General features: G+C 45.1%; 10 protein-coding genes across 18 annotated transcripts; 2 read left to right on the top strand and 8 right to left on the bottom strand.

Annotated features, from left to right (window-relative positions):
• Positions 1–2,756: 2,756 nt before the first annotated feature.
• LOC112900443 (heavy metal-associated isoprenylated plant protein 7-like) lies at positions 2,757–5,665 on the bottom strand. The gene is made up of 5 exons (XM_025969304.1): positions 5,512–5,665; positions 5,149–5,404; positions 4,213–4,424; positions 3,976–4,063; positions 2,757–3,660 (listed from the first exon to the last, which is right to left on the bottom strand). The coding sequence occupies exons 1-5, from the start codon at positions 5,518–5,520 to the stop codon at positions 3,110–3,112; spliced, it is 1,116 nt and encodes a 371-aa protein (XP_025825089.1). The 5' UTR covers positions 5,521–5,665; the 3' UTR covers positions 2,757–3,109.
• A 308-nt stretch (positions 5,666–5,973) lies between these two features.
• Positions 5,974–7,242, top strand: LOC112900660. The gene is made up of 3 exons (XM_025969493.1): positions 5,974–6,158; positions 6,228–6,408; positions 6,510–7,242. Exons 1-3 carry the CDS (start codon positions 5,974–5,976, stop codon positions 6,996–6,998), a joined length of 855 nt encoding a protein of 284 aa, XP_025825278.1. The 3' UTR covers positions 6,999–7,242.
• Positions 7,243–18,184: 10,942 nt separating this feature from the next.
• LOC112901662 (heavy metal-associated isoprenylated plant protein 7-like) lies at positions 18,185–20,626 on the bottom strand. Its single transcript, XM_025970621.1, has 4 exons — positions 20,476–20,626; positions 19,204–19,412; positions 18,968–19,055; positions 18,185–18,654 (listed from the first exon to the last, which is right to left on the bottom strand). Exons 1-4 carry the CDS (start codon positions 20,540–20,542, stop codon positions 18,185–18,187), a joined length of 834 nt encoding a protein of 277 aa, XP_025826406.1. The 5' UTR covers positions 20,543–20,626.
• A 56,480-nt stretch (positions 20,627–77,106) lies between these two features.
• Positions 77,107–83,658, bottom strand: LOC112899650 (2-oxoglutarate dehydrogenase, mitochondrial-like). Of its 2 annotated transcripts, none has more exons than XM_025968211.1 (9): positions 83,503–83,658; positions 81,495–83,182; positions 80,940–81,166; positions 80,477–80,809; positions 79,129–79,375; positions 78,354–78,482; positions 78,064–78,279; positions 77,849–77,972; positions 77,107–77,586 (listed from the first exon to the last, which is right to left on the bottom strand). In XM_025968211.1, exons 2-9 carry the CDS (start codon positions 83,049–83,051, stop codon positions 77,348–77,350), a joined length of 3,072 nt encoding a protein of 1,023 aa, XP_025823996.1. In that variant the 5' UTR covers positions 83,052–83,182; positions 83,503–83,658; the 3' UTR covers positions 77,107–77,347. The 2 variants fall into 2 exon arrangements, with proteins under 2 accessions (XP_025823996.1, XP_025823997.1); XM_025968212.1 differs by lacking the exon at positions 83,503–83,658 and adding an exon at positions 83,270–83,343.
• A 2,674-nt stretch (positions 83,659–86,332) lies between these two features.
• LOC112899168 (2-oxoglutarate dehydrogenase, mitochondrial-like) lies at positions 86,333–92,910 on the bottom strand. 2 transcript variants are annotated; one of them, XM_025967525.1, is made up of 9 exons: positions 92,750–92,910; positions 90,712–92,398; positions 90,145–90,371; positions 89,681–90,013; positions 88,409–88,655; positions 87,634–87,762; positions 87,337–87,552; positions 87,111–87,234; positions 86,333–86,873 (listed from the first exon to the last, which is right to left on the bottom strand). In XM_025967525.1, the coding sequence occupies exons 2-9, from the start codon at positions 92,266–92,268 to the stop codon at positions 86,635–86,637; spliced, it is 3,072 nt and encodes a 1,023-aa protein (XP_025823310.1). In that variant the 5' UTR covers positions 92,269–92,398; positions 92,750–92,910; the 3' UTR covers positions 86,333–86,634. The 2 variants fall into 2 exon arrangements, with proteins under 2 accessions (XP_025823310.1, XP_025823311.1); XM_025967526.1 differs by lacking the exon at positions 92,750–92,910 and adding an exon at positions 92,548–92,703.
• Positions 92,911–97,050: 4,140 nt separating this feature from the next.
• Positions 97,051–108,038, bottom strand: LOC112899859. Of its 6 annotated transcripts, none has more exons than XR_003230123.1 (3): positions 106,236–108,038; positions 97,173–106,169; positions 97,051–97,069 (listed from the first exon to the last, which is right to left on the bottom strand). XR_003230123.1 is itself a non-coding variant. In XM_025968498.1 (3 exons), the coding sequence occupies exon 3, from the start codon at positions 100,591–100,593 to the stop codon at positions 99,412–99,414; it is 1,182 nt and encodes a 393-aa protein (XP_025824283.1). In that variant the 5' UTR covers positions 100,594–105,503; positions 106,012–106,169; positions 106,236–108,038; the 3' UTR covers positions 97,083–99,411. The 6 variants fall into 6 exon arrangements, 5 of the variants coding, with proteins under 5 accessions (XP_025824283.1, XP_025824282.1, XP_025824284.1 ...); XM_025968498.1 differs by lacking the exon at positions 97,051–97,069 and having other exon boundaries at positions 97,083–105,503; positions 106,012–106,169; XM_025968497.1 differs by lacking the exon at positions 97,051–97,069 and having other exon boundaries at positions 97,083–105,492; positions 106,012–106,169.
• A 2,642-nt stretch (positions 108,039–110,680) lies between these two features.
• Positions 110,681–114,518, top strand: LOC112899861 (U6 snRNA-associated Sm-like protein LSm6). The gene is made up of 3 exons (XM_025968501.1): positions 110,681–110,883; positions 113,942–114,055; positions 114,179–114,518. The coding sequence occupies exons 1-3, from the start codon at positions 110,748–110,750 to the stop codon at positions 114,223–114,225; spliced, it is 297 nt and encodes a 98-aa protein (XP_025824286.1). The 5' UTR covers positions 110,681–110,747; the 3' UTR covers positions 114,226–114,518.
• A 2,842-nt stretch (positions 114,519–117,360) lies between these two features.
• On the bottom strand, positions 117,361–121,574 carry LOC112899524. The gene is made up of 2 exons (XM_025968026.1): positions 121,163–121,574; positions 117,361–120,334 (listed from the first exon to the last, which is right to left on the bottom strand). The coding sequence occupies exon 2, from the start codon at positions 120,194–120,196 to the stop codon at positions 117,986–117,988; it is 2,211 nt and encodes a 736-aa protein (XP_025823811.1). The 5' UTR covers positions 120,197–120,334; positions 121,163–121,574; the 3' UTR covers positions 117,361–117,985.
• A 1,899-nt stretch (positions 121,575–123,473) lies between these two features.
• LOC112901040 (protein NUCLEAR FUSION DEFECTIVE 4-like) lies at positions 123,474–127,753 on the bottom strand. Its single transcript, XM_025969857.1, has 3 exons — positions 126,786–127,753; positions 124,648–125,579; positions 123,474–124,277 (listed from the first exon to the last, which is right to left on the bottom strand). Exons 1-3 carry the CDS (start codon positions 127,119–127,121, stop codon positions 123,776–123,778), a joined length of 1,770 nt encoding a protein of 589 aa, XP_025825642.1. The 5' UTR covers positions 127,122–127,753; the 3' UTR covers positions 123,474–123,775.
• A 3,991-nt stretch (positions 127,754–131,744) lies between these two features.
• Positions 131,745–136,200, bottom strand: LOC112901039 (protein NUCLEAR FUSION DEFECTIVE 4-like). Of its 2 annotated transcripts, none has more exons than XM_025969855.1 (3): positions 135,602–136,200; positions 132,799–133,733; positions 131,745–132,516 (listed from the first exon to the last, which is right to left on the bottom strand). In XM_025969855.1, exons 1-3 carry the CDS (start codon positions 135,938–135,940, stop codon positions 132,006–132,008), a joined length of 1,785 nt encoding a protein of 594 aa, XP_025825640.1. In that variant the 5' UTR covers positions 135,941–136,200; the 3' UTR covers positions 131,745–132,005. The 2 variants fall into 2 exon arrangements, with proteins under 2 accessions (XP_025825640.1, XP_025825641.1); XM_025969856.1 differs by lacking the exon at positions 135,602–136,200 and adding an exon at positions 134,301–135,222.
• Positions 136,201–138,104: the final 1,904 nt, after the last annotated feature.

The raw sequence follows: 138,104 nt of genomic DNA, 5'->3' as shown, positions 1-138,104 counted from the left end.
TGTTAAGCCAATGGAGAAGAAAACTGAATATTACAGCAGGTCTGAGTAACACATGGCAGTTACCTGAAATGTCAGTGTACAATGTTCCATCATATAATTTCAGTATAAATTCTGTTAAGGTTAGAACACTCGTAATAAAATCCTAATAGTCAACAGAAAAAGAACTAAGTAACCTGCATTCTTCTGTAGTTCTCTGAAATTATGCCCCAAGCATAAGCTTCTATAAGCATCGAACTGATTGCCCGACAAATGACTTCTGTAGTTATCTGAAACTATGTCCCATGCATATGCTCCTACAAGCATGAACTGATGCTTCAGAAATTTTAGCCATCATGGTGCATCCAATTTGAATGTGTAGAATTTCCCAAACCCCATCACTGTGTGTGATACTCAAAGTGCCAGAGAGGCTGATTCCGTATCAACCCAGCAATGTGGATACCATATATACAACAAACAATAAAAGAAAAGAAAAACTGTCCAACACAGTAAAAAGCTCATCTTGGTTCATAACAAGATGATCAAGCGGGCAGTACCTCTCCAGTTTCCTGGTCATGGATGCCAGAATGACACTAGCTGAATGTACCCCTCTCGACAACCAGACCGTATAACCTAACATGGTTCCCTCAACTATAAGAGTAGCAAAAGCAAGTGCTACACCACTGCCCAATGTGGCCCTCTCCAGTCTCAATCATCTAACGCCGCTGATCAAAAATTATCTTCACAGCCCTGTGAGCCTTGAAATTTTCTGGTAGAATAGTAATGGCTTCTCCAGCACGTTTGAGAATCTTTGGCTTGACACTGCAAGTCGCTATGACATGCATTGTACGAAGGGTACGTACTTGAAGTGTTTTTTTTTTCAGACAAAGATTACTCAAAGGGTAATCAAAGAAAACAATGAGAACTGGAAGAGAAGATCTGTTTACCCGGTGTTTCAGATGCGTGAAATCTTCTCTGGTGACTTGAACCCAGTCCAGTTAGCTGAAAGACAGTATCTTTTGTTGGGGACATAGCGATTGCTGTTCTTAAATTCCTAACTCAGTATAGTGCTGACCTTCTTGTTTAACTTGCCAATATCTTCCTCCGAGATCTTCCCAGACTCAACAGCTTATTTTGATAAATCTCAAGCACACTTGGATGGTTCCGGATCACCTGGTACAAAGAGAAAAGAACTTCCCAGATGTGAATGGGCACATGTGACAGTGACATGGATAACACCAAGACTAAACAGATTTGATTACTCAGGGTGTGCTCGTTTCCCGTGGCCTAAAGTTTAGAGGGGTCACATCAAAGAGAATCTTGTTATTTAGAAGTATTAAATAAAGTCTAATTACAAAACTAATTGCAGAACTCCAGTGCTAATTCGCGAGACGAATCTAATGAGGTATATTAGTCCATGATTAGCGGATGATTACTGTAGCATCACTGTGGTAAATTATGGATTAATTAGGCTCATTAAATTTGTCTCGTGAATTAGCACCCAGCTGTGCAAAAAGTTTTATAAATAGATTTTATTTAATACTTCTAAATAGTAAGATTCTCTTTGATGTGATGGGTCTAAAATTTAGAGGGTAGGAAACGAACAGGCCCTCAGAATCACTTTAAGTTATGGACTTTTATTAATTCTTTTGATTCTGATATCAAAAGATACATAGTAAATTTATTAATTCATTTGATTCTGATATGAAAAGATACATAGTATATTTATTAATTCTTTTGATTCTGATATCAAAAGATACATAATAAATATATTTTTGTCTCAAATATGCAGGAGAGCTACTTACCATTTCATAAGGAGAGGAAAATCAAAACAAATACTTGGAACTCACTTTTCCCACCCTTAACATATAACTAGATGGAGAATCAGTACTCAAATCGTACCCCAAGGATCAGGACAGACAAATATTAAAAGACAAAGTATGCATAAATTTGTGCCAGATCTTAACAAGGTAGGAGAACTGAACAAGAACCTATACATCGTACATCTTAGGTTGGGTAAAGGAGGGCTCGTCCACTTTCAAATGTATATCAGTGAACCAAAATTGAACACCTTCCTCTGCTAATTTGGACTCATTGCATGATGCAGATATAATTGATAAACTGCACAATATAGAAGTAACTGCAAATCCATAAATACAGAAAGTCCAAGTAGATGTGGTGCAGTCTCTAGTAAAAAAGTCAGAAGGGGTAAAAAATATGAAGCGAGGAGATGAAGGCAAATATTTATAGTATCATATAGTTATGTCTGAAGGTGAGACAATAGAAGGCAAAATCTACATAAAGATAGCATCCATAAACTGACAAGTCCAGACATAATTTATAGCAAAAAGGTGAAAAAGGTTGAGATTACAAAATAAAATAAAATGAAAAGCAAAAAGAAGAAATGGATCCATCCACCCTCCATCATTTGAGCCACACCTCCTGGGAGAGTGAGAGTTGATGCTGCCATGATGGTGGGAAAGAATCCGCACATTCAGAGCAAACTCCAAGGCTGTAGCTACCACTGGAGTTCCAGGAGTACTGCTCTGCAGTGTGAAAAAGCAGGGAGCACCAAAATTGAAGCTGCAATCCACCTCGGATTTTGGGCCATGCACCATGGACCCATCACATTCACATGCCCCATATGCACATGCTAAGCACTTGTCCCCCTCCCCAGCCACCTCTAGAACCTTCACATCATTCACCGCGATAAAATTCAGATTCCTAAAGTAAAGTTGCTGAATCAGTTATTTTGTTCCTAGAGAAAAGGGTAAAAGAAGTGAAGACTAGAAAGAGGGAACCAAGGTAGATGGTTATAGTATAATACAGTTTTTATAGGAAGTCTGAAGCTGAGGCAGTACAAGGCAAAATTCTACATAAAGATAGCATCCATAAACTGACCAGACCCACTTTATACCAGAAAGGTGAAAAAGGGTTAAAATTACAAAAAGAAAAGAAGAGAAAAAAGAAATGGAAATCTAACCCCTCAAAAAGCCTGGTACTTTTCTTCAAGTTGCCCTATGCTTTGCTCAAGGGCATTTTTTGCAAACACAACCTCCAAATTATGCAGCTCTCTCTTTCCGTCCCCTGCTTCTTATTTTCTTTTTGCTCTAGACCCCACGGTTCTACCTTTTTACATGATGTAGCACGCATTCGGGTTCTCATCACTGAAGATCTGCGGAGCCATTGCCTGGTGGTGCGGCGCATACGCTGGTGGCGGCGGGTAGGCTGGCTGGTAGACATACCCGGGCGGCGGTAGCGGGGGCGGCGGGTAGTACCCACCAGGGAATGCGAACCGCGGGTAGTGCATGTACAGGTTGGCCGCAGCAATGGCGGCTGAGTCTTTTTCCTTGTCTGCCTTATCCTTCTCATCGCCGGCAGCAGCATCACCACCCTCCTTCTCCTTCTTCTCCTCCTTCTTCTCCTCACCGCCACCTTCTTTGCCGTCCTTCTTCTCCTCCTTGCTGCCCTCCTTCTTCTCCTCGCTGCCACCTTCTGCCGCCTTCTCCTCCTTGGCCTTGTCATCACCCCCTGCGCTCTCCGCCGGAGGCACAGGCTCAGACTTGATGATGGCAGCATGCTTACCGCTGCGCTTGTACACGTACTCAGCCAACTTGGCCTCCTCGAACACACCCTTCACTGTCACCTCCGATGCCTTCAGGTCTGGCTCTGCAGATTGCACCCCTGCACAACCAGGAATAAAAAAAATCATCTGTGATCCAGATCAAGGAGCAGTAAAATTTTTGACAAGTCTAACAATCTTGTTGATTTTTAGTCAGACAGGTGGTTGGAGGAATTGTTGGCTGTAGAAACTTTGTTTCATTCACATGAATGAAGAGTTATGTTTCAAATCATTTCATCAGAAAAAGACAGGATTTGGCCATTTGAATCATCAGAACTAATTGCATCCACGAAACTTAGTAAACTACATAGGACATGAAGACGGTATGGATATCATGAAAAGGACTGGAAATCTGATTGCAGCCAACTAATAAGCACCTTTCATCTTGAGGATCCTCTTCCTGATCCCCTCAGCGCAGGCTTCGCAGTGCATATGTACCTTCAGTACCACGGCGATCACCGGCGGCTTCAAGACCAGACAAGAAGAGAAGGAAACATTCTGATATCAGCCTCTGATGCAAAAAAGTTAGCACAGAAAATACTGCAATGTGGAACAACAAGAGCCAACGCAGCAAGGACTTGGCAAGATGTTCATATGAAAACTGTCTCATTCACCTCCTTCTTTTCCTCCGGCTTGGGCGGCTCAGGCTCCTTCTTCTCCTCTTCCTTCTTCTCCTCCGGCGGAGGCGGAATCGGTGAGAGGAGCTCCACCTTGCGTCCGGTCTTCTTCTGAACACGCTCCACCACTTTCATCGGGTCGGCGGCTGCCTTCTTCCCCTTCACCACCACCTTGTGTGCCTTTGAGTCAGCAATCACATCCTCCACTCCTGCAGTATCGACACAGAATTTTTCATTTCAGATGTCATGAAGATTCAACCCTTGAGCTACAGAATCTTAGGTTCCCTTTGATAGCAACTACAAGTACAGGGGGAATATGCATCATGCTTGGAACATATGAGAATTTGAAGGTGACCGAGGAATCAACTTCACTTTTTGAGCTCTGAATGACATAAGCTCAAGGCCGTCATTCTCTTGGAATCTACCAAACCTTTTTCTGGAGCTAAAAGTCATTCGGATCTCTAGTCAGTCATTCTCCCCAGCATTAATCAACTGGACTCATGTGCAACTGCAGCAGTTGAAAACGAAAGATCTAATTGATTGGGCGAATCTGATTAATTAAACCGTAGCCCACCAACCACCCTTGAAATCCTACCATGAATCACATCAATTCTTCTAAGTAATAACCTTCGAAATATTCCAAATCTGGAGTCATGATTAATCAACTGGATTCTTTTTTTTTGTTTTTTTTAAAAAAAGAGAATATTCTTAAATCTCAATCCCAGCATGCCTGTTAAAGACCTGATGAGCATACAGATTGGCCTGCTTCCAACAATCAAAAGAAAGCAACAGCAGTTACTTCAGAAATCGCAAGAACATTAGCAGAGTCCAAAGCAAAAACTGAAAATCCACTCGAGAACGGGAGACTCGATGGCCAGCAAAGGCAAAGGGAGGTTAAGCTAACAGATATACGGCCGGGCATGGCGGCATTACCGTCGAAGCGCCTGAGGATCTTCTTGACCTTCCTGGCGCACCCCTCGCAGTGCATGTAGACCCGCATCTCGACCTCCTCCGGCGGCGGTGGCGGCGGCGGCGGCGCCTCCTCCTTCTTCTCCTCCCCGGCGCCCTCCTTGGGCTTCTCCTCCCCGGCGCCTTCCTTGGGCTTCTCCTCCGCCGGCGGCGCGTCCTTGGGCTTCTCCTCTGCCGGCGCCGCCTCCTTGGGCTTCTCCGACTCCTCCTTCTTGGCCTCCTGCGAGCACAAAGCGACACAGCAAAAGCCATCAGGACGCCGCCTTGCCTTTCCTGACGCTGGCGGCGAGCGCGGCAGGAAACGGAAGCGTCGCCGCCCTCGCTCACCTCGCCCATGGCTTCTGCTCCCACGCGCGCGCGGCCCTGCGGGTGCTCGAGCGGTGGCTGCTGGCTCTGCGCGAGTGTGGCTGTGACGCCCGGTGGGGGTGCGGGGTGGTGGTGTCACCTTATGTAGCGCGGGTGGGCGCCGCCAAGGGCTGCAAGATCCGCGGGTGGCTGCGATCCCCCCTCCTCTCTCTGTTATTATATATATAAAAATAAATTTCTCTCCTCTTCTCTTGTGTACCAGCACTAGCTAGCTTGTTTGGTATGAGAAGTTTCGATGATGGCATCGAATTCGTGTGCATCTTATTTTTTTTACATCCAATTCGTGAGCCTTTCAAAATATAACCCACCATACAGTTACATAAATTGTTTCAATTTAAAGGATTTCCTCCCTTTCCTTTATTTCACGATTTTTTCTTTTTCATTTTTTAAAGCACCTGAACTTCCCGTTTTGCCCCTAACTCAATGGATTCTAATCGATTCAATCCAGCCGGCCTCTCCTCCTCCTCCCTCCTCTCGATCGTCGCTGCTCCAGGCGGAACAGGAGCTCCACCGGCCCAAGGTGCTCCCGCTGCTCCCCCCTTCCCGAGGCCTCCCGCCTCGGCCGCCGGCTGCCGGTGCTGCCCACACCCCTCCCGCTCGGCCCTCTGGTTTATTGAAGCTCGAAACGGCCTCGCAACGATGTGAAATTGGCAACTTTTTTGCCCAGTTTATTGAAGCTGCAAGGGACTGATTGATGATATTGATTCATTGCGTCCATATGGTGTGATTTCGCAGGTATTTAACCCTGCATCACAAGGAGAAAGAACAACAATTTCTACCTGTTCATGCCGCTGTTCAACGCCCTCGGAGGGACCATCAACGCTAAGTCCTTGGAGCTTCAGAAGGAGGTCGATCAAGGTACTTCTGCTGATGATCAAATCGTCATCGTCTCTTCACCATTGACACCATTGGTTAATCCAAAAAATTGCTTTTTGACTGCTATTAGTAACTTACAGTAGGGAGTAAGAGAATCAGTAAGCAGATTAGGAGAACGGGTGCTTGCAGCATTGAACGACCGTGTGCTTGCAACATTGAACGACCGGGTGCTGGACTTCGTGTTCCTGGCGCACGTCGTGGACGTGGTGTTGTCGATGCAAGTGCCCTTCGCGTCCCGGTCCTGCAGCTCGCTGCCGTTCGCGACCCGCTTCGTGCTGCCGCCGCTCTGGCCCGTCGCCTTCGCCTTCATGCTCCTCCAGTGGTTCTGCTCCAAGACCTTCACCGTCAGCTTCTACTTCCTCTGCAGCCGGCTCCACCAGACATGGAGCGTCCCTAGATACGGCTTCCAGGTCAGGGCCGCGCGGGAGGGGAGGGGGCAGCACCAGCAGCCGGCGGCTGAGGGCCGCGCGGGAGGTCTCGGGGAGGGGAGCAGCGGGAGCACCTTGGACCGGTGGATGGTGGAGCCCTTGTTCTGCCTGGAGCAGCGACGACCGAGAGAGAGCGCGCCATGAACAGAAGAGAGGAGCACGGGAGATGAGGAGAGGGCCGGCTGGATCGATTCGATCGAGTCAGGGGCAAAACAGGCAATTCAGATGTTCTGAAACGAAAAGGAAAGTCCTGAAATCAAGAAAAGGGGAGAAAATCCGTTGGATTAAAACAAGTCGCATGCGAAGAGTATTTTGAAAGGATCACCAATTGGATGTTAAAAGAAATAAGACGCGCGAATTTGATGTTAAATATCGAAATTTCTCGTTTGGTCCAGTGTGCAGCGTGGTGCGAGGTAGACGACGACGACGTGGTAAATCGAATTCATGAATGGGAGGGATCTCCTTGGGATACCGGCAAAAACACCCTGGTGATTGCGCTTCCTTCCAGGGCTCCATAACGTGCGGGCCCGGGTCACCGTGACCCACTGGTGGAGCCCACAAGTGTGAGAAGGGGTAAGCTCTCTCCGGTGAACAGGCCAAAAGTCGATTAAGTGGTTAAAAATGAAATCACTGCCAAGGTTATGGAACGATGAAAACTATGGGCGATGCTAACAGCGCAGGGGTATGAAATCTATCGTCTTCTTAGGCGACGTGCGTCAGCCGTCCGATTTAATCTGACGTTGCAGGTGTCATCTTCCTTGGTACCGTCTAGACCACCAAGCACAATGGCAATAGGAAAACACTGCCTCGAAGAGTCTCCTCTCTTCACCCTGACCGAATCCTGAAAGAAAAAAGATAGCTGGTTTTGGCATGCATAGAAGATCCTCCATCATCAACTCGATGGAGCACGAGGGGCCCCACGCGTCAGGTGGAACGGGCCCAATACCACCCACGCGCGCGAGCTCGCAGCTTTACAAACCTCCTTTTTTTTTCTTTCTCTTCCCCATCCCTGTTCCGATCGATCCGCACTCCATTTCATCCAACTGCAGAAGAAGATATAGAGAGAGAGAGAGAGAGAGAGAGAAAGAGCACAGTTTTAAAAAGCGAGCACCATGGAAAGGCCGCAGAGACAACCAAATCTTTATGAAGAGAAGGAAAATGTGGAGTCTTTTTGTTCCTTTGCATAGGGAGCAAATAAGGTGCACGAAACAATGCAACATGCATGAACATCCAAGTTAGTCTAAAACATTAGTAAAAAGCACGCAAAATTCGTGTATCTTCGTAAAAGCATGCAGAATTCGTGTACTTTTGTGTCAATAAGTTCAAAAGAAATTTCATAGTATAGCAATGAGGATTTGTTCCTAGGGCATTTCGCCTCACGTGCCAAGGGGCCAAAAGCAGTTTGATACGTAAGGTGTGATTGGTTATTCGGTTTTGGTCTATTTCAGCCTGGTTAGGAGTTATACAAGTCAGCTCAAGATATGCTTATATAGTATTTTGTGAATTTGTTTGGTTGGCTGCTTATCTTGTCTTGGTCCGCATAAGATTTTGTTGGGATGACTGCATTGCTTCCTAGGCTACACTGTTGTAGCTAGACTGGGGCCAAAACTTGGCCAGCCGGAACCTATGCAGCATGCACAACCGGAGACGAACCCATTATACGGGTTGTATAGGGCTATTTGCACAATCGGAGCCTAGATAACGGATCTATTCAGGCTACCAAACATCTAAACCCCCCTCTCTCTCTCTATATATATATATATAGCCAGCTATGAAAAAAACAGAAAAAAAAAAATGCGCACGACACTGCTGCCTGCAGCACGACCGTTGTGCATGATGCGAGATTGCGAGTGCTGCATGCATCGAGAACATGCATTGCGCAGAGCATATACGAATTTTAATTACTCAGGGAGTTATATATATTCTACTAATCCAGGTGCATCCGATGATCTCGTTCATACTCGTGCTGATCCGAACGATCATCTGACCCTCACGCTATGTCTACAGTTTTTTTTTCTGAAAGAAAAAGTTTTAAAAGTTGGAGTTTAAAATACGAAAAGTCTGTCAGAAAATTTGTTCTTTCTTCTGATACTTTCAGGATAATTTGTTGGGGTGTGCGAAGCTATGGAGGAAGGATGAGATCGAGAGTGTAGCACTAGTGGTACGTGGATTGAAGGAACGGGAGTGGGAATAATTTGCGTACAGTACGATAAAAAGGAGTTAATGGTGGGCCCGGCCGAGTCAGCGTTGGATGGACGTATCAGGCAGCCCGGTACCGTTGCCACGTGGGGCGAGGCACCGCCGGGCCCACCCGCTCCGTACGGGCGGCCTTGCTAGCAGTATCTCCAAATAATTTATCTGCGATGATGATTGATGAACACCTCTCCGACCTCAAAACCAAAATTGGAAACATGCATGCATCATTTTTGTAATCAAAGGTTTCGTTCAAAACAAAAATATTAGTATAATCAAATATACAACGAGACTGTACGACCGGATCGTACCAGTAATATACCGACTGGACGTACTATTTGTTCGAGCTGCACGTGAGGTTTTCCCGTAACTCTAATACGTATTTCGAAGTAGTCCTACGAGTGTCCGTAGCACGAACGACGATGATGGCGTCAGTAACCCACGTCAAATGTGGCAGGACATGGGGTGCCTGCCTGCCCGCGCAGGACACAGCAGCGCTACGACGCCGATCCTACGTGTCCGAGCAGGGCCTGGACAGAAGCTGCAGCTCCTGACCATCCCTCGCTGCTCCTACCTGATGGAACGCATGCGTCTCGGCACGTTGCGCTACAAAATGGGCCGAACAAGATTTTCTCTCGCGCGTCACGTCGCGCGTTCATCCACACCACCTCAGGATCGGTCCGACGACGGCGACGAACAGTTGATTGATCGCCCCATGCATGGCCGCACATGTTTGCATATATACAACTTTATCTGCTTCCGGAAATGTGACATTTATATAATGATACAGTAGATATAGATTGGAATCCCCAAAACAAGAAAGAAAATAAAATAAATAAAGGCCGAGTTTGGTAGCGCAATAATTTGCCGAAATAAATCCGATGGATGGAAGAAAGGACAAAAATTCAGTAGGCCTTCGATAGATACAGGTACTGAGGTTCAGTGCATGCTGCTGCTGAGAACGGCTTTGGGTTAACTTCGCTCCTCTGGGCCGGTCGGCGGCGAGCGGCCGGCGACGGTGCAGACGCAGACACGCTTGCATCCGCCGACGGCGACGACCCCGCGTCACGTCGCTGCCCGCCGGCCGCGGCCGGACTCCCCGTCGAGTCGCGTCGCGCAGCGCGCGTGGAACCGTACGTGCGCGGTGGCCGGCCGCCGGCGCACGCGCCCAACAGTGGCGCGACACCCCGGCGCGGCTCGCGGGCCCCGCCGCCGTGGCCTCGGAACCAGCGCCCGCTCGCGCGGGCTACGAGGGGTGGCGGTGGTGGTAGGCGGGAAAAGGAAGAATATACCATGCTAGTCACGCTATGTAAAAGTGAGGACACTGCGTAGCCTGCCCGCAGGGGGGCCACAGCCACACTTCCGAGAGCGCCGACTTTCGCTACGCACACCCGCGAAATGCTACCGCCTCACTCCATCACAAAATAAGTCCATTGTTTTGGCTCAATATTTTCGACTTGGAACTTTGGTAGTTTAGAGTTGAAAAATAAACCCAGGGAAAGTTTACCTTCAATAGTAGATAGGATTTTTTCCAACTCAAAACTAGACAGATGAGCAGAAATCCAAACTACAACGATCCATGCTCGTTAAATGCTTTAAGCACATGCTGACCCGCCCGGTGCTGCTCGTGGTGAGAGGGTCTCGGTCTCCTTTGGGGTCGACGTGTGGTGTGCTCATGCCACACAGCTGCAACTGCAATGGGGTTGTCAGGTTGTGCTCTGCATGAGTGCATGTCGCATATATGCATTCCAGAGGGGTGGCCGGCTATACATGGAAACCTTGATCCTCGCAAGAATCGTATCGCGCGTATGGGCAAGAGGAAGTTCCTGGAAGAACCTTGCTGTTTTTCCCGAGCTCTGGCTCTCCAACGAGAAGATAGCAACTCCAACTTGTTCTGTTGCTTCGAAGAAGCTAGCTCTCTCGTCCCCCGATGAGACTATTAGGCCTGTTCGTTTCCTCCTATCTAAACTTTAGACCCATCACATCAAAGAGAATAACGCTATTTAGAAGTACTAAATAAAATCTGTTTATAAAACTTTTTGCACAGCTAGATGCTAATTCGCGAGACAAATTTAATGAGCCTAATTAATCCATAATTTGCCACAGTGATGCTACAGTAATTGTTCGCTAATCATGGACTAATATACCTCATTAGATTCGTCTCGCAAATTAGCACTAGGGTTCTGCAATTAGTTTTGTAATTAGACTTTATTTAATACTTCTAAATGATAAGATTCTCTTTGATGTGACCCCTCTAAAATTTAGGTACCCGAAAACGAACACCCCCTGAGAGCGTGCTGAGCTTTTTCTCATGGGGGCGATGAGGTGAGGTCCCCTCGGGCCTTTCCTGCAGCACCAGAATGGGTGAAGAAGATGACATTGCCACTGTCACTCGTCACTGACTCGGAGAGAGAGAGGGGCCCGTGCACGTACGTCGAGAGGAGTGAGCTGTGCCGTGCAGGCCTGTACCGCCTGCAGGTCGATCGCAGTAATGATATGCGTACGGCCTGACGACGGAGGCGCAGTGAGGTGAGGTGACTCGCCGCTCTGGCCAGTTGCTAGTGGTCGATGAGGAGGAGAAGCAGATCGACGGCCGGCCGGTGGCCATCAAGCCCGCAAGATCTCGCGATCTCCGTCCCTGTTCGTAATGCCCCCCTCGCATCGTCGGTTCCATGCGCCCGTCTCCCGATCACTGCTCGCTCGATCGCCGCGCGCCCAATTGCTTCTCGGATTCCCACGCGCCCGTCTGTGCACGCACAGCGCCACAGAGCCTCATCTGGGACACGGCCCTAATGCCCTTTCTTCCGTGCTCCACCGTATCGTCGTCCTCATCATTGCGCCATTTCCCTACTACTTGACGGGATACGTACGAGTTTACGACAGTGCCGTTACAATACCAGCCGTGCTAGTTGAGTACAGTTTTTATAGTCCGGCTTGCGGTTCAAACATCTCAGATTGTAGTCTAACTAATTTTACAATAATCCACTATCTCTTATTGTAGAACCCCTCTTGTCACACCCTTTCTTACCTAGCTTCTACTGGCTTGTACTCCCTCTGTTTTAATATATAATATAGGGCATAACCACTTTTTACTCAAATCACGTAATATAACGCGCGCTCTCTATATGCACGTACATCAATGTAATAGTACATTAAATACGTTCCTTAATCTTTGAATCAGATATGGTTACGTCTTATATACTAGAAAAGAGAGAGTATTATCCAACCATCTCACAATTCAGGGTTCCAAATAGTCCTCCAAGCTTTATAATCCAGCTTTTAAGGATTCACAACCTATAAGCTAGCTTTCACGATTTAATAGGTGGATCCAAACAGGATCTCGATACTAACACGGGAATGTACGCAAGTGAATGTTACCTCGTGATGGGCCGGAGAGAACACAAACATCAAGTCATCTCTTATCAAAGATAATCACTTGGCGCAAAATAGTAGGTTAGATAGCAAAAGTTCAGCATTGGAAGAGTTAATTAGGCTCCTAGGAAGAGTTATTGCCTCTCTCTCTTAGGGTCTGCTTCCTAGACCCATACAAATAGATCGATAGAGTCGTTTGATACACACTATCCTAGCTCAAGGGCCCGTTTGATACAAAAGGCTAAATTTTAGCCTAAGAGCTAAAGTTTAGCTCTTCAAATGGAGGGCTAAAAAGTTTAAAAAAACTCATTTACCCCTAATTAATATCATCTAATTAATGCCATCTAAGTCTTAGGTGGGAAGGGTAGATAGAGTCTTTTGGTCATCCAGGACCACTTTTAGCCTCCATTTAGCCCACCTTGGATAAGCTAAAGGACTAATGGGGGCTAAAGTTTAGCACTCCACTTTTAGCTCTTTTAGCTCTTATGTTTGGTTCTCCAAGAACTAAAATAAAGCTAAACGTGGAGGGCTAAAATTTAGTCCCATGGAACCAAACAGGTCTTAAGGGGGCTTGCTAATTAGATGACACCCATTTGGGAGGCTCCCAGCGGTTGATCTCTGACCGCCCTCGTACTTTCATTTTTATGGAAAGTTTTAATTTTTTTGTAACTTTCTATTTTTGGAGGGCTATTAATCGCACACATAGCTTTTATGTACAACTTTTTCAAATAACTTTGTCATGTTATATTTTTTTTGCACAATATTCCATAACAGTGCTGTCTGGAAAGCTTCGTACATACTCCCTTCATTCCATGAAGAGTGCAATCCTGTGTTTGAAATAAATCTCACAAATAGTGCAATTCTAGATATTAGATCTCAACTACCTACCTAATTAATTGGTCAGGTTTGATTTGTATGCCAAAACTAACTGCATGTGGCAAACAAATGAGGGCATGAGAGTCTTTTCACGCCACCACTAATTTGTTTGAAAAAAACTAGAATTGAACTCTTCATAGGACGGAGGGAGTAACTTTTACGTATAATTTCTCCACACAAATTTTTAAGGCAACTTCTGGAAGATAATATTTCAGCACAAACTTCCCGCAAGAATGATGAGGGGAGCTTATTCACACAAGTTGTATTTATTATAATAATTTATCCAAAATATTGCTTAGTATGACTTTCGGTTGATAACTTTTTGGCACAACTTAAAGGCAATGTTGTTAGGATAACTTCTCAGGAAACCTTCTTTTTTTATATAATATAGCTTTTCTAGGCAACTTATACAAAGTGTTCTCTGTTTTTACTTCTATGATTAAACTTGTCAAAAAAATCTTCAGAACAAGTCGTCTAACTAACACATGGCCAACTATTTTTTTTAAAAGGATTGTTCAAAAATAATAAAATTAGAGCCTATAATTTGTAAAGCTTATCATATAAGTTACCCTAAAAATCTTTGCTTAGAAACAAGAAAAGGAAAACTCTTGATAGAAATCCTATGAGTAGATCTATCTTTATAAGCATGATGGAGAGAAGTGTTATGGCAAAAAAAATATGATGGAAGGAAAAAAACTGAAATAGAAAAAAGAAAAAAAGAAAGTGAATCAGATACCGTTTGAGGCCCGCAAAAGTGGGAACACCGCGGTGCAGAGCGCTATTCATATCGACCACTCAGAGCGAGGTTCTCTAAATTGGATTTCTATTTTAATAGTGTGTGGCACCGAGAAGAAATATTACGGCAGAACCCATAGATGTTGATCGGGCTGGTCCAGGGTCTAACCGTAGTCGATGGAAGTGATTATGTTCTTTGACAAGAGAACCAAGAGCAAATGTTATGTTGGTGGCCTGAATGATGGGTCTAGCGTTTATTGATATTCAACTTGGCATCAATGTTGAGCTATTTGAAATATGGTGGAGAAAGGCTAGGCAATACTCCCTCCATTTTTATTTACATGTTGTGTTAGGTTTATCCTAAGTTAAAGTTGATTAATTTTGACCAAGTCTATAGAAAAATATAGCAACAACTATACTACCCAACCTATGCACTATCAATATATATTTCATGGTGGATTCAATGAAACAAATTTGGTATTGTAAATGTTATTATTCTTTTCTATAAATTTAGTCAAAGTTGGCTAAATTTGACTTAGGACAAACCTAATACGATATGTAAATAAAAATAGAAGGAGTAGGTACCGGTGGTGGTGTCGAAGGTGAAGGCGAGGGAGGTGGAGAGGTCACCAATGGCATGCCAATTTTATTATGGGCCAAGGTTTGTTAGTATCCTTTATAGGGGTTTTATCGAAAAAGATGATATGAGACAAAGGGAGAGTGTTATGGTGGACAAGAGAAGTAATACATGGTTTGAATACAATAAGCCGGATCCTTAGCAGTCCCTACATGATTTTTCAGCGAAAAAACTGAATGCTTTTGTCTCTTGGATTCTTCAGCGACAATGTCACGAGACGAACTATGTGCACCCTCCTTTGCTGTGCATCGTTCATCATGCGACAGGCCGGCTGCTGTGTAGTTTATCTATGTCTATGCTAGTGTTGACTTGAGCAGTGCAAATCAAGCAAAGCAATGCCTTTGTTTGTTTCGATTGTTTGGACCACAGAACATGCATGCATTTGCATTAGTTTATTTGCTACGCATACACTTGGATCCAACCAGTTTTCTTTCCATGAGCAGTAACGTGGCGCATATACCTCTGTGCCACCAGTAGTCTAATTCTTCAGCTGGCGACCATTGATTTCTGTCCTGGACGTACGTATAAATAAATAAATAAATAAATGAATGCACTTGCTTCATGTTTTGAGGCACATTTTGAATCCATCCACTTGGTACAGAGTACAAGTTAATTTGCTAGATGTTTAGATATCAGGCAAAGAAGCACTAATGGTGTTTTAAATCCGAGACATATGCGACACCCGGTGTAAAAGTTCTTGAATGGTGAGAAGTGATTCAGTTTTGTGACAAGTCTTCTTGAGAAAAATTAAAATTTGATTTGAACCAGGCGTCTTGGTAGGGACTAGGGAGCTACTAGTGTATTACTACCAATCTAGCACTCTCTGTGGTTACAAATAATTTCATTCCTTTTTGGACTGAGGGGATATATAGTGGTTAGTTTATTTCAGTTTTTTAACAAGCTTTAACAAACGCAGATAAATAAATCCAAATCATGAAAACAAATCCACAGTGTCCACTTCTAGTTTTCTTAGTGTTTATTTATCTTAAGAGAAGTAATCAAAATTACTTGGCAAGAAAATTTAAGTCTAGCACTCAAACCATTATTGTCCAATAATCGTTGAACCATGGGACCAACGTCTCTTGAGAAGTGGGGTTTTCGTCCTTTCATTTTCAGTCCCATACCTAAAGTCCTAATCAGCACCACATAACAACAATTGCCATAATGAGCACCGCACCAATATAATTTATGTAACATCTGCTCCCTCAAATGATAAACAATGAATTTGTCGCCATAAAAGTATAAAACCAGAGTATAAACCTATCAAACAAGACCACTGCACTGTACCCTTGTGCTTGTGGTCATGCAGAAATGCATGCATTTCGAAACGAACAGGACATTTGGTTTTGGGACCATGCATGCATGCATATAGTCGTCGAATGTAAACAAATCAATGTGGCTACAAGATTTGAATCCACATCATATCTGTCGTGCTTGCTGGCTTGCTACATGGTCCATATATGGAGCATCCCCGGCCCGGCCCTTTGCTTAGGGGGAGGGGGGGGGGGGGGGGGGTGGCATCAGCATGTATTAAATATTTTGCACATCTAGTAATGATCATATTCATCCAAGTAAAAAAACAAAGCTCCAATTCCATCTGCAAACAAGGCTAAAATTTTCAAATCCTTCCAAAACTTCCATCCCCCTAGCTTGTTTCCATCCGCTTGTGCCCCAATTTTGTTTGCTTCACCATGTGACACATTCAGTTCCCAGGCCAGTACAAAACCGAGGACGTGGTCTCGCACTCGGCAGCACATGGCTAGGGGCACGCCCTGGCCCTTGGAGAGTTGCAGCGTTTGAGGATTGGGTGGTGAGCTAGCTAGATCACTACTTAGGATCCCAAAAGTTCTTTTTGTTTGAAAAACAAGATCCCAAAAGCTGATGAGCAGCTGCAGCACAAGGCAGTGGTCTGCATGTGTTTGTACTGCATAGATTAGTGGTGGATTTGAGCTTGTGTCAGAGAACAAATTATCGTGCAAGTTGGTTGCTAATATTATAGTCAAGTGAGCAGCAGCTAGCTTGGTTATGTGAGAAGCAAGCATATGCATCACTGCTTCAGATGATGTGCACGCTAGCTGCAGCTAACGGCTGCAGGCCCATGGTATCCCAATCACCACCCACCAGTTAATACCCCGGCAAAGCTTTCCCTTGGCTGCGGAAGAATTGCTTGAGACGCGTCATTAACATGGCTTGCTCAATGCAAAAAAGGTTCTACATAATTCTTTTATAAAAAAGTAGGAACACCGTGTAACGATCCAACCTAGAAAAATGGCTCATGCCCACTCTATACGCTGAGTGGACCACACCTACACCACAACCTACTTACGATTTCATCATCGCTTCACGTAAAAGGGTTAACCTAAGATTGCAATGCTTCCTACAGTTAGCTATTAAATTAGCTCATCCCACCTTCAATTTTCCATTTGAAACTATTCTTAAGCTAGCATGCCTCATGCATGGTACTCCAATTGTGGCCCAACCGGCCATACATGGGTTGGTATGCTACACACTGCTTATCACATAAAGGGCTATGACATAGGAGTACAAAGGAGCAAGGAGCAAATACCATACCACCTGAAAGCAAGCAAAGATGCCACATGTAGTAGCCCAGGTCAGTGCCAGCACAAACAGGATCACAGGCCATGCAAGCAAGCAGCAGGTGAATCCATCCATCCATCCATCATTCGTACACAGCCAGACACAGGCAACCTGAAGCCGGCCAAAGCTCTTGAGGGTTGATGTTGCCATGATGATGTGAAAGAATCCTCACATTCAGAGCAAACGCCAAGGCTGGAGCTGCCACTTGGGTACCAGTAGGGACGTACTGCTCTGCACTGTGTAAAAACCGGGGAGCACCCAAAATTGAATCTGCAATCCACCTCGGATTTTGGGCCATGCCCAATGGAGCCATCACATTCACAGCCGACAGCCCCGGAACCGGTTCCTCTGCAGCAGGGACTCATCCCACTGACGTGCGGGTCCCAGTAGAGGAGGCTCCTCAGACAGCCCCATACGCACATGCCCATGGTGAATTCTCTGCTTTTTTTTTCACCCTGATAAAAATTCAGACTCCAATGTGAAGTTGCTTGTGCTGTTGATATTTTGTCCTAGAGAAAGGGGTAAAAAAAAATCCAAGGATACCTAGAAAGAGGGCACCAAGGTAAATGGTTATAGCATGTAATACATTATTATAGAAGTCAAAAGTTGAGGTAGTTCAACGCAAAACTCGACATAACAATAGCAAACGATAGCATCCATAAACTGACAAGTCCAAACTTAATTTATCCAGAAAGGTGAGGGGGGAGGGGTGGGGGGGGGGGTGTTTGTTTAACTTAAAGAAAAAAAAGAAGAACAGAAATGGAAATCTAACCCCTCAAATAGGCTGGTACGTTAGTTCTAGTTGCCATTTGCTTGGCTCAAGGGCCCTTTTTTTTTTTGCAAAGACAACGTTCAGATTATGCAGCTCCCTTCTTTCTGGTCCCCCACTTCTTATTGTCTGCAGACCGCCATGGTTCTTTCACATGATGGAGCATGCGTTCGGATTCTCGTCGCTGAAGATCTGTGGCGCCATCATCTGGTGGTGCGGCGCGTACACCGCATACGACGGTGGTGGATAGGCTGCCTGATAGAAATAACCTGGCGGTGGTGGCGGTGAGTAGTACCCCACAGGGAATCCAAACTGCGGGTAGTACATGTACATATTGGGCGCGGCGATGGAGGTAGTGTCATTTTCCCTATCCTCTCCATCCATCCCCTCACCATTGTTGTTGCCGCTGCCCTCTTTCTCGTCACCGCCTTCCACCTTCTTCTCCTTGTTTCCTATGTTGTCGCCACCAGCGCTTTCCAGCGGAGCGACCAGCTCGGACTTGATGATGGCCACATGCTTACCGGTGCGCTTGTACACGTACTGGGCCAGCTTGGCCTCCTCCAAAACACCCTTCACTGTCACCTGCGATGCCTTTAGGTCCAGTTCTGCAGATTGCACCCCTGCACAACCACAAACTGAAATTATATTTCTGTAAATTAGAGCAAGTAAATATTTCGACAAGTTAAATAAATTTGTTGATTTCTAGTCAGACAGGTAGGTGAAAGGAGCTATACTTGTCTCGGAGAAAATTTCTTTTATTCACTTAAAGAGTTCTGTTGCAAATCATTTCACCATGAAATGACTAGACTTGGCCATGCTAACACAACAAAGCTAATCGTATCTGTGAAGCTTATTAAACTAGATAGGACATGAAAATGATATGGATAGCCATGAATAGAATAGGAAATCTGATTGAAGCCAACTAGTAAGCACCTTTCATCTTGAGGATCCTCTTCATGATCCACTGAGCACATGCCTTGCAGTGGATGTGCATCTTGAGCACAACAGTGATCACCAGCGGCTTAAAAACCATACAGATAGACAAGGAAACATTCTGATATTAGCCTCTTGCGCAAGAAAATTAGTATGAAAAATACTAAAATGTAGAGCTGCAAGGGGCAATGCAGGAATATTTTGCAAGATGGTCGTATGAGAGTTATCTCAATCACCTCCTCCTCCGGCTTAGGTGGCTCGGTCTCCTCCTTCTTCTCCTCTTCTTTCTTCTCCTCAAGAGGAGGTGGTATCGGCGAGATGAGCTCCACCTTGTGGCCAGTCTTTTTCTGGACATACTCCACCACCTTCATCGGGTTGGCGGCCGCCTTCTTCCCCTTCACCACCACCTTGCGTGATATAGAGTCAGCAATCACGTCCTCAACTCCTGCAGTAAGACACAAAATTTTAGTTCAGGTGCCATCAATATTGAATCTTGAGCTAAATTATCCTAGGTTTCCTTTGATATCAACTACAGGTACATGGAGAATATGCATCTTGAGTGGAGCATTTGAAGATTTCAAGGTGGTTGAGGAATCAACTTTACTTTTGAGATCAGAAGAACATATGCTGGAGGTTGTCATTCTCTTGGAATGTACCGACCTTTTCTAGAGCTAAAAGTCACTATCTAGTTAGTTATTCTCCTCGCCATTAATCAACTGGATTTCATGTATCAATTAAATTTATTATGAAAACATTCACGGTGGATTTAACAAAATTAATTTGATTTTTTTAAAATGTTGGTGCATTGTTCTATAAACTTAGTCAAAATTAAAAACTTTAAAAATAGGGAGTAATTGATTAGGTGAATCTGATTAAATAAAGCATAATCCACCTACCACCACTTCAAATCCTACCCTAAATCACAATAATCCTTCTAGAATAACCTTTGAAAATATTCCGAATCTTTAGCCCCTATCCACAAATAAAAGAAAGCGACAAAATCTTGAGAAATCGAAAAAAGATTATCACACTACAAAGAAAGATTGAAAATGAAATCTTGCCTACACTGAGAGACTCAATGATCTAGCTAGACCTGATCACTGTCGCCTAACCCGACAAACCTGACTCGATCCGCCCGAAAAACCCCTGACCTGATTCATGTGTTGGGCGGGCTTGGGATGAAATTGCGCGCCGCTATAAAAACTGGGATGGGCACATGCTAATTTTTTTACCGATGGGCACATGCTAATTTTTTTACTGAAGCGTGAAAAAACCCAACCCGACTCAAAAAATGTACACAAATAATAGAGTTTTGTCCGATCCGACTTGATAAAAAAATCCAGCCTAGTGGTTGGGTCGGGTCGGATCGGGTTGGGCTGAAGGAAAAACTGACTAGTATTTTTTGGCCCAGCCCGAACTCGACCCAACCTGACAGATGATCAGGTGTTGATCTTGCAAAGAGAGGAGAGAAAGAGATTAGGTCATCTTGTTGGCTATGCCAGCATTACCGTCGAAGCGTCTAAGGATCTTCTTGACCTTCTTGGCGCATCCCTTGCAGTGCATGTAGACTCTCATCTCCACCTCCTCCGGCGGTGGGGGTGGTAGCGTCTTCTCCTTCTTTTCCTCACGGTCCTTTGGCTTCTCCGCCGCCGCCTTCTTGGGCTTCCCCACCATCTTCCTCGCCTCCTGCAAAGCAATACACAAAGCCATCAAGATACCGCCTTTCCTGACGCTTTTCCTGACGCTGATGAACAATATGTGAGGGGACTAGCATCACTGGCCTCACTCACCACGCCCATGGCGTCCTTCCCCTACTGTGCAGGTCCCACGAGCGCCTCTGCTACTCCTTATTGAGCAGGCAATGTCTAGATCTGTGGTGACTATGTCTGTGGTGCTGATGGGGAAGAGGAGGGGTTCGCCTTATATAGCAGGTGGGCGCTACCTAGGTCTGCAAGATCTGGATGGAAATGATTTTGGAATCTCTTTCTTTCTCTCTCCTCTTACCTTGGCTTTCACTCCATCTCTTGGAACTTGGGGGTAGCACACTGATTGGATTTTTTTTATCCCCTACCTCTTTTTGGTGCACCGAAAGTGAAAAGAAATCAAGAGCAATAAAGGCATTGTATTTATTTAGTGAAATAAAGTGTGTTTATATTTTTATGTAACGTTCTTATATCCTGTGGATATCTGGCGACAATGTAATATGTGCACAATGAGTTGTATTGGTACGTTTTTGACCGTCTGTCAGATCGGACCTCCAGTTGTTGAACCCACCAAAACTAGACAACAAAGATGACCTGGAATTTCACTACCAAAAAAAGATTCTACAACTGGACTCCCCCCACCCCCTAGCCCCCAAATTTTGATTAGGTAATACTACGTTTGTAGGATGTGGTGATAACTTAAGCTTGTATTTGCATCGTGGCTAGTGGATACATATGCATCCAACATGCACCACAAAACTACAAATCTAAATGAAATACTGTTTTTCAGAGCTTGAGGTAGAGACCCCTCATGTTGCCACTATGTTCGTGTGACGATCTTCTTAGCAAAGTGCCTTTGCGCTTCCTTTTTCTTGAGGGGCTTGATGAATTGGCCACAAAGCTTCAGTTTCTTCCTAGGGCCAGTCCAGGGCATGCATGAGCATGACTCATAGACACATATCCAACCAGTGAACCAGCTGTAAGGCATGCATCATGCGGCCAAGGTATGGAGATAGCACATTGGTATGTTTGTATCCAGATGCAGCCGCTGCAACCATAGCGTTTGGCTACTGTTGGTTTGGTCACTTCTGCCTCTTTTCTCTATACACAATGCTTCTATTTTACGATTCATATGAGTGACAATGCATGTATAGCTCATATCCAGCCATACACTTGTCTTTTGCCTCAAGAGCTTGCAGTTTCCAATTTTTTCACCCCCTTTATATCTTTTATTTTTGTCGCTATCAGCATGGAAACAAGAAGAAGATGGAGACTTCAAGTAAGGAATAAGTTTTAGATTAAAAGAAATAAACCACTACATCTTAAGAAAGGGACAACTTTTTTAGAAAAGGAACATTTGGTGATCTTGATCCTAATCTGGATGATAGTTGTATATTTCACTGACTCCGGTTCTGATCGTAACACATATGCAGGGTTAGTAGACACAAAAGCTTTTAGAAAAACTAAATTACAACTTTCCTACTTGATAAAGTTACAATCCAACCGTAATCTACCCTTCTAGAAACCGTAACATATTTTTCCTTCATTTATTGTAGCCTTAAATGATTTATAATCAATTTTTAGGAATTAATTGAATTATTCTATGATAGAAAAAAATCCAATTTTCCTATTCTACATTATTATGATTAATGATTAATTAATTGGTAATACATTACCGAATTTTTTATTAAATACCCATCTTTTATCATTAACCTAGGTTTTTATATTTTTCATGCATAAAGAAAAATCTCACAATCGTAAAAAAATTGGTCTCACTACTTTTTGACATTTCTATGATTTATAATAAATTAAGAAAATAAAAGATAAAACCTTAGACTAATTTTCCCGTCGAAATTCCTTGGATAATACATTCTCACGCACCCTCAACCTAACCCCCCCCTCCCTCGTGGGCTCGGCCGCAGGTACACGTAGGGTAGGCCACCGAACTCGCCGACGGCGAGCTAACTAGCGATGGGACCTAGTTGGCTAGGTTCTCCATGCGACCACGCATCCACTAGTGGGCTTCATGGCCCTGCTCTGTTGTTCACTGACAATGAACGACGCTTGCATCAGCGTCCCGAATTGCGTCCAACGACAACTGGCTGTTCTAGGGCACCTCGATGACGACAAGCAGCACCTACGGCATCACCTAAACTCACAGAGCATGCTGCTAATGTCGATTGTGGCCATATGAGGCCGTGGCTACAAGCTTCGTGATGGCAACCATGGCATAGAGCTCTGAAAGGATCTTGGTGATGCCTAGAGGGGGGGGGGGGGAGGGTTGAATGGGCACAAAGAGAGCTTGTGATGACCCTTATTGCTTGCGCATTTTGGAAGTAGCCTTGAGCTTGTTCGGCCGTGGGTGCACCATTCGTAGGCGGAGTCATACCTACAACCACAACTTCCTAAATAGAGGGGTGAAGCCTGTAAAGATACATTTTCATATCATACGACCACTTGGGATAATCGTCCCATCAAAGAAAGAAGGTTTTCCCAAGTGGACAGACTGAAATTATAAAGAAGGATATTAAGATGAAGCATAGTTATGAGAAACTTGATGTAACCCGAAGAAAGGATGCTTCTCTCTTTTGATTCGCTTCTTCATCAATTTCTTGGCCTTCTTCTCAATCTTGGCCTTCATCTTCTCTTTTCTCCTTCTTCTTGCTTTCAAGTCTTCACCCCCACCTTCATCACTTGAACTTGAATCTTCACTTGATGTTGATCCATAAAATGGAGGGTGGACGACTTGTTTGGCTTAAGAGGTTCACGGTGCTTCCCCCAAGGCCTAGACTGGCAGTGGCTTGAGCGGTGGTAGCTTCGTTGACGTCGGTGGTGCCATCCCCAACTTAAGATATGTTGTTATCCCTTAGCGGTTAAGCCTTAATCTAGAGATTAGCCTCTGATATGAATTGAAAGAATCTTGGTGGTGCCTAGAGGGGTGTGAATAGGCGTATATGAAAATTCCTAAAAAATCTTCGCAGCGGTTAAACCTATCGGACCTTCAGGTCGGAACTTCCGACACTGGACCAGAACTTCCGACAAAAAGAAAGTTCTTATACGAAATTCAAAATTAAACTTGAAATTGCAAAACCTGACGGAATCAAAAGTTGCGCAATGATACTAGGGGACTACTGCAAATGATCTTTGCAAGCACAACAACTTGAGCATGTAGATCGACATAAAACAAATTCTAGGTCAACAAGAACTAAATAAATACAATAAGCTGACATAAGAAATTTATTCCTGAAGTTCACTCTCACTAAGGAAGCTACGTCTCCGTTGTGGAGCTCACAAAGATTCGGGTCTTCCAGTAACCCTTTACCTCACTCAATCAACCACAAAGGAGGATTGAGTCACTTACTATAAAATCCACAAAGGATGGGTGATACAAACTTCTCGGGGGCGCGCACACATGAGAGAACGCTCAATCGGGCGACGTCGAACCGTCTAGAAGCAAGTTTCAAGAGTAACAAACATGAATTAATGGATGAAGGTGCTTCAAGTGCTCTTGAGATTAAATTGGATGCCTTCTCACTCAAATGATCAAGCCTCACACCTCAATCTTTCTCTCACCAAAACCCTAGCTCAAATCAATTCAAGGGATTAGCTCTTGGAAGGATTGGGGAGGAGTATTAAATATTCTTGGAGGTGTTTGTCTCGGGTTAGGTCAGCAACTAATGAAGGAGGGGCTAAGGGGTATAAATACCCAAGCCTCAAAAACTAGCCGTTAGTGTGCAGATTAAGTGATTGTCGGAACTTCCGACCCGGTGCCAGAGCTTCTGACCCTACTAAAAATAGCCGGCCCTTTCGGAACTATCGAGTAACTTCCGCTAGGGGCTGGAACTTCCGACCCATGGTCGGAACTTGCACAAGTGTGTGATTTTATATCTCTCTTGGGTAGTTACCGTATCAATTAAGCACTTTGACATCTTCAAGCTATCCATTCGTATCCCTCTTAATAGTACGGTGTTTTCTATACTCAAATTTAAAATAGAAATAAATAAAGATTTTCTTTTGAGCTCCATCACCGTCTATCAATTAGATTGGCATATTTTCACATAAATATTTTATTTCATTGAATTTTAACCTGTCCATAGCTTGATAAACACATTAGCTTCTTAATTATGCATGTCATCAACACCAACATTTAGGATGGCCAAATGCACTTTTAATCTTTGGTGATTGATGACAACACAATTAAGGCTCACAAGTAATACCATAAACCATCTTGAATTCAATCATATAGTTGAACTACCCCTTAGTATGTGCATTTTTCATGATAGAATCAAAAATGGCCTCAAATGCCATTTGCACATATTAAAAGAGCTCCCCCTATATCATTGCATTCGTGGGGTGCATAGTGTGAGAAATATTCTCATGATGCATATGACAAGATATATCACAACAACAAAGTGGAAATAAACATTACATTAAGTCATGATCATCACAAAGGCAATAAGTTCTAAGATCACACTAGCATAGATAAACATAAAGAAGTCTTACAAATTTAAAAAGTCTCAATTGGCACACCACCACACATAACACAAATACAAGTCTCATTTGTCCACAAGCACAAAGGTTGAATGTTCAAAGCTACTAGATGCTAAGATAGATAGATAGATAGATAGATAGATAGATCATTCCATATCCACATATGATCTATGGTGAGCTCACTCCCCCTTTGGCATCAAGCGCCAAAAATTAGAGGGCCTTCCATAGCCATCACTCATGATCCTTATCATCTTCATCCTCATCTTCTTCTTCATCCGTGGGTGTGTCGGCAGTGGGTACTGTCAGACCCGGGGCCACAGGGCTGTGAACATAACGTAGTTTAAACAGGGTTAAGAGATAAAGCCTGTCTTATCTCTTATTTTAGTTGTTTTCTGCTCGTTTGAGTAGAAGATAAAGCTAGTCGATACAGAAGGAATCTACTCGAGATATATTCTGGTATGATTCCTTGGCTAGTGTCGGTTGGGATTCATGTAACCCTGACCTCCCGGATATATAAGGGGGGCAGGGACCCCCTCAAAACAGATCATTCTACACCCAACGGAATACAAAGCACCATACAGGACGTAGGGTATTATGCACCTCGCGGCCCGAACCTGTCTAAATCTTGTGTTCCTTGCACCTTCAAGTTCCTGATCTCGGCGTCTCCTCACCTAAACTTACTACCTCGGGTACATCCCTCGGTGGGTAGCCGGTAAAACACCGATAGCTGGCGCGTCAGGTAGGGGAGCGCATCGAAGATCCACTGGCGAACTTGATGGCATCTTTCCAGTTCACCAGGTCAGTTCCCTCTTAGGGCATGACATTTGTTTTTGGCTCGTGGGTCTGTATTGCAGATGGTGCGGGCAGTTTCCGTCGATTCCTCATCGACATGAAGCCGAAAACTCCCACGGCGGGTCCTCACGGCGACCTAGACAAGTTCGTTGATGATCTCGGCGACTTGTCAATCCATGCATCCGTTACAAGGACCAAGGAGGAGTCTGCTTCCGGCGCGACTTCTTCCGGCGCTGCAACAACTTTCCTTGGGTTGGACTCGTTCCAATCTAAGGAGTCGCGTAGCCGATCATGACTCAGTCTACGCAATTTGGCCACTGATCTCCAGGAGGCCGACATCTCCGGGTCCCTCTCCGCATTAGAGAAGGACTTGGACTCTCTGCTCCAACTTGGAGGGCCCGAAGCCACCACACGTCGGTGGGCTTCGGGTTGTTTTGGAGCCAGCGATCTGATGATCACCTCCACCCCGGAGGGGCGTTTCGTGCATTGGAAGGGCATGAAACCTTCTGATCTTCTCGTGGCTGAGGATCGACTTGTGGCCCACCTCGAGCCTTTGCCTTTTCAGGAGGGCCGGCCGTTAGCCACCGTGGTGGAGGAGTCGACTGAACTAGTTGACGCGAGCTCTGGGGAGCTCATCTCATGCCAGGTGCTGATGGCGGAAGAAGGCGAGGACGATGGCGACTTTCCCATCATCGAATTTGATGCGGTCTCCGAAGATGAAGCCACAGCCAACGCCGGCGACGGAAACAACGCCGATCGCGAGGCACGGAGGACCAGGAACAGAGCTCGCGCAGCCCGTCGAAGGAGGGTCAATGAGCGTATGCGATCTATGCATCGCGAGCTTGACGTTGAATTCGCTGCTGTGAGCGAGCGGGGTTTCAGGACTCCGGTGGCCAACATCGCCAGGGTTACGGCCATACTCGAGCGCAGTAACAAGCTGAATGTGCATCAAGCACTTCATTACGCGCAGAGGGCCTGGATTCAGCTTGATCAGCAAAACCCAGCGTCTACCCTCAGGGAGGAGTGCGTGGGCGAAAGCCGAAGCCAGGCTAACAGCCGAACGGCAGGCGGTCATCCTCGACCTCAGCTTAGCAACAATGACAACGCTCGCGGGAGTCAGGCCCCTGGCAGGAGGCAGCAGCCACCTCCAGGAGGTAACCCGCGACAGGCCAATCATCGGCCTCCTCCAGAAGACCTGCGCCAACGCATCAATGAAGGTTGCGATGCACGGTCTGTGATCGATTCCAGGCGCAAAGTGCGTGAAGAAGTCGAGACAGAAGGTACTGACTGCAGCGACCGTTTCCCAGCTTTCTCCGCACGGTTTAGCAGTTACAAGTACCCTGAGGGCTTCAAGCCGATCGGCATCACCAAGTACGATGGCAAGCAAGCTCCTCAGCAATGGCTATGTTGCTACTCCACCGCCATTGAAGTCGCAGGGGGCTCCAACATCACCAAGGTCATCTACTTCCCAATGGCTTTGGACCCTGCGCCGCTCACGTGGTTGGAGAGCCTCAACAACAACTCGATCGATTCCTGGGAGCGGCTCAAGAAGGTCTTCATCGACAACTTTCAGGGGGCGATCGCTCGTGCAGGTACTCGTCACAATCTTGCTCAATGTAAACAAGAACGTAACAAGCTCCTACGCTCCTATACACACCGTTTCTTCAATGTCCGCGCCACCATTGCGAATATCTCGGAGGAGGACATGATCGACTGCTTCTACAACGGCATCACCGATCCAGGCATCTACAGAGACTTCGGGCGGATCAGGCCGAAGACTATTGTGGGGCTTCATGACATGATGCACGACCGGTCCGAGCAGGAAGAGAAGATGCGGAAGCGGTTCTCGAGGCACCAAGATAGTAACCTGAGGCGCCCAAATGACAACCGCAACGACAAAAGCCAGCGGGACTATTCAGGTCCATCCCGGAAACGCAAGCCAGATGATCTCATCGCGGCTGTGGATCGTCCCTCGCGAGGCAAGAAGTCGACGACGCAGGAGGAGTTCGAGAAGCTCCTGCAGAAGAAATATCCATGGCATCCAGGTGACAATCACGCGGCAATTGATTGTTAGCACCTCCGAAGGACATTCAGCAACTCCGGTGGTGGCAAAAAGAACAAGAAGCCAATGGACAAGAACCCGAAGATGACGACCAAGGGGACCAAGGGCACAACGCGAAGTTCCAGGATGCTTCAAAGACCGTCAATGTCTTCTTCGGGGGAGATGGAGACTTCGGCTCTAGGCGGGACGAGAAACTGCTTGTCCGGGAGATCATGTCCATCGAGCCGGAGGTACCACGACCACTTCATTGGTCGGAGGTTCCCATGTTGTTCTCCCGCGACGACCAGTGGACAAGCTTCTCGGAGCCCGGTAAGTTCCTCCTGGTCCTGGATCCAGTGGTGGCAGAAGTTAGGCTCACCAAGGTGCTCATCGACGGTGGGAGTGGTCTCAATCTCATCTTCGCCAGCACTTTGAGAAAGATGGGCCTGGACTTCACGGACATGCTAGTTCCGAGCAAGTCCTCTTTCTACGGCATCGTCCCAGGTAATGCAGCGCACCCACTCGGTACGGTAGTTCTTCCAGTCACCTTCGGCACGAGGGAGAACTACCGCACCGAGTTCATTAAATTCGAAGTGGCTAACTTCGAATCTTCTTATCATGCCATACTGGGTCGTTCGGCACTCGCCAAATTCATGGCAGTGCCACATTATGTTTATCTGCTTCTCAAGATGCCAGGACAAAGTGGAGTACTCACTCTCCGAGGTGACTTGAAGAAGTCATATGATTGCAATCAGGAGGCGATCTAGTATGCTTCGACTACTCGTGTGCCAGATGCTTCAGGGGAAGTACTCGTGGCCGCGCAGCAGCTGTCCCAGGCTGGGCTGGAGATCCCTTCGAGAAAGGCCAGCAAGTCGAGCATCCAGTCGATTGGCGACGTGGCTCTCAAATCGATCCAACTCCAGGAGGGTGACTCATCCAAGACCGCCGTCATCGGCGCGGGCTTAAATAAGAAATTGGAATTCGTGCTCGTCAGTTTCCTTCGGTCTAACCGAGACGTATTCACTTAGAAACCATCGGATATGCCAGGGGTGCCCAGGGAACTCATCGAGCATAGTCTGAATGTATACCCACAGGCCGTGCCCAAAAATCAACGCCTGCGAAGGTTTGCTCACGACAAACGTGAGGCAATTAAACGGGAAATAGCTAAACTCCTCGCGGCTGGATTCATTAAAGAAGTAATCCATCCAGAGTGGGTAGCTAATCTCGTCCTTGTATGAAAAAAGAATAATGAATGGAGAATGTGCGTTGATTACACCGATCTCAACAAGCATTGCCCAAAGGATCACTTCGGGCTGCCGCGCATTGATCAAGTCGTCAATTCAACGACGGGCTGTGTACTTCTCTGCTTCCTTGATTGTTATTCAGGATATCACCATATTACACTCAAGGAGGAAGATCAAATCAAAACTGCGTTCATCACCCCGTTCGGGACATATGCTTACAAAACTATGTCTTTCAGGTCGAAGAATGCAGGAGCAACTTATCAGCACGCGATTAAGATGTGCTTTGCTGATCAGCTGTATCGGAACATTGAAGCCTACGTGGATGTCATGGTCATCAAGACCAGGAATCCCGACGACCTAATTGCATATTTGGAAGAGACGTTCAGCAGCCTACGCAGGTTTCGATGGAAGCTCAACCCAACTAAATGCGTTTTCGGAGTACCATCAGGGAAATTGCTCGGGTTCATTGTCAGCAATTGGGGAATTGAAGCCAATCCTGTGAAGATTACGGCCATCACTGATATGGGGGCTCCGGCCACAATCAAAGATATGCAGAAGTTAACAGGATGTATGGCGGCCCTGAACAGGTTCATCTCCCGGCTTGGGGGAGAGGACTATGCTTCTTCAAGCTCCTGAAGCGCCAAGACAAGTTCCAGTGGACGGAGGAGGCCGAGCGAGCCTTACAAGGTCTGAAGCATCACCTTCAGTCTCCTCCGTTCCTCACAGCACCACTGTCGGGAGAAGATCTACTACTTTACATTGCGGCGACAACTCATGTTGTCAGCAGCGCTATTATAGTCGAGCGCAGCGAGGAGGGCCATGCGTTTGGAGTGCAGAGGCCTGGGTACTTTGTCAGCGAGGTACTCTCCGAATCCAAGGAACGACACCCGGCAGTTCAAAAACTCTTATATACAATTCTGATTACATCGAGAAAGTTGTGTCATTATTTCAACGAGTACAAGATCACTGTGATTACGGATTTCCTGTTGGCGGATATTCTCTATAATCAAGATGCCACGGGGCATATATCAAAGTTGGCAGTGGAATTAGGGGCTTTGTCTATCGACTTCAAGCCATGCACTGCAATCAAGTCTCAAGCTCTAGTCGATTTTATGGCTAAGTGGAGAGAGAATCAAATTCTAACTCCAGTAGACAAGCCAGAGCATTGGACCATATATTTTGATGGGTCTCTTAAGCTCGACGGCGGCGGCGCTGGAGTCTTGTTTATTTCTCCACGGGGCGAACAATAGAAGTATGTGCTCCAGATCCTTTGGGAGGTATCAAATAATGAAGCCGAGTATGAAGCCTTGCTTCACGGGCTATGTTTGGCGATATCACTAGGCATCAGCGATTACTTGTATATGGCAATTCACTTCTGGTGGTTCAGCAAGTCAACAAAGAGTGGGACTGCAATAAGGAGACGATGGATGCTTATGTACAAGAAGTGCGCAAGCTGGAAAACAAGTTCTCTGGTCTGGAAATTCATCGTGTGGTACGGGAGCATAATGTTGGCGCAGATGTGTTATCCAAGCTAGGATCCTCCCGAGCACAAGTTCCAACAGGAGTTATCATCAGGAGCTGAAACAGCCGTCCATTAAGCCCCCAGCTCAGGTAACCACTGATACTGGACTTCAACAGCCTGATCGGGAGGTTATGATGCTGGGAGAGGACTGGAGAGAGGCTTATATCGACTTCATCCGGGATCAAAGACTACCAGCGGGGGTGGACGCAAGAAGCGCAGAGGCAGCTCGAGTCATGCACAGAAGTAAGGGCTTTGTCCTAGTGGACAGTAAGCTCTACCGGCGTGGCGCACGATTAGGTGTGCTCATGAAATGCGTCACAAAAGAGGACAGCTACGACATATTGCTGGAAATGCATGAAGGCGTTTGTGGCAACCACGCAGCTTCAAGAACGCTGGTGGGGAAAGCATACAGAGCTGGTTTCTGGTGGCCCACTGCAGTATCCGATGCTGAGGACCTCGTGCGGAGATGCCAAAACTGCCAATTCTTTGGCAAGCAATCTCATGTCCCGTCTCACAGTCTCATCACCATACCGCCATCCTGGCCGTTTGCCTGCTGGAGCCTTGATATGATTGGGCCCTTCACAACGGCGCCAGGCGGTTTCACCCATGTATTGGTGGCTATCGACAAGTTTACCAAGTGGATCGAGTACAAACCGATAGCTAAGCTCACACCAGATCAAGTTATTGATTTCATCTCTGATATCTTGCATCCCTTCGGTTTCCCGAATACCATCATCATGGACTTGGGATCAAACTTCACGGCCAACCAGTTTTGGGAGTTCTGTGAAAATGCATGCATCGATGTCAAATATGTCTCTATTGCACACCCAAGGGCCAATGGTCAAGTCGAAAGGGCGAATGGCATGATAATTGAGGGCCTCAAGAAAAGACTTTATGATGAAAATAGCCAGAAAGAAGGAAAGTGGATACATGAGTTGCCACGTGTGGTCTGGGGGCTCAGGACTCAGCCGTCGAAAGCCACAGGACAAATACCATTCTTCCTCGTCTACGGCTCTGAAGCTATCTTACCGGCCGACATCATGTGGAAATCCCCAACGGTTGAAATGTACAATGAGGGTGGGGCGGACGAATCAAGGCAGTAGGAACTCGATTCCGTCGAAGAGGCTCGCTGCACCGCTCTTGTCCAGTTAGCACGATACCTGCAGGGGATTCAGCGATATCACGATCGTAACGTGAGGGAACGGTCGTTCAATATAGGCAATCTGTTCCTACGCCACATCCAAAACGAGTCCGGCTTACACAAGCTCAACTCAAGGTGGGAAGGTCCGTTCGTCGTCAAGCAGGTTACAAGACCGGGGTCGTATCGACTACAATACCCCGAGGGCCAAGATGTTCCGAATTCTTGGAACATTTAGAACCTGCGCAAGTTCTACCCATGAGGACGCGTGCGGGGATAGCTGTTCTCCGGACTCCTCGGTGGCCCTTTTTCTTCCGAATCAATTTGGAGGCTACGTATCACAAAATTCGTAGTGTAAATTTTTCTGTTGATAGATGGAGGCTCCGGCCATGTTCATGTTTTATAAAACCAACTTCTTGTGACACTCAGGTACTTAGTATTGTCACACCCTAAATTTTAGTATGATGTTGTGTGCAAAATGTGGTGAAAGTGTGTTTAAAAATTCAAATGATAAGGAAAAGGGTTGTATATATAATTATAAATTAATAAAGATCCTTTAGTGTTAATTAGATGAGAATGGCAAGTGGAATTCAAATACATAAAGGTTGTTTTGGTAAAAGTTAAAAACTTGTGTTTAAATCGCAAATATAGGTGAAACTACACATAGGGTATATATGTAGTTTAGTTTTTAAATAGGATTTATATAAAGTTTAGAAACTTTGCTAAGTTTATAGTAGTTTCAAATTTGTTGCTCTCCTGCAAATGAACCTTAAAGCAAAGTTGTAGATTTTGGAAAACCCTACACTTTTGCTTTTGGGTCCATCTTCATTTGAGCTCTGGTTTAAAAGTTACTTGAACATTACAGTGGAGTCGCTGTGTTTTTGGGATTTTGTTTTTCAATCCTTCTTCGTCTATCTCCCTCCCTCCTCTGTTTCTTCTCTGCGCCGCGCCGCCGCCACTCCTGCTGGTCGTGCCGCGCACCGCCGCCCCCGTGCCGCTCTGCGCCCTTCCACGCGTCCTCCCCTGCCTCGCCGCCGCCTTCCCGACCCCGCGCTGGCCTCTCCCCGCCGTGCCACGCCGTCTGCCTGTCTGCCCGAGCCGCCCCTCGCCGCTGCTCGCCGTCGCTGCAATCCAGCGCCACCTCCTGCTTCCCGGCAACCCTACGTGTCGCTCTCCGGCCGACCGCCGCCTTACTCCTCCCTGCTGCCGTCCTCTGCGCACGCCACGCTAGCCCCACCGCCACCCGAGCTCCGCCGCGGTCGCCACGCATGCCGTCGATTCCTAACACTGCCTCTTGCCCGCTGTGTTCTCTTTAGCAACTTAAAGCACGTCTTGAGCCCCCACTGCATCCTCTCTTCTGCTCCTGCAACCCCAATTTCACCGCGATTCCTCTTTCCCGAGCTCAGCCTTCACCGGACCTCCGCCGCCGTCCCTGGCCACCGTCGTCAGCTGCCTACACCACCCCCGGACACCCTTCACCGTGAGTCCCTGCAGCTCATCGACCCACCCAATTCTATTTTCTCGCACCCGAGTGTTGTTCCCCGCAGCACCGGTAAACTCCAGTTCCGCCGCCTGTTCGGCCTCACTGTCGACAGCCCCCACCGCCGCTCCCCATCCCCGGTCCAGAGCACAAACAGCATCCCCGTCACCCGCTGGTGCTTCCTAGCCCATCCAATCTTGCTCTGGTGCACTGGAACAGCTGGACCGCAGCGCCGATGAGCTCCTTGCTCTGCCGCCGCTCGGCTTCGCCGTCGACCCGTTGATCCACCACCTCCAACTCCTAGCCCCGGCCGAGCACCCCGTCAGCACCACATCATCACGTAGAAGCTTCTCGACTATTTCCCCGCCACCCTCCGGCACCCTAGCCACCGGAACGCCATCGACCTCCTCGGAGCTTCGCCGTCCGCCCTTGTTCGCCGCCGTTTACGCTGCTACAGCTCCTCCCCGCCTCAGCCCCGACCACCCCCGTAACCGCCATGAGTCACTGGTCATTTTCCCCCACTTGCCCCTCGCTGCCGGTGAGCCCCCTCGCCGGATTGTAGACGCCGTCGATCTGCCCTCTGTTGAATCCCGACCAAGGGATGGATTGCAAAGATTAGAATACTTCCAAGGGTCTTTGTGCATAAACCCGAGGGCCTCAGTGTAAACTTCTTTGTTATTTCATGTGGGCAAGCTACCAGTTTGTAAAATCAATATGGAATTGTAGGAAACTCCAAAAATTGTCAAACCAGTTTTGTTGGAAATTAGAATTCAAGCTCTACAACTTTTATTAATGCAGTTTGGTTTAAAACTAAATACTTTTGAATCTATTTTAAACCTAAGTAAAAGTGGTATTTTATGCATAACTCTTGCATGCAAGCTTAGCTTCTTAATCTTTGGTGTGTAACTTCTTTAGGTCATGGGTAAGCCAGTATAAAAATTTCATGCTTAGCATAGCTTTGTAGTTTAAGTTTCTTTAACCTTTTACAAATCAAATTAGAAAAGGTTTAAATTTATGTAAACATATTTCTAAGGCTCTTTTGTCTAGATCTTTTTACCATAGCCTAATACATTGATAATTAGATCATCATTAAATTTTCAAGAGTTTATAATTTTGATTGCTTGGGATTTGAATTTAACTTAAAGTTTGAATTCAAATTCAAATATTTTAGTTTCTGTTTCCAGAAAATTATGAAAAATTTACCATATGCTTATTTAATGAAAATAAACTTAACCACAAAAATCCATGGTCAGAATCTTTATGGTTTTCCAAAATAAAAATTAAACTTGTCAATTACTTCAAAGTAATTCCATGACTTAAGTATACATAGTAGTTTGGGATCAAACCCCCCCCCCCTACTTCATGAGTCTATATTGATTAATTTGTTGGATTGCAACTTTATCGTGAAATGAAATTCTTAACTAAAGAGCCATCACACTTAAATCATTGCATATCATGTAGAATCAGCAACGCTCGACGACGGAGACTACGAGCTAGTCCTGGAACTAGACCAAGGGTTTTCTGAAGACCCAATAAACGTTGCTGAGAATCTAACTGAAGCTCCGAACCAAAGTTCGGAAATCTTTGACACTCCTGCCCCCAACCCCACTCAAGAAGGCAAGCCCCGATGCATACCCCAGTATTTCAATTTATTACAATTTTACTTATATATTATATATCTTGCATTACGTCTAGGAGTTGAAATGAAACCCTAGTTGCATAAATCCTAGGAGTCCAATGTATTGTACCCGAGTCCTTATCGCATAGACACTCTGCTAATAGGATCGGTAAAAGTTGGGTGATTTCCTGTCACTCGCGCGATATAGGAGTTGAATGTTTACTATTCTGCAATCACTTTAAGGATGATGGACGGGGTCATGTGCAATATCATGACTCAAAAAGGTTACCCTGTCTGTGTTGATAAAAGTTGATAAGGTCGCAGTGTGTGGTAGTGGTGGCTAAGCGTTTGAAAGTACTAGCCACATGCCGTGAAATATGGTAAAGTGGTAAGCCTAGTAACCAATCGGCCCGAGGAGTGGACATACCTCCCACCACTCGTAATTTGGTTTTTCTCATGCACCGATGTGCGGGAGTACGTTCCGCACAGCGGACAAGAATACGGTCATGTAGTCGCGCTACAGACGTATGTCCTGCACAATTGATGTGCGTACGGTCCTATAGTCGGTTGTGGTGGCCCTATTCCATGAGTCGGAATGAAAGGCAAACGGTTGCTTTGGAACTATCATTGGATGTTCCAAGTGTGTGCGTTAGGTTTGCCTTGCAAGGTTATGAAATTCGATTCAGAATCGTCCATCTCTCGCGGAAATTGAGACTGCTTATTCCTTCTGCCACATAGAGTAAGAAGTGTAACTATTGATGAAATAATCTTGATGAATGTTAATCTCTACCTTACTTGTCTAGTGTAGGTGCTTACCTAGAATGGCTAATCAAGTAGAATTTGAAAGCTAAAATTTGAAAGTAGATCATACTCTTTGTTGCTTTTCAGCTGAAATTAAACCCAGAACCTTGCCAATGCCTTCATGAGTCTAGTTACCTGGCTAAGTATACCACGAACCGGGTAAGCCTTGCTGAGTATTAGTATACTCAGTCTTGCTAGTCTATCTTTCAGGTATGACCTTCGAGAACCCCACGGATAACCCAGCATGGCCAACTTCTGTTCGTATGGCTGGTCCGTGGAGTGGGATCCGTCCCCGGCTGGCAGTGACCCTCCTGAGTGACACCAGGCCTTGGGCTGAGCATGGTGTCAACCATCGCGATGAATGTAGTTGCGTGTTTATTTTCCTTCTGCTGTGAAGCTGGACAAGCTGTTTAGCTTGTCATTTTAAACACTGTTTGTATAAGTTTACATTAAGTTTGAAAAAGGATTGTAATAATATTTGCATTTCTGTAAATTAAAAGTTGATGAGCTGTGCTGTGATTGTAAACTCGCCTTCGTGCGAGGTAAACCTGCTTCGATCCTGTTGAACCGTGGTTGTATCGGGCGGAGACCCGACAGACCAATGGGTTGTTCCGTTTAAAGTGCGTTGAGTTAATATCGACTGTATAGCGATGATTAGCGCACTTGGTCCGGAATAATTCAGGCGGTTCTGCCACACTTCTTGTCATAAGTTTTGACGGAGGCTTCGGCCACGTTCATGCTTTATATGAATCGACTTCCGCCGTGACCTTTGATGGTCGCTTGCAACGATGATCGTATTTTTCCCAAAAAATTCGATCCGTTCGATTGGCTTATACCTAGCTTGTTGGATGGGCTCGCATGAGGAGCTATTTCGACTACGCCCAGAGTCGTTGCACTCAGGGTAGTTTTGATTTCTTGCCATAAGCTCGGCAATCACGCGACGATGCTCATGTTCTTTCCCAACAAGTTCGATCCGTTCGATCAGTTTATACCTAACTTATTGGACGCACTCACACGAGGTGCGATTTCGACTACACCCAGAGCCGTTGCACTCGGGGTAGCTTCATTTTGCCATAAGCACGGCAGACTCGCGGTGATGCTCGCGTTCTTTCCTAACTGGTTAGACCTGCTCGATCGGGTTATATCTAACATGTTGGATGGGTTCTACCCGGAACTGCTACGGCTACTTCCATGTTCGCTGCACCTGGGGTAGTGTTTACCACTTAGCCTTTAAATCTGGATGACAATTCAGTTGAGGCACGTGCAAGTAGAAGACATCAAATGAGAATATATATACATGGAAATAAGTACTTATTTTTTACATCTTAATCTTGCAGTACACTTTTTACTATTTGTTCCACTACAGGTTGGGCTTCTTGGAGGTACTCGTTGAATTGTTCTTCAGTACACTCCGCAGCCACTCCCTGCGTGAATGTTTCTAGTTGAGCTTCCAGCCAAAAGGATTTTACAAAGGCAAGAGCGTGGCTGACACACGCGATCGGGGCCTTAGTGAGGAACTCGACGACCTTCTGCGGCGCTCCAAGAAGTCGCTCCAGCAAGGGCCGCTCGCCTGCTTCGCCATCTTCTTGTGGGTCTACAATGTCCACAAGCTTCTTGGCGGCTCCCCTGAGGTCCTCCAGCTCCTTTTGCCGCTGCTCCTTCTCTTCGCCCAGCGTCTTGATCTGCTGAAGGCTGCCGGCAAGCTGTTGTTCGGTGTCGATGATGACCTTCTGCAGCCTCTCGACATCATCTGTACAGTGATAAAATATATTCTTCACGTCAGTAAGCAGCTCTTCTTTATATGTTAAGATTTTCCTAAGCTCTACGGTGAAGATATTTTCAGAATGCAAGATAAATTGTTAAGTGAAAATACTCAAGGGAAGAAAAGGCTTGCTTTGGTGCGCCTTCTTCTGTTCTTTGAGTTGCTCCTGGTGCGCTTTCTTTTGTTCCTCGAGTTGTTCATGGAGCTCGGAGTTGGCTTTCTCGAGATTGCGCAGATCGTTCTTGAGGAGCCACGTCTCTCGAATCCGCTCTTGCTTCAGCATGTCAAGTTCTCTCTGAAGATTGCAGTTCTTCGTCTGCTCTTCGGATATGCGTTTTTCCTTGGCAGCAAGCTTCTGTTGACCACTCATGACTGCTTTCAGTTTCTCTGTCTTCTTTTTGTGAGTGCGTGATCACATTCTGCATAAGGGGGGAGATTAAGGCAAGCAACTCGCAAACGTATACTGGCAGAAGGGTCATCATGTCTTACTAGGGCAAAATCGTACAACTCCTTGAAGGCCTTCTTAAAGGTTTTTATGTTGTTGTCCGTCAGCATTGGATCATCCACCAGATCTGTGGTGATGAGGTTCTGGTATCCGCGTCCGGCCTTCAGCAGGTCTCCAGGACTCCTTGAGGTCCCTGCGGCTTCTGCAGAAGGTGGTTGCTGGGTACCTGCGAGTCAAGATGCATTCAATACATAATGTCTGTGGTCTAAACAGCAAGCCATGGACGGTCAGACAATTACCTGTGCCATCTGCATGAGCGGCTTCAGAGGCCTCGACTTGTTCTCCACCACCAGCTCTAGCTTCGGCTTGCTGGGGCTCGGGGGGTGGCGGGTTGGGCCGTGTTGTGTCCGTCTCGGGGGCTGGCCCCTTGGGCGTGGGCCCCTCGGGTGCTGGTGGTTCGGGGGCTGGAGTAGCTGACACAAGCTTTGGTTTAAACCCCCTGGCAGTCACAGACCTAATGAAGCAGAATCAGTTTTATCATTACACCAGTCAAAAAGAATAGAATGTTCATTATGCATAAAGATGTAAACTTACAGTGAAGACTTCTTCATGATAGCTTCCTCATAGTCCGTGGTGTCTCAACCATGGCACTCGTTGCTGGTAGCGGGGTCACATCAGCTGGTGGCGCGGTGCCCGCCACGGCAATGGTAACCGATCCTATCGCAGAAGCTGACGGATCTGTTCCCATCTGTTGGCGCTCGGGCTCGGGTGGAGAAGCAGGTGGACTGCAAAAGGACAATGTTAGCGTACAACAATACCGACATTTGACGATTCAACAAGGTAGCATATTCATACCTGGAAGACTCGACTTCTTGCGCTTTCCGTTTGCACACTACCCGATGACCCTGCGGGACCGAGGGCAAAGTCTCGGTCAACTCCACGGATGGTCCGAGGGAGTTGTCCCTTCTCGCCTCCCCCTCGGCTTTCCTTTCCGCCAGGGGGCTCCCGCCTTCAGTGGACTCGCTGCCGGGCAGAGCCTCGGCTACTCGAGCCCTCTTCGCTTCGGCTGCGGCGCTAGGGAGGAGGTGGTCCGGTCGAGGGATGTCGGGTTGTGGAGGTTAGCTTCGGTACAACTCTGTGAGTCCCTGTAAAAGATTTTCAGTTAGCAGTGGCAGAACAACAGAGTTTGCTCTCAAAAGTAGTCGAATACTCACCGGTTTTGGAGGATTCCGTGCGGAAAACAATCCCCGGACATAGGGGACGGCGTTCACGTCCAACAGCACTTGCTTGGCTCGGATTAGTGCGGCTTCGTCCGTCAGCTCCTCTGCGCACGTGCGAGATGGATCTTCAGCGCCCATGTACTTGAATCCAAGTATATGGCGTTGTTGGATTGGCTGGACTCAGCGCTTGAAGAAGGAAAACATTACGGATGAACCGGTCACTCCCATTTCCTTATGAGCTGCTATGGTGTCTAGCAACTCATCGACTTGATCCATGTCCCCCCTGGGAAGTTTGATATTCCACTTCGGTCTTACAACAGGTGGTTTATTTGACTTTTCTGGGAGTTGGGGGGCATGATTTTCGATGTAGAACCAATGATTTTTCCACCCGGGAATGTTGGAGGGAAATTTGTACGAAAGGTACTTATCATCGGCTTGTTGTCTAACTTGGATGCCGGCACCCCCTACGACAGATGGATTTTTGGAGGTGGGTTGTGGTTTTACTCGAAAAAGGAAGCGGAAAAGATCCCAATGGGGTTCAATTCCAAGGAAGGCTTCACAAAAATGGATAAAGATTGCGATATGACAAATGGAATTCGGGTTGAGGTGATGGAGCCCAAGCCCGTAGTAGTAAAGAAGACCCCGGAAGAAAGAGCAAGAGGGGAGGGCCAATCCCTGTTCAGCAAAATGGTAAATTGCGATGAATTCGTCCACATTTTCCATGGGGATTGGATAAGAACAAGAGGGGCGCCAGTTGACAAGACTCTTCTCTTGGAGCAACCCCTCGGAAACATGTTTTTGGAGGTCGTTGTTGGAGCACTTACTGTTAGTCCACTCCTCGGCTGGCGGTTGCGCCTCCTTCTTCTTTCCATCCTTCTCAGGTCTCTTGGGCGCCATTTCCAGATCCGCTCGCCACGAGTTGCTCGGGGGCTGCGGGGAAAGAGGCGGGGAGATTTTGGTTGGATTGGGGCTCTCCAAGAGAGTGAGGGCGGAGTGCGGCTCTATTTGGGGGATTTTGGCACTTCTGGGTGGATTGGAAATTGGAAGCACAGTTTTTACTTGCCGTTGCCGTGGGGATAAATAACCAATGGTTGGGTAAAGGTTTACTCTTTCGGAGTCGAAGAGTCGTTTCAGGGAATATTCGGAAGATGAGGGGTCATTTGGTGGATTGTTTAGATAAAATATTCGATTAATCATTTTCCAGGGTTAACTGTCCCGAAAAAAGAGGTTTTTCGAACTCCAGATCTAATTTCCATCATTTGTACCATCACGCCAGTTATTTATTTGGGGATATTTTTTCACTGCATGCCATGACTTTTGGATCCTTATTTCCAAACCTAAGGGATTTGGATTCAAGGCTTGGGGGCTGCGGGATACGTGGCATCGACTACTTATTTTTTCGAATTTACTCGAAGAGTAAGTAAGGAAGATTCAAGACTAATGCGACCCTCAACCTGATTCTCCGATTCAACCTAAGGCTCGGGGGCTAGTCCATATGGAGTGCGATTTTTCAATCGCACACCATACCAAAGAAATTATTCGGGGTATGAGCACCTCATAGCTTCGATGCAGCCAAGTAAGTACTCGAAGAATAACTTCAAGACGGAGCTTTGCAAGAAGCCGAAGACTTCGAAAGTACTCGAGAAGCCTGCAGTACTTAGCTACGAAGAGCTTGGGGGCTTATCAGACTCGGGGCCACGGGGCTGTGCACATAACGTAGTTTAAACAGGGTTAAGAGATAAAGCCTATCTTATCTCTTATTTAAGTTGTTTTCTACTCGTTTGAGTAGGAGATAAAGCTAGTCGATACAGAAGGAATCTACTCAAGATATATTCTGGCACGATTCCTTGGCTAGTGTCGGTTGGGATTCATGTAACCCTGACCTCCTGGATATATAAGGAAGGCAGGGACCCCCTCAAAACAGATCATTCTACACCCAAGAGAATACAAACCACCATACAGGAGGACGTAGGGTATTACACACCTCGCGGCCCGAACCTGTCTAAATCTTGTGTTCCTTGCACCTTCGAGTTCCTGATCTCGGCGTCTCCTCACCTAAACTTACTACCTCAGGTCTATCCCTCGGTGGGCAGCCGGTAAAACACCGACAGGTATTTCCTCTTCTTCTTTGTCATTCGACTCCGCACGCCCACCCAAATCTTCTTCAATATCATCATCATCTACTTGGGGAGCACCAAACATCATGGAGGGACCTCCCATCTCCTCCCAAGGATTAGAGAAGGTCAGTGGAGGAGGGAAGTCCATAGGGGCACAAATAGGAGAGTGTGGAATATCATTTTTGGCCATTATCTCCTTTTGCCTTGCCTCAATCTTGAGGAGCTGCTCATCAACATACTTCTTGTGGGCATGGATCTCCTCCGTATTATGGCGACCCACATTGAAGCATGCAAATAACCCTTGAGATATGAAATTGAGAATCCCTTTCTTCTTTAAGCACGAGGAGGAGGACCACGAGAGCTTGAAGGACCTTGTGAGCTAGATGGACCATGAGAGCTAGAAGGAGCTTGTGATGGTCCTTGAGTGGAGCGATGAGGTGCATGAGAGCCAAGTTTGAGAAGTCGCTCAAGTTGACATTTCTTTGGCTTGTAGACTTGATGGCCCTTGTCGGTCAAGATCTCCACACCTGTCACTTCTTTGATCATAGTAAAGATATATTGAGCATAGTGACAGCACTTCTTGGGTGAAACCGAACAAATGATGATTTCCTCCCAAATGAAATCAAAGATACTAAACTCATTTTGATTTGGATCCATCCTTGCAATCAAATTCTTGGACATGTTGGAGATATTGTCTGAATCACCTCCTTTGGGACTGAGAGTGTAGCGAAAGAGTTGGTTGAGCAGCTTGTAGTAGGGTGTCAACCCATGTATAGTCCCAAACTTGATGTCTCTATAAGCACTATCATACATGTAGTGGAGCTCACCATCCTATAACACATTTTCCTCCTCATGTATCTTCTCCCTTATGAGATCAGCATTAGAGAATCCAAGAATGCTTGCAAACTGAGCATACCCAACTGAGAAGGGCTTGTCTTGAATGGTCCGATGGAAGGTCTTGGTTGAGCGATTAACATAGAGAGTTGCATAAAACTGTGCTACAACCTCCTCATTCCAATCGCAGTTGAAAGACATAATTGAGGAAAAATTCATTCTTCTACAAGCTTCTTCAACTTATCTCACCACGGGCATATCAATCTACAAAAAATAATTCCAGTTGATTGATTTCATTTTGGTGGTGCGATGTGAGTTGCGAAGAATCACTGAATCATACCAATCAACATGAAAATTCATCCAAAAACGGACATCCCGTTGGTGCTCTTTGGCATACCGAGAGGGATCATCATACCTCAAAGCATAATGATCATGCTTGCCCTTTGTGTAATCTGTTGGACGAACCCCATTGTACTACATACCAATTTGCCTAATAGGTGCCTGCATCCGAATGATGATTCTCTCAAGATACTCTAATGATTCCCCTGCATCTGCCATATGAGAGCCTAGAGCGGAGGCACGCTTTATGCAAGAGCGATTTTCTTGACCTGAAGTTCCTTGTGGATTTGGCCACCCACGACCATGAGAGCGCTGAGGAACTTTATCAGTTGCCTTTTTCTTTCCTGTGCGCTGAGCAATGGGAGATGCTTCTTCGATTGTCTCTGAATCGGATGAGGGTGATGATTCAATTTTTGGAGATGCTGCCCTCTATTTTACTCTCTTTTCATGAGCCATCTGATGAATAAATGAAGGGAAGGATGGCATGGATGGATGGAATAACATAAGCTAGAACTAGGCAACTCAGGCGCCTGTCAGAAGTTTTGACCCCTAGTCGGAAGTTTCGACAGAGCCCGAGCCGGCCCAAGGTATCATGAATCAAGAGATTTAGCCCACCAAATCTGACAAGATCTTAGTCATGAGTTCTAGAAAGTATATGGAAGGTATGCCCTAAAGTAAATAATCTAACTCCTTCTACATTGAGAGATCGGGTGATGGGATTTTTGAATGATTTACCTTGAAGGTTTCCCGTGCGAATCAGAAGAAAGATGAAGGGGATCGGATCTTCTGAGGAGTGGAGAATCCAAAGAACTCAACAACAATGAAATCCCACAGTCAAATCTTGAGTTCCCCTCGAGGAATTGAGTGGAGAGCAGTGGGGGCGTTGGTGGCTTTTGAAAGAAAGAATTAGGGTTTGAGGGGCTGTCAACGGGTATATAGGTTCAAGTGTATTATCGAAAGTTCCGATGGGGCATCGGAAGTTTTGACGAGAATAAAATTCAAACCCTAGGACCCTCGGTCTGAAGAATGCTGATACTTCGGAGGGTCGTTGGAAGTTCCGTCCTTGTGTTGGAAGTTTCGATGAAAATTAATCTGGCCTCCCGAGAACCCTTGATCGGAACTTTGGTGAAACTTCTGTTTGTTGTCAGAAGTTCTGACAAGGAGTCCGAAGTTCCGACGGTAGCTTGCTTTCTCTAAAAAGATAGATTTTGAGATTAAATAAATTTGGAGATTTTAAGAGATATGGCTTGTAGACATATGAGACAACTTGACACTTAGTGATCAGCCACAATCAATAATACATAACTATGATCACAAGACTCAAGTTTTGATCTAAAGATCAAAATCCAAATATTTTAAAACAACTCAACACAAGTAAAGTCATTTTTCCTATCCAGGAAACAATTAAGTATGTGCAACAAGTCAAGCTAAGTTACGAGAATCCAAGATATTTAGTTCATTCCTTAAAGCATAAAACCTTTGCTCATCTAGAGGCTTAGTGAAGATATCGGTAAGTTGTCGTTCGGTGCCCACATGATGTAAAGCAATATCTCTCTTAGCCTCATGATCCTGTAAGAAGTGATGTCGTATATTTATGTGTTTTGTTCGGGAGTGTTGCACCGGATTGTTAGCTAGCTTGATAGCACTCTCATTGTCATACAAGAGTGAAATCTTACTAAACTCACAACCGAAGTCACTCAAGGTTTGCTTCATCCATAAAAGTTGGGCACAACAAGCACCCGCTGCAACATATTCCGCTTCCGTGGTGGATAAAGCAACCGAATTATGTTTCTTAGAGCTCCAAAACACTAGGGACCTTCCAAGTAATTGACAAGTCCATGTTGTACTCTTTCTATCTACCTTGCAACTGGCATAATCTAAATTGGAATAGATAAGTAGATCGAAAGTGAAGCATTTGGGATACTACAAGCTAAGGTTAGGAGTATCTACTAAATATCTCAAAATTCTCAACAGATTAGGCTCTAATAGCAATTGGAACAAACTTGGTGGTGCCTAGAGGGGGGTGAATAGGCGTATATGGAAATTCCTAAAAAATCTTCGCAGCGCTGAAACCAATTGGAACTTCGGGTCGGAACTTCCGACACAGGACCGGAACTCCCGACAAAAAGAAAGTTCTTATACGAAATTCAAAATTAAACTTGAAACTGCAGAACCTGGCTGAATCAAAAGTTGCGCAATGATACTAGGAGACTTCTGCAAGTGATCTTTGGATGCACAACAACTTGAGCACGTAGATCAGTACGAAACAAATTCTAGGTCAACAAGAACTAAATAAATGCAATAAGCACAAGATACAAGAGATTTTTGTTCCCGAAGTTCACTCCCACTAAGGAAGCTACGTCTTTGTTGAGGAGCTCACAAAGAGTCGGGTCTTCCACTAACCCTTTACCTCACTCAAGCAACCACAAAGGAGGATTGAGTCACTTACTATAAAATCCACAAAGGATGAGTGATACAAACTTCTCAGGGAACACACTTGCGAGAGGACGCTCAACCGGGCGACGTCGAACCGTCTAGAAGCAAGTTTCAACAGTAATAAACACGAATAGATGGATGAAGATGCTTCAAGTACTCTTGAGATGAACTTGGCTGTCTTCTGACTCAAATGCTCAAGCCTCACACCTCAATCTTTCTCTCACCAAAACCCTAGCTTAAATCAACTCAAGGATTAACTCTTGGAAGGATTGGGGAGGAGTGTTGAATGTTCTTGGAGGTGTTTGTCTCAGGTTAGGTCAACAACTAATGAAGGAGGGGCTGAGGGGATATAAATAACCCGAGCCCCAAAAACTAGCCGTTAGTACGAAGAATGAGTGATTGTCGGAACTTCCGACCCGATGTCGGAACTTTTGACCCTATTAAAAACAGCCGGACGAGGACCCCCTGTCGGAAGTATCGAGTAACTTCCGGCAGGGGTCGGAACTTCCGACCTATGGTCGGAACTTCCGACACACATTGGGTCACTGAGAAAACTAAGTGCACAAGTGTGTGATTTTGTATCTCTCTTGGACAGTTACCATCACAATTAAGCAATTTGAGATCTTCAAGCTATCCATTTGCATCCCTCTTAATAGTACGATGTTTCCTATGCTCAAATTTAAAATAAAAAATAAATAAAGTCTTGTTTTGAGATCCATCACCGTCTATCAAGTAGATTGGCGTCTTTTCATGCAAATATTTCATTTCATTGAATTTTAACATGTCCATAGCTTGATAAATATTTTAGCTCCTTAATTATGCATGTCATCAACACCAAAACCCACTTAGGGGGCCAAAGCACTTTTAAGCTCTAGCGTACTACACCGACAGATTCCAGCACCTACCTGGCAGTTTGGCTCTGGCATCATGGCTCGCCAGCGGGTGGCATGCTCAAAAATTCATGCTGATGTTGAGCGGTGGGGCGTGGGCGCTGGTCCATCTATGCTCTACTCTTTCCCGCTCAAACACATCTAAACACACTTTGAACCAAAATTTCTTCAAATTCGAAATCTAAATATTCAGATCACTCTGTTCCAAAGTTAAAGAGGGAACATCTCTCTATAATTCTTGTATTCAATCTTTCTTCAAAATATCAGTAAATTTTGCTTAAATAATCCTAAAGATCGGGCCATTTGTTTTGAACTAAAAAAAAATTGAAATTTTTCAGGGGTTCCCTTTCATTCTTCAAACTTTGAAATCAAATTTTAATGTCCTATAGACACTTCCTAAATTTCATGTAGCACCATTATGCGCTCCACATATCCCTGTTCACTTAGAAGTATTTGTTCTTCAAACTCCCTACTTGAAAAGTTACTTAAATTTCAACCAGGCTTTTAACACTAGAGAACCAACACTTGGTTTCTTTTCAGCTTCATCTCAAAATTGGCAATGTTATCATACTTTGATTGTAATAATCTGACACAAATACTTCAAATCTTCATTCAAATCTCCTTCCATACTTGGACTTTCACTTTGGCCAAATTTTCAAAGTTTAACTCAATTTCAAATTCAAAGCCCTCAAACATAGCTATCGACTATTTTTCCATTCTTCATAAATTCGCTCAAATTAAAATCTATTTGAATATGATTTGAATTTGTTTCTCTTATCTGACTACATCTTGATCTTAAACACTAAATTACACATATTTTTTCAGAGTTCCACTTTCAAATTCTCAAATTCTCCATTTTGACCAAGTTTTCTCAAGTTTAGCTAGATTTTGACCTCATTATCACATTTAGTTCCTTTTACCCAAATGATGCCCAATCCATAACAATGATCATTAGAGCTTAATCAACTCCAACCATATGTGTTGCCTCATGTTTAAATCCGATATTGTGATCGATATAGATATGGTACAAGTTCCCCAATATATAATGTCCCCATATCTTCAAGGCATGCACTAAGATTGCTAATTCCAAATCATGTGTAGAATAGTGTTCTTCATGACACTTCAATTTTCTCAAGGCATAAGCAATGACTACCCTTTTGCATTAACACACAACAAAACCAATGGCTGATGCATCACAGTACACATCAAAAGTCTTGTTGATATCCAATTGAGCTAGAACTAGTGTTATGGTTAATAAATTTTTTAGGGTGTGAAAAGTTTCTTCACATTCTTCAATCCATATAAACTTATTTTCTTTTTTCAATGACTCTGTGATTGGCTTTGCAATCTTGGAGAAGTTTTGTATAAAGTGATGATAATACCTAACCAACCGAAGAAAGCTTCAAATTTCATGCACTAAAGTAGGAGGTTTCTGTTGACGGTTGTTAAGTACAAAAATGCCCATTAATTTTATTAGAAATAAAGGAAAATAAAGAAGAGCTAGCATTTCTTACATGCATATTAGTATAGAATAATATTTTTCCACATATCCCGTGGATTTTATTGACATGTAGCGAATTGAGCACTCTTAAGGAGAAAACACACCCAAGGTGACAAGAAGCACAACTCCAACCAGTCACATGTGTCACCTCAACCTCATATGGATGAAAGGGCCCGCAAAACCACTCAAGCCGACATGAAACAACATGGGGGCACCGACCATGGACAAGAGGGCCCACCTGCCAGTCACCCAGCCAAAGTAAGTGGGCAAATGTGGTTGTCCTGGTTTGGCTGACCCCCTAGTTCGGTTGACCCAGCCGAACCAGCCCTACACCGCCTCACCCGCAGCCGCCATGTGGACCTTCCTCAATGCATTCCTAAGGCGGTTACGCTGGTTTGGCAGGAAGAAACCTATCACAACCGACCTCACAAGGGTTATAAATGTAAGGGAAGGGTCTCCATTTAGAACACACACTAAGAAGCTCAATCACTCTTCTCTCTTGCAATTAGTCTTTAGGCTAGTATAGTTTAGGTTGAAGTAGCTCTACTTTGGGTTCCCAAGCTCACTAGGAGTGTTTTGTATTGAAAGGATCTTGGTGATGCCTAGAGGGGAGGTGAATAGGTGTAACTGAAAAACCTAAAAAAAATTTCGTAGCAATTAAATGTGTCGGAACTTCCGACACTGGATCGGAACTTCGGACAAAACTAAAGATTATATGAAATTCAAAATAAAATTTGAAAATGCAGAACCTGACTGAATCAAAAGTTGCACAATGATACTAGAATATTTTTGCAGGTGATCTTTGCAAACATAATAACTTGAGTACGTAGATCGGCACAAAACAAACACTAGGTCAACAAGAACTAAATAAATGCAATAAGCACAAGACGCAAGAGATTTGTTCCTGAAGTTCACTTCCACTAAGGAAGCTACGCCTCCGTTGAGGAGCTCACAAAGAGCCGGGTCTTCCGCTAACCCTTTACCTCACTCAATCAAGCACAAAGGAGGATTGAGTCACTTACTATGAAATCCACAAAGGATAGGGTAATACAAACTTCCCGGGGCGCGCACACACACGAGAGGACGCTCCATGGACGACACCAAACCATCTAGAAGCAAGCTTCAAGAGTAACAAACGCGAATCAAAGGATGAGGATGCTTCAAGTGCTCTTGAGATGAACTTGCCTGCTCTCTCACTTAAATGGTTGAGTCTCACACCTCAATCTTGCTCTCACCCATGCCCTAGATCAAATTAACTAAAGGATTAGCTCAAGAAGGGATTGGGAAGGAGTAGTAAATGGTTTTGGAGGTGTTTGTCTTGGGTTAGGTCAGTAGCAAATGAAGGAGGGGCTGAGGGGTATAAATACTCGAGCCTCAAAAACTAGCCGTTAGTGTACTGGTTAAGTGATTATGGGAACTTCCGACACAGGGTCGGAACTTCCGACCATTTAAGAACAGCTGGCCGAGGACCCCTTGTCGGAAGAACCTAGTTACTTCGGATAGGTGTCGGAACTTCCGACACAGGGTCGGAACTTCCGACACACACTGAAACAGTCGGAAAACTAGAGGCACAAGTGTGTGATTTTGTGTCTCTCGTTGATGGTTAGTATCTCAAATAAGCACTTTGACAGCTTCATGCTATACATTCACATCTCTCTTAATAGTATAGTGTTTCCTAAATTCAAAATATGAAATAAGTAAAGATCTTCTTTCAAGCCCAACACCGTCCTTTAAACAAATTTGGCGTCTTTTCTTGCTCTTTTTCATTTTATTGAATTTTAACCTGTCCATAACTCGATAAACTCATTAGCTCCTTAATTTTGTATGTCATCAACACCAAAACCCACTTAGGGGGCCAAATGCACTTTCAATCTCCCCTTTTTGGTGATTGATCACAACACAATTAAGGCTCACAATAAATTCAATAAAACATCTTGAATTGAATCATATGGTTGAACTCCTCCTTAATATGTGCATTCATCAAGGTAAATTCAAAAATAGCCTCAAATGCCATTTGCACATATTAAGAAAGATTTTTTCTATATAATTGCATTCGTGGGGTGCAACGTGTGAAAAATATCATCTTGATGCACTTGACAAGATATAACACATCAACAAGGTGGAAATAAACAAGCACCAAGTCATGAGCATCACAAAAGCAATAAGATTCTAAGATCACACTAGCATAGAGAATCTCAAATAAGTCTTATAACAATAAAAATCTCACTTGGCACACTACATATTACACAAATACAAGTCTCATTTGTCCACAAGCACAAGAGTTTAAAGTTCAACATTTCAATGATGAAGCTAAAATAGATAAAGCAGCCACAAATCTTTCCCAAGTGGCACCTATGGTAAGCTTACTCCCCCTTTGGCAACAAGCACCGAAAAGGAGAGACCCTTCCATAGCCACTACTCGTCATCATCGTCATCATCTTATGCATCGGTGGGTGTGTTCGTAGTGGGAATATCCTCTTCTTCATCCTCATCCGACTCCTCACGCCCATCCAAGTCTTCTTCAATTTCATCCTCATCAACTTGAGGAGCCCCAAACATCATGGAAGGTCAACCCATCTCTTCCCAAGGGTTGTAGAAAGTCGGTGGAGGAGTGTGACGCCCTGAAAATTTACCAAATTAAATCGCACGCTAATGTGTTTCAATGAAAAACCACTCATCATCGAAACCCTAAACCTAACCCCTCATGTCCAACAGCGGACTTAACCGCCGTCACATCTCGCACCGCTTACGCGCGACCACTCTCCGCAATTAGCGCTGGCGTAAGTCCTTTCTCGCGCGGCGCGCGAATCCTGCGCGCGCGTGGCCGACCGGCCGCGGTCGCCGCCGCGACCGGCGCCGGCACTCCTCCCTCCCTCTTTTTCTTTTCTCTCCTTCTCTCTATTTCTTTTCCTTTCCCCTTTTTCCTTTTTCTTTTCCTCCCTTTTCTTTTTCCTCCTTCCCTCCCTTTCCTTTCTCCTTTTCTTCCTGTTCCTCCTCTTCTCCCTGTTTCCCCTTCCCCTGCTCCCGTGTGCTGCACGGCCGTGCGCCGGCCCTGGGCGCCGCGCACGCGCTCTGCCCGGCCTTGCCGCGCACGCACCCGAGCCCACGCGCGCGCCCGCGCGTGCCCCGCGTGGCCGCACACCCCGCCGCGCCGCCCGTCGCCACGCCATCGCCCTGGCCCGAGCCGAACCGCGCCGCACGCGCACGGACGCCGCGACACGCGCCGCCGCAGCCCTTCCCCCGCGCGCGCTCGCTGTGCCCGGCCGCTGACGCCGCACTGTGCCCGCGCGTGCCGAGCCGTCGCGTCGTCCCGGCCTCGCCGCCCGCGCCGCCGCTCCACGACACGGGCACCATTAAGGTGCCCCGCACCGCCCGCCTGCCCCTCCTCACCGGCCACCGCCGCCACCTACCTTGGCCGCCTATAAAAGGGGGTCGGGGAGCACCCCGGCACCCCCACGACCGCCACCGCCCACCCGGCCCCTCGCCCTCCCCAGCCCGGCGCCGCCTCCACGAGCCCCTGTGCCCGCCGCCGCACGCCCCCGTGGGCAGCTCCCCTCGCTCCACCTCGGCCCGAGGTAAGGCCGGGGATGGGTTCCCCGCGCCCCCCTCCCGCTTTCCCCCCACTCCCGGGCCGCCGCCGTGCCCCGGCCGGCCGGGTCAGGCCACCGCCGGCGCCCTGCCTCCCCCCTCCTCTGTTTTGCACGGGGGAGAGGAAGGAGAAGGGTGTTCTTACCCAAACCCCCCTCCCCTTTCTGATTTTTCCCAAAAACCCCCTCCTTCCTATGAGCATGCCCTTATTCACTCCCCTTTCACAAAAGAAACCCCGTGTTTTCCATTAATTCAAAAAGGACCCTCTAATACTTGAGCCTAGATACGCTTGACGCTCTTTAGCATGCCCCGAGAATTTATAAGATTTACAAAAAGGCCCTCGCTCTTTCCGGATACTTACGAATAAAACCCTAGAGCCCTGTTTAACCACCCGAACCTCCTTTAGCGCGTCATTTTATGTGCGAAACGACCTCCGATTGACCCGAAACTTTACCACGCCCTTTCTAGTATAGTTTTAGCCATGCCATTAAGAAACCACCCAGAGATATTGCCCCTAACCCCGTAACTAAATTATTTCTGATTCAAGCCTATCGGTAAAAGCTTTTAGTTCTTTCGCTTAATTGTGTGTCTGTTTGTTTGCGTCATAGGACACGGAGTGAACGACGAGGTTCCCGACCGCGCCCAGGCAACTGAGGACCAGTACTGCGACCCCGAACCCGAAGGACAGTGCTCCGATCAGGACTTTCCGCAAGAGTTTGATGATGGTAAGTTCAATTCCGCCCTTTGATGCATGTTTCTGTCCTAGTTTTTATAAACACAACCCAGTGGCCTGTTTTATAAAATTGCATTGTTTTGCGTGTTGAAAACATGGTAGGATAGCCACCCTTGCCGTGATAGCCATACCTTGAATACCTGATTTTATAAAGAAAAATGCGTGTGTGTGGGAAAGGGTAAAGTGTGGATTTGAGAAACGACTCGGACGGGATGGATGGCATTTCTGTGTGAATTGCCGTTGGTGTGCTCGTACCTGTGTGGTTGAGCGAGGAAGGGAGATATCCATCCTGTCACCCCTAAGGACCGAGTTGATGTGACATCTCACCTAGCTTCCTGTCGTGCAAACCACTTGACCGTTGTGTGGGCAACGGCTTGGCCTAACCCCACTAGTTAGTCTGATAGCCATCAGGAGAGCTGGGAGCAACGGGTGATCAAGGAGACGGGATAAGCTCTGTGTGACTTATGCCCCGGTTAAACCTCAGTGTTAGGTCGAATGACCCCTTGAGAGATCCCGCGGTGGCTAGTCAGGTCTAGCTAAGGTGGGTAAGGGCTTCGATGGGATCTGCACCGGCACTAAGGTGTTCGTGCTGTGGTACCCCGCCTGTGGGTAAAGTTGCACACCTCTGCAGAGTTAGAAATCTATTCGAATAGCCGTGCCCACGGTATTGGGCAGGTTACGGTGTGGTCACATAACTAGCGTTTCTCTCTGGGAAGGGTTGATCTGGTGTGAGTTGTTTGAAAAGTATCCGGCAATAGTGCTGTGTGCTACGACGGACGGGGAGTCCGGTAGCGGTTTGAAACTTGGATCCGTGAGGATCGACATTGTGCGTTCTTAGACACTTGTTTTGAAAGATGCTTTTAAAACGAACCCTTTCATATAATTGTGTTTCCGCAAAAGAACCGTAACTTTACCCTTGGATTATCCTGTGCATCTAATTCTGTTATAACCCCCCCCCCGTGGGTGAGATTGGACTTGCTGAGTACGTTTGTACTCACCCCGTTTTTACTCTACAGTGGAGGATCCCGACTACATCCCCGAGAACGACGAGTAGGGTTCCGTCCTGCACCCAGTCTTGCCTGTGGGTGAGGTCACCGTTGGAGCTCCGCATGGCGCAAGACTCTGATGATCCTTTGTTCATAGCTAGTGTTGTTGTGTGGGTTCTGGTTGTAATCCTCGCGATAGTGGCGCTTCACTGCCCATTACCGCGTAGAGTTGTACGGTGATGTACCATCTGATGTAATAAAAGTGTTATCAGCCTCCTGGGACTGATAAAGTGACACTTTTAAGTCTTCCCTGATGGGGGAAACGCTTCAGGTGGTATCAGAGCCGTAGGCTGGCCGTAGGATGTGACCCTAGGAGCGAAACCCTTTTTAAGCCCTAGGATTTGCGCTGGCTTAGTTCTTTTCTCACACAAACACTCACCCCTGGTTTTTACCCTGTTCCAGATGGCTGACAATGGATGGGTCAACGGAGTCTGCTACGCAGAGCCTGGCCTTCCTAAGTTATTGTTGCTCAGCCTGGAACGCGTTGGGGTTATGGAAACACCGGAGTACGCCTACCGAGAATACATCTCCGGTGGCACCCTTCGGTGCGACACGATGATTTTTGTGGAGAGAAGCACCCGCTATCCTGATGTGGACCCTTGGCTCATCTCCACCACTGGCTTCCGTTTCCCCGACACCTATCGAAAGGCCGCTCGTAAAGCCTTGCGACGACTGCGTGTACTCTACAAGCACCACCTTCAGCGGACCCCTATGGGATTTTTTCCCACCCGCTGAAAGAAGAGGGCGCACTTGGATTGCCCGAATGAGGGGACTTGGACGAGAAGAAGAAGACCTGGAAGACACGGTTTCCCACCTGTCCATCTACCTCACTGGCCTAGATGCACTCTGCAACGAGCAGGCGGCACAACTGAAGAAATTAATCCATGGAATTGAAAAGATAACCCAGGAGCTGGAGGAACAACGGACAAGAGCTGCAACCGCCGAGTATTCCTTAGCCGCCCTCCAAGCCCAGATGCAAGAATACGAGACCCGCAACGGGATAGGTGGATGGATCGAAGAAGAAGAAGAAGAACCCATGGAGACCCATTGGGACAAGGGTACTCAGACCGAAAACGAGACGGATCGGTTCCTTCCGATAAAGAAGCGCTCTATCAGGACCGAGGAAGAATCCCCATGATAGGATTAGCACCCCTAGCAAAAACCCGACCCTAATGACCACGTATCCATGAAAACTGTACCACCCTTGTTGTAATAATAAATATCATCTACTCGCTTTTGCACCTGTACCAGATTGTTTACCCTGTTTCTGTTTCAGATGGCTGAGGAAGGATGGACCCAGGGCGATTGCCAAGCTGCACCTGGATTCCCCAGCCTCTTGATCAACACCCTGGAAGACCTTGGCGTTACGGAGCGCCCAAGGTACTACAGCCGAGAGTACGAGCACCATGGTACCCTCCGCTGCAGGGTGATCCTGGTCATCGCCAGGAGCAACCGCTACCCCGACATCCAGCCCTGGCGGGCGACCGCCACAGGGTTTAGACACCAAGACACCTACCCCTTGGCCATCAGAAAAGCACTCCGTTACTTGTGCCGGATTTTTGAAGAACACCTCGCCCCTACACCAGCGAAGTTCTTTCCGCCGGCCATCAGAACCCCAGTCTGGGAAGCACGCATGAGAAACCTGGAGCGACGTCGCCACGAAGAAGGCCCCCTGTACCAAGTAGCGACTTACCTAGCCGCCCTGGACCAACTTTTTGATGAGCAAGCCAATCTTCTAAGGGAGCAGACCCATCGAGCCGAGCAAGCAGAGCTCGCGGTGAGGATACAGCAGATCCGAACCGCCCATGCCGAGGCGAGAGCCGCGGCCGCGGTCAGTAGCGAAGCGGTCGCCCAAGAGAGCCTCAGGCAGGCCCGAGACCGGCGTATGCAAGATTGGACCCAAAGTGGAACACCAGTCCCGGCGATAGGGGAAGACCACGTTCTACTCGGGACACCCGTCATAGGGTGGGGATCACTCTTCGGGAGTGCACGAGCACCACCCGAGAATCCTGGAAGTTCTGCTGCCACCGACGAAGGGGATGCGGCAATGCAACCCCTGACCGATGGGAACCCAGTGGACGGCGAGCGAGAACCTCTCGCCCTGTCCGCCCCGGAAGAAGACACACCACGCAAGTAGAGCGACCGACGCCATCCCAGTGATGCCTTCCCAGCCTTTCTGTTTAAGACGCGCCCTTTCGCAAGACCCTGGCCGAGTAGCACGAGACTTAGTCGTACCCCTAAGCTGTACCCCCTTTCCGCAGTAATAAAGTTGTTTGTGCCTGTCGTGTGTGATGTTGTGTGCTGTGTGCTGTTTGTTTAAATATCTACAGGCAGGGAGTAGATTCCGCCGTATATACGTATTAAACAACTTAAACATCACATAACCGTAATCCCAATTTACCCAAACAACAGGTGACTCCCCGGAACATCGCGAGGGCCTCCCGCGGCCGGAACCCCGTAGCCGCTAGTGTCGGAGCACATCCCGTTGAACAAGATCTTCCCCAAGGGGAACAAGAAGTAAGCCAGAACCGAGGTGGAAGTCAAGAAGGGGAACAACTACCACCACCCCCACCCCTCGGAGACCTGGCGCAGATCATCCATAACCAAACTCTCATTCTGGAGACACTGGCGAATGCCCTCATTAACCGGCAGCCACGAGGGCAGAATATGAACGACAAGCTGACGGCCTTCCTGAGGACCAAGCCACCTACCTTCGCCGGATCCTGCAACCCGTTGGATGCTGACGACTGGTTGCGAGTAATTCAGAGGAAGCTCGAACCATTCGAATGCCAGGACCGGGATAAAGTTCTACTGGCAGCCCACCAGCTCACCGGAACGGCATTATCCTGGTGGGAAAACTATTGTGCCGCAGCCGAAGATGCCTCCACCATTACCTGGGGAGAATTTGTAAGGGAGTTCCGCCGCTACCACATCCCTTCAGCCACTATGAAGCGCAAGGCGGACGAATTCCGCGCACTTCAACAGGGGAGTATGACGGTGGAAGAATATACCCACCGGTTCATAGAATTGGCCCGATATGCGCCGGAAGAGGTGAACGACGATGATAAAAAGCAAGACATGTTCAAGAAGGGGTTAAGCCCAGAGCTCCGGACCTTGCTTACTCCCCAGATCTATCCGGACTTCAACACCCTAATGAACAAGGCCATCCTCACGGAAAGGGCCAAGGCCGAAGAAAGAAAGGACAACAAACGCAAGTTCTTGGAAAGTAAGGCTCGCCAACAAGACCGTTTCCCGAAGCCGAGAAATTCCAGCTATACTGCACCAGGAACTCAGGCCCCAATGCAGTATAGAACTCAGTCCCAGGTGACAGGATCACAGGCCCCGCCTAGAAGCCAGAATACCTCGAGGGCCCCGCAAAGCAATGCAAGTCAGGCCACCCCCGACAACAACAATGTTAGAGCTTGTTTCAACTGCCGAGAGACAGGGCACTTCATCGCCAATTGCCCCTACGCCAAGAATAAGCCGGCAACGTCAGCCTTCTCCAACACGGTAAATGGGCCCAGACCAGCCCTGACCGGTGCCAACCGAGTACCCGTCCGCAACAACGACAACAGCCAGCAGGTGAAGCAGCAATCATTTGGACGAGCCCGCGTCAATCACATCGACGCGCAGGAGGCTCAAGAAGCTCAGGGCGTAGTGCTCGGTGAGTACTTAGTCAACTCAGCTCTGGCGACAGTATTATTTGATTCTGGAGCATCGCACTCGTTTATATCCTCAAGCTATGTGGAGAAGTACAAAATACCTACAGTACTACTAAAAACACCCCTATTAACCCGGACGCCTGGAGGCGACATCCATTGCCGATTGGGTTGTTCACGGGTAAGGATCAATTTAAGTGGGGTAGATTTTCTAGCGGATTTGGTAGTACTTAAGCCTGGGGGAATAGACGTGATCCTTGGGATGGATTGGTTAAACCGACATAATGGTCTCATAAGCTGCACCGACAAAGTGGTACACCTAACAAACCACGAAGGAGTACAAGTGATCTGCCGAACCCGAGATAGTAAGTTTGATCCAATGGTATTTAGCATGGAAGCCAAGCCTTTAGAAGGAGTTCCGGTAGTAAGCGAATACCCAGATGTATTCCCCGAAGAACTTCCTGGCATGCCGCCAGAAAGAGATATAGAGTTCGTCATAGACCTCATCCCCGGAACATCCCCTATAGCCAAGAGACCCTATAGGATGGCGGCCTCGGAATTGACGGAATTAAAGAAGCAACTAGAAGAACTGCAACGGATTGGTTTCATCAGACCAAGCTCGTCGCCTTGGGGAGCCCCAGTCCTGTTTGTCAAAAAGAAAGATGGGAGTATGAGGATGTGTGTAGATTACCGGGCACTGAATGAAGTAACCATTAAGAATAAGTACCCCCTCCCTAGGATTGATGACCTTTTCGATCAGCTAAAAGGAGCTAAGTACTTTTCCAAGATCGATCTAAGGTCAGGATATTTTCAGCTCAAGATTAGGGAAAGTGACATCCCTAAAACAGCTTTTGTCACCCGCTACGGGCAGTTTGAATTCACCGTAATGTCCTTCGGACTAACCAATGCCCCTGCCTATTTTATGAACCTCATGAACAAAGTGTTTATGGACGAGTTGGATAAGTTTGTCGTAGTCTTTATCGACGACATACTTATCTACTCTAAGAGTATTCAAGAACATGAACAACATCTGCGGGTAGTGTTGGAAAAATTAAGGATACATAAACTATATGCAAAATTCAGCAAGTGTGAATTCTGGCTGGAGAAAGTAGCTTTCCTTGGTCACATCCTGACCGCGGAAGGGGTAGCAGTGGACCCAGAGAAGGTTGAAGCCGTATCCAATTGGCAGCAACCGACTAACGTTAGTGAGATCAGAAGTTTTCTTGGATTAGCCGGATACTATCGGAGATTTATTGAAGGATTCTCTAAGATAGCCCGACCCATGACGGAACTTCTTAAGAAGGAGAAAAAGTTCGCTTGGACAGAATCCTGCGAGAGGAGTTTTCAAGAATTGAAGCGAAGACTGACGACCGCCCCAGTGCTGACCTTGCCGGACATTCATCGGGACTTTGTCATTTATTGTGACGCATCCCGACAGGGATTAGGGTGCGTACTGATGCAAGACGGGAAAGTCGTTGCATATGCCTCCCGCCAACTCAAGACCCATGAGCAAAACTACCCGACCCATGATTTGGAACTAGCAGCTGTAGTGCATGCCCTTAAGATTTGGAGACATTACCTGATCGGGAATAGGTGTGAGGTTTACACCGACCACAAGAGTCTAAAGTACATCTTTACTCAGCCAGATTTAAATTTAAGGCAGAGAAGATGGTTGGAGTTGGTCAAGGACTATAATCTGGAAATTCAGTATCACCCCGGAAAGGCGAACGTGGTAGCCGATGCCCTAAGTCGGAAATCCTATGGGCCCACGAATGACCATCTGCGAGAGGAAATGGCACGATTAAATGTGCACATTATACCTCGAAGTTCCAGCCAAGTGCTAAACGTCCAATCAACATTAGAGGATAAGATTAGAGAAGCCCAAAGCTCGGATCAAGAGTTAGTAAAAATTCGCAAACAAACTGGAGAAAACAAAGCACCGGGTTTCAGAGTGGACGATAAGGGAACACTATGGTACGAGGATAGAATTTGTGTACCCCAGAATGGAGATTTCCGGCAATTGATCATGGACGAAGCCCATAACTCGGCCTACTCTATCCACCCAGGATCCACCAAAATGTATATGGACATAAAGCAAAAATATTGGTGGAATGGAATGAAAGCGGATATTGCACGATTTGTGGCTCATTGTGATACTTGCCAAAGGATCAAGGCCGAACATCAGAAACCTGCGGGATTACTGCAACCCTTGCCTATTCCGGTGTGGAAGTGGGATGAGATAGGAATGGACTTTGTAGTGGGACTACCCCGAACACAGAAGGGACACGATTCCATATGGGTAATTGTGGATCGACTCACTAAATCGGCACATTTCATACCCGTAAGGACCACTTATGGCGGAGAAAAGCTGGCAAAACTTTACGTGGAAAATATAGTAAAGTTACATGGAGTGCCTAGCAGAATTGTCTCAGACAGAGGGACCCAATTTACATCTAGGTTTTGGAAAAGCCTGCACAAAGCCATGGGCACGAAGTTAGATTTTAGCTCCGCGTACCACCCACAGACGGATGGTCAAACCGAAAGGGTGAATCAGATCATGGAAGATATGCTGAGAGCATGTGTACTAACCTATGGGAATGATTGGGAACAGAGTCTGCCCTATGCGGAATTCTCGTACAATAATGGCTACCAAGCCAGCCTGGGCATGTCGCCATTCGAAGCCCTCTACGGAAGAAAGTGCAAAACTCCCTTAATGTGGTCGGAAGTCGGAGAACGTGCGCTAGTAGGACCCGCGCTCATAAAAGAAGCGGAAGAGAAAGTGGCGGAAATCCGCGAGAAATTAAAAGCAGCCCAGTCCCGGCAAAAGAGCTATGCAGACAAGAAGAGGCGGGAGATAAGCTTCAATCCGGGAGATTTTGTCTATCTCAAAGTCTCACCCATTCGAGGGACACGAAGATTTCAGGTACAAGGAAAATTAGCCCCTCGATACGTCGGGCCGTATCGGGTTCTAAAGAAGGTCGGAGCGGTGGCATACCGACTGGAGTTACCAGAAGAAATGTCGGATATACACCCAGTATTTCATGTCTCGCAATTAAGAAGGTGTCTAAGAGTACCCGAGGGAGAACACGTGCCGGTGGAAACAATAGACCTGCAACCGGATCTGCGGTACCAGGAAGTGCCGGTCAAAATCCTGGACACTGTCACTAGGAGGACAAGAAACTCTGAGGTGCGGATATGCAGGGTTCAATGGAGCAGACACGGAATAGAAGAAGCAACTTGGGAGCGCGAGGAGGCCCTAAAGAAGGAATTTCCCCATCTGTTTAGAAGCCAGCCGAATCTCGAGGACGAGATTCATTTAAGTGGGGTAGGTTTGTGACGCCCTGAAAATTTACCAAATTAAATCGCACGCTAATGTGTTTCAATGAAAAACCACTCATCATCGAAACCCTAAACCTAACCCCTCATGTCCAACAGCGGACTTAACCGCCGTCACATCTCGCACCGCTTACGCGCGACCACTCTCCGCAATTAGCGCTGGCGTAAGTCCTTTCTCGCGCGGCGCGCGAATCCTGCGCGCGCGTGGCCGACCGGCCGCGGTCGCCGCCGCGACCGGCGCCGGCACTCCTCCCTCCCTCTTTTTCTTTTCTCTCCTTCTCTCTATTTCTTTTCCTTTCCCCTTTTTCCTTTTTCTTTTCCTCCCTTTTCTTTTTCCTCCTTCCCTCCCTTTCCTTTCTCCTTTTCTTCCTGTTCCTCCTCTTCTCCCTGTTTCCCCTTCCCCTGCTCCCGTGTGCTGCACGGCCGTGCGCCGGCCCTGGGCGCCGCGCACGCGCTCTGCCCGGCCTTGCCGCGCACGCACCCGAGCCCACGCGCGCGCCCGCGCGTGCCCCGCGTGGCCGCACACCCCGCCGCGCCGCCCGTCGCCACGCCATCGCCCTGGCCCGAGCCGAACCGCGCCGCACGCGCACGGACGCCGCGACACGCGCCGCCGCAGCCCTTCCCCCGCGCGCGCTCGCTGTGCCCGGCCGCTGACGCCGCACTGTGCCCGCGCGTGCCGAGCCGTCGCGTCGTCCCGGCCTCGCCGCCCGCGCCGCCGCTCCACGACACGGGCACCATTAAGGTGCCCCGCACCGCCCGCCTGCCCCTCCTCACCGGCCACCGCCGCCACCTACCTTGGCCGCCTATAAAAGGGGGTCGGGGAGCACCCCGGCACCCCCACGACCGCCACCGCCCACCCGGCCCCTCGCCCTCCCCAGCCCGGCGCCGCCTCCACGAGCCCCTGTACCCGCCGCCGCACGCCCCCGTGGGCAGCTCCCCTCGCTCCACCTCGGCCCGAGGTAAGGCCGGGGATGGGTTCCCCGCGCCCCCCTCCCGCTTTCCCCCCACTCCCGGGCCGCCGCCGTGCCCCGGCCGGCCGGGTCAGGCCACCGCCGGCGCCCTGCCTCCCCCCTCCTCTGTTTTGCACGGGGGAGAGGAAGGAGAAGGGTGTTCTTACCCAAACCCCCCTCCCCTTTCTGATTTTTCCCAAAAACCCCCTCCTTCCTATGAGCATGCCCTTATTCACTCCCCTTTCACAAAAGAAACCCCGTGTTTTCCATTAATTCAAAAAGGACCCTCTAATACTTGAGCCTAGATACGCTTGACGCTCTTTAGCATGCCCCGAGAATTTATAAGATTTACAAAAAGGCCCTCGCTCTTTCCGGATACTTACGAATAAAACCCTAGAGCCCTGTTTAACCACCCGAACCTCCTTTAGCGCGTCATTTTATGTGCGAAACGACCTCCGATTGACCCGAAACTTTACCACGCCCTTTCTAGTATAGTTTTAGCCATGCCATTAAGAAACCACCCAGAGATATTGCCCCTAACCCCGTAACTAAATTATTTCTGATTCAAGCCTATCGGTAAAAGCTTTTAGTTCTTTCGCTTAATTGTGTGTCTGTTTGTTTGCGTCATAGGACACGGAGTGAACGACGAGGTTCCCGACCGCGCCCAGGCAACTGAGGACCAGTACTGCGACCCCGAACCCGAAGGACAGTGCTCCGATCAGGACTTTCCGCAAGAGTTTGATGATGGCAAGTTCAATTCCGCCCTTTGATGCATGTTTCTGTCCTAGTTTTTATAAACACAACCCAGTGGCCTGTTTTATAAAATTGCATTGTTTTGCGTGTTGAAAACATGGTAGGATAGCCACCCTTGCCGTGATAGCCATACCTTGAATACCTGATTTTATAAAGAAAAATGCGTGTGTGTGGGAAAGGGTAAAGTGTGGATTTGAGAAACGAGTCGGACGGGATGGATGGCATTTCTGTGTGAATTGCCGTTGGTGTGCTCGTACCTGTGTGGTTGAGCGAGGAAGGGAGATATCCATCCTGTCACCCCTAAGGACCGAGTTGATGTGACATCTCACCTAGCTTCCTGTCGTGCAAACCACTTGACCGTTGTGTGGGCAACGGCTTGGCCTAACCCCACTAGTTAGTCTGATAGCCATCAGGAGAGCTGGGAGCAACGGGTGATCAAGGAGACGGGATAAGCTCTGTGTGACTTATGCCCCGGTTAAACCTCAGTGTTAGGTCGAATGACCCCTTGAGAGATCCCGCGGTGGCTAGTCAGGTCTAGCTAAGGTGGGTAAGGGCTTCGATGGGATCTGCACCGGCACTAAGGTGTTCGTGCTGTGGTACCCCGCCTGTGGGTAAAGTTGCACACCTCTGCAGAGTTAGAAATCTATTCGAATAGCCGTGCCCACGGTATTGGGCAGGTTACGGTGTGGTCACATAACTAGCGTTTCTCTCTGGGAAGGGTTGATCTGGTGTGAGTTGTTTGAAAAGTATCCGGCAATAGTGCTGTGTGCTACGACGGACGGGGAGTCCGGTAGCGGTTTGAAACTTGGATCCGTGAGGATCGACATTGTGCGTTCTTAGACACTTGTTTTGAAAGATGCTTTTAAAACGAACCCTTTCATATAATTGTGTTTCCGCAAAAGAACCGTAACTTTACCCTTGGATTATCCTGTGCATCTAATTCTGTTATAACCCCCCCCCGTGGGTGAGATTGGACTTGCTGAGTACGTTTGTACTCACCCCGTTTTTACTCTACAGTGGAGGATCCCGACTACATCCCCGAGAACGACGAGTAGGGTTCCGTCCTGCACCCAGTCTTGCCTGTGGGTGAGGTCACCGTTGGAGCTCCGCATGGCGCAAGACTCTGATGATCCTTTGTTCGTAGCTAGTGTTGTTGTGTGGGTTCTGGTTGTAATCCTCGCGATAGTGGTGCTTCACTGCCCATTACCGCGTAGAGTTGTACGGTGATGTACCATCTGATGTAATAAAAGTGTTATCAGCCTCCTGGGACTGATAAAGTGACACTTTTAAGTCTTCCCTGATGGGGGAAACGCTTCAAGGAGGAAAGTCCATGGGAGCACGAAGAGGTGAGTGAGGCATGTCATACTTGGCCATGATTTCCTTTTGTCTTACCTCAATCTTGAGAAGCTGCTCATCCACATACTTCTTGTGGTCATGGATTTCTTGCGCATTGTGACGACCCACATTGAAGCATACAAACATGCCTTGAGAAATAAAATTTAGAATTCCTTTCTTCTTTGGGGCATGAGGAGGACGACCACGGGAGCTCGAAAGACCTTGAGAGCTAGATGAACCATGAGAACTAGAAGGACCACGAGAGCTAGGAGCAAGTGATGGTTCCGGAGCAGAGCGGTGAGGTGCATGAGCTCCAAGCTTGAGAAGGTGCTGAAGTTGACCTTTCTTAGGCTTGTACACTTGATGGCCCTCATCGGTCAAGATATTGACACTGGTCACTTCTTTAATCATGCCAAAGATGTATGATGCATAATGACAGCCTTTCTTTGGTGAGACAGAGCAGATGAAAATTTCCTCCCAAATGAAGTCAAAGACGCTAAACTCATTCTTGTTGGGAGCCATCCTAGCAAGCAGGTTCTTGGACATGTTGGATATATTGTCCGAATCACCACTTTTGGGACACAGAGTGTAGTGGAAGAGTTGGTTGAGCAATTTGTAGTAAGGTGTCAAACCATGTATTGTTCCAAATTTAATGTCACCATAGGCACTGTCATACATGAAGTGAAGTTCTCCATCATCACCCATGTTTTCCTCCTTATGTATCCTCTCTCTCATAAGATCAGCATTAGAAAACCCAAGAATACTTGCAAAGTAAGCATATTCAACATAAAAGGGCTTACCCTGAATAGTCCAATGGAAGGTCTTGGTTGAGCAGTTGATATAGAGAGTGGAATAGAACTGAGCAATGACCTTCTCATTCCAATCACAGTTGAAGGACATGACTGATGTGAGATTCATCTTTCTACAAGCATCTTGGACTTCCCTCACCACCGGCAAGTCAATTTCAAAAAGGTAATCCCAGTTAATGTATTTCATCTTGGTGGTTTGTTGAGACTTGCAAAGAATTACTGACGCATACCAATCTGCATGAAAATTCAACCAAAAAAGGATATCTCCTTGCTGCTCTTTGTCGTACTCAGATGGATCATCACATCTCAACGCATAGATATCACGCTTCCCCTTTTTGGAATCCACTGGAGGAGCCCCATTGAACTGTGAAGCAGTTAGCTGCATCCAGAGGATGATCCTCTCAAGATACTCTATAGACTCTCTAGCATCTGACATATGAGTGCCTTGAGTACAAGTAAGCTTCATGCGTGGATGAGCACCGTGAGCAGAAGTACCCTGTGGATTAGGTCTTCCATGACCACGAGAGTGCAAAGGAGCCTTGGCTACCGCCTTTCTCTTGCAAGTATGATGAGCCACAGGCGAAGCTTCTTGAGTTGCTTCGGAATCAGATGGAGATGATTCAATCTCTTGTGAAGAAGCCCTCTGCTTCTCTCTTCTTTCACGAGCCATCTGAGTATGTAAGATGAAAATTAGCATAGACTCAATAGATGTGATCAGACTCAATCAAATGGGATAGTTAAGGCACCTGTCGGAACTTCCGACACGAGGGCGGAACTTCTAACGGGGTCGGAACATTCGACCCATGGTCGGAACTTCCGACAGGGCCCGAGCAGACCCAAAATATCATGAATCAAGAGATTTTGCCTACCTTCATGCTATCCATTCTCATCCCTCTTAATAGTACGGTATTTCCTAAACTCAAATTTAAAATATAAAATAAGTAAAGATCTTCTTTCAAGCCCAACACCGTCCTTTAAGCAAATTTAGCGTCTTTTCTTGCTCTTTTTCATTTTATTGAATTTTAACATGTCCATAACTCGATAAACTTATTAGCTCCTTAATTTTATATGTCATCAACACCAAAATCCACTTAGGGGGCCAAATGCACTTTCACGTATGGCTTTAGTACCTTGCTCTTCTTATAATACTTGGATACATTCAATAGAGCTATCTTCTTTATCTTTGCTTATGCGTGGTTCGTATACTGCTCTATCAGATGTATGTCTATTTCTTAGTTTATACTTGTACCGTATACCTTGCATGATTAGATGAGTAAATCTAGTGCCATGGTGTCGGTCCAGTATTCTACACGTTTGCTCTAGTGCAATGTCTGTTGATCCGAAGGGTCAGGGCTACGCGCGGGGTAGTAGAGTATCAGTTATCAATGCAGGCATGGAGTCTGGGTTGGTTAAGTGTTGCTGGATGCGGGTCTATCCCATAGTTTGTAGATGTAGGCGGCAAGTGGTGACAGCCCTGTACATCCTCTGTAATCCTCCATGTTTGTGTACGACATAAGATGTCCATAAAGTACCATGTTGGGCTGGTGGCTTCTCCGTCAGTTACTTCCAATCTCTTGGTAGTGCCTGGGAGCCTAGAGCTGAGTCCTGATCATGTGTATTTGTATGTGTGTATAATATAGACTTTCTATGCTTAGATTAGAAGTAAGTCCCTAGTAGTTCTATTCTACCTTTCTGTCTGCCTAGTTCTCCTTGTTTGAGCTTGAGTTATCGTGTGTGTCATACTACCTTTATCCATATTTATACTTACCCCTATTTGCACATTGGATATTCAATTGAGATTTAGTAAAAAGCTTAGCCATTCTTTAACCGCCACCTTCCCTGCGGAAAAATATAAATACCACACCATGAGTACTGATGGGTAAAATGCTACAATGGTATTCCATGCGCTTGTGGATTTTTCTGTGATCGTAAGAAGTACCAACAATTTTTAATTTTTTACATCTTTAACCTTTCATGGATAAACTGCAACATCATTTTCAAGTACGACATCTACAAGAAATTGTACATGTTTGAACCAGAACTCACACTTGCTTAGTTTGGCATATGGTTGGTGTTCTCTTAGTCGCTCTAAAATAATCTTCAGATGTTCAACAAGCTCTCTTTCATTCTTAAAATAAACCAATATGTCATCAATGAATACTATAATAAATTTGTCAAACCCTAGCATGAACAATGAGTTCATCAGATATACGAGCATTGGTTAGTCCAAATGACGTCACCAGATACTCATAAAATCTATATCTTGTTGTCAAAGCCATCCTTGAAATATCTTCAGCCTTGATCTTGATATGATGATATCTAGACCTAAGGTCAATATTTAGGAAGACCTTAGCTCTGGCTAACTGATCAAATAACAAGTCAACCTGATGGAATGGATACCTATCTTCTATAGTAACTGGATTTAGTGGGCGATAATCCATACATATACTTAAGATCCCATCTTTCTTCTTCACACAATGCTGGACAACACAATAGTGATGAGCTAGGCCTTATAAATCCCTTATCTAATAATTCTTGTAATTGTGCCTTCGATTCTACTAACTCATTTGGTGGCATTCTGTATGGCCTTCTAGATATAGGTGTAGTTCCATGTTCCAACTCAATAGAGAACTCAACATCTCTATTGGGTGGCATTCCCAGAACTCATCCAAAAACACATCAGGAAACCCACATACAACTAGGATAGATCTTATGGTCTTGGCTTCTGTTTTGGTTACCATTTAACTTAAGGCTTGATAGGTAGGTAATTGAATCTCAGATAATTTATCTTCACAGTCTTTGAGATAAAGTTTCCAATTGTCAACATCAATCAAAACCTTAAACTACCTCATCCAATTCTATCCCTTAATTATCTATCCCTTGGTTTTACTGGATTAAAGAAGTAGCTCCTACTTTAGTACCATCTAGGTCTAAAGTAACATTTCTAGCTATTTGGCTGGTAGTTTGTGTGGCTCCAGGGCACCAATTGCATACTTAGTTCTTATGGTACCTAGTTGACACTTCTCAACAAAAGCATGACTGATAAAAGTATGTGAAGCTGTACTCACCGTCATATAAACAATAAGAAGTGTCAACTGTAGTCACCGCATCACAATAGCCTGTACTCACCTTCATATAAACAATAAGAAGTGTCGATCTTCATGTAAACAATCCATATGGTGAGCTTATCCTCATGTCCAGAGTGATTCCCATCTCCCTAACTCTCCTTCTTGTTGTTTACTTCTTCTCAATGGTCAACAACCAATAACTCTCGTCTAATGAGTCAAATTATTCTTCTTCAATGGGCATCCATGATGCTGTAGAGAGGAAACTTTAGGCTCTTCATGGCTTTTCTCTCCTCCATTTGTGATACCATCTGGATCCTCAATTTTTTTTACTGCACTCAAGGATCTCTCATTCTGTATGTTGCTGCCTTGATGGCCAAAATCAATTGGAATCCAATCAAGTTGATCAAATTCCTTCAATGGTCTAGCATTCTCCAAACTTCGGCCTGCATTCATGTTAGTTTCAGCAGTTCCAATATGCATAATAATCTTTGATACCTCAGGAAGTGGTTCTTTGATTTCTTTTTTCATCTGGTTGGTTCATCTTCCTTGGGCTTTAGTTTGTCTTTTTTGAAAAATTGCAGCAAGTACCTCGGGCTTGCTTTCGTCATTTCGCTCCTCCTGGCAACGTTTCTACCGGTCTCGATTCATTTTTGTCGTATTGCATATCCCTTTGTAAGTTCTGTGCAGCTTCTCTAATAAGCATCTTCTTCATAAACTTCCTACTGCACATATATCAACATACTCAGAAGAGTGATGGGTTAGTGAAAATAAAATGACTGCAACATCACGCCACCCGGAATTCCTAATAACTTTGAGTCTTGTTCGAGTAGTCAATTAAACTGGTTCCAAATTTCATCAGTCCCTTTAATTTCTCCTGCATGAAATCAATCAATTGCATCCTCAAATCCTAAATCTTTCTTTTGGGAAAATACCTTTAGTTGAATATCTCGAGCTCATACCAATTTACCTTCACTTTAATAGAAGCAAGTGTGCACAATCTTCACGCTTCACCTACAAGAGAGAATGGAAAAGGATTCCACTTGAACCAAGCGGTCGGAACTCCTTTTTGTTGTATATCATCTTGAGTTGCTTAAGATGTCTATATGAGTTGTCATCCAGCAGTGCTACGAAAGAATTTTCCGCCAATTTAATGATTAAAGGATTTATTTCGTATTGGGTTGTATCAAACATCAAATCTGAATTTTGTATCTCAACTTACTCCAATGATGGACTTGATAATTCCCTTAGCAATATTTCTTATTTTTCCAATGGATGGACGAATACGTCCATCCAGACACTAAAAATAAAAAAAACTGCATAAAAGACAAGTATTAGTAGTTAGCAAAATTAATACAAAGCTCAAATATAGATAACTGACCTGTTTTTCAGCAATGACGGTAGAAAAGCTTGTTGGATCGAGTTAAGAACAACAATGCGTGAACCACAAGCACACGGATTGATTGTAGCTTTTCCCTTAGTGTATTCCCCCAAGATTTATCATCCATGGAACAAATGCAAGCTGGCTTTCACTTTATAGTAATCTTACTGATGAATCCAAGCAAATCAAATTTGTATAGACTAAAGACACGGACTAAACTAAACAGCAAAGGTTAACATAAGAGAGCAAATAGAGATAGGTAAATGTTTCCTACATAGCGTCGGAGATAGATCTCCAGGTACCCGCAAGGAAAAAAGAAATAGGACTCCTACTAGGGTTCCTCTGTAATCCTACTAGTACACATACCCAGTAATCCTACTTAGAACTCATACTTTGTAACTGACTAGTAATCCCGCCCTCTGGTGTATATAAAGGAGGGCAGGGGTACATAGATTGGCACAACATGAGGGACAATTCGTACCTCATACACCTCAAGCCTAAACTAGGCAAAACAACACCCGAGTGCAGGGTGCAATATACAAATATCCCAAACAGGATGTATGGTATTATGCTATTCTGGTGACCCGAACCTGTCTAAATTCGTGTCTTGTGTCCTCGCTTTTACCATCAAGCTTCAGGTTCGGCGATCCCCCTGCCTACAACTCTACTACTTCGTGGTATCCCTCAGTAGGTTGACGGATAAAAACACCGACAGCTGGCGCGCTAGGTAGGGGTGATCGTCGAGATCATCGAGCGAGCTTGAAGGACCTCTTCATCAAGATCAATCCACTCGAAGCAACGTGCAGCCACTCCGTGCATATGAATCGGCGGATCAATTCTTCGAGTTCGAGACAACGTATTTCAGTGAACAACTACATCAATGTTCGGCTGCATCAACTCGCCGATGGCTACCTCGACTAATTGTCTCGACTAGAAACTAGTCAGGAATGATTGCTGCACGCACAACAACTAGTCAAAATCAACTTCAGCTAGTCGGATGTATCGACAAATCGCCCACGAATCAAGCTAAGTCACTTATTCTTTTCTTTGTTCTCCACAAGATTGTTCATGCGTCGACCACTGATTTGGCTACGCCATGATCAACTACTCTTGGGTCTGCAGACTAACAACTCACAGCCTTGGTACATCGAGTTTGTAGGACTCAACCCACATGCTTGGTACACCGAGTTGTGTCAAGCTCACAGCGGCTACACCCTACGGACATACACGCTGCAACACGCGCTATGGCCGACTACTTTACGCGCAACCTGCGCTCTCGCCGTCTACTTTATGCGCAACGCACATTCTCTTTATCGCAATCCTGACTTCTTATTTATGCATTCATTGTCTTCTCTTAACGGTCGGTAATCTACTCGGGTAGCACATGACTTAATATGTGAAACCTAGGCTCTTCTGTCATGCCTAACGTCTCTACGCGTGCATGAGACAAAGGTCTCATACACGCTATGAGCAATGGCTAAAACAGGACCAGGTGCTTAAACATAACAGGTAGACTACTTGGAAATTTTACATATCCTAAGCAAGAGCTCGACAACAGCAAATTTATTTTTACACTGAATAAATTTCGATATCTCTGCATTGTGCTACAAAATAATTGCACTGTCTTTTTTTAGATCAAGCTTCGGCAACAACTCTCCAGGCCGCTCGCGCGCCATCACGGCTTCGCTGGCCCTCATGCTCAGGGGCAAGATGCCAATTACTACTCGGCATCTCCAATGGCTCTGCTAGCTCCCAAGCTCGGGGGTGGGTGCCAATAACTACTCGGCGTTGCTCCTACGGCTCACCTGGCTCATAAGCTCAAGGCTAATGCCGCAAAACTACTTAGAAGATGACTTGCATGAAGACTAAGGTCGCTAAGACCCTTGAAATGATTATTCAAATCATTTCAAGACTCGAGGGCTGATAAGCTACGCCCAATAGCTGAATTTTTCAAGACGAAGAAAGCAGATTCAAGATTTTATTGATGCTAATCCTGATTCTTCGATTCAACCTAAGGCTCGCGGGCTACTCGATATGGAGCGCAACTTTCGCCATCCTCCATATCACATTCCAAAGATGAAGATTACAAAATCAAGATGATCAAGAGCTTGAGCACATCATAGCCTCGTAGCAGCTTTGAGGAACTTTGAAGATTCAGGTAGACAAGCAGACAAGCACTCGAAGAGCACCAAAACTACCCGGCGAGGATCTGAAAAGTACTCGAGAGCTACTGCACTTGACTACGAAGTGCTCAGAGGCTTGCCGGAGATAGATCTCCAGGTACCCGGAAGGAAAGAAAAATCGAACTCCTACTAGGATTCCTCCGTAATCCTACTAGAACTCATACCCTATAATCCTACTAGAACTCCTACCTTATAACCGACTAGTAATCTCACCCCTTGGAGTATATAAAGGAGGGTAGGGGCACATAGATTGGCACAACATGAGGAACAACTCATACCTCATACAGCTCAATCCTAAACTAGGCAAAACAACACCCCAAGCGTAGGGTGCAATATACAAACACTCCAAATAGGATGTAGGGTATTACGCTATTCTGGCGATCCGAACTTGTCTAAATCTGTGTCTTATGTCCTCGCTTTTACCATCAAGCTCCAGGTCCGGCGATTCCCCTGCCTACAACTCTACTACCTCAGAGTATCCCTCGATAGGTTGACGGATAAAAACACCGAAACCTAGGATCTAGGATCACGTGGATATGCATCACAAAAGAATTCTACCCTCACTAGCTAATACAGTGGTTCTGTGTTTGCTCGGCCTTTTCCCTCCCGCATACTGTCACTACACAAGGGTAATTAATCACCTCGCTCATACACACTATATCAAAGCATCTGTAGAGCTAAGCTAATCACCATAATTATCAAAAACTCTACTAATAAATATGTTGATCATAACAACGTACTCACATATGTAAATAAGAATTGCAAAGATATAGACTATGAAACATTGATAGGCATGAAGTACATGAAATATTTACATATCAAGCATCCAATAACCTAACAGAAGTTTTACCCCCATCATCTTATAGATCTTGCTGCACAAAGGGATTTTGAAGACTCTAAAGAACATTGTGACTGAAGATGGCGGTGATCAGACTCCAGAAGAGCCAAGGCCGATCAACCTCAGCATCCTTAGGCCGATCGGCCTAGGACGTTCCTTCGCCTTCCCATCATCTCCTTCGAACCACGGTGCGATGATATGATCCAATCCCTTTTCCTCTACTTGTGATGATGGTGGTTCTCCAAAAAAGCAATCTATCCGCAAAACCCTACTCCTCCCCCCCCCCCCCCCTTCTTTCATTGAGCCCTTCAAGAGGTATTTATATTGCTTTCTGACATCAGGGGTGCCTTTTGGGCATAGTATCTTCAGAAAAAAAAAAGACCTAGAATTGTCAAGACTTTTCATAAAGCGAAATGGGAGGTCGGTTGGAGCTGATTTGGGCCTGGGCTGATTGGCCTAGTCTCAAATGGCCATGTGTCCACATAAAAGTTATAGATCTTTTAGAGTTGATTAGTTCAGATACCAAATTCGCCCCAATTGAAGTTCAGATGAAGGATGTGCTCTTGAGTGACTATGGGACTAATGTTAATGTTTCCGCCTTCCTTTATCCCTGGTCCGAGTCCATATCCAACTTGTACAAAAATTCTCCATTAATTTCGTATTTCCTGTGATTTTGCAATATAGTCCAAAATACAACACACATGCAAATATAGGGTTATTTTAAGCACCAAGTGGTGGGTTAGTATAAAAATTAATTCAATAATACCATTAAAATGGTACCAAAAGGTGTCATAATCGGGCACCAACAATTCCCTTCTAGCATCCGCTTTGCGGGGAAACTCGATCCTAAACATGGCCTAAGTTATCTAATTCACAATTGCAATCAAATAGAAGAACTTATGGTTGCGATCTCACTTAAAAGACCTCTTGCGACTTGGAATGGTCTATTATGGCAATCTTGGACTCAACAATATTTTATACCACCACGTACTCCCTCTGTCCTATGAATAGTGCAATTCTAGTTTTTTTCTCGACAGATTATTGGTGGCGTGAAAAGACTCTCACACCCTCATTTGTTTGCCATATGCGGCTAGTTTTGGCATGCAAATCAAATCTGACCACTCAATTAGGTAGGTAGTTGAGATCCAATCTCTAGAATTGCACTCTTTGTGGTTTTCAAATGCAGAATTGCACTTTTCATAAGACAGAGGGAGTATCATGTATTGGTGAAACTCGATAGTGACATAAGATGCCATTTGTGTGGTGGAAACAGAAACCCCGCTAAATTACCTTATTTCGATCCGTCTACATTCTCCTTGGCTATAAGATTTTCGAGTTTTAGAAACTGGGATGCAAGTTATAAATGCTAAAATAGTATTCCTCATAATTAATTAAGTGGAGAAATAAACTAGAATAGTATGCATCTTAATTAATTAGTTGATCCAAAAAGCACTATTAGGTACCACTTGGATCCCTACTAGTAAATCATCTTATGGATGTTGATTGTAACCCTTTCCTGAGTTGATTAAAATGTTAGCTTATGTTTTAATAAAGAAGAAGAAGGTACATGACCTCTCGCTGGAGTACCTTATTTGGTACGAATTGTGATAATTAATTTGATGATTGGTACCGGTACATGCATTGCATGGCTTGAACGCAGGAAATCGTGCTGCAGATTCGATTCAGAGTTGCTACGGCAGATGCTTCAGAGTAGAGGTGTCTTTTACAGGTGCATCCTCGTGAAACTGGAACTGGCCACTGGCGGCAACCATTTACGTACGTGCTTCAATGCTTGCAGGTGCTTGAGGTGCAGCATAGTCTCTCTCTCTCTCTTTATATCTCAGTCTCTCCCTCTCACTCACTAACAACTATAGTAACAGTATGTTACATTGTGAACACCGATTTAGGATTTTGTTCGAGGCCACTGCACTGAACGTATGCCCTGAGGACTGAGGTCAAAGCAGATACATCCAAATGGGTAGGTGCACTGGTTATGACTGACTGCTACCACTGTAAGTAATTTCGAGAAGGAAAGGCAGCCAGGCATTCATGCCAGAAATAAATGATCTTTCTTCCAAGTAATGCCCACATAGCATAAGCAAGTTGGGGTAGCAATGATACGGACGGCTCAACGATCAGTCTCCAGTGCCAAGGACGCTGACACGCGCCAATTGCGCTGGGCCAAATGGTTACCGCCCTCTCAGTCAGTGCCCCTGACAGAGCGCTCTTCGCAAGGCCGGCTGGACCGGCTCTGTCATGTGCTCCATCTCCTCCATCAGATGGGCCAAAATTGAATGATCTTTCAAGTACTCCCCACATAGTAACCAAGTTGTTTGTTTGAGCTGTAATGATGATGGATGGCTCAAGTCAGTGTCCAGGGCGCAGGACCAATGGCAAAGGCAGAGCGTGCTCTCTCTATTGTTCAAAGCTAACGATCTGGGCAATTGCGCGGCCCAGTAATACTTGTTTGACTAAGCCCATGTATCACTTTCAACCACAGCTCAGTTGGGCTTTTCAGTACTCCTGCAAAGACGGTATAGGTAGCTGCCCTAGTCATGACAGACTACTGCAAGTAATTTTTTGAGAGAAAAAAGGCAGTCAGTTTAGGGTGTGGTTATATGTCACCAGAGGTAACAATTTCACCAAGCTCGTCTGAAGATCCTCCCATTAACTATATTTAATAGATCGTCAGCCTAATAATCCGGTGCATGGACGTTTGAGCGCGCAGCACACTCCGAACTAAAAAAAGACTGTGCACCATACCCTAATCATGACCATATGCAACGCATACACAGTCCAATGAAAACGACGTGTCAGTAAAGCAAAAATATAAAATCAGACTATTACGTGACTCCACGTGCAAGAGATGCTCAACATAGAAAAGTTATAATCCCAAACCGAGTATATAAATTAAATTTCGATTTCACAGTAATATTTTTTACGACGGATCTTCAAATCAAAACCACACTTGACTATATTTAAAATAATTTTGTAAAAAATATTTTTAAATACAAGATAATTAATTTTAACTATTGCGAAAAAATATACTTTAAAGACTAGAACAAATAATTGCTTTATATGAATAAAATAATTAAACCAGGCGAACAAAGAGGTTGCCAATTGCAAAAAGTTAAAAATTAAATATCATGAACAAATAATTTCACATCATAGAACAATTTAGTTTACAAATCGAAAAAATAATTTAATATCATAAAAAAATAGTCTACAAAATAAATAAAATATTACTTTTATACGGAGAACAGATATATCCATAACACAAACAAAATATTCCTACACACGAACAAATTATCCTTATGGACGAACCAAATGGAAAACGACAAAAATCAGCAAAAATAAAATATAAAAATATTAGTAAAAACCAAATAAAAAATAAATAAATAAATAGAAAAATAGAAAAAAAATAGAATAAAGAAAGTAGTAGACAAAAGAAAAAAAAAGAAAAGGAGCCCTCACAGAAAAAAGGAAAGGAAAAGGAAAAAAAGAAATAACGAAGTAAGAATAAATAAAAGTTACAAATAAAAATAAAATGGAAACAATAAAAAATAAAATAATTAGTATCACCAAAAGGAAGAAAAATTAAAATTAAATAAAAATATAAGAAATTTAATATTATCGAATAATAGAAAATGAAGAAAAGATAAGAAAAGAAAAAGGTACAAACTTATGAAAAAAGGAAAAAGTAATGTAAAAATAATCAAATGAATATAAATAAGAAGTATTAAAAATAGAAAAAATAAATTGTATAAAAAGGAAAATTAATATAAAAGGGAAATTAAAAAATAAAAATAAAATAAAAGAAAATTAATATAAAAAGTAAATAAAAATAGAAGAAATAGAATAGAATAATAAATAGAAAATAATGAAAAATAATGCGGAAGGTAAAAAACAAAAATGAAATGAAAACAAAAACATTTACAAATGCGCCGCAATCAGGCTGCGTCGCTCAGTGCAAAAAAGAATGTGAAAATCTACTAATTGACTAAATTCAATTTAAACCTGAGCGCTTCTTCGTGTCCGTATAGACCGAGAGCTAAACGGGTCATATTACTCCTTCAGATGATGACGGGCTGATTTGACGTGCAAGTTAAACAGATTACATTACTTATTCAGTTGATGGTGGGCTGATTTTTCGCGCGATATATAGCCCTCCCATTCAGTTCGGCTGAATATTCTTTTATAATTTTTACGCATAAGCAAGTTTAGCACATCAGCGATGAATGCCTCTCAAACTAGTCAAATGCTAAAGTCTCCGGTGCCAAGGGCACTAAAAAAGAGCCAATTGCATAGGGCCAAACAAATAGCACAGCTTAGGTGACCTCTCAGCCTAGTACATGAAAGAGAAAGGAAAAAAGTTCTTTCAACCCCCTAACTATCAACACAATTTGATTTATCTTCCTCAACCGAAAAACCGGATATTCAACATCCCCAACTATTAAAACCGTCCAATTTATCCCCCTCAGTGGTTTCAAAAGGCGGTTTTGCCGACGTGACACCATATGAACAATCCTACGTAGCGCCACATCAGCCACAAGGAGGTAAATTGGACCGTGTTAATAGTTTAAGGTGGTCAACTAGACTTTATCAGAAAATAGCTACAAAAATATTTTTTTTCTCAGAACACATATGTAACTGAAAATCCTAAAATCTTGTTTAGTCTCCGAAAATTCAGTTTAGCTCACAAATATATGAAACTAGTTTCTTTTCTTTTCTAAAATCATGCTCTATTTATAGTGTCCAGTTAAAGATTATTGAGATCCTATGGTCATACTTTAATTTTTTTTACTAAAAGTTGGTTCTTTTATTTCTTGTAAGTGGTCTCATCTTATTTATTATCCTCTTCTATATCAGTTGAGGCTCAATTTCAGACGAGCTAAACGAGCCGAGTTGAAGTTGACTTCTGTTAAAAATGCCTAATTCTAATTTAGAAATAAAAATAATTTTTGTCAAAGTATTTTTGAAAGATCTAATAACTCTTAACTAGGAACCAGAAGATAGTGTCGGTGTTTTTACCGTCGGTCTACCTAGAGATACCCTAAGGTATATGATTATTTGGTGAGAGATCGCCGGATCTGGAACTTGAAGGTGAATGCAAGGACACAAGACACAAATTTAGACAGGTTCGGACCGCTAGAGTAGCATAATACCCTACGTCCTGTTTTGGGGTGTTGTATATTGCGCCCTGCGCTTGGGTGTTGAGTTGCCTATTGGCTGCTCTCTGTTGGTTCTCTACCTATTTAGGTATCCCGGCCCTCCTTTATATATCCTAGGGGACAGGGTTCCTAGTAGGATTATAAGGTAGAAGTCCTAATAGGATTACAAGGTATGAGTCCTAGTAGGATTACAAGGTATGAGTCCTAATAGGATTACAGTGGAATCCTAGTAGGAATCAGACTTCTTTTTCCTCACGGGTAGCTTCCTTGCGGTACCTAGGTGATCTATCCCTAACAGATAGAGTATGGTTTTAGAAACAAGTATGAAACTATAGAGTATGGTTTTAGAAACAAGTATGAAACCACTTTTTCATATTTTTTTATGACAAAATCAGATTTAGGAATTTTAATTGCATATGTTTTCTAAAAAAATTTTGTAACTATTTTTTGTTAAAGTCTAGTTGACCAACTTAAACTATCAACTATCAACACGGTTCAATTTACCCCCCTTTGGCTGATGTGGCGCTACGTAGGATTGCTGATATGGCGCCACGTCGGTAAAATCGTCTTTTGAAACCGCCTAGAAGAGTAGATTGGACGGTTTTAATAGTTGGGGGCGTTGAATATCCAGGTTTTCGGTTGAGAGGGGTAAATCAGATTGTGTTAATTATTGGGGGGAGGAGGGTTGAAAGGACTTTTTCCAAACAGAAATCAGAAGCCCTGCTGGATTCGTTGACTGCCATCATCATCATGGCCCAGGACTCATTCGGAGGCCCAGCAGCAGGAGCGCCTGGTTCACAGCCCGTGGATTCTCGTGCTCGCAACTGCGCAGGTGCCTTCTCTCTGTACTGTGCTATATTCATGCCATTAAAATCATGCATGACGCCTCTGATTAAAAGACTGAATTTTCAACCGAAAGAAAAAATTTCTGTACTTGTAATAACAAAATCTTCTAGTTTAGCATTCAGAAATACACCGTACGCATATCAAAACACGTGCGGCACAGTACATCCGGAACGAAATTATTTCCCTTCACCAAATGGCTGCTGCACAGGTATAACAACGGCCTCCTCTCTCTACGGTACTAGTTGTCTCAATCAAAAAGGTCTCCAATTCCAGGGCTACTCCAGAGAATCTACTGGGGTTCGTTTCATCAGAATCAGAACGGGTAGCTGATGGGGTCGCGCTGCAGCGCCTTCTGCACCAGCTCCGTCTGCTCCTGCACGTGCGCCGAGTAAAAGCCCGTCGCGGTGGCCGCCGACGGGGCCCTGCCCACGTACTTGATGTCCTCGATGCTGCCCCGGCCCAGCGCCTTCATCGCCGTCAGCAGGCGGGGGTTGATGTAGCTGTATGCACCCATGTTCATCGGCTCCTCCTGGCACCACACGATCTCGGCGTCTGTACAAAAGAAAAGCAGGCAGGTGCCATATATCAGCTTGTTTCTTGATCACTAGGATAAGTGAGATTCAATAGAATTAAATGCCAATTATCCTTCCAGCTAGTAATACTGGATCAAGGAAAATGAAGGAATGTCCAACTGGAAAACATATTTCCTAGCAGTAGTTCATACATAGATATGCAAGTGTGCACTATTTCTTGACAGGTTAAATCTGAACCATAATTTAGAATAAAACGAACAACTTATTTTTATAAAACATACTTGGATATCTCTTCAACTCGCGCTGGATGAGGTCGTAGGGGAACGGGCAGAGCTGCTCAACTCTACATATAGCGACATCAGTGCGCTCCGTCTTCCTTCTTTCTTCATCCAGTTCATAGTACACCTGCAAAAAAGGGTCAAAGAATAGTTTGCTGACTTGCCCAAGAGGAATGTTACTTTCTTGAAGTTCAGCTTCCAATAGTGACCCAACCAACCTTTCCAGAGCAGAGAACTAGGCGGTTGATTCCCTCCTCAAGGTCCTTGTGATTGTTCTGGTCCTTTATAAGCCGCTTGAAGCGTGTCCCTTGCTTGTCAAATCCAGGGTGGCCCGCAAGATCATCAAACTCAGATAGATTCGACTTGCAGTCCTTGTGGCGAAGGAGGTTCTTTGGGGACATCACAATCAAAGGCTTCCTGAAGTCCCGGTGTATCTACAGAGGAAAACTATTTCAGTGCACCATAAGATGGTTTCAGGGAAAGGAGAAAATTTGCAAAGATTTTTCACCTGGCGACGCAGAACATGGAAGTAATTTGCAGGAGTTGTAACATTCACAACCTGCCAATTGCACTGCTGGATTTGCTTCCGAAGTGTGGGATCCATCTCGGGTATAACATAAGGGTTGTCATCACTCATCTGCAATAAAGTTGTTGATGTTTTATATAAATAACCAAAAAAGCATCAGCATCTGCATTTGTAATCCAAGAATACTTATCGCGTTTCTATTCTCTTGTTTTAGCACTTTGCAAGAGTTAAAATTAAAGTATCAAATTATACCCTTTGGTACATGTAGTTTCAAACATGCATCAGTGAACTACAATTAAACATATTCCTCTGAAATCAAAATAGAACCGATAACTGCAAAATACCTAGAACTGTAAATCCATCAATATACAAAGTGCAAGTGACTGTGGTGCTGTCCCTAGTTAAAACCCAACAGTAGAGGAAGTACAAGTTAATGTTGTCACCAGTGAGCTACGAAGGATAATTTTGGTGCACTTCCATGACAGAGGTTTGCATTAAGGTATTTAACTGCTTGGTTATGAGCTCATGACAAATAAAAACATTCATGCAGCAAAGATAAACATTTTTCTTGTAAATGATAACATTTATCATTTGACAAATGGAACAAATACTTTCAAAGAAAAGTAAAGGACTATGACTATGGTAGCTCTAATTTACAGTAAATGACCTTGCAATTGTTCCTTTCAAGTGTATGGATAAGAACTCAAACACAAGATAGTTGCGACTGCATCTTCGCAGTTGAACATGCAAATAGTACCTGAAGAAAGCGCTCCAATCTTGCACTAGAATGTTCAGGCCCCTGACCATCATATCCATGAGGAAGGCAGACGACAAGGCCAGTTTGGCGAAGCCATTTCGACTCCCCACTACTCAAGAACTGATCAAATATCACTTGAGCTCCATTTGCAAAATCACCAAACTGAGCTTCCCATATGACCAGTGAGTTCGGGTTCTCCATGGAGTAACCCAACTCAAAGCCCAAAACAGCAAATTCTGAAAGGGAACTGTTGAAATAATTGCATACTGGTCAGGTCAAAGAAAGCCAGAATGACTATTAAAATAGAAAATAGTTAGGCTTGAAAGGAGGGTTCATATGTTCATACATATACCAGTTCTCAAACTTAAGGTTACCAAATATTCCCTAAAGGACAACACCAAAACGTGTCTTCATCTGAAACTGAAATTAAAGCTACTAATTTGGCCAGCTACGAGGGTGTAAAAACTTTTGTTCTTAATTTCTTATAATTTGCATCTGAAAAATTTGTACAGTTAAAGATGACATATGAGCATGAGGAAATCAGCCATTTAATCCAATTAACAATGATTTTTTAATCACTCAGCCCTGTAAGTGACTTGTTTTAATCTTATTACTAAATCTCAAGAGTTGTTTTAATCTATTACTAAATCTCAATACTTACTTATTGTGCTTATTTAATAATTTGTTCCTCATCTGCATCATCTCAGTGCCTAAAATGCTTGGAAATAAGGCATGCACAACAATATCACTAGTTAGAAATACTATCCCTGCCCTATATTTCTGGCTTTCTGCTGCACATTACTTGTGCTTCTTGATACACCAGTACGAACCCTATAGCACTATCTCAGGTGTTCAAATTAAACTAATGATACGACGATACCGAATTACCCAGGCGTCAACAATAAGTAGGTAGTAAAACCCTATGAACACAACCAAAGATGGAGCTTGACATCCGAGTGTTCACTATATTCATTGTACCATTGTTTTATTTAAAGTAAATATGTTCAGAGGAATTTCCTTTCTTGAATTACTGACAGTCTGACAGCAATAGAAACATAGCACATCAAAGTCTCAGAGCCATATGTCAGCTGGTCAAACATGACCACTGATGGTACTAAAACATTATTTAACCTTTAAATAGTTTGACATATGAAAATGCAATGCCTTTGAAAATGTTAATTACTCACTATGTGGAAAAAGAAATCCACTACGCAGTCGACAGAATTAGCTGGGTTTGTGGGTCTATCCAGTTATAATAATATTCATGTTTCCTTTAGAATCTAACACGAGCTCCATCGACCCATACATGCACCCTAATTGGAACAATTTGGTACATCTGAATTCATACCTGTTGCTCACAGTAAAAAGTTCCTCATCTTGGTTCATAACAAGATTATCAAGCGGGCAGTACCGCTCTCCAGTTTCCTGGTCATGGATGACAGAATGACGGTGGCTGAATGTACCCCTCTCAACATCCTGGCCACTTAACCTGACATGGTTGCCCTCAACTATAAGAGTAGCAAATGCAAGTGCTTCACCCACTGCCCAATCAATGCCTTCTCCAGTCTCAATCATCTGACGCCGCAGATCAAAAATCTTCTTCACAGCCCTGTGAGGCTTGAAATTTTCTGGCAGAGTAGTCATGGCTTCTCCAACACGTTTTAGAATCTCCGGCTTGACACTGCATGGTTGCAGTGATATGCATTGCATGAAGGGTACTTACTCAAAGCGTTTTTTCCAACACAATGAATACTCAAAGTGTGGAGAGAAGCACAGAAAATAAAGAAAGCTGCAAGAGAGGAACTATTTACCCGGTGTTTCTGATACGTGAAATCTGCTCTGGTGACTTGAACCCAGTCCAGTAAGCTGAAAGCCAGTCCCTTTTGTTGGGGACATAGTCTTTGCTGTTCTTGAATTCCTCATTCAGTATAGTGCTGACCTTCTTGTTTAACCTGTCAATATCTTCTTTGGAGATCTTCCCAGATTCTAAAAGCTTATTTTGATAAATCTCGAGCGCATTTGGATGGTTCCGGATCACCTGGTACAAACAGGAAAAGAAACTTCTCAGATGTGAATGGGCACACCGCACATGTGACAGTGACGCAGGTGACACCAAAACTAAACAAAATTTGATTATTCAGAATCACTATTAATTGCGGATTTCCATTAAAACAACAAAAGCTGAAAGATACAAAGTAAATCCTCAGAACTCATTTAATTTCCTTCAAAATACTAGATGGAGTACCAAAGATATCATTACTCAAATGATACAGCAAGAATCAGGAAAGACAAATATTTCAAGACAGAGTATGCATAAATTTGTGCCAGATCTTAACAAGGTAAGTAAAACAAACAAGAACCTATACCTTGTACATTTTAGGTTGGGTGAAGGATGGCTCGTCGATTTCATTATGGCCAAATCGCCGGTAGCATACAATGTCCACAACCACATCTGAGTGAAATGTTTGTCGCCATTCCGCAGCAAGCTCACAGACATGAACCACGGCCTCCAAATCATCACTGTTAACGTGGAAAATCGGAGCATCCAATGCTTTTGCTACATCCGTGCAATACTGTGAGGATCTCCCTGACCTTGGATCAGTAGTGAATGCAACCTGATTGTTGACCACAATATGTATTGTCCCACCAGTGGTGTAGTTTTCAAGGGCGCTGAGATGCAGGATCTCATACACAACTCCCTGCCCTGAGAAACTACCATCACCATGCAGCATTACCCCCAAATTCTTGGTCCTGTCACGATCACTAGAATAGTACTGCTTCCCTCTTGTCTTACCAGCAACAACAGGATCAACTGCTTCCAAATGACTCGGGTTTGCAACCAGTGACAGATGAATATGTTTCCCACCCCTGGTAGGCCTATCATACGAAGTTCCTAGATGATACTTCACATCACCAGTCCCTGTATACAACCCTTCCCCTTCATTAACCGGCTTGGTACCACCGCTGAACTCGCTGAAGATCTGTCGCAAGGGCTTCCGCACGACATTTCCCAAAACATTCAGCCTGCCTCTGTGTGGCATCCCAATGACAATATTCTCTACACCAAGATCAGCTGCCCTGTCAAACATCTCCTTCATGCCAGGGATCAGAGTCTCTGCACCTTCAAGACCGAACCGCTTCGCGGTGGTCCACTTGGTCGCCAAGAAATTCTCAAACTGTGTGCTCCAGATAAGCCTGTCAAGCATGACCTGGCGACGATCGTAAGTGTACTCTCTTGTGTTAACCGTCTCGATCTTATCCCTGAGCCAGTTACACTTGTCATGGTCAGGAATGTGCATGTACTCATACCCAATGGTGCCACAGTAGGCCTGCTCGAGCCGCTCCAACACAGAACGCAGCGTCTGCACAGGCCGGTTGTCGGATAGGAACCCCGCCATCCTCCACACTCCTAGGAAGAACTCGCGGTCCAAATCCGCTTCAGAGAACCCATAGAATGCCGGGTCCAGTACGTCCGGGATCGGGCGCTCCTCCAGCCCCAGTGGGTCGAGCTTGGCCTTCAAGTGTCCGCTCACCTGGTACGCCCTGACGAGCAGCAGCAGCCTCATGCTCTCCTGGATTGTCTGCCCGGAGAGGCCTGGAGAGGTGGTGGCTGCCTGGCCGACGAAGTTGCGGAAGAAGTTGTCCCACGACTCGTCGACGGAGTTGGGGTCCGCCTCCCAGGCCCGCTGCAGCTCCTCGAGGTAGACGCTGCTGGTCCCATCGAGGAAGCTGTCGGTGAGGCGCGAGAGCGGCACCGCGCGGGGCGCGGGCGCGGCGAACCTGCGCGGGCGCGTGGAGTGGAAGTAGCGCGCGGGCGCGGCGCCGGGGGCCGCGCCGCCAGCGAAGGGGCTCGCCGCGGCGCGCGCGAGGTTCCGCCGCAGCGCCACCCTGGCCAGGCCGGACGCCGCCCGGAACAGCCCCATTCTCAGATCGGGCTTCGCCTGACCGAACCGACCGCGGGAGGGCGCCGCGTGCCTGGGTGTGGATTGCCTTCTCGTTCCCGGAATCTAGCCTCCCATCGGCCGCCGCACACGCGATCGAAGGCACGCTCCCCCTGCGCAGGCCACAAGAACAGCAGATTGATTAGGTGTCGGTGAGCAGCAGCACCGAAATTGCAGCGCAGGGGAAGTGAATTTCGCACGGATTGCGGCACCGTTCAGATCAACAATCACAGGAAAACTGGCCGCTCATTCCCATCGGAGATCGGCCGCTGGGTACAGCCAACCGGCACCCAGCATCCCTCCTCGCAGCCATAGGAACCAGCAACGAGCATCAGATTCCGCGGCGACCCGCCCGATCCGACCGAACACGAGAGATCGCGCCGCGGAAAATCCACGGCGCGGCGGGAGCAACGAGCGGGGCGTGCAGGCTTACCAGTGGGCGTGGTCGGCTGAGGTGCGGGGAGTCGGAGGCCGGGGGAGGGTCTCGCGCCGCGCCGCCGCGCTCCGTTGTTCGGGAAGGGAAGGGAAGGGATGGGGACGACGGACGGGTTCCTTCGACTTCGTGAGCGCGCGCCTCTGCCGTGACGACAAGGGCGGAGGCGGGCCTTGTTTGGAGCAGTGATGGTGGACGGCTCAAGAGACATCAGTGTCCAGTGCAAGGGACACTGACATGAGCCCAATGGCGCTGGGCCGAATGGCAGAGAAGCTTTTTTCTCTCTTGCCTAGGGGCCCAACTGTTCAAGCTAACGATCTGGGCCATCAGGAGGCCTGTTTAACTGAGCCCATGGGTCTCTTTTACACATCCAATGCGGCAGTGCCGTTCCAGTCCGCAGGAGTCAGGAAGCAGGATTTTTTTTTTTTTTGCGAAGCCAGGAAGCAGAATTTTTGCACCATTCCTCTCAAAGTTTCAGAAAAGATTGATGATTTGCCTCAAACACGGCTCCTCGCAATGCGACATGGCAGTCAATCTTGCATTGCAGAGTATTGATTATTCTCACATGTTCCACTCTGAATACTCAAGTAAGTTCCTGTTTGTTTGAAGCTACCGTACTCCATGTCAGAGTAGATTTACACAATGTGAACTAGCCAAGGTACAATACTGCAAGTATTTAGTAATTTTAGGGAAAAAGGCAGCCAGTTTGGCCGAATGTTTTTTTTTTCCATTGCCACATGAAAGCATGTTTCGAGCAGCAGCGATGAATGCCTCTCAAACTAGTCAAACACAATGTGTCCAGTGCCAAGGACACTGTCAAGATGAATAAAAAAAAAAGGACACTGTCAAGAGCCAATCGCGCAGCGCCGACCAAATCCAGCTTACCTTCGTACGGTAAAAGAGAAATCAAAGCACTGCTTGAATTGGCCCAACTGTTCGTCCTGTAATTGGCGTACCAAAAGGAGCCCTACTAATGCGGTGCGTTTCAGGAAGATTTGACCCAAATTGCCATCGTCCGACAAGTCGGAGGGATTCTCCCTCTGACCACATTCTTCCCTCTTGTACTCTCTTATTCTTTTTCTAAAAGACGGCAAAAGCTTAGCCGCAATAGAAAAATGAATAGGAACAGGTGCTAATGTAGTTTTTTGAGTGGAAATAGGACCCAAAAACCACACTACAAAGGGTGTGCTACACCATTCCCGACTAACGTACTTAAATCAACCCCACTAATAACTTACCCAACTTGATCGAAACAAACTACCGACTAAAGCCACTCACCATCACTCGGGGTGGACATTCGGGTAAACAAAACTAATCAGTTCGGTTCCTCAATTTCTCATGAACTTCGGTCATCAAAAAATGGTGATCCATCCGGTTCGGCCTCGATCATGGTCGAGCCAACTGTGTTCCAATTTAACGCATCCAAAAGAAACACTTATGTAGTACAAATTGAGTTTTTATTTCAGCCCAAGCTTGTTCGGCCCTTTTATATATTTTTCTCCACTTGAACAGTCCATTCTTCTCGAGCAGGCCATATGAACAAATCTTTCTTTTATACCGCGAGTTATTATATCATGTTTGTACCAATTAATTTTTTTTATTTTAATATGTTTTGTTTTAGTTAAATCTGTAAATATTTTTCTTCTAAAACAAATTTCTCCTTTAGCCATGATAGTTCTCTCCGAACCTAGAAACTTGTTCCATGTTAAAAAAGTCACCTTGATTGAAAAATAATCAGATATTCTCAAGTGTGGTTTTATTTCAAAGATTTTATTATAAAAACATGATGATGCATTTAAGATTTAGTCGCACGTCCGGTTTGAAAGTTACCATCATTAATTTTGTTTTCACTGAATCCCCAACCTGATGCATTATGCAAGTATGCAACGTGGCCTGGCCGTGTGGGTAGTTCCTTGCACGGAGTGTTCGGTTGCTGCCATAAATCAGCCTAATTTCTACTCCTAGCCTAAGGTTCTTGTCCAAGGGTGTGTTCGTTTCCTACCCTCTAAACTTTAGACCCGTCACATCAAAGAGAATCTTGTCATTTAGAAGTATTAAATAAAGTCTAATTATAAAACTTTTTGCATAGATGGGTGCTAATTCGCGAGACAAATTTAATGAGCCTAACTAATCCATAATTTGCCACAGTGATGCTACAGTAATCATCCGCTAATCATGGTCTAATATACCTCATTAGATTCGTCTCGCGAATTAGCCCTAGGATTCTGCAATTAGTTTTGTAATGAGACTTTATTTAATACTTCTAAATGACAAGATTCTCTTTGATATGACGGGTCTAAACTTTAAACCCTAAGAAACGAACACACCCTAAGTATCTCCACCAGATTACTTATATCTAATATCCTATATTTTCTCCCTCCGTCGTCAATAATATTTTTTTTTTAGCAAATGGATAGGGTAGAGGAAGGAATCCCCTATATTTGAATAAGATGGAGGTGTATTTTGACGATCATTAAAAATATTTTGATATTGAGGATGGAATTGGTAATTTGCTGGAACACCTCCCATTACCAAAATAACAGCTTTTTATATTGAGAAGAGAAATGGGTAATCTGCTGAAGATACTCGCAATGCTACGATTAATCTCCATAGTGAATAATGTATGGTTAACTTGAATGCCAACCAATCGTGTCCTAGGGGCTTCATAGATTCATTTGCATACAGCTTCGCAGGTGCCTTCGCGCTGTACTGTCCTATATTCCTGCCATTAAACTAAAGTTACGATCATGACTTAAAAAATCATGCGCATTCACCCATAAGTAAATATTTTAATACTTGTAATAACAGGATCTACGCATCACACCTCTGATAAAAACATGAATTTCCAACCGTAAGTAAAGTTTCTGGTACTTGCAATAACAAGATTTACCAGCTTATAGCGTTAAACTCACGGGATGCAGAGCAAAATATGCACGCTAAAACGGGAGTTCAATCGTTTTTCTTTCATCCGGTACCGTACATCCGAAACGAAATTATTTCCCTTCACCAAATGGCTCCTGCACAGGTATGACTCGGACCTGCTCTCTCTACGGTACTAGTGGTATCAAAATCAAAAAGGTCTCCAATTCCAGGGCTACTCCAAGAATCTACAGGGGGTTTTTTTAATCAGAATCAGAACGGGTAGTTGATGGGGTCGCGCTGCAGTGCCTTCTGCACCAGCTCCGTCTGCTCCTGCACGTGCACCGTGTAGAAGCCCGTCGCGGTGGCCGCCGATGGGGCCCTGCCCACGTACTTGATGTCCTCGATGCCGCCCCGGCCCAGAGCCTTCATCGCCGTCAGCAGGCGGGGGTTGATGTAGCTGTAAGCACCCATATTCATCGGCTCCTCCTGGCACCACACGATCTCGGCATCTGTACAACAGAAACAAAGGCAGATGGCATGTATCAGCTTCTTTCTTGTTCATTACGAGAACATTCGATGAATGAAATGTCAGTTTATCTTTCCAGCTTGCAATACTAGATATCAATGAAACTGGAGGAATGTCCAATTGGGAAACATATCATAGTAGTCCATACACTATTTCTTGACATGTGAATTGTGAACCATACAACATAATAAAAACAAGCAACTTATTCTTATAAACATACTTGGATATCTCTTCAACTCGCGCTGGATGAGGTCGTAGGGGAACGGGCAGAGCTGCTCAACTCTACATATAGCGACATCAGTGCGCTCCGTCTTCCTTCTTTCTTCATCCAGTTCATAGTACACCTGAAACCATAGCAAAAAAAAAAGGTCAAAGACTCGCTTGCTGACTTGCCAGAGAGGAACATTGCTTTCTTGAAAATACAGCTTCCAAGGATGACAACCTACCTTTCCAGAGCAAAGAACTAGACGGTTGATTCCCTCCTCAAGGTCCTTGTGATTGTTCTGGTCCTTTATGAGCCGCTTGAAGCGTGTCCCTTGCTTGTCAAATCCAGGGTGGCCCGCGAGATCATCAAACTCAGATAAATTCGACTTGCAATCCTTGTGGCGAAGGAGGTTCTTTGGGGACATCACAATCAAAGGCTTCCTGAAGTCCCGGTGTATCTAGAAAACAGAGGGAAAATATTTGAGTGCACCATAAGATGTTTTGAAGGAGGAAGGAGAAAATTTGCAAAAACAATTCACCTGGCGACGCAGAACATGGAAGTAATTTGCAGGAGTTGTTACATTCACAACCTGCCAATTGCACTGCTGGATTTGCTTCCGCAGTGTCGGATCCATCTCGGGTATAACATAAGGGTTGTCATCACTCATCTGCAATACAGTAGTTGATGTTTTATATAATAACCAAAAAGTATTAGCATCTACATGTGTAATCCAAAAAACTTAATCGCATTTCTATTTTCTTTTTAGCACTTTGCAAGAGCTACAATTAAAATTTCAAAATATCATCTTTGGCACAAGTATTTTCAAACATGTATCAGTGAACTAAAACAAAACATATTCCTCTGAAATGAAAATAGAACTGATAACTGCAAAAATATCTAGAAGTGTAAATCCATCAGGTATAGAAAGTGCAAATGGTTATGGTGCAGTCCCTAGTTAAAACTCAACAGCAGAGGAAGTTCAAGTTAACGCTGTCACCAGTGAGCTACCATGCATAATTTTGGTACACTTCCATGACAGAGGTTTGCATTTAGGTATTTAACTGCTTAGTTATGAGCTCATGACAAATAAAAGAACATTCAAGCAACAGAGAATAACATTTTTCTGGTAAATGATAATGTTTATCATTTGACATATGGAACAAGTACTTTCAGAGAAAAAAAAAATTCGATTAAGGGAGCACTAATTTACAGTAAGTGACCTTGCAATTGTTCCTTTCAAGTGTATGGAAGCTAATTCGAGCACAAGAGGTAGTTGTGACTGCATCCCCGCAGTCGAACATGCAAAATAGTACCTGAAGAAAGCGCTCCAGTCTTGCACTAGAATGTTCAGGCCCCTGACCATCATATCCATGAGGAAGGCACACGACAAGGCCGGTCTGGCGGAGCCATTTTGACTCCCCACTACTCAGGAACTGATCAAATATAACTTGAGCTCCATTTGAAAAATCACCAAACTGAGCTTCCCATAGGACCAGTGAGTTTGGGTTCTCCATGGAGTAACCCAACTCAAAGCCCAAAACAGCAAATTCTGACAGGGAACTGTTGAAATAATGGCATACTTGTCAGGTCAAAGAAAGCTAGATTGACTATTAAGAGGGAAAATACATATATATACCAGCTCACAACCTTAAGGTTTTCATTTCCTAAAGGACAGCACCAATACTTGTCTTCATCTGAAATTAAAGCTACTAATTTGGCCAGTTACTAGGGTGGAAAATTTTTTGTTCCAAATTTCATATATTCAAAGAAATGTATAGTTAAAGATGACAAATGAGCATGTGGAAATTAGCCATTTAATCGAATTAACACTGAATTTTCTATCACTCAACCCTGTATTTGGGTATTTTTAATCTTATTACTAGATCTCAGTACTCATTATGCTTATTTAATAATCTGTTCCTCATCTACATCATCTCAGTGCCTACAATGCATGGAAATAAGGCATTCATAGCAGTATCATTAGTTAGAATAGCCCTGTCCTGTGTTTCTGGCTTTCAGCTGCACCTTACCTGTGATTCTCGATTCACCAGTACAAACCTATAGCACTATCTCAGATGTTCAAATTAAACTAATGATATATTGATATGATGAAACCCACCTACCCAGGCGTCAACAGTAAGTAGGTAGTACAACTCTACGACTAATACTACCAGAGGAAGAGCATGACATCCGAGCCTTCACTATGTTCAATGCACCATTGTTTTTTGTTTTAAAGTATATATGTTCAGATATATTTCATTTCTAGAATTAATGACAGCAACAGAAAACATAGTACATCAAAGTCTCAAAGTCATATGTCAACTGTCAAACAATGACCACCAATAGTACTACAACATAATTTAACCTTAAGTTGTTTGACATATGAACATCCAATGTTTTGTTCTGAATATTTTAATTACTCACTATGTGGAAAAAGAAACCCACTACACAGTCGACAGAATTAACTGGGTTTGTGGGTCTATCCAGTTATAATAATATTCAAGTTTCCTTTAGAATCTAACATGAGCTCCATTGACCTGTACATGCACCCTAACTGGAACATTTTGGTAGATCTGAATTCATACCTGTTGCTCACAGTAAAGAGCTCCTCATCTTGGTTCATAACAAGATTATCAAGCGGGCAGTACCGCTCTCCAGTTTCCTGGTCATGGATGACAGAATGACGGTGGCTGAATGTACCCCTCTCAACATCCTGACCACTTAACCTGACATGGTTGCCCTCAACTATAAGAGTAGCAAATGCAAGTGCTTCACCCACTGCCCAATCAATGCCTTCTCCAGTCTCAATCATCTGACGCCGCAGATCAAAAATCTTCTTCACAGCCCTGTGAGGCTTGAAATTTTCTGGCAGAGTAGTCATGGCTTCTCCAACACGTTTTAGAATCTCCGGCTTGACACTGCATGGTTGCAGTGATATGCATTGCATGAAGGGTACTTACTCAAAGCGTTTTTTTCCAACACAATGAATACTCAAAATGTGGAGAGAAGCACAGAAAATAAAGAAAGCTGCAAGAGAGGAACTATTTACCCGGTGTTTCTGATACGTGAAATCTGCTCTGGTGACTTGAACCCAGTCCAGTAAGCTGAAAGCCAGTCCCTTTTGTTGGGGACATAGTCTTTGCTGTTCTTGAATTCCTCATTCAGTATAGTGCTGACCTTCTTGTTTAACCTGTCAATATCGTCTTTGGAGATCTTCCCAGATTCTAAAAGCTTATTTTGATAAATCTCAAGCGCACTTGGATGGTTCCGGATCACCTGGTACAGATAGAAAAAAACTTCCCAGATGTGAAGGGGCATAATTGACAGTGACAAGGGAAACACCAAAACTAAACAAGATTTGATTGTTCAGAATCACTATTAATTCTTAATGTACATTAATTCTTATTATTGTGATACCAAAAGATACAAAGTAAAATACTCAGAACACAGTTCTTTTTCCTCCTTCAGCATATAACTAGATGGAGTGCAAGAGATATCATTACTCGAATAGTACAGGAAGAATCAGGATTCAGGACAGCTAAATCTTTGAAGACATAGTATGCATAAATTTGTGCCAGATCTTAACAAGGTAAGTGAAACGAACAAGAACCTATACCTTGTACATTTTAGGTTGGGTGAAGGAGGGCTCGTCGATTTCATTATGGCCAAATCGCCGGTAGCATACAATGTCCACCACCACATCAGAGTGAAATGTTTGTCGCCATTCTGCAGCAAGCTCACAGACATGAACCACGGCCTCCAAATCATCACCGTTAACGTGGAAAATCGGAGCATCCAGTGCTTTTGCTACATCTGTGCAATACTGTGAGGATCTCCCTGACCTTGGATCAGTAGTGAATGCAACCTGATTGTTGACCACAATATGTATTGTCCCACCAGTGGTGTAGTTCTCAAGGGCGCTGAGATGCAGGGTTTCATACACAACTCCCTGCCCTGAGAAACTACCATCGCCATGCAGCAATACCCCCAAATTTTTGGTCCTGTCACGATCATTAGAATAGTACTGCTTCGCTCTTGTCTTACCAGCAACAACAGGATCAACTGCTTCCAAATGACTCGGGTTTGCAACCAGTGACAGATGAATATGTTTCCCACCCCTGGTAGGCCTATCATACGAAGTTCCTAGATGATACTTCACATCACCAGTCCCTGTATACAACCCTTCCCCTTCATTAACCGGCTTGGTACCACCGCTGAACTCGCTGAAGATCTGTCGCAAGGGCTTCCGCACGACATTTCCCAAAACATTCAGCCTGCCTCTGTGTGGCATCCCAATGACAATACTCTCTACACCAAGATCAGCAGCCCTATCAAACATCTCCTTCATGCCAGGGATCAGAGTCTCTGCACCTTCAAGACCGAACCGCTTCGCAGTGGTCCATTTGGTCGCCAAGAAATTCTCAAACTGTGTGCTCCAGATAAGCCTATCGAGCATGACCTGGCGACGATCATAGGTGTACTCCCTTGGGTTAACAGTCTCGATCTTATCCCTGAGCCAGTTACACTTGTCACGGTCAGCAATGTGCATGTACTCATACCCAACCGTGCCACAGTACGCCTGCTCGAGCCGCTCCAACACCGAACGCAGCGTCTGCACAGGCCGGTTGTCAGACAGGAACCCCGCCATCCTCCACACTCCCAGGAAGAACTCGCGGTCCAAATCCTCTTCAGAGAACCCGTAGAACGCTGGGTCCAGCACGTCCGGAACCGGGCGCTCCTCCAGCCCCAGTGGGTCGAGCTTGGCCTTCAAGTGTCCGCTCACCTGGTACGCCCTGACGAGCAGCAGCAGCCTCATGCTCTCCTGGATGGTCTGCCCGGAGAGGCCGGGCGAGGTGGTGGCTGCCTGGCCGACGAAGTTGCGGAAGAAGTTATCCCACGACTCGTCGACGGAGTTGGGGTCGGCCTCCCAGGCCCGCTGCAGCTCCTCGAGGTAGACGCTGCTGGTCCCATCGAGGAAGCTGTCGGTGAGGCGCGAGAGCGGAACCGCGCGGGGCGCGGGCGCGGCGAACCGGCGCGGGCGCGTGGAGTGGAAGTAGCGCGCGGGCGCGGCGCCGGGGGCCGCCCCGCCCGCGAAGGGGCTCGCCGCGGCGCGCGCGAGGTTCCGCCGCAGCGCCACCCGGGCCAGGCCGGACGCGGCCCGGAACAGCCCCATTTCTCAGATCAAGCTTCGCGTGACCGAATCGGCCGCGGGATGACGCGTTCCTCGGTGTGGATTGCCTTGTCCTTCCTGGAATCTAGGCTCCCATCAGCCGCGGCGCACGCGATCGAAGGCACGCTCACCCCTGCACAGGCAACCGGAACAGCAGATTAATTAGGCCTCGGTGAGCAGCAGCACCGAAATTCCAGCTCAGGAGAACTTGATTCCGTACAGATTGCGGCTGGGGTTCTCAAATCTAACTAATCTCGACCAGCACTAGCAGTAGCTACGCACCGTGCAGATCAACAATCACAGCGAAACAGGCCGGTCACTCCAATCAGAGATCGGCCGCTCTACAGACCACCGTGACCAAGCACCTCTCCGCACAACCCTAGGCACTAGCAACGAGCAGCAGATTCCGCAGTGACTCGCGCGATCCGACCGAACACGAGAGATCGCGCCGCGGAAAAATCACGAGCGGGGCGAGTAGGCTTACCAGTGGGCGGGGTCGGCTGTGGCGGGGGGAAGTCGGGGGCCGGGAAGGGGTCTCGCGCCGCTCCGCCGCGCTCCGGTGGTTCGGTAAGGGAAGGGATGGGGACGGGTTCGTTCGAGAGCCCGCGTCTCTTCCGCGATGATAAGGGCGGAGGCGGGGCCTTACCACTGGGTGGCTAGGTTCCCGGGGGTAATGATGCCGATGGATCGAATGGGATGGGGGTGGAGGAAAAGTGGAGGGGCCGTGGCCGTGGGGCCCGGACGCCAGGGTCACGGTTTCTAACGGGGCGGGCCCACCAGCTCCTTCTCGATGGGTGGAGCGACCAATCAACGAGTCGCGTACTCGCGTGCCAAGTGGGCTCGCGCGCAGCGACAGGGGTGCGTTCCGCGAGCCCGACGCGCGCTTGGCTTGCTTTGCTCGGGTCAGAAATGAGCAGCTGGCACGACGGGACGTTCGCACCGCTACGGAGTCTCCTGCGCCGTCGCAAGCATGTTTCAAATTCAAACAGCCAGACCAGAACCTGACCTCTTTGGCCCCTTTGGTTGAGGCCTTGTTTAGATGCTCTCTGGGCGTGTTCGTTTCCTACCCTCTAAATTTTAGACCCATCACATCAAAGAGAATCTTGTCATTTAAAAATATTAAATAAAGTCTAATTACAAAACTTTTTACACAGCTGGGTGCTAATTCGCGAGACAAATTTAATGAGCCTAATTAATCCATAATTTGACACAGTGATACTACAGTAATCATCCGCTAATCATGGACTAATATACCTCATTAGATTCGTCTCGCGAATTAGCACTGGGGTTCTGCAATTAGTTTTGTAATTAGACTTTATTTAATACTTCTAAATGACAAGATTCTCTTTGATGTGACCCCTCTAAACTTTAGACCCCAGGAAACGAACACAGCCTCAAACTTCCAACTTTTTACACTCTCTCTCCATCACATCAATTTTGGGACACATGCATGGAGCAGTAAATGTATGTAAAAAAATAACTAATTGCACAGTTTAATTGTACATCACGAGACGAATCTTTTAAGTCTAGTTAGTCCATGATTAGATAAAATTTGTTAAATACAAACGAAAAGTGCTACAGTAGCACTGTTGCAAGTTGCTTGCAATCTAAACAGGCCCTGAGCTTTCAACCTGCTTTAGCTTTAAAAAAGAGTTAAAAATCCAACCAAAAGGATAACCCTCCACACTTGACTTTGGAGAACAGCCGCTTTTCTCCGATACAAATTCCACAGTCACTTGGGATCCTGCTTTTTCTGGCTGTGAGAGGCATAACTTCGTGGAGATCACCCGCCATACCATCCATTAGTTGCTTCTTTCTCCCATCACCAGAAAAGAACGCGCCTCCTCCTACCCATCGCCTCCTTCTTCCCCGTCGCCTCCTCCTCCTCCTAGGGTTCGGCCGGCGGCGACGACGGCCCTATCCGGCAGTGGCAGCTTCCCCTCCTCCAGCCTCGTCCTCTGTCTCCTCCTCCCAGCGCCTGGCGTCCCTCCACCCCATCGGGTACCTGCTCCTCTCGCCCCGTGCTCCTCCCTTCCTCCTAGTGACCAAAATCGATTTGATTTGTGTAGTATGCATTCGATTCGTGCAGCAATTATTCGATTTACATTCCTTGTAGGCACATAAGACCGGGTTCACTCGATCTACATCAGCCTAGCAACCATAAGACTGATCGGAATTTTTTTTGCACACATCAGGATGGGAGCCACTACTTTGTAAAATAGTTTTTGGCCTCTTGACAAATCTGTAAAAAATTAGAATGAATTGTATGCTTCATGTGTTTGTACATAGTACAGAGTAGAACCATTCAATTGCATGGTTCAGAACTAGGATGAATTGTTTTCAGTTCAGAACTGTGTGGAAACAGTTTCCTATTTGTAACCTATGTCATGTGTTTGTACGTACCACTTGTTGCATGATTTGTACTGAATTTATTTCTGCTTGATTGAAGAATGGCTGATAAGGCAGATTGGTGTGATGCCAATGTGAAGCATCTTATTGATACATGCAAAGGAGAGATAGAAACTGGAAATAGGCCATTGGGACTTTTCACTAGAACTGGTTGGAAAAATCATTAAAGAATAAGTTGGACAATATGAAAAAAGATTATACTTGTTTTATGGAGCTCAAAAATTCTGCCACTGGGCTTGGATGGAATGAGACAAAGCAAACTATTGAATGCTCTAATAAATGATGGGCTGAACATCTTGCTGTAAGCACTGTACAGTACTTGTTCATTATTCATACTTCTACTTGGTGACCTGCTAACTTTTATCCTTTAATTTTAGAGATGCAACATTTCTGAAAAAGGTATCAAATGCAACCATGTGAGGTTCAGCAAACAACGACCGAAGCACCTTGAAGATCTGCATATATTGTTTGATAAGACGCATGGTAGCGGGGCTACTGCATCATGTCCTGATGATATTTCCTCATTTGAGTCCAATGATGAGGATGTGGTTGAGGTAAAAAAAAGTCCACATAATGATGATGTCAAGTTGGCTGCTTTGAAGAAAGCAAAACCAGAGAGAAAAAACGCAAGGACAACTCTACTGCAACTATTGAAGAGAAAGATGAGAAGAGTCCATTCTTTCGAATGTACAAGAACACATATTTGAAGATAGAAACAGCAACAGAGAAATCTCCACAAGTGTTGAAGCATCATCAGCTCCTCCAACCAACCAAGTCCCTAGCATTAAAGAGGCAATGCAGATGGTGAAATAATGTAGAGTGCAAAAGAAACTGCTCTAATGCACACAACCACTTTTCTGATCTTAAAACCTGAATTTAGGAAGGCCTTTAGCTTGCTTGAAACAAATAAAGAAAGGTTGGATTTGATTCAGAGGGGGCATGAAAAGAAGTTGATGAGGCGGCAGTAGAACTTTGTAATATTTTTTTTGTTGCGTTGTGAGAACCATTTATTTGTTATTGTTTCCGAGAACCATTTGGAATAATTTTGCCTGTACTCTAAATGATTACTTACTCATGTTATTTGTCTATCTCTTTTAATTGTCATTGTTGTGGTAATTTTGGTTGTCATTGCTATCCAAATTTTAATTGTCATTGCTTACCATATTTTAATTTTTATTGCTAATGTCTTATGTAGATGGATGGCAACATGGACGATTTAGCCAAAAGGGGCAGCGAGGACTACTACTTCAATGGGTTATGAGATGCATGAATCGTCCAAGGTACTTCTATAAGATGTTTCAAATGAGCACTGATGTGTTCATGGCACTTCATGACTTGCTCATCTTGAACTACAGTTTGACATGAACTAATAATGTATCATCCATGGAGTCATTGGCGATGTTCTTGTGGGTCGTTGGAGGAACTCAATCATTCTCACAAGCTGAAAACCATTTCACACGGTCACTCTGGACAGTTCACACCAAGTTTCATGAAGTATTCAATTGTTTGCGCAAGTTAGCAAAAGATAATATAAAGCCAAGAGATCCCAATTTTTTTATTGACCATGAAAGGGTGAAGGAGGACCAATCTGGCCTTATTTCAAAGGGGCTATTAGAGCTATAGATGGTTCACATGTTCCTATTATAGTCTCACAAGATGAAGTGGTTAGCCATACATGTCGACATGGATATACATCTTAGAACGTGCTTGCTATTTGTGACTTTTAACATGAGATTCATTTTTGTGGTTGCTGGTTGAACGGGATCTGCACATGACACACGGATCCTGAATCATGCATTAGCAAATTTTACTTCATTTCCCGTACCTCCTAAAGGTGTACATGTTTGGTTACTGGTAGTCAATATTTCTATTGTTGTATGCCTTTGCTGATTTGGTTTTGTAGGTAAATATTACCTCGTCAACTCTGGTTATCCAAACCAAATAGAATATCTTGCCCCTTATAATGGAAGCAGTACCATATACTAGAATTTTTGACTTCTGAGGATCGCAATCTCTTTCTCTCTCTCATATTTCAAAAGAAAAAAAAAAGAAATAACCAATAATATACCCTACTTTGAGGCCAAAAGATGAATTTAACCTAGTTTTATGTTTACATATTGATATGGCAATTTATTGAGCCCGTGCTTTGCTACGGGTGGCAAAATATTTAATTAGACATCATTGTTGTTCAAGAAAAATAATGAAAATCAAATCATCATTTGAATGTTCAAAAAAGCAATCTAAGACATGGTTTGCACATTTTCACCGAACCTAAAACTATAACAATATACATAAGGACAAATAATTATCTATAATAGGTTGCAGATCCAATGGCTCAGTATAATCAATTTACTTCCACTAAATCTCCTCCTTTTTCTTCATTCCCTTGTACAACCTGCAGGAAGCTGCTAGTTTGGCTTACTAAACTACAACTGAGTCATGGATGATCGGTTACAAAATTAATCATGCAAAAAAAAAAGTATGGCAAACTGTTTTACCCCTATGATGAGAAATTCAATATGCTGTTCTGTTTGATGTGGATATTTTCCATGGAGAAAGAAGGAAGTAAGGTTGCTACCATAATACTACTGATCATTGTGGCCTCTTCCTTCTTTTGATATCTAGTTAAGGATGTTACATCAATAAGACAGTTAAAACACTAAAGTGGGACAAATAAACAATCTGAAAAACTGTAAATTTACTAGGTATAGGTAAAAGGTTCACTATGTCCTCCCTCGCAGGCAGTTACCAACGATATATGGAGAAACAATATAAACAACTAAACTCCTCGTAGCACCAACCAATCCAATTAATTTGGCATGATTAGTGGTCCAATTAGAACAGTGTATTGGGATATCCAAGTACTCAAGCTGATAAAAGAAACAATAGGGGCGAACATTCATCACGACCGGAAGGACACTTCCAACCCCTACCTAAATATCAATTATCTCTACTCAGTAAAACTGTAAACTACTTGTGAAGATGAGGAATTCTCTTTCAGCTATGTTGTTATTTTTTATCCATAGTGTGAACCATCCTTGCAACCTACTAAAGAATGATGAGGTTACATATGCAGTTTCTATAGGAATGCTGCGGATCCATTTTCTATCAGATGTCTAGCTCCAAAACAAACTGTATTTGACTCTTCACTTCCAACACAAGAGGTCCCAGGCATTGGGACATGTCTGTCCAAAGGTAATATCATAATTATGGATTTTACTGTTCTTCTAGCATATATCACTACCTTATAGACTTTCATATTGAAGGCACAGTTCATGAGACAAGAATCAAATGGCCTGAAAAAGAAATGCAAATTCATCTTAGCCATTCAACATACACATCATGTGAAAGTGGATCACACGGACCTGCAAGTGATTGTTTCTGTCCGGACAACTGAAAGTGCATCTAGGCCCAAATTGATTTTGGTGATTCTTGACGATCACAATTTGGAATATGATGTTTTGATGAAGTTATATGCAGGAATAAAATGAAAGAATTGAGACGAAGATGAAAAGAAGGTCCCCAATTCAAATATGTACGGTGGTGAAGTTCACTGGTGATTTAATTCAGATTTTCGTTTTGAATTTGAGTATAGGACCACCGTAACGGGGATGCTGTTGATTGATCCAGATTGTCAAAGTATGTCAGTTTGAGATGAAATTCTTTCTTGAGAAAATCTACATTCTAAATTCATCTGGGACGGATGATCCGGCCTCTAAACCTGAAACCTTTTGTCGCCTGTCGGATGATCCGACCCTAGGCCGGATGATCCGGCCATGGGAGTTGCATAGTGTATTTTGACCTATTCTATTGCTTGCTCGGATGATCCGGACTAACACCGAATGATCCGGTACCCCTCAGAAATACACATAACGGTCACTTGAGGTGGGTGGAGTATTTATACCCGTTCACCCCCCTCATTCACTGCTGCTGTTTCCCACGACCTAATTCTTGCAAGGATTCACCTAGGGATTGAGAGGGAGGGAGATTTGGGATGTGGGAAGAGAGCACTTCGTGGGCTTTCACTTGTTCATCTCAAGAAGCACTTGAAGCATCCTTTGATTCGTCGATTTGCGTTTGTTACTCTTGGAGCCCAGCTCCTAGATGGTTAGAGGTGCCGGTAAGCTCCCATTCCTTTGTGGTTTGAGCTCCTGAAAGTTTGTATTACGCCTCTCTTTGTGAGATCAATAGTAAGTAACTCAATCCTTCTTTGTGGTTGATTGTGAGAGACTTGGGGCTAGTGACAGCCCGGCTCTTTGTGAGCATCTCAACGGAGACGTAGCTCCTTTGTGGAGTGAACTTCGGATTAAATCTTGTGTCTCCATTTACTTATTCTTGTTCATATCGTTCTTGAGCTTGTTTCGACCCGATCTACTAGATAGATGTAGATCTCGTATATTGGATTCCTGCATAGGCTTTGCAATACCTTTTACCAACTTTGTAGTCAAAGGGAATCGTCAAAAGTTAAGTATATTTTGAATTTAGTTGTTGGTTATTTTCTCCCGGCTGAAAGATCCGACCTTAGGCCGGATCATCCGCCGCCCGGAAGATCCGACCCTGGGCCGGATCATCCGGAACCCGAAAGATCCGACCTTGAGCCGAATCATCCGGTCGATGACGTTTTTCTGCCAAGATTTTCCGGAAAAACTTGAACAAGGCCTATTCACCCCCCTCTAGTCCTAGTGTTGGTCCTTTCAATTGGTATTAGAGCCTAATCCCTTGATTAAGGCTTAACCGCTAAGGAAAACACACTATGGCCGGGATCGGTGATAACTCCGGTATTGGTGCATCCTCCGAGAAAGAACATGTGGTTGTGGAATCATGCTCAGATGAGAATGACGACGATGGCACCCAAATATCACTCCCCCTTTGGCAGCAAGCACCAAAAACGAAGCTGTTCATCAGCTCACTCGGACTCAGTCTCGTCATCGCCCCTTCTTCCTCTTCCTCTTCATCACTATTGGCTTGACCCCCTTGGAAGGGCATCTCTTGTCCTCCATAGTCAAGCTCAACATCTTCACCAAATTGATACTCTTGAGGAACATAATCATCCCAAGAATTGTAGATGGATGGTGGAGAAGGAAAGTCTCGAGCCTCACGAACGGGAGAATGAGGAATGTCAACTTTGGCCATTAGCTCCTTTTGCCTCCTTTCTAACTTGAGGAGTTCCTCATCCATATATCTTCTATGTTCTCGCATTTCATGTGCATTTTGACAACACATATTGAAGCAAGCAAAAATGTCTTGAGCAATAAAGGATAACTTGCGTTTCTTGGATTTGGAAGCCTTGCGCCCGCGAGAAGTAGATGGTGCCGTAGGAGAAGGAGGAGCAGCTCGCGAAGATGATGCACCGGGAGTGAAGTTCGAAGCATAGGCACCCGGAAAGGGTCCAGAAGCAGGAATCCCCGTGCCATGACCGGCAATATGAAGAGTCTGTTCGATCTTTCCTTTATTTGACTGATAGGCCATGTGAATGGTGCTGTGCACTATGTTGAGCTGAGTTGCCGCCTTAATCATGTGAAAGATGTACGGAGCATAATAGCATGCACTAGATGAATCAGATGAACAAGCAATGATCTCATGCCAAATAAACTCCATGACAGCAAACTTGGAACGATCGGGGGCCATTTGAGCTAGTAGGTTCTTGGCTCTAGAGGATATTTTATCTGAGTCACCACCTCCAGGAGTGAGAGTGAATCTAAAGAGAGTGTTGAGCATCTTGTAATAAGGAATGAGTCCCTTGATTTGCCCATACACTATATCTCCATAAGCTCTATCATATATGAAGTGCATCTTGGAGGGCTCAAGTTCATTGCCTTCATGCAAGTCAACGTTGAAGTTGTCACGACCCACAATGTAGCCACCCCCATAAACTGTAGAGTCTACAGTGTGACCAAATAAGATACTAAACTGAGCCATATTGTATCTGAATCGCTTTCCTCCGATTGATCAATGGATGGTTCGCTCATCTTTCTCAACAAATAGTGTGGCATAGAATTGAGCCACAACCTCTTCATTCCAATCACATCTGAAACTCATCATCTCTACAAGATCCATCTCAGAGCAGGACGGATGATCCGGCCCTAGTTCGGATGATCCGGGAGCCGGATCATCCGGCCCACCATTGAGTCATCCGGCCCTGCTCGGGGATGAACAACAAGCTCATGAATTCATATCGTTCTCTCGATCCATATCCTAAATTTTTGTTAATCTTTTGATCTAGATGGTGAGGGAAAAGGTGACCAAGAACAAGGGTCCTCCCACCGACTCCGAATCAACGGAGTATGAAACCGGTTCCGATGGAGAGGTGTACGTTAAAGAAAAGACAAGAAAGAAAATCGTCCCTTGAAGGGATGTAAGAGGACGTGGTGCACAAATTCCTCAAGGGAGAGGCTCGACGGCTGCCGGAAGTTCCAGTGGTCGTCCCAGAATGAAGCATGCAAGTATTAGCCGTCCAACAGATGAGTGTGATGATGATATTGATCTTTCATATCTAGAAACCATGGTTGTTAGTATCATGCGCCCAACTCGTGACCCCTATGATCCCTCAATGGTGAATTACAAGAGGGGTGGCAACTCTATCTCAACGCTTCGATATAGTGAAGATCCTAGACATGTTGAGCGCAGTTTCTTTAAAAATGTTCGCTTTTGGTTTCCCCATCAAGCTGATTGGTATGAATCAGTTATCATGACCAAGAAGCACGTTACCACTGAGATGAGGTGGATTGATTGGGATCATTTGAAAAGGTTGTCATCACCAGTTAAGGAAGTGGTTGAGGCTGTGTATGATCGCTGCAGTAAGATGGATCTTGTGAAGATCATGAGTTTCAGATTGTGATTGGAATGAAGAGATTGTGGCTCAATTCTATGCCACACTATTTGTTGAGAAAGATGAGCGAACCATCCATTGGTCAATCGGAGGAAAGCGATTCAGATACAACATGGCTCAGTTTAGTATTTTATTTGATCAAACTGGAGACTCTACAGTTTATGAGGGTGGCTACATTGTGGGTCGTGACAACTCCAAGGTTGACTTGCATGAAGATAATGAAATTGAGCCCTCCAAGATGCACTTCATGTATGATAGAGCTTATGGAGATATAATGTATGGGCAAATCAAGAGCCTCACTCCTTATTACAAGATGCTCAACACACTCTCTTTAGATTCACTCTCACTCCTGGAGGTGGTGACTCAGATAAAATATCCTCTAGAGCCAAAAACCTACTAGCTCAAATAGCCCCCGATCGTCCCAAGTTTGCTGTCATGGAGTTTATTTGGCATGAGATCATTGCTTGTTCATCTGATTCATCTAGTGCATGCCATTATGCTCCGTACATCTTTCACATAATTAAGGCGGCAACTCAGCTCAACATAGTGCACAGCACCATTCATATGGCCTATCGATCAAACAAAGGAAAGATCGAACAGACTCTTCATATTGCCGGTCATGGCACGGGGATTCCTGCTTCTGAACCCTTTCCGGGTGCCTATGCTTCGAACTTCACTCCCGGTGCATCATCTTCGCGAGCTGCTCCACCTTCTCCTACGGCACCATCTACTTTTCGCGGGCGCAAGGCTTCCAAATCCAAGAAAGGCAAATTATCCTTTATTGCTCAAGGCATTTTTGCTTACTTCAATATGTGTCGCCAAAATGCACATGAAATGCGAGAACATACAAGATATATGGATGAGAAACTCCTCAAGTTAGAAAGGAGGCAAAAGGAGCTAATGGCCAAATTTGACATTCCTCATTCTCCCGTTCGTGAGCCTCGAGACTTTCCTTCTTCACCATCCATCTACGATTCTTGGGATGATTATGTTCCTCAAGAGTATCAATTTGGTGAAGATGTTGAGCTTGACTATGGAGGATAAAAGATGTCCTTCCAAGGGGGTCAAGCCAATAGTGATGAAGAGGAAGAGGAAGAAGGTGGCGATGACGAGACCGAGTCCGAGTGAGCTGATGAACAGCTTCCTTTTTGGTGCTTGCTGCCAAAGGGGAGTGATATTTGGGTGCCATCGTCGTCATTTTATCTTAATTTATGTCTTATCGAACTTTATCTTTGGACATGTAAGAACAATATATTGGTGTCATGTTTGGTGATAATGAACTTTATTAACTTATTTGATAATTTGTAAAACTTATTTGCTAGTGTGATGATGAACTTGATTTTTTTATTAGCTTTATACGTGTGGATGATGTAATGTTATTTGTCACTTTGTTGATTTGAATATCTTATCATATGCATCACGGTTATTTTCATCACACTTGAGCACTTCAATGCAAAGTCTTAGGGGAAGTTCACCTAAATATGTGCATTGGTATTTGAGACCACTTTGAGTTGTTCATGCACATATTTAGGGGGAGCTCTTCCATTTTGTCGTTTACAATTCATGAATTTTATTCCTCCCTTGTGAGCCCAAATTGGTATTGTCATCAATCACCAAAAAGGGAGATTAAAAGTGCATCTAGACCCCTAATTGATTTTGATGATTCTTGACAATCACAATTTGGGATATGATGCTTTGATGAAGTTGTGTGCAGGAATAAAATGAAAGAATTGAGAAGATGATGAAAAGAAGGTCCCCAATTCAAATATGTATGGTGGTGGAGTTCACTGGTGATCTAATTCAGATTTTCATTTTGAATTTGAGTATAGGACCACCGTGCTATAAACGGGGATGCTATCGATTGATCTATCATGTCAAAGTACTTCAGTTTGAGATAAAATTTTTTTTTGAGAAAATCTACCTTCTAAATTCATCTGGGACAGATGATCCGGCCCTAGGCCGGATGATCCGGCCTCTAAGCCTGAAACCTTCTGTTGCCTGTCGGATGATCCGACCCTAGGCCGGATGATCCGGCCATGGGCGTTGCGTAGTGTATTTTGACCTATTCTGTTGCTTGCTCGGATGATCCGGACTAACACCGGATGATCCAGTACCCCTCAGAAATACACATAACGGTCACTTGAGGTGGGTAAGGTATTTATACCCTTTCACCCCCCCCCCCCCACCCCTCATTCACTGCTGTTGCTTCCCACGACCTAATTCTTGCAAGGATTCACCTAGGGATTAAGAGGGAGTGAGATTTGGAGTGTGGAAAGAGAGCACTTTGTGGGCTTTCACTTGTTCATCTCAAGAAGCACTTGAAGCATCCTTTGATTCGTCGATTTGCGTTTGTTACTCTTGGAGCCCAGCTCCTAGACGGTTAGAGGTGCTGGTAAGCTCCTGTTCCTTTGTGGTTTCCTTTGTGGTTTGAGCTCCCGAAAGTTTGTATTACCCCTCTCTTTGTAAAATTAATAGTAAGTAACTCAATCCTTCTTTGTGGTTGATTGTGAGAGACTTGGGGGCTAGTGACAGCCCGGCTCTTTGTGAGCATCTCAACGGAGACGTAGCTCCTTTGTGGAGTGAACTTCGGATTAAATCTTATATTCCATTTACTTATTGTTGTTCATATCGTTCTTGAGCTTGTTTCGACCCGATCTACTAGATAGATGTAGATCTCGTATATTGGATTCCTGCATAGATTTTGCAATACCTTTTAACAACTTTGTATTCAAAGGGAATCGTCAAAAGTTAGGTATATTTTGAATTTAGTTGTTGGTTATTTTCTCCCGGCTGGAAGATCCGACCTTAGGCCGGATCATCCGCCGCCCGGAAGATCCGACCCTAGGCCGGATCATCCGGAACCCGAAAGATCCGACATTGAGCCGCATAATCCGGCCGCTGACGTTTTTCTGCCAAAATTTTCAGAAAAAATTTGAACAAGGTCTATTCACCCCCTCTTAGACCTAGTGTTGGTCCTTTCAACAATAACTCATTGCTTTGCTCATCTCTAGTCAAGATGACAGAAGCACAGCATAGCATGCATGACCCCATCCACCTCCACGCCTCGATTCCATTGATGTCAACAGCTTCAGCATCACCTCCTGCACCGTTACTGCTTTAATTGATCGGTCCACCCTTCCCTGAATCTAAAGTTCTAGCATAGCGAGGCACAAATTGCTAATCTTAAAGGGAATGATGAAATTTTACAAAAGGAATCATCAATTGAAGCCTGAATAGGAGAGAACACCTGATCTCAATGACTCGAGCGGCCATGCACCTAAATTAATCCTTCCCTGATTTTAACATTCTGTTTCTCAAGTTTCAGTATTTGTGGACATATAAATCACTTGGGTTAATCAAGCTCTGATCTATCATTGTACAATAGTAACTTTTATTTTATTTTCTACAAAAATTCAAATTTCAAACATTACTAAGGAAGAAGAGGCAAGAAAATAATCCATCCGGGCATGTTAGAGTAGCTTACCAAAAGTTTTATTTAAAAAAAGGTCACTTACCAACAAATCATATCAATTCCAATATGTGCCAATCTGAGAAGGATTCTAATGTACATACCCATCATAAAGTTAATTGTTGGTACCAATCTCTTTAGCTCATTAGCAACCAAAGTGGATTCGGCACACATCCGTGCATCGCTTTCCCTAATATGGTGGATTTGGTTCTTTATAAAAGCAGCGGAAAGCCACAAAATAAACATAAGGCAGTTTCAAGAGAGATATTGATTAGAACAGCCCACATGTCCGATATGAGGAGTGATAGCATTGTTACGCCGCTTATCTGAACCAATCAAATGTGAAAACATTTCTGCAAGAATATTCAGGGCAAGTGTGAGTTTGCCCACAAGAGGACATTTCTATACGATTCATTGTACTGAAGTTCTTACAATGACGAAAATATTATGTTCGTTCTTCATAATTTATTCACCATTTAGTTCCAGCTTCTTTACAGGGAAAGAATGCTCATTGTGCAATCTGAAAATGCACTAACAGCATTGATTGAAGTGTAAAGGAGAGAAAAATGCAGAAATTAGCACTGATGAAGTCAATAACATAGAACCAAATGAATATGCAATTAGAAACTACTATATAAATAAAATGTGCAATGTGTTTGCTATAGAATTAATACAAATGATTGATTAAGGCATAATATCAAAATATTTGGTCTAAGACTGCTTTTTTATCATAAATAATCTAATGTAACTGAACATGTTCGTGCCCAGAATTCAGAATATAATTAAAGGGATTTCCATTGACCATTAAAATCAAAAGCTTCAGGCAAAGAATTCAGAATACCCAGTTGTTCATGATGATTTGCTATGGCCTATAACTAAACGACAATGAGGGTTGTGCAGTCTTTCACAAGCATCAATTTTTGTCAATTGTCACCGAGCATAATTACAACTAAATTTAATATAAAATGTGGCTTGTGTTACATTCTCATTTCGTCGAACACTTTAGGGGCATGAAGGCAAATGGAGAAGGTCACAGTACCTTGGCAGTTTGCTGGTTTCATCAAACGCTTTTAGAGCTTGCTTGTCTTGTTGCCTCCTTCATGGGAAGGCAAATGCATAATTTTGCCTTGCGTCTCCATTTCACGAGAACCCTGCTTGGGTCTGGTGTCTCTTTGGTCCAATCTCATTGTGTGGCATCTTCAGAAATGAAACAGGTTCATCATTGCAGATCTGAGGGGGGAAAAGCAAAAGGGGATCAGGTACCTTGGCCTGAGCGGCATGAGCTTGGGAGCTCCCTCCTCGTGGTGGCCTCTTGGTGCAATTTACTCCTCTCGGCTCTGGCACACATGAGCTCTGGCCCTAGGCACCCCCGTGCAGAGAGCCTCAAGGCACGCCGGGAGACGGGCGTCGGGCGCTGCTGGAGAGCAAAGCGGAATGGATTGGCGAGGGCACTCAAGCTGGCCGTCCAGGCGGCTCGGCATGCAGGCCGTCGGTGCGGCGTGGGCGGATGCGAAGGCGGACGACGGGAGGAGGCGATCGACGGGCGCGGCATGGGTGAAGGTGGGTGACGACGGGCGGAGGCAGGCTGCGGGCAGAGCCGCCTGGAGGAGGGGAAGTTGGGAAACGGGACGAAGGACCGTCCGAGGCTCCACCGAGCGGCGGGGATGTGGTCGACCCGAGCGGCGTCGATGCGCGGCGGGCCGTCAATCCGTCGATCCGCGCGCCGCGGGGATGCCTCCGTGTGGCGTCGAGCGAGGCGAGGCTGGGCGGTCCGCGCACGACGGGGAGCGTGGGGGCAACGGCGGCGGCGCGGAGGGACGGGGATTGGACCTGCCGCGGCGGCGTAGCCTTCTCACACGCCTGGAGGAGCCGGCGCGGGGCGAGGTCGCGAGCGCGCGGGAGGAGCCGGCGTCGTGCGAGCTCTGGAACCGGTGGGAAGTCGGCGGGGACGCCGGAGCGGAGCGGGACCCGCCTCCTCGCGCGGGTGGACGGGGACCCCTCGCAGCGGGATGGCGGGACGGCGGCGCTGGGCTAGGATGGCTTGACGACACGATGGCGGCGGCGCGGACCGGCTCGCGGGCTGCGACGTACGGCCCGACGGGAGGGCGGCTGCTGCGGCGTGAGGGGGAGCGAGGGGGAAGACGTCGAGGGGCAGGGCTTCGGGAGGGGGAGCGCTTCGGGCCGGAGCGAGAGGGAGGGCGGCGGATCGGAGCGAGGGGCGAGCGCATCGGACGGAGGGGGCGAGCGGATCGGAGGGAGGGGTGCGGGTGTCGCAGCCATCTTTTCCCCACCCTCCGTAATCGAAACTAATAAACTGCTAATTTTACCGACTTCGCAAGCTAAATTACCAGACTAGCGTAGAAGAAGTATGCGAAAAGACTTCCATACCCCTATCATATCGCAGCATGGTGCTCCCTCTCTTTCTATCTGTATGACAGCAGCACCCACCCATCTTCTCCCTCGTCTTCTTCCTCCCGTCAATCACCTACATGCCCGTCCTAACTCTCCAATCTCTTAGAATTCTTGTGCCCCTCGGATCAGCTGCTGCTCGTGCAGGTCATGGAGTTCGCCTGCGGCGGGTTCGTCGTCGCGGTCAAGAGGAACACGCCGTCGCCGACGGCACAGGGTTCTCGCGTAGTTTATGCGGGCCGTCGGGGAGCTCGCACGGGCCCTGCCCGTCAGCTACGGCGACGGCTCCCTCCCGAAGCTGCCGCCGCTCGTCGCGTGCAGGCAGGCCGCGGGTTGCCCGGGCAGCGAGCGGTGCGTGCTAGCCGGCCGCCTGGCAGCTTTCTGCCTTTCTCCATGGCGAGGGCCTCCTCTTGGCTATGTGGTGACCGAAGCCCACCATCACACAAATTCCCAATCTCTCTTCCCCTTCCCAAACAATTTGCATCGACTGTTTTCGATTGCTTCCATCTCGAACCTTCCAATCGCTCGAATTCATTTGCAGAAAGAGGGGAAGCATGCCCGTGGATTTGGGGAAGAAACGAGAAGAAAATAAAAAATATTACGGGAGGACGAGCTGCTGCTTGCGGACTGAACAAGTGCTGCTTCTATGTGCGTGAAGAGGGGAAGCATGTCGTGGAAGAAATGAACAACGGCCTAGGGCAGACAAGCACGGCGAGGAAGAAGACGAGGCAGAAGAAGATTGGTGGGTCCCACCTGTCACAGAGATAGAACGAGAGGGAGCACCATGCGCTAGGATAAGATGGGGTAAGGAAGTCTTTTCGCGCGTTCCTTCTACAGACTTGGCACGCCACGTCAATACAGTTGGCAATTAATTAGTTTCGATCGTAAAGGAATAGTAAAATATACAAACTAAAATAAGGATGGCAAATGAGCAGTACCATCCATAAGGATGGTAAATATCGTGAAGGAAAAATAAACACCCTTAGTTTTTTTAAGCAGTGATAAAGAAGAGACGTGACCAATTTAATCTATAAAAGTGAATAAACAATCTAACGTCACGAACGAATTAGTATACGCTACGCAAAAAACTTTCTTCAATGCCAACAATTCAATCAAATATACGTTGCTAAGATCTAATTATAAGAAAAATATAAACTTACATGTTGATAATATGATAGAAAAAAGAGAATAATAAACATAAGAAAAGGAATAAAAATAAAAGAAGAAAAATTTAAGAGAAAGAGAAATAAAAGGTACCGTTGTATCTAGAAGATTAGAAGAAAAATAAAAAAAGGAAAAATAAGAACGGGAAGGAAAGGAAAAGCCAATAGAATAGAAAAAATAAAAAAACACTACAGGTGCTTCCAAACTTGGTTGTCCTGCATGCATGCTGCTTTTCATAAAGACGGAGCCTTCATCTTGTTTTTATTGCGCGCACGTGTAAGAAACAGAGAACTGTTGGGCTAAATCAATTATGGGCTGAATTGTAGAGAGCAACCCGCACGAAAATACTTCAGGTGATGGGGCTATGTATAGTCACGGGTACCAATTTAGCTCTTTAAAAAGATTTGTGTTATCATTTCTATTCACGAGCTTAATATTATTTGTTCTTTGAAGTAAACATGACGTAGATCTATCCATCTTTGTTCGAATTCTTAACTCAACATGGTGCTCACAACTTGTTTAGATTCGTCATTGCACAACTTAACGGTGCTATGTCGTAGACAGCGAGATCCTTGACTTTGTTAATCTCAATATTTTGCGATCCAATTTCTTTAATATCCTTATATAGGCCGTGCATATTACGTTTATATAGAAATAGTGTTTTGAAAAAGGAACTAACATAGAAACAGGATAGACCCTCTCACTAGAAAAAAAATCTAACAACGCCGCACCTCCAATCCCTCCCTCCCTCCCTCCCTCCCTATGCCTCCTCGCCACTGCCGAGCACGCTACCGGAGGCTGCGCAGCCGCAATGATGCTAGCGGCAGGGCCCTTCTCCCATCCTCTCTCCCTCCTACTCTCCTCCCGATGGCGGCTCCTCCAGACGGTGATGGTGGCTTCTCCGACAGCCGCGGGGCGAATCTGGTGAGATCCTGGCCGGATCCGGTCCTGGCGCTGCACGGTGCGGGTGGCACAGCCTGGCTCGATGCAGCCGGCTGTGGCCGAGCGGGCGCTGGCGCGGTCTGACGCGGCCGGAGACGACCGTCCACAAGGAGGAGGGTGCCGCCGAAGGAGGTGGTGTGGCGGCACCCGCGGTGGTGGGCACACGCACCTTGTGGGCTGCTAGCGGTGAAGTCAGCATCCACGGTGGCGGGTGCCAGAGTCGGCGTTGATGGTCTTTGACGGCCTTGATGGACGCAGTGTGACACGTGCGGTGGAGTCAGGTCCGACTCTACATGTTGCTCGATCGGATGGAGTGGCGGCCGACACAGCTGTGCGGCTGCTGCGTGCAGCCAGCGCGTCGATGCCCCTCTGAAGAGCTCATGTGGAGTGGCGGGATAGCGGCGATGGTGGTGCTAGATGGATAGGGCCCTGCTTCTTGGGTGATGTCCGTGCTAGAGGGCTTCTTGGGCGAAAGCCTTGGTGATGGTGATGCCGATGGGCGCCGCTTTCCTTGTTGGAGGCGTCGTATTCCCCTTAGCATCTTCATCCAAGGGTGAAAACCCTGCGACGGTGGCGCCATCGGCGTCGCTCTCTTCCTGAAGGCGTCGCGTTTGGATTTTCATCGTGGCTTCAAATTCTCCTTTGGCAGTTGCGCTTTGCTTCTCGGTGCTTGGCTGTCATGTGGAGGCGGGTCTTGCAACATGAAGTCAGAGCTGCTGCGTCGGGAACCTGGCTCGGCAACGATGACACGCGGCGAGACCTGTCTATCGAAGGCTAGGGCTCTACTGGGAGTTGCAATAGCTTGGGGCAAAGCGTGGGCTCGTGTTTGGAATTCGAAACTGCTCTTCGTGGGTGCTTAAGCTTGGCAACGATGACCGGTCGTGGACGCTTGCTTCGGGGCAGTTGGCGGATGGCTTGTGGGTGGCCTGCCACGGGAAGTCGAAACTGTTGGCAGCATTGCTTCCATACTCGGCAATAATGACCCATAGAAGTGTGTCATGCTTGTACTCAACCACGTCGTGTTTGGCATCTCGTTCGGCTAGCATTCATGTAGGTAAATTGTTTCGTAGCTTGAGAAAAAAAATAGAAATAGGACAGGAGAAAGTAGTAGGAGTCGTTCGAAAGGCCGGGCTGTGTCCAAGCTTTTCGTTGAGACGACAGGCCCAAGTTTTTAGTACGAGCCGAGGCCGGAACCAAGGCCCAGCACCAAAACCCACCGAACGAACCCTTGCAGATTCGTCGTACTCACCAACAGGAGACATGAGCACCGGCGGCGCGGACAAGCCCGGCAGCGGCGGCGGTGGCGGCGGCGCGGTGAAGACGCCGTCCGACTTCCTCAAGTCCATCCGGGGCCGCCCCGTCGTCGTCAAGCTCAACTCCGGCGTAGACTACAGAGGTATCGCTCTTTCTCTCGCAGTCTCGCGCGCGTTTCTACAAAGTGAACCCAAACCCTAGCAAGAGCTGGTAGATCTGAAAACATAGTATTATCTTTTTACACAATGGTAAGCATAGTATTATTGGGGGTTTAGAGGGTAGGCGCTAGCTGATTTCCCCGATTTGGGGCGTTCGGTAAGGTAAAAACTGGTGTAACTGGAAAGGCCACGAGTATATACACTACCCCGGTGCGGCAAATAATTATTGAGTGTCTAGTTGGTGAAGCCTATGGATACCCTTCTAAGTTTTTTTTTCTGTGATTTGGATCAGTGAGCATGGGATTGCTGTATGCGTACATTTATTATCTTTGTGAACTTCAACCTTCACAAACAAAAGGAGCACATTAGCACGGTGTTACAATTGTAGGACTAATGTGCCATGTAGAATCAACCAAACGGCATTTAGGTTTAGCTAGTTACAGTCATTGTGGTTACAGAGTGCCAAACTATTATGAAGTGTTGAAGTTTCCACCTTTTTGGCACAACTCCAGCTCTGATATTGATGTAGCATTTGGACTTTGTATAATAACATAAAGTGATTTAAGTACATGTATTTGGTCCAGAATAATAGCAAAGTTGCTCAATCAAGTGCCTTCAATGTGCCCACACCTCCAGCTCCAAGAATCTCTGGAGCTAGGGTTGTAACGTGATTTAAGGAAACGGAAAAGTAAGTCTAGCTACATTAGAAGAACAAAACTAGGTTCCTTATGAGCAATGGAGTTGCTTGTTGGGTATAAAAAAGCATGGCGTCCACAAGCTAGCTCAGGTCTTGCTCGAGCCTAAACAAATACAGTCAAGCTTGACCTATTCGTTACACCATACTTCTGTATTCTGATGATTTGATGATCTACTACTCAGTACTTATCTTTGGCACAATGGTCCAAAGCCATTGTGTGTTTTGACTTTGCAAACCCAAAGCATCCAAGACACTTACAAACCCATTCACAATCATCAAACACAACTAGCGATAGACTAAGCCTAAGCTGTGGCAAGCCGTGAACTGCTCTTTCCTGCTTAATTGCCATGGTCCCCTGGTGCCTTGAGCCTCCCTCCAATGCTAGCATAAGTCAGGCAGTTGGCACATACCCTAACTTTTATCCTCTGCCTCTACCAGATCCCATTCAGATTGCTAGCTTACCGATTTTTGAAACAATTGTTACCAGAATGCTGTACATTTTGACACTCAATACATCTTGGTAGTTTATTTAAATGTACAAATTGTTTCACTATACATACAACTTAAGAATCTAACATGCAATACTGTTGCACATTACATGAATGGACTCTATAAGCAGGCAGTCCCTTCTGGTTTGGCTGGCTCATATCGTGTGGAGCAGATGGTTGGGGTATAATGACTGGGTCTTCGTGTAGGCATGGCCTTCATGCATGTTTCATCCTGCTAAACCCGCATGTGTTTACTTAAAGAAAAAAACTGAGAACCCTAGGCACGAATGCCACTCATATTAGAACATATGTCAATGGAAAGAACAAGCATGTTCGTAGCCTCAGTGAGATTCACTTCCATCATAGAAATATTCCATTGAAGTTGGTACTTCCAATGCTGCATATTCAATTGTGTGGATTCAAGAATTTAGTATATCTTTATCTTTTGATCAATGCATGTTAGGTGTGGTATCAAACAAGATTAGGGGAGAATAAAATTCTTATTGACCTCGTCATTTCCCATTGCTTGACAAGCATCAAATGTGCACAGAAAGCAAATACGCCAGTATTCCGTTGTTCTTGGCTCATTTCCCATTTGGTTAAATGTGACTCTTTGATCTAACACAGTTCTTGTAGGAAAACAAAGTATTGTGTCGGCTACTTCACTGACAGATCAAAGAAAAAAGTGTTGTACTGGCTACTTCACTTGACATTAAAATAATTTTGTAATTAAATATATTGGTAACATTATATTTATGAAACTGTCCCTATTAGAGGAGCAATGACATCGTTTAGTTGGCACAAAAATGACATATAAGGCTATAACATGATTCCATTTGGATAAAATATGCCTATGCCTACATCCAGTAGCAGTCTCCTGGAAGCAGTATGTTGTCCTGTAAGTTAAGTTGACTATTTTCCGATACATGCATGTAGCGAGTAAGTTGCATATATGCTATGGTATGACATTAAATCGGATCTCGCATGTCATAAAAAAGTACTAATTCCTCTGATTCTATTAGTTATTTAGGATTTTAGGCTAATATACCGTAGCAATTACATTTAATTGCCATTAGATTGCAGTACCTTATTCATTAATAGTATACATGCACCTTGTTTGGGACTGTTGGCATTTGGGACTTATGAGCCATTCTGTAGAAACTAGAATAAGACATGTACTTTAGTTTGCGTAGATTCTGCAAAATTGCTGCTATTTATCAATAGGAGTGCGTGAGTTATATAAACTGATATGAACTGCAAAAAATTAAAAGCAAAGTGATAGGTAAAGTTATTGGATACCCTTACTTGCACTGTTTTTATTGTCCAAGCTAGTAAGCTTCTTTAACAGCTTATACTGCTCTGTTCAAGTCTCAATTTCTCGCCAAATTATTTGGTTGTGACTAGACGCTTTGCAGTGTACAGCCATAGAATTTATGAATTTTTGGAGACTGCAAAATTTGTCACGCACTACTCTCTCTTATAGATTTCATGCATATAGCAAACAACCTTGCAAAACCATTTTCTTTGTTCTATTTCTGGACAGACTACAAGCATCACTGTTGCGTTTCCTATTCCTGTGTTGTGCCCTTGCTTGGGTGTAGACATAATAGAATTTTGTTTCATGCATATTTCCATTATATCTATCCTAAAGTCATTTTATTTCATACATTTGGCCCTGGCGTGCCTTTGCTCAATGATAATTAGTGTGCACGGTAGCTCTGCATGATATGAAGTGCTGACAATGAAAATTAGCATTTCATGACTCTATATGTCATGCCATGGCTCTTTTAAGACCAGCTGATTTATTGCCAGTTTCACTAATTCTGTTTTTGTCCAAACTCTTCTGATGATGATCAGGTATTCTGGCTTGCCTGGACGGTTATATGAACATCGCGATGGAGCAGACCGAGGAGTACGTGAATGGTCAGCTGAAGAACAAGTATGGCGACGCCTTCATAAGAGGCAACAACGGTACGTCCTGGATTTCAAAATTCATTTCTCTGTATGCGTCTTCTCCCGCAAGTATCATTTCACCGTCCCCATTTTACAGCCTGCTTATGCGTATGTATCATGACGCTTGTTGCCTGAATGCAGTTTTATACATCAGCACATCGAAGCGGACACTCACCGATGGCGCGTAGACCCGAGTGGAGCCCTCCCTTTTCTGTCGCGTAACTCCAAAGCCATTAACTTGGTTGCACTCTGACTCGATGCTACCTTTCAATCTCTGCACTTGCTGTCTGGATGAAGTCTGGGAAAGGGAATATGTATCAGATGCTATTCTTGATGTAACTGGCATTTAGCTTCCCCGTATCAGCTTTTGGGATACGGATAAGATTTGTGTTTGCTGGTCGTTGCTCTGCGCGCAGTGTCCTTTAGGTATTAATAGTTTGGATCAACTGTTTTGGTTCTGTGATTTGTGGTGGGTTTCAAACTTCTTTGGTTGATCCTCTACCGGCGGTCTCGCCGTTCAGTGGCCGTTAAGCAGGGCCAGCCCGACGGCCCAGCACCTTGTTAAACAATTATTAAGGGCCAGCCTGTTTGGAGCCCATAACCGTGTGCAGCATCTTGGCCTTTTAGCCATGTTTGGATGCCTGGGCGACCATGCAGGTAAGCCCAACATCTGCAGAACATTAAGGGCCACCCATTGAATGATGCTTTGTCTGTTATTCTGAGTGGTACCAAATGTGACACCTTGTGGCCTTCTTCCATGGCCCAACCTAGACCATGTGCGGACTGCATTCTAGTTCGAACCAAGCGGGGTACAGCTATCTTACCAATCACACGGTAAGCACAAGCACCAAATGTCTCCTAGCCTAAACGGGTGTCTCCTCTGCTGTTGCCGTGTTTTCTGTTGCAAATGGAGCATACTCAGTTGATTGATTCCTATGGTAAAACCTATACGCTCATAATTTAGTCTTTGACTGAGCATAGATACTCAGTTTTAGCTAATTATTCTCAATGGTATGGTGTATCTGTATATAAGTGGTTCTAAATATAATAAAAAAGACTACCATTTGGAGGTGGACTTCCGGTACCCATTGCTAGGGATGAAAACTGATAGGATACAAACGGATATATACATAAATGAATACATATATATTTATTTTTACTCGAATTCGGATTTCGATATGATATTGTTAAATGTGCTGAATATTGATATCTCAAAAGAGAGCCAACCAGCGTGGCTACGTCACGGCCAATTCCTGGCCATCCGATCGAGCGGACGGCCCGGATCTTACGATTCCCGGTCACTTTGCGAAAAAACTCTCGACCTCTCAGGTAATTTTGTAAAAAAGCCCTCAACTTTTTTCAAAATCAACCCATAGTCCGACCTTCCAAGTTTAGGAACATTTTCAAATAAAACCTTGCATTTTTTTTGAATCAACCCGCCATAATGGTTCTCTCTCAGTAAAGCTTTTAGAAAAACCCTCGTACTTCAATTAAATCAAATCACAACCCGTTACATTCATTATTTCTACACGAGCGACATCATACGTACAATTTGAACACCAAAACACGTTGGAATCAAAACTTATTCAATATAAAACTTGATCTAAAATTTAAAAACTACAACTTTATTATAGAGTAAAATTTAAAATTCAAAATATTTTCGCAATTCCTTTGCACAAATACTTACATACGACCCGTTGTATCTAAAATTTGGACACCAGAACATCTTCAAATCATAAAATAATCAATACAAAAGTTGCTTAGAATTTCAAAATATACATCTTTACTATATAGTAAAATTTCAAATTCGAAACGCTTCTAGAAAAATTTCAAATACAAAAAATTGCTCAAAATTTTAAAATCTAAAGTTTTGCTACATAACAAAATTGTAAATTCAAAATATTTTTGTAATTCGTTCAACATAACATCTTATTTTGCTAAAAATATAATATTGTACTACCGTTCTTCTATAGCTTCTCATGCGACCTCCATGATAACACGATATATTTAAATATAACCGCTACTTCTTTAAAAAATATCATATCTATTAATTGCCTCATGATTTCATAAATACATTAAGTATCTGACTAATTATGCTCTACCCTCCCTAATAAATTATTTTACCCCTTCTTTCACCACAATAAATGCAGCAGCAAATGCCATACCTCCATTTCGATATCCAAAATAATATACTACTTAAATAATAGCGTCACAATAATAAAATGCTCAAAATATATACCAAATGCAACAACAGGCAGATCATGACACCTATGCGAAAATAATGTAACGATGAATTTATCTTAACTATGTTGCTTAAATTTTTTTATATTTACCTATATACAACAACAACTACATGCATAAACTAAAATTGGCATCAACTACAATACTACGACGCGGGATACGGGCGCCACGCGGCAAAACCGCGGGCCTTTCTAGTCTATCCTATTCACATATCATGAATCCCACTTGGGTATTAGGATACCAATACGGTACAGATATTGAATATCAAATACGGATACGGCTATTCCATTTAACCTCCAAATCCCTTCAGTCGGATAGACAGACAGATAACATACCGATTTCACCCCTAAGAGTCCCTAACCAGCCGAAGGACGAGCACACCGCGATGAGGTGCAGAAAGTGGCCTTGGAGGGTGCTGCTTGCCTGACCATGGTGCTCTCTCATCAATCATCATCCAGTCTCACTCACGCTGCCTCTCTCAATCTCGTACAGCACCGCTGTCCGCACAAAGGGACACACTTCCTATCCTTCCTTTATGTTTCCTTTTTATTTTTGTTTCTTAAAGAGAGAATGGAGAATTTATCAACGCACGCTGATGGCCACCTTTTTTTATGTTCAACGAACAATATGCTCATCTGCCAAATATTTGTGGCCACAATCAGGTCTCGAGGGAGGGGCATACGGATAAGACCGACCATTAGTGTTTCCAGAATGCGGGTCACTGATCGCCCCTGTTGTTGTTGTTCTACCCCCATGTGGATTCATCAGCCTCAGCAGCTCCTGTACCGTCAGCTGGATTAATTCTTGAGACAATGCATCAGTTTATTCATGCCCAATCCTGTTTTCTTTTCCCTGTCCTCTCCCACCTTTTTCGTTTGCCACCACCTAATGAACAGCAGAAATCGCAAAGTACTGAACAGTGAGCACCTACTTGGATATTTGCTGCAGCACATGATGCCAGGAGCTTACTACATGCTTGGTTGGATACAGCATGTGCATCGGCACAAAGATCTCATCTCTGAATGAACCAACCAATCCATCAAATCCAAGTAATTCAGGTACACAGCCAAACCAACAGTACAAGATCAAAGGCAGAAGCATCCACCGCTAGATATAGCATTAAATTTTCCAGAGGCATGCACCGCTAGATATAGCACTAAATTTTCCGAATCGCTTACCCGAGTTCAATCAGAGTCTACAATTATCAGGTCCAACATCATGGCGACGAATTACTATAGGATTAAAGGGAATTCAACATCATAAGTAAAACAGGTACACGAATGCAGGGTACATGGGCAAGCCTAGCAGCTCTTTCCCTCAAGACTCAAACTCGGCTCCGTATGCAGCGCATACCGTCGCCTTACAGATACAAACAAGTAACGCCTTCACTGAAGTCATGAGGCTCCTACCTTCTGCCGACTAACCGCCTCACCAATGCCGCAAGAGGCCTCCTCCAATGACCATTTAATCTATGTGGCGTTTGTGTAGTGGTAATCAAATGTCAGAAATGCCTAAGAATTAAAAGGGTCAGAAGTCCGTAACATAAGCTGCTTGTCTTGGCAGTATTGTCCAAGTCATCAGCCAAAAATAAGATGACGCGGTAGAGCTTTAGAGACCATCGGGTGCTGGCACGTTGTCACTAATTAAGTGTGATCTGACAATTCAGACATCCAGCTAGCTATCTTCAGTTTTCAGAGTTGCCACCACCTATTTAGCAGTCTGCGACGCCGCATCTTCCTTGACCTCTGTAATAACCTTAAGAAGATCAACCGGAGTAGCAGCAGGGTCCAGCTCATGACAACCTTTCGGGGCATTGTTGCCCTCGTCACCGGTCAGAAGACGAGAAGGAACTCGATGTGAGAACCGGAACAGCTCTTCCTTCGGTATCCTCCTGACCTCCTTGGGATCCACGTGTCTATGGAAGACAGCTTTGAAACCGGCAACTTTCAGCAATGGGATGACAGTAAGCCCTTGCTCCTCGGTGAAATCATCAATAACCTCTACTATCTCATACTTATATATCACATCATCAGGCGTAAGCTCATTCCAATCAGGGGACCAGTTCCGGTACAAAGCCCATGTATCCCCTTTCTGAGGAACAATCCTGATTATCCCACGGGGACCTTTAGTCCAGTTGACTTTGTGTGAAAATATGTTGACTGTTTCAGTGACTTGATATCTACCAACCCTGAAATCACCACATGTCTTTTGGAAACCAGAGGAAACCCAGTTTATAGGTGCCAGTTCAATATTGGACTTGGAGTTGAGAAAACTCATGCGGATCCTGAAAGGCCTCATTGACAGAACTTTCTGAACCATTACATATAGACGAGGCATGCCATCCTCGCTGTCATATGTAGCCCATACTTGATCACTATCAAAAGCTCTTTCTGTTCGATCTTTGTCAAAATCATGGAAGTCGGGGTCCGGGACATCAATGGACACAGGCACACGCCTCTGCTCTGGATTAGTGTCATCCGTACCAGGCACTTGGATGTCAACATTTCTTGAGTTGCATAGCTTGACTCCCTTGCCAGGTTTGTCAGAGAGGACACCGTTGAGCTTAATGTTATTGTCACAAGGATGTAGCTTTCCTTCTGATCTTCTTTTCTCTGCAAACCGTGAAGAAGATGAGATGTTCAACTCTTGCAATTTTACACGGAGAGCTGCCTTGGCTTTCTCAAGAAGTAGACCTCGAGTATCAATCTGGGCAATCTCACCCAGAATATTAGCTCTTCTTCCACTCACTGCAGATCTGAACCTTTCCACCGAAGTACCATTGACCCGTCCCACATCAGTGAAAGCAGCAGTGGGTTCTGTGCTTGCAGCAACTGTTTCTTTGTTATCGCCGCCATAATCCATTGCAGTGTAACCATCATAATTATGCCTTCTCCGCTTTGAGAAGCGACCACGCCTTGAAGCAGTTTTCTCATGGACATACGTGTTGCCACTTGCAGAATAGTTGTAGCTGTAGCTCTCATCATTCTTTCTTCTCTGTTTCTCTGAGGCCTGTGTACTATAAACATTAGTACCAGCTGCAGGCGCTGTCTTGGAGTAATGATTCCACTGGAAGCTTTGATTGTTGTAGGAATCATAAGTATTATCTTGCTGGTACCCCCCATTTCCTGTCCCTGGGATGCTAGAAGTCCTGCTTGTTGAGCCATATGAATGCTTGGTGGAATTGTGGTTCTGCTGTGGCTGCTGCTTGGTTGACCAGGAGAATGACGAACTGCTTCCATTGCAAGGGAATCCAGTCTCCACCGCCAAGAATGCATGATGGCAGTTTGGGCACAGTAGGTTATGGTTAAGATAAATTCTTAAATACTCATACTGCATCCGACAGCGGTTGCAGGATGTCCAGAATGTATCGGCCCCAACAGGACGAGTAGTAGCCTCAGCTGCGGCTGCTGCTGATGCTGCTGCTGCGGCAGCTGCAGCAGCGGCATTCTTTCGAGCTCTCTTATTTGCCTTCTTATCATAAGTATAGATGCCATTGGTTACGTTGACAACAGAATGATTTCTCCTCTTCTCATCGTAAAGCATCTTCCTGCCATTATCAGACAACACACCCCATGCCTCAGAGATCAGTTTGAAGGCCTCCTCAGCACCAATTGACTTATTCTTGTCGGGGTGCAACAGCAGAGCTAGCCTCCTATACTGCTTCTTCACTTCCTCTTCATCTGCAAAGGCACCTAGAGACAATATCCGGTACCAGTCACACTCTCCATCAATCTTGGACTCAGCTGCAAGATGAACTTCTAGCGTGGACACCATCTGAGATATGCCTTCAAGCGACGGGCAGAGAGTCTGAGCCTTGATTGCGTACTTCCGAGCACCCCTAATGTCATGGTCACGGAACTTGTTCTCAGCAACACCTTTGGCTTTCAGGGCCTCATCCATATTGTACTCCTCACTCATGTGCACCTTTGAGTTCGTTGTCAAACAGACTAATTTGAGTGGGAGCAGTGAACCCCAAGAGTAACAACTGGACAAGAGTTAAGCATGCACAGCTCCTCATTGAACCACAGAGAGGAATTGAATCTTCATTTCCATGGCCTGCAATGAAGTACAGCCAGCCAGGTTAGAAATCTCGACGGTAGGATCAAAAGAAAAGAACAATCAACATAACAGCATACTACGAAACATAACGATCCACTGAACTGAGAGCATGTAACGAAGCACTAAAGAGGCCCCAGAAATGAGAGCTACCAAGTATGAACTAATCATATCAGGAATTAAAGCATAGTATAAGCGAGCACTTCACTTAAATCATACTATCTACAGTCCCAATTCTTGGAGAACTGACATTGCACAGTACGAAGTTCAGCTCAGACAAAACTACTTTGTTTGGAGCATGCACCGAGATCCACTACACCACTAACTTCAAACTCCTCAGGGCCCCAACTGCACTTCTCACTCTTGATCTGCAGCTGCTATTAGCAGATCAAGAGCTAACGCCAAACCAACTACCTAAAAAGAACGCCCAAGATGAAGATTGGGCCTTTCACATCAGTAAACAGAGCGAAAGATCCACGCTTTCTCCATAAAACCTACAGAATCTCGAACCACACCCACAAAAACAGCTCAAAACCCCCCAGCGAAATGAACAAACCAAGTCCCCAGGAGGGGCCCCCAAACCAGCTCACGAGCACCCCCAAACCCACCTCGAATCGAGCCAAGAAAAGCCTCGATCCGCGTGATCCGCAGCCTCAAGAAACCAACCCAGCAGCGGCCCCGACCCCGGAGGCCACGAATCGGGAGCTCCCCGGCGGAACCGGGCCCAAACCCTAGGCGGCCGCCAGATCTGCCGCGCCAGGCGGCGGCCGGCGGCGAGACGCACCTCGACGGGAAGCTGACAGCGAGAGGGATCGAGTGGGGACTCACCCGCACGGGATCGGCTCCGGGAGGCGCGCGAATTCGAGCGGAGCGGCGGCCACGAGCGCCCCCAAAATTGCGAATTTTTTGGGCCCCCGAATTTTATTTCGGGGGAGGAGGAGGAAGCTCGAAAAAACGAAGCTTTTTTAGTCAAAGCCTCCAAAATTTCGCAATACACAATGGCAATGTGCTGAGAAGGGTCATGTAGCAGCAGCTGCAGTAGGAGTAGAAAAAGAGTAGGTCAGGTCATGTGTGTGTCCTGTAAAAAGGGAAATAAATTATTCCAGCTCTGGATTTCGTTTGCTCCAAAAGTTTCAAACTTTGCCCCTATTCCGCGCCCCAAATTAAATCCGGTAACAGTGCCGACCCAAACACAGGGTTCAGCCCTAATCAGGGGCTTTCTTGGGAGGGATTTCAACTTTTTCTGTTTCCTGGGAAGAGCTCTATCGTTCACAAAAATAGTAGAGCAACCAATATTTATATGGTTGCTGAATTTAATTTGGGGATTAGGGGACTAATTTCCGTTTTCAGCTGGAGATTTAGGCCACCACAGGGGTACTCCACTATAGGAAATGGCTCTGCTGTCCTTCATGCGGGCCCCACATGCTCGCACATACAAAGGCACTCATGAGGTAATTTGCTTGCGTACAGGTATGTGATATACAAGTCGTATACGCGTGTGCGTGACCCTTTATTAGGGGCTATTTGTGTAAAATCACATCAGTGGGTAACCTAGTTCTGGTGTTAGAGCAACCAGATGCCAGGGACATTTCAGGGATTTCCCATGCAATAATGCTTAGGGTTAAAATCACAACCACCAGCCACAAAAAGGTTCTTCTAACCCTAGTTTTTTTTTCCTCCACCGAAGATACCTTGTGTACATATGCCTGTGTGTGAGAACCCTTTTCCCCCAGTGTGGGTCCCACTCCCCTTGTTACTAGTCTTTAAGCATTCCCTCTCTACATCATCACTCACCAGCACTTTATGTTTTTTTTCCTGTACTGGTATCAGAGAAATGAAAATGCAATAATAAAGAGACAGCACTATCACAAAATATCTAGGGCTAGTACTGACACTGCTGACACTTCTTCTGTCAGTGTAATAACAACATTCACAAACGGAGTGATCCTGCAACTGTTCATATGTGACACTATGTATTATTTGAGCCTGCAAAGTAAAGAACATGAGGGTTTGCCACAGGAACTTGCAATGAACTGCAGTCTTTGAGTGTTCCAGAAGGCAGCAGATGATCTGGAGAAACATAAGGGTTAGCTTGAAGATCTCCAGCTACCTAGAGTCTGTAACAGAACGTTAATTACGATCACACTTCAGAAGTAGCTGAGCGCAGTACAACCTAGAACGAAACAGCTGGTGAGGGCTGTAATCATGTGCTGTTGCTGTAACAAACCTGCAGAAGCAAGATGCTGATCTTATTGCCCCTAGTGAAGTGTGCATGAAGAGTTTGGAGCTGGAAAGATTGCTGATGGGACACCCAAAGGCCAAAACAGGCGCTCAAGAGAAATGTAGGAGTTGATTCAGAGATGTCAGTGACCTAATATAAGGCTGTAGTCTGTAGAGAAATAGAACTGAGCAAATAGGTTCCCCTCATCCGGTCCAAGAATTCAGTTGTTTGGCATTTAGTAGCAGAGGCTGAATCTTAATATTATAGTTTACAGTCGTAGAACCAGCTTGGATTCTAGGCATCAAATGGAGAGCAGGTGGATAACTCATTAATCCTTTAGCTGAATAGGAAGATATATCACTCAGGTATTCTCACACAAGTATCGCTTGGGAACATATGCTACGAATATTAGAAAACAAAATAAGATACTAGGAATCATCACTTTGCAGTCAGAGTAAATGGCAAAGTAGTAGGTGTTTCTCAGGTTGCTGTAGCAAAGATGGCAATGTTCAGCAGCGGCAAGCAACGGCTATAGATTGCAAATGCATTGGAACTGAGCCCATTGTGTGATCGAGCTTTAGACGGGAACCAAGATCAGAGTGACTGTACATACCTAGTAAATTTGAAGCTCCAACCAACAAAATCCGACAAGAGCAAAGGTGCTCCCGTCAGTCCAAAGTCCAAACTGATAGTCAACGACACAATCTTTCAGATCGGAGTCCTGATTCTTGTCTGTGCAGTCTATTGTCCCAAAGCACAGTTTATCTAGAACAAGAGCATACAGGGAAAGGTATGTAGGAAGAAACAATTACTAATAACAAGTTGATGCATTGCAAGAGGGAAAACTACAAAATAGCAAAAAAAGACTTTATGCTTTTGCAGAATCAAGGAAGGTTGAATCATGCACATAAGGAAAAGTTACAGCTCAAAAACCATCCGCAGATAAATATATAGAATTTCATCTGAGCAAAAAAGTATTTATTACAGGACTACAAGTATCAGAATTCATGGTCCAAGCATGAACCACACCCTGGCTATCTGATGCATAGGACATGTAAATTTCCACTAGGAAACATCAGTTCAAGGGTTACAACCTCTGAAATGATTTGGGAATATACAGGCAAACTTTAATGTTGTGTACATATGACCACATACATGCAAAAAGATATGGTACACGGATCAATGATAGGAAGATTCAACATCTCCTTTCCATTGAAGTTTCATGTGCGGACAGAACGATAGAGGTGAGCATAAACTCGTTTTGTTCTCTGAACAATAATGAGGCTCAAACCAGCTCCGACAACACAGAATGCTGACATAATCAGTGAGCTCACAAAGAAGCAAACAGAACCCTCACATTTCAGTGGTCCATCTACAAGCAAACCCATGTTGTGAAGCAATCTTGGTGCTGCCATATGATGTTGCTGTGCTTGTTTCTCAGCTTCAGAGTCATATAGGTTACTAGCAATAAGCCCTGAGAAAACGAGTGACCCTGCGGGGTTTGCTACTGTGAGGAAATTGTACATTGCACCGAAGTGTTTTACACCAAAAAGTTCAGAGACAGCAGCTGGCACAATAGCCCAATGAGCTCCGTAGCCGAGTCCAACCAGGAAGGTCCCAATGTACATAGTTCCAGGCCAAGCCATTGCGAAGAGGAAATGCCCAGCAGCCATTAGGATCTGAGCGATTGCCAGTGCTACGTGCCTTGGGTATGTGTGCTCCCTGATTAGACGAACAGCAATCAAGATACTAAGACTAAACAAAATTTTGAAACTTGATAAGCGCAAAGGGACTCAAGCTTTATAATACCAATATAATAGTTATATGGTGAACTATATAACCGAAAGTAGTAGAAGAAATTGCAATTTATCTAAAGCTGCTACTGTGAAGCAAACCTATAATGTTATGAACATACATGTATCCAGAATTCCAGATAACTGAACGCAAGTAAAACACATCAACCTAGAGTTAAAAAAATAAAAAAAAAATCTTTTCAATTGTAGTGAAAAAAATTCCAATGCCAAACAACAGTAGCAGACACAGTTTCCCATGACAAATAGTGAACATAGGGAGGATGACTCTGTGTTGATACCTGACAATAATCTCAGAGAAGTAGCCTCCTCCAACACGACCAAGGAAATTCCATATGCTTGTCAATGACACGAAAATATGTGGGTCTTTGAACCCTACAGACTGGCTCATCTGACCCAGATTATCTATCACTGTCAGCCCTGATCCTGATCCAAGCAGGAGCGAGAACCAAATAAGCCAAAAATCAGCTTTCACCCATGCTTGCATCAGGGTAAAGTTTTCCCCTCGGTGTGGTTGCCTCCGGATTCTAACCCCACCCCTTGCTGCAGCTTGCACTAACTTGGTCTGCAACTCCGCAATCCTCTTTCTTCTTTCGGATGGAGGTAACGAATCAATGTCCTTAGGTTTCTCCTCTTCCACCTCACTTAAAATGACCTCTGGTTGATCCTCTTTCTCTTGCGAAGTGCTTGTCTCTCCTTTTGATGGTTCAGAAAGGAGAGCCTCTTCAGTTGGATGTTGCGCTTTTGGTGATAATGTCAAGGTCACAGGGATTGCGATCGGTAAAATAAGAAGTATGAGTAGGATCACAGTGAGAAAATTAACCATATTGTCGCTCAGTTGCATGAAATCTTGGACTAGCATGACGCCAACAAGATATGAGGCGAGGAGCAAGCAGATAGTGTAGATGAACAAGAAGCTGTTCTTGTCGGATGGACGCACCTGGCGGTGACCTCCAACAGGCCTAATAATAAACATCAGGCCAATGGCAACCAGTGATGGACCGACTGCAACCATGAAGACAAGTGTGGCATGGTCTGGTGTGTGCATTACTGCATACAGTTGTGTCAAGATCGCACTGCAAAGGCCCGCAAATCCTTTCATAATGCCCACTGTTGGACCTCTGCTCTTTGGGAAGTTCTGAATGCATGTAACAAGTGCAGTTGTGTTGAAGTATGTCTCTCCATTGGTTCCAACAAAGATAAGAACACACATCTGAATAAAAAAGAAGTGGAACATTACACATTAGCTGCAGCAAATAAAACCAACATACTAGTCAAAGTTTCATAATATTGTTAGCAGAAAGTAGAACATTTGTCACGTCCTCCACATATTCTCAAGACATCAATGGCAATGGTATTTGTGTCTTATATCAAAAAGTGTGCTTTTTCTGTCAATTTCAATATGAGAAGCACTATATACCGCGAACATGACCACATGCAATACAAAAGTAGATAGATTTGTATATCTAAGATGCAGATAAAAGATGGAAACAGTTATGCAACTTGGATAAACACACACAGTAACACACTAAGCTGCGTTCAGAAAGTAAACCACTAAAACTTGCTATTTTGACAACAAGCAGGAGAGAAAAAATAGCAGATCATCTGCTATATAGTTACATACAAACAGGTGGTTCTGAATCCAAAAATGGAAACTCCATGGCACTATTCTTCATGATGAGATAAGATTTGTAATTGAGAAAAGGGAGGAATCAGTTGCTTCCAACCTAGATAATTTAGAATTTATCAGGATGTGGTTAGTGGTCACACAACTGGAAGGAAAAAAACATACACACGATGCACATGAGACAGTATAACTGACAGAGACAGCCTACATATGAACACTAAAAACGAATATGCCATCAATTTTGTCCAGCCGTACACTCATGTGCTTGGTGTAAAAAAAAATCATAAGCAAACCATGCTTAGAAAATTCATTGTAACACTTGATCTGATCTATGATCTGGCCTCCACGCAACATTCATCCACTGATCCAATCCATCTATACTTTTATTTTAATGGTAAGTTCCCATCTTAGGCCCGCTTTCTTTGCGATTCCAAAAACAAATGAACAGCCCACAATAAAAATAGAACGCTTACTCCTTATTTAACTGAGAGGAAACAGATCGAATTTTTGTCGCCGCAGAACAGAACAATTTGGTAACCAGAATTGATAACTTGTGCTGACGTGCTGTAATTTAGTAACTAATCTCCTCTTCAGACTTCATAACACTAGCATTACTATATTGAAAAATTCTGTTCTAAAAAACCTTGAATAATTCCTCCTAAAAACAAAACAAAACAGCTCTATGGTTCATAATATGAACAACGCATGAATCGAACAAGAAACTCCCATTTCATCAACAAGCAAGCCAAGAAGAACTCACCACGTTATTTTGAATGAAAAAAAGGAACTCACCATCCAGAGGGGCAGCGCCGGCACCTGCCTGGTGACGATGAGCCAGAGCCAGCCGTACCCGAGGAAGTTCTGCGCCGCGCCGATGAGCAGCATCGCCCACGACGGCAGCACGGCCGAGAGCGAGCCGGCGAAGAAGCCGACGCAGTCGCCGAGGTCCTTGGCGACGCCGAGCGCGGCCAACTGGCGCTGGTTGTACCCGAGGGCCGCCTTGACCACCGGCGAGATGGCGCCGAAGAGGTAGCCGATGCCGGCCATGGACTGAAGCCACATTGCGGCGACGAACACCAGCCACCGGTTCGTGGAGAAGGCGCGCAGCCTGTCCCCGAACTTCCCCATCGGGGCGGCCAAGGAATCACCAGCAAAGATCGGATTTTGGGGCCGGAATTGGAGTGAGGCCCTCTATCCTTGAGCTCGAGAGCACCAGGGGGATTGGTGAACTGATTGGAAACGGTTCGGATTCGACGCCGAGGTCAGGATGAGGCTTTCGATTGCTGCGGGCGGAGCTAAATGCTGCCCCGACAGACTAGAGCTGCAGGGAGGAGGCTTATGAACGAGCAATGCTGACTCTGGGCTGCTTTAGCGCAAAAGGAAAGATTAATCCGCTGGAAAAGAGAGGGCTCTGATTGTCAGGTGTAAACAATCGAGACAGAGATGATGGGCATTGGAAAGGACAGAGCTTTACAGGCCTGAACGCGAAAAACCGGTTGCTGAAATTCCGCAAAAGGAAGGTAAGAAGAAGAAGATGAGGCACCTAAACGAAATGTAATGAAGAACGTTGATGGATATCCCTGATGAGAGATGATCGCTTCCACCGTTCCACGCAGTCGGATAGCGACGCAATAGGAGGAGGGGTTGGTGACAGCCGGACAGGAAGGACAACCCCCTACTGAACAAACAGGGATCAATGATGAGCGAGGAGCAGGGTGCCGGTCTCGGTCCACGCGATGCCTGGATCCACCAGATATTTATACGACAGGCGTAGGCGCACTCAACCTTGTTTGTCAGGAGTTTTTTTTTCCCTGAAAATAACAAGATTTGGTTTCAGGAAGAAAAATGTTTTCGAAGAAGAAGAGATTCTGATTCTTTTGAGAAATAGTTTTTTTTCTTCCTGGTATAACCGAGAAACATTTCTGGTTTTATCTCCCTATCCCTAGTCGTTTGGTAAGGATTCTATTATTTCTCTCCGGTTTGGTTGGGTTCTTCTATTTCTAGAGAGTAATTTTAGATTTATTTTAGCATTATTTCCACTTATTACAACTTACTAACAGGTGCAGCCCCTTTCATGGGTATTAAAGTGAACATGCATGGACAATGGAAATATCTCGGCATCTATAACCACACAAATATTTGAAGCAGCACTTCCGATTGCCAATGCAGATGATGTAGATTTGTACTAGCATGTGTGAGAAGTGTGTAACCCAAGACCCATGACTGCGACAAAAGCAACAAGCCAGAGGACGACAGATGGAAAGACGAGGAGAGAACTAATTGCCCTCACGTGTGCTTTCAATTTAGCAAGAAAACAAATCTTCTGAAAATTAAGGAAGAAAGAAAACCATGCTGTTGTTAACTGCATTCTACAACAACTAGATGCTTTGCCTGCCTTTTCATGTTATTAGCAAACTAGTTGCCCTAGCATGCGCTCTTTTACAAAGAGAGTCGAATTATTGTTGTTAATTCTACCATTTACACCAAAGCCGGTGGCTCTATTTTCTTTATGAGTCTTTGAGGAAAGCAGGTCGCTAATTGCACCAAATATGCTTGAAAAAGAGAAAAAGTCCTGATAATTTCTTTCACGTAGACATAGGATAAATACGTCCTCGTCCACACCTCGAAAATTTCTAAGAATTATTTATAACTTGGAAGTGTATATATAAAGAAAACACCACTAACACGTAAGTAAGAACTAGACACACACTCCTCCACGCTAGAGCTTGGTGGGGCCCATCGCCGTGTCGTGTTGTGGACAAAAACCCATATGTCTTTTGGTGGTCACTATGTATTGACGCACACTTGTTAGGTGCTCGAGCTCCGCTATGGTGACTCAAAGAGGAGCAAGATGATGCTTGTTTTTTCCCCCCTTATGTCTTTCTTTCAGATGTGGTATGGTTAGGGTTGGAAGAACCCGATGAGAAGGATGAGAGGAAGGGTAGACTTGCCCAAACTAAAGAGGCAAAGATCATCAAAGCTGGCATATATCGATAATCTCTTTATTCCATTTTTTCATTTAATCAGTGTTATAGTATTTTCCCATCTTTGAAAAGTAATTTATATTATATTGACACGTACTAGTAATTTATCACACCTCAGAAAATCACATATGCTAAAGATAAATGTAATATTATACTCTTTGCATAACTAAAGCTCAATAATTATTATGGTATCAATATCAATTACTAAACTTTACATAGTTTGATGGCAGAAGTTGGAATACTTCAAATAAAAGGGATCCAAGGGGCTAACATACTGTGCATGGATCCTTGCTATATATAAGGATGCAGAGTCACCTTTAGGGGCTAACATCACTAGATTAGTCACCATATGGTCAAACCCACTCCAACTTAATGAGGTGATTCTTTGAATCAAACGCCACTTGCTGTTGGTTGTTGTCTAATGATATGTTTAAGTATAAACAATTTTTTTGTACTATCTCAGGAAACCTATATATATTCATCTTATGTAGTTAGCTAGTTGAACCCTGTCTTGTGATCAGATACATGGGATGCTTATCAGATCATCACTCCATCTCAAACAGGACTCCCGATCTACTGTCTTATACTATTATGGGGTCAAGATAAGTGTTATTTTACTACCTTAGTTCGTTGTCCATATCAACAACGATAAACAAACAAGAGAAATTGTCCAATGAGTGTATCTTTGGCTCTCAGCAATTTGCAGCCAGGCCATCTGCCTTGTTCTTTATTTTTAACACCCTTTGGAGTCTTTGAGAAGAGCTAGCATGTGATGTGACCTTTCATAAAGAGAACAAATAAGTCCGAAATAGAAAAAGATTTTGTTAGTTATACATTTTACATATCCAAGCCAGCTTCCATGTTTTATTTCCTTGACAAAACCCTCTAGTTATCCTGACATGTGCTCTTTCATAAAGAGGAGAAATTTGATCTTACATAGAAAGAAAATTATTGTTATATCTATTCCTTGTGAGTCATCAAAAAGAGCCCATCAGGTGCCCCAACATGTGCTTGATCCTAGAGAAAACACATCTTTTATCAAAAAAAGAAGAGAAATAAACTATTGTTAATTCTGCATTTTGCAGCCAAACTTGTTGCCTTGTTTTTCTTTTTCTTGTGAGTATTTGGCACCATCTAACTAGTTTCCTGTACATATGCCCATTAGAGAGTGCGAAAATAAATTTGCGCACCAAAAAAGTGTTTTAGTGTGGTTAGAATGGTGTCCAGATCCTCCTAACCTTGAAAAGGAGTGACATCAATTTCGGGAGAAAATTTTAAGACCGTGACAAACTCAAAATCATTAAAAATCTCATGCACGTATGTACAGATGACAGGAAACAACAACTTGTTTGGTGCGTATGGGTTTGACGTGGTGATTAAGTTCAGAAACATCCACGTGATTCTTCTTCTCCATAAAGAAGCTACAAAATATCAGTTCATATGATAGAGACGCCGAGTACCAGCTATGATACAAATTTGTTAGGAAATGAGGGAAAAAGATTAAGGCGGCCATTGTTTTTTTTTGTCATGTCCTTTTCGGACCGACAATGATATTATCTTGTTCTAGCCTGTCAATTTGCAGGTTTTACAATGCTGATAAATAAATTATATTTTCTTTAAGATGCCCTTTGCCTTTGGTCGTGGGCACCTTATCTGTAACCTGATAGGCATTAGATCAAATTGACAAAATAAAACACAACGAATAATAATGACTAGTTCTATAGGCGTATAGTACATGAGTGTGTCATAACCAACCATACTTATTTAGGCAAAAACAAAAAAGAAATAATAATAACAGAAGAAAAGAAAGACATGTGCCGATTTCATAGACTCAGTCACTAGGTAAGAGGTTACAGGGTCGGAACCTAGACCAGATAATGCACGAAATAGTAGAAAAAAGTGGCTTTTAATAGGCTCCAAGTGGATGAAAAAGGCACTCTATTAAAAAATGAAGTTTAAGTATATGCGGATATTGAAAAAGCAAGGAAAAAATATGTGCTCTATTTTTTTTTGGAAATTTACACTTCATCAATGGAACTATAACATAGTGCAAGATGTTCAAAACATTACATGGTTTGGAAACAAAGCTTGCTGGAGATTGATACCCTTGAGGCCGCATCCAATAGGGGAAAGGAATTCGTGCTCGCACAGGACTAAAACATGGGTGCAAGAAAAATGCAGGAGATTATCTGAACCATGAGTGCAGAAAAGAGAACTTATTATTTCTTTTACAGCAGCAGCTAGCAGCTGGATCTTTGGATTAGCTTCTACAGCAAATGGAGAGAAGCTAATTTATCACTCAAATGTCTAGGAAAATCACTTTGGATTACATTTTAAATTCAGAAGCTAAGAAAATATCAAGAGATAGGATCATCTGGAACTACCAAATGATTTTATCCAGTCTTAGCATAGAGTTAAGATCAGATTGAGTATGCATACCTGGTATAATCAAGCTCTGAAAACAAAATTTGTACAAGACTGGAGGTTCTCCGTAGCTGACATGCCAGGCCACAACTTTGCAGCTCATGTATCCTCACTATTGAGCCTGTTGTTCCAAAAGGGGAAAGGATGTTGCCATCTATAACAAAGCGTAAAGGGAAGCTGTGCAAGAAGCAACATCCTGGTAACAATTCTGGTAACAAGTTCATGTATGGCAACTTGGCAAGGAAGAAACTATAACGAACAACAGCTTAAATTTTCAGCTTTGGCAGAATCATCGAAAGCAAAACATTGCAACCAAGCTAAGAATGTAAAGCTGAGATGAATATACAGGTAATCATCTAAGTAAATAATCCTTGGCAGGATGCCCAAAATAGGGAAATGTATTTGCAGGACAGCAAGTGTCGGAATCCATAGTCCCATGTCACATGGGATGTATTTTTCACTTCAAACTAGCTACTTTTACAATAAAAGCTCCGAAAAGATTTGAGAATTTACAGATCAACTTATCTTTGTGTATATGCACGCAAGAATGTACAGTACATGAACAAGAATAGGAGGATTTGAACATTTCCATCCATGGAGATTCTCATGTCCGGACAGAACTATAGAGGCGAGCATAAACCCGTTTAGTCCTGTGAACAACGAGGAGGCTCAAGCCAGCTCCAATTACACAGAACACCGACAAAATCAGAGAGCTGACAAAGAAGCAAGCAGGCCCTTCACACTTCAGTGGTCCATCTGCAAGAAAGCTCATGTTGTGAAGCGATCGCGGAGACATCAATGCTGATATCTGATGTTGTTGACCTTGTTTCTCAGCTTCATACTCATAGAGGTTACTGACAATTAGACCGGAGAAGATGAGCGATCCTGTGGGGTTTGCTAGTATGAGAAAATTGTACATAGCACCAAAGTGTTTTACACCGAAAAGTTCAGAGACAGCAGCTGGCACAATAGCCCAGTGAGCTCCATATCCGAGTCCAACCAGCAAGCTTGCAATGTACATTGTTCCAGGCCAAGCCATCGCAAAAAGGAAATGCCCAGCAGCCATCACGATCTGAGCAAATGTCAATGCTATGTGCCTTGGGTATGTACGCTCCCTGATTAAAAGAATACCCAGTCAGGATTAGAACAGACATAAACAAAAAACAAGTCTTAAAACTTGAGGTGTCTAAACAAAACATAATAGATAGTAGATAAGCTAAATATATAACAACAAATTTTCTAATTATCTAAAAGCAAACTCCAGAAGTTAAAATACAAGTGTATCCTAGACGAGTATCTGAACCGTATACCTAAACTTAAAAATGGAAAACACGAACAAAGATCTGATTGTAATCTATTTCCTGAGATGAAGTGAATGGTAGATGTAGTGTTGATACCTGACAATGATCTCAGAAAAGTAGCCACCTCCAACACGACCAAGGAAGTTCCATATGCTCATCAATGACACAAAGATATGTGCATTTTTGAAACCACTAGCCTGGCTCATCTGACCCAGGTTATCGATGACTGTCAGCCCTGATCCTGACCCAAGCAAAAGCGATAGCCAAATAAGCCAAAAATCAGCCTTCACAAATGCCTGCATCAGGGTGAAGTTGTCTCCTCTGTGTGGTCTCCTTTTGATTCTAACCCCGCCCCTTGCTGCTGCTTCCACTAGCTTGGCCTGTAATTCTGCAATCCTTTTCCTCCTTTCAGATGGTGGTAATGAATCAGTGTCCTTAGGTTTCTCCTCCTCCACCTCACTCAAAAAGACCTCTGGTTGATCCTCCTTTTCTTGTGAAGTGCTTGCCTCTCCTGCCAATGGTTCGGATAGGAGAGCCTCTTCCATTGGATGCTCCACTTTTTCCGACGTTAACGACAAGATCACAGGGATTGCAATTGGTGAAATAATAAGGACGAACAGAATCACAGTGAGAAAAACAACCACATCATAGCTAGGTTCCAGGAAATCTTGGACTAGCATGATACCAACAAGGTACGAGGCAAGGAGCAAGCAAACGGTGTAGATAAACATGAAGCTGTTCTTGTCGGATGGCCGTACCTGCCTGTGACCTCCAACAGGCCTAATAACAAACATCAGGCCAATGGCAACCAACGATGGACCAACAGCAATCAAGAAAATAAGCGTAGCATGGTCTGGCGTGTGTATTACTGCATAAACTTGTGTCAGAATGGCACTTGTTAGGCCCATGAATCCTTTCAGGATGCCCACTGTTGGGCCCCTGCTCTTTGGGAAGTTCTGGATGCTTGTAACGAGTGAAGCTGTGATGAAGTATGTCTGTCCATTTGTTCCAACAAAGACAATAACACACATCTGCATAACAAAACAATTAAATAATACATGTTAGCCACAGCAAATAAAACAAACCACTATTAGAGTTCCATAGTTTTATTTCATTCATTTGAACGGGGAGGGAGTCCAAGCCATTCTACACCAGCTATGTTCACTTTAGTGTTTGAGGATGCTCTTTTCCAACTGGATCACATAGTGCTGTAATTGATCTAAAACCGAACAAAGGTGTTACCAAGTAATTTCAGGCAGGCATCAGCACACGCAATGGAGAAGTAGATAGATTCATGGAGCAGCAGCGATACAAGCAAGAAAACAAACAGTAGTGCAAGCAAAGCAAAAATGAAGGACTGCATCATTCTCAGTTGCTTTGGAAGCAGGCAAATGATTATGTTAAGCAAATTGTGAGCTGATAGCACTTTGCAGTCATCGCTAGAAAAAAAAAATCATAGCTTTTGGAGGCAGGCAGTTTATATAATCTTGCATACAGTCGATCCACTAGTTCGCATACAGTTTTACAGAACATATTTAATCTCTTTTTTCAGCTATGGAAAACGTATAAAACTTAAGCACCATATGTGCAACAATTACCTCCCATCTCTTATAATGTGGCACAGTAAAGGTACTAAAGAGCAGGTCCGATGCACGCATAAATCCTGGCAAAAGCAAACCGAGCAACCTACATTACGATTAAGCAGTCGAACCGTGGTGTCAGGAAGCAAAACCGAACCGAATAGGAAACAAAAATTGTGCAGGGGGGTGAAGGGAGAAATAGAATGGGACAGCCAGGGCCCAGGGCCGATGCGGTGGAGGCGACGCCGGAAACTGAGGCTTGGTCGTAGGATCGAGCCGCCGGTCGGCCGAATCTGAGGCTCGATCCTCCCGAGCGGCAGTGGAGGCGCCGGCGGGTTGAGTCGGATGCAGCGCGGTAGAGGGAGGGGCGCGCGCGCGGGGTCGAGTGGGATGGAGTGGAGCAGGGTCGCAGAGGCCACGCCGCCGCGGGGCAGAACATAACCATCCATGGAGGACCGAAGCTGAAGGGGAACCATAGCTGAGGTGGGCCGCCGAGGAAGAGGATCAATTTTGCCTCACTAGCATGTGGGCCATGGTAGCAGGGTCCTACGTGGACTAGGCTCACCGAACATCTCCGCCTCACCCATCCATCCACCATGGGACTGCACCATGCTTGTGGCATTGTCATTCTCCGACTCGATCTTGCGGAATCCGGCCGGCACATTCGATCTTACTATCTTAGCATCTCAAACTGCAACTTGTAGCGTTCTCAAAAAAACAAACAAAAAAAACTGCAACTTTTAGCCGGCTGCACAGGCTTGGTGTCATTTTCGAGATCTTTCATTGCAATCTACTGTCAGGCTAATAACTCCGTCTCCGTTTGATCCTGATTGGCTGATCAACTCGACTCGTCAGGGAACAGGATTGCCTCGTTGACAGCTCGTCTTCAAGTCCTTTCTTGCCAACCATACTCCATCATGCAGATCGATCACGAGCGGCTTGAAATGGCTTGAGAGTTCAGACGAACGGGTCTGTCCTATCTGAATCGCCATCACTTTCAGTCGTTTGCTTTCGCAACCTTACTAGTAGCCACAAGGATAATAACTCCACGCAACCTCACACGCACGTACTAATCAATAACAACATCTACTGTCAGTAGCAAGTTCCTGGTGACTCCAAAAAATTTGGAAGTCTGGTGTGAAAAATCTAGGCCTAAAGGTTCAGTTAATTCAGACCTGCATCATGCTAGCTAATCGTAGAATCTCGCCTAAAAGATTCGGCGTCATCAGTCACGGTCCCACGGAGTAACTCCGGAAAGCAACGCCAACGTTTGGGTTCGACAAGTTGCGTCAGGCCAGTTGTATTGTAGCTCACCGTACCAGCCACAGGGGCAGCGCCGGCGCCCGCCCGGTGACGACGAGCCAGAGCGAGCCGTAGCCGAGGGAGTTCTGCGCGGCGCCGGTGAGGAGCAGCACCCACGCCGGGCGCGTGGCCGAGAGCGCGCCGGCGAGGAGGCCCAGGCAGCCGCCGAGGTTCTTGGCGACGCCGAGCGCCGCCACCTGCCGCTGGTCGTAGCCGAGCCTCGCCTTGAGCACCGGCGAGATGGCGCCGAAGATGTACGTCGTCCCGGCCATGGACTGCATCCACATGGCCGCCACGAACACCAGCCACCGGTTCGTGGAGAAGGCCCGAACCCTGTCCCTGAGCTTCCCGGCCATCGAGCGATATCGATCGATGGATTGGCCAAAGACTGGATTTTTTTGGTGCTGCTGGTGATCCTAGAGATCTGGGAAACACTGGGGAGATTTGCAGATCGATGGGGAACGAATGCAGATTCGGAGCAGGCCGGAGAAAGGAGAAAAGTCTTCCAATCGCAAGCGAGGAAGCAAGACACCGTTGCTAGACAAACAGGGAAACAGGAATAGACCCATGGGACAGAGAGGGTGTGTGTGGGTGTGTGTTTCACACGCAAAGTTCAGTTGCCCGGCCATATATATAAGCGTAGCATTTCAGCAAATAATGCACTGTACCAATTTTCAGCCAAGACAAATGGTCTTACTTTTTTTCTTTCAATCAGTCTCAGGAAAAGAGCCAGTATGTGTTCTTTTTTGAAGATAAAACAAACTTTGTCTAATTTTGCATGTGTCTTTGGAGAAGAGCCAACATGCATTCTTTCTTTCTTTTTTTAAGATGAAACAAACTCTGGCTAATTTTCTCTCTCCAAATTTTGAACTTTTGCGGCTAACAATCCAGCTTGTCTTGCGTTTTCATGTTAAGTCTTTGAGATAAGCTGGTAAGGTAACTAGCGGCCCTAACATTAGTTGATCTAGAAATAATTGTTAAAGAAACAAAACGTTTGGTGGTTGGGTCCTGAGGGTACTGCCCTGCCACTAGAGTTTTAAATCCCTTACGAATTACCTAAATGTTCGACAATTGTGACTCAAAATAAGAAAAAGAAATCACAATTCAAATGTACAAATACACAATATTGAAAAAAACATTGAACTTAAAAGTGGAAACATGCTCCATAACAAATGAAAAATGCCTGCTACAACGTACGAAATTGCCTATTACAAAACTTCTGTTGCAAAGGACAGAAATTCCTATTGCAGGAAAAATTGGAACTAAGAACATTATAAGACGCGAGAGGCCTTCTTCGGCAACAAGTGGAAAGGACAACTGCAACTATAGTCCAGAGATAGAATCGAAAAAATTCCTAACGAATGTATGACTACGACATCAAAAAATCATAAATGTAAACATTTCCTAAGTCCGTACTCTTTTGGCTGTTATGACTTACGAGGATTTTTTTTTTTGCGAATATTTACGAGGATGTTACGACTTATAAGGATGTTATATGCATGGCTTTTTGAACTGAAGTAGTAGTAAGAGAAAGGGGATTGGGTATTCAGGTAGTGGAGAGGAGAGACAGAGGACAGGGAAGCAGTTGGAGAAAACGGGGATGTGCTCCTACAAGGTTTCATTTTTTATGCTTTATCAGACCTCAAACGTTCTCACATCGAACAAATAAAAACTTTAGGTGTGATCTGCAGCAATATTTTTTCCTAATTCAGTCCAGTGAAGAATAAGGCCCCTCCTATTTGTGCTCCAAGAGTGATGCTCAAATAGGAAAGAGAACATCGAGGACATTGAGGCATCACTCTCTATTTCAGTTTGTGGGATCCATGAGTGATGCTTGAAAGCTACAACTGTAAAAGTAGTTCTAGCTTTTCTCTGATATGGCACTAGTTAATAGTTTTGGGCTTCACTCATATTGTGGAGGGCCTAATCAACTCCAATATTGGCGTCATGCCGTCCTTGAAGGTGTCGTCTCTGGAGAATTGACTGACTTTGGTATTGCTGGTCCTTCGGTCATGGTCGGCTTCAACCGAGGATGGCAAGTTCGTCGCGTGGCAAGCTGGATGGGTGTTGCTGAGCCCACGAGGAGGCGTTCGTGGCTATGGTGGCGGTCGGAGGTTGTCGCATGTTTGTCGGTTGTGGCTGCTTGCAGCGGACCGCCGCGGCTGGCGTTGCTTGGCAACGGTCAGTGCGGCGTGGGACTGCGTCGGAGGACGGCGCTTATGGTATCGGCATCGTGGGATGACTTGGCTTGCAACGGACCGTGACGGGTCGCTCAGCTAGGCTGGGCTATCCGGTGCAGGACATCGTTGGAAGATGGCGCAAGCGACTACTATGGCTCACTGACATGGCAGCAGAGGTTTCGCGTGCGGGTGAAGCAAGGAGGTGAGGTCGACCTGTGATGGCGGCTCGGCTGATTGATGGAGTTCGGGGGAAGTGGGGCAACATTGCTCACCATCCTGATGGTGATTTTTGAAACGAAATTGTGACATGGATTGATGAGGCGGGCGTGGCGAGGCCCCT

This window comes from Panicum hallii, chromosome 7 (genome assembly GCF_002211085.1).
Source record: "Panicum hallii strain FIL2 chromosome 7, PHallii_v3.1, whole genome shotgun sequence".
Taxonomy (NCBI): Eukaryota; Viridiplantae; Streptophyta; class Magnoliopsida; order Poales; family Poaceae; genus Panicum; species Panicum hallii.
Note: the sequence above shows the minus strand (reverse complement) of the source record. Positions and strands in the feature narration are given on the sequence as shown.

Coding starts and splice junctions, on each gene's coding strand:
- LOC112901039 (XM_025969855.1), bottom strand. CDS start 135,940: ATGGCCGGGAAGCTCAGGGACAGGGTTCGGGCCTTCTCCACGAACCGG. Junction 133,734..135,601: donor CGGCGCTGCCCCTGTGGCTG/GTACGGTGAGCT, acceptor TTTGTTATGCAG/ATGTGTGTTATTGTCTTTGT. Junction 132,517..132,798: donor TTTTCTGAGATCATTGTCAG/GTATCAACACTA, acceptor TCTTTTAATCAG/GGAGCGTACATACCCAAGGC.
- LOC112899859 (XM_025968496.1), bottom strand. CDS start 100,593: ATGGCTCAGTTTAGTATCTTATTTGGTCACACTGTAGACTCTACAGTT.
- LOC112900660 (XM_025969493.1), top strand. CDS start 5,974: ATGGATTCTAATCGATTCAATCCAGCCGGCCTCTCCTCCTCCTCCCTC. Junction 6,159..6,227: donor CCCTCCCGCTCGGCCCTCTG/GTTTATTGAAGC, acceptor AGTTTATTGAAG/CTGCAAGGGACTGATTGATG. Junction 6,409..6,509: donor TCAGAAGGAGGTCGATCAAG/GTACTTCTGCTG, acceptor AACTTACAGTAG/GGAGTAAGAGAATCAGTAAG.
- LOC112899168 (XM_025967525.1), bottom strand. CDS start 92,268: ATGGGGCTGTTCCGGGCCGCGTCCGGCCTGGCCCGGGTGGCGCTGCGG. Junction 87,763..88,408: donor GACTGGAGCGCTTTCTTCAG/GTACTATTTTGC, acceptor ACTGTATTGCAG/ATGAGTGATGACAACCCTTA. Junction 86,874..87,110: donor CGAGTTGAAGAGATATCCAA/GTATGTTTATAA, acceptor TCTGTTGTACAG/ATGCCGAGATCGTGTGGTGC.
- LOC112901662 (XM_025970621.1), bottom strand. CDS start 20,542: ATGAGAGTCTACATGCACTGCAAGGGATGCGCCAAGAAGGTCAAGAAG. Junction 19,413..20,475: donor GATCCTTAGACGCTTCGACG/GTAATGCTGGCA, acceptor GTCTTACTGCAG/GAGTTGAGGACGTGATTGCT. Junction 19,056..19,203: donor CACCTAAGCCGGAGGAGGAG/GTGATTGAGATA, acceptor ATGGTTTTTAAG/CCGCTGGTGATCACTGTTGT.
- LOC112900443 (XM_025969304.1), bottom strand. Junction 4,425..5,148: donor GATCCTCAGGCGCTTCGACG/GTAATGCCGCCA, acceptor TCGATACTGCAG/GAGTGGAGGATGTGATTGCT. Junction 4,064..4,212: donor AGCCGGAGGAAAAGAAGGAG/GTGAATGAGACA, acceptor CTGGTCTTGAAG/CCGCCGGTGATCGCCGTGGT.
- LOC112899861 (XM_025968501.1), top strand. CDS start 110,748: ATGAGCACCGGCGGCGCGGACAAGCCCGGCAGCGGCGGCGGTGGCGGC. Junction 110,884..113,941: donor CTCCGGCGTAGACTACAGAG/GTATCGCTCTTT, acceptor GATGATGATCAG/GTATTCTGGCTTGCCTGGAC. Junction 114,056..114,178: donor CTTCATAAGAGGCAACAACG/GTACGTCCTGGA, acceptor GCCTGAATGCAG/TTTTATACATCAGCACATCG.
- LOC112899524 (XM_025968026.1), bottom strand. CDS start 120,196: ATGAGTGAGGAGTACAATATGGATGAGGCCCTGAAAGCCAAAGGTGTT.
- LOC112901040 (XM_025969857.1), bottom strand. CDS start 127,121: ATGGGGAAGTTCGGGGACAGGCTGCGCGCCTTCTCCACGAACCGGTGG. Junction 125,580..126,785: donor CGGCGCTGCCCCTCTGGATG/GTGAGTTCCTTT, acceptor TTTTTTATTCAG/ATGTGTGTTCTTATCTTTGT. Junction 124,278..124,647: donor TTCTCTGAGATTATTGTCAG/GTATCAACACAG, acceptor TCGTCTAATCAG/GGAGCACACATACCCAAGGC.
- LOC112899650 (XM_025968211.1), bottom strand. CDS start 83,051: ATGGGGCTGTTCCGGGCGGCGTCCGGCCTGGCCAGGGTGGCGCTGCGG. Junction 79,376..80,476: donor CTTTTTACTGTGAGCAACAG/GTATGAATTCAG, acceptor TTATTTCAACAG/TTCCCTTTCAGAATTTGCTG. Junction 77,973..78,063: donor TAGTTCTCTGCTCTGGAAAG/GTTGGTTGGGTC, acceptor CCTTTTTTGCAG/GTGTACTATGAACTGGATGA.